At 40.7% G+C, this 105,988-nt stretch overlaps 1 protein-coding gene across 5 annotated transcripts; it reads left to right on the top strand.

Annotated features, from left to right (window-relative positions):
- The first annotated feature begins 2,711 nt into the window (after window positions 1-2,711).
- Cilk1 (ciliogenesis associated kinase 1) lies at window positions 2,712-102,381 on the top strand. Of its 5 annotated transcripts, none has more exons than XM_045160167.1 (14): window positions 2,712-2,736; window positions 42,537-42,809; window positions 47,446-47,500; window positions 52,480-52,601; window positions 54,423-54,502; window positions 78,329-78,461; window positions 81,386-81,557; window positions 83,192-83,359; window positions 86,036-86,350; window positions 88,133-88,323; window positions 88,441-88,589; window positions 91,502-91,630; window positions 95,238-95,360; window positions 98,541-102,381. In XM_045160167.1, the coding sequence occupies exons 2-14, from the start codon at window positions 42,709-42,711 to the stop codon at window positions 98,693-98,695; spliced, it is 1,893 nt and encodes a 630-aa protein (XP_045016102.1). In that variant the 5' UTR covers window positions 2,712-2,736; window positions 42,537-42,708; the 3' UTR covers window positions 98,696-102,381. The 5 variants fall into 5 exon arrangements, with proteins under 5 accessions (XP_045016102.1, XP_045016103.1, XP_045016104.1 ...); XM_045160168.1 differs by lacking the exon at window positions 2,712-2,736 and adding an exon at window positions 37,252-37,322 and having other exon boundaries at window positions 86,060-86,350; XM_004660497.2 differs by lacking the exon at window positions 2,712-2,736 and adding an exon at window positions 37,255-37,322.
- Window positions 102,382-105,988: the final 3,607 nt, after the last annotated feature.

The raw sequence follows: 105,988 nt of genomic DNA, 5'->3' as shown, positions 1-105,988 counted from the left end.
ATGTCCACCAAACTGCCATCTAAATTCTTATGTTTATGCCCATATGTTAATACTACTCTCACTTTTGGTAAGAGAAGCTTCTCTTTGCAGATGGTGGTGACCACTGGGGTGCCTCAAAACTCAGCGAAGTGCTGAGAAGAAGTGACAATGGAGTATCATACCCACCAAGACTTAGGATCTGTTGCAGAAGAGGTGACAGAAAGAATGTGAGAAACTGGGCGTGGTGGCACACACCTTTAATGCCAGCACTTATGAGGCAGAGGTAGGCAAATCGCCATGAGTTTGAGGCCACCCGTAGACTACATAGTGAATTCCAGGTCAGCCTGGGCTAGACTGAAACCCTACCTTGAAAGAAAAAAAAAAAAAAGAAAGAAAGAAATGGCAGTGGTATTCATGACCTCATGGCTGACACTACCTACACAAGACCTGGATAATAGAATGAAGAAAAAAAATGATGAAATCAAAATAGAAGAGAGACTAGTTGGAAAGAAGGGATTCAGTGGAGGGAAGACTTGGGAGTGGGAAAATAGAGGGCCGTGGGAGGGAATTATGATCATGGTATATTGTCTATGTTTATGGAAGTTGTCAATAAAAAGTTGTTTTTTTTGTGTTTTTTTTTAATTTTCAAGGTAGGGTCATGCGCTAGCCAACCTGGAGTTAACTCGGTAGTCTTAGGGTGGCCTTGAACTCATTGCAATCCTCCTATCTCTGCCTCTCGAGTGCTGTGATTAAAGGGGTGTGCCACCACACCTGGCAATAAAATGTTCCAAGAAATATAAATAAAAGCTAGGTGTGGTGGCACATCCCTTTTTTCTCAGCACTCAGAAGGCTGAGTTAGAAGAATCTCCATGAGTTCCAGATCAGCCTAGGCTAGAATAAAACTCTACCTCTAAAAACAACAAAAGAATGTAACTGCATGTTCAGTGATTAGTTTCTTATAACTAGTTTCTTTCCTCACAAATAAAAAATAATAAAATAAAATAGGGTCTGGGGAGATTGCTCAGCAATTGAAACAGTGGTACGTGCATCTGGAGTTCATTTGTAATTGTAAAAGGCCCCTGTTGTGTCCACAGTCAGTCGCTCTCTCTCAATCTTCCCTCCTTCCTTCCCTCTTTTCCTCCTTCCCTTCCCTCCCTGCAATAAAAATATTTAAAGTAGGGTTGGAAAGATGGCTTAGTGGTTAAGCACTTGCCTGTGAAGCCTGAGGACCCCGGTTCACGTTAGCCAGATGCACAAGGGGGCACACGCGTCTGGAGTTCGTTTGCAGTGGCTGGAAGCCCTGGTGTGCCCATTCCCCCTCCCTCCCCCTTGCTCTCGCGCTCTCTCTCTCTCTCTCTGTCTCTCTCTCTGACCCTCTCAAATAAATAAATAATATTTAAAGTAAACAATTTCCCACATTGAAAGGAATTGTTTCTTTAAAAAAGATTTTTTTTTGTTTTATTTATTTTATTTTATTTTATTTTTTTTTGGTTTTTCGGTTTTTCGAGGTAGGGTCTCACTCTGGCTCAGGCTGACCTGGAATTCACTGTGTAGTCTCAGGTGGCCTTAAACTCACAGCGATACTCCTACCTCTGCCTCCCGAGTGCTGGGATTAAAGGCGTGCGCCACCACGCCCGGCTGTTTTATTTTTATTTATTTATTTGAGAGAGAGACAGAAAGACAAAGAGAATGGGCCTACCAGGGCCTCCAGCCACTGCAAATGAACCCCAAATGCAGCGCCACCTTCTGCATCTGGTTTACCTGGGCACTGGGGAATCGGGCCTCAAACCCGGGTCTTTAGGCTTCACGGGCAAGTACTTAACTGCTAAACTCTCTCTCCAACCCAGAAATTCATTCATTTTTAAACTTAAGTTGCTAATAATATAAAAACCTTAAAAGGTTCAAATAAATGCTTTCAAACAGGTGCATTTTTATTTTGAGAGAGAGAGAATGGGTACACTAGTGCACATGTGTGACATTGCACTCTTGCCTCATTATGCATCTGGTTATGTGGGACCTGGAAATTCAAACATGAGTTGTTAGGCTTCCCAAACAAGCTCCTTAAGTACTAACCAATCTCCCCAGCCCACGAGTTGCATTTTTGGGGGAGGGGACTCGAAGTAGAGTCTCATTCTAGCCCAGGCTGACCTAGAATTCGCTCTGTAGTCTCAAGGTGGCCTTGAACTCACGGAGATCCTCCTACCTCTTCCGCCCAAGTGCTGGGATTAATGGTGTGTACCACCAAGCCCGGCTCCCCAGTTGCATTTTAAGATAACATAAGTTGTTATTTTGAAACCTTTTTCAGCGTGCAATTCAATCGTATTGATTTACATTCACAATGGCGTGCGGTCACTCTCAGCTGCGTTTCTGAAAACAGGCTGTTTTCAGAGCGGTTCTTTTCACTGTACTGGGCAGGCCGGCCCTCGGTCCTGAGGTGGAGGGCGGTCGGTATGGGGCCTCTCCCGAGGCGGGACGCGCGGTGCAGGGCCGCGCAGCGCCAGCGAGGGGCGCTGCAGGGCAGCTTTTCCTAGGGAACGCCACTTTTGCCTTTTGTTTGTTTTCCTGCTGGAGGCTGGGGAGGGCCGGTTGCTGCTGCCCTGCCATGCGCCGCGTGGCCCGGCCGCTCTCGTGACCTGCCCAGCGTGCCCGCACGGAGTCTGCGGTCGGTGCTAGCCGAGACCTGGCGGCCGCAGCCTCGCGCCGCGCCGCGCCGCGCCGCCGCTGCCGTAGGCCGGCCTGCGGGTGTCCGCCGCGCGGGTAAGCGGGCTGGGGACGACCTGTCACGAGGTGGGCTGGGGAATGGGGACCGGCCCGCGGCCCGCGAGGCACCCGGCAGGACGGGGCCGTGGTCGTGCGGGTGTCGCCTCCCGTGGTGGAAGCTCCAGTCCCGTGGCTTCCGTGGGTGGTGAGGGCGGGGGCATCCTGGCAGGTTTGAACCTCTCTCTCGGGGGCGCTGAGGACTTGGGTTTGGAATTTTCCTAACTAGGCCCCTGCATGGCCCGCAAGGGGGCTGAACAAGAATAATCTACACACTTGAAACCAGTTTTCTTTTATTATTATTATTTTTTGTTCATTTTTATTTATTTATTTGAGAGCGACAGACAGAGCGAGAAAGAGCCGGGGGGGGGGGGGGGCAGAGAGAATGGGCGCGCCGGGGCCTCCAGCCACTGCAAAAGAACTCCAGACGCGCGCGCCCCTGGTGCATCTGGCTAACGTGGGACCTGGGGAGTTGAGCCTCGAACCTCGAACCGGGGTCTTTTGGCTTCGCAGGCAAGCGCTTAACCTCTAAGCCATCTCTCCACTAGGTGGTGGTTTTTTGGTTTTTTTTTTTTTTTTTGCCAGTTCCTTTCTCACTGAGGAGATTCTTTCACACTGATGCTGAAGGATTTTCCGGAGCAGCCTTCTTTTGTCATTTTCACCTTTTAAAGTTCCACACGAATATTTTTGATTTATATAGGTGCATAATGCATCATTCTTTAGAGAAGCACATTCATTTCCGCTTATAACTAAAGATCTGCATTTGCTAAAGTTGGACTAACCTGAGAGAATACCACCCTGAATTTTTTCAGCAGGATGGGATTTCTTAGTTATTGACACTTTTTAAAAACTTTTTGTTTTTAAGTTCTACATAGAGCACTGTGCTGAAAGAGAAGTTTTCATTTCACACACCTCCTGGTGAAGTCCAGGTTTCAGGGCGTGCCCCAGTAATGAAAGATGTCCTTGCTGAACATAAATTTTAAATGAGCTTTAAATTAGTGTAGGCAAACTGTGCTACGAGTTAATATATGTATATTTATGCACTTCTGAAATAGTTTTTCAACAAAGCACTACAAGTTTGTAAAGAATCTTAAGGCCTTCCTATCTGAGAATGGGGAATTGCAAAGCACTAAGGTACGTATAGATATAGGAACAGGGCTGGGAGTCTTAAATTTAAAATGATAGTCTGTATCATTCCACACCCCTGAGGCCCAACTTTGTAGTGAGCAAGCACACTTTTTTTTGAGGCAGGGATTTTTTTTTTGTTGTTGTTGTTTTTAATTCAAGCTGACCTAGAATTTACAGCGTTAAAGCCCAAGCGGGCTTTGCACTCATAGTGATCTTGCTACTTCAGCCTCCTCAGACCTGGGATTAAAGGTGTGCAAACTACAGGCAGCTCACACATTTTCCTTCTCTGCTTTGCCTCGTCCCCTTCTCAAGGGTGAAGAGATGTATTGGAAGGTCCTTGGAGCCTAAGTAGCTCCTGTCCTTCTTGCCAAGAGAACTCAGCATTTATACTCTTTAACCATCTTTTCCTTCATTTATTTCAACCTTTGTATCAGTGAGTATTAAAGACCTTTGAAATGTCATGTTTTCCTCCACTACCCCTCTCCCTCTGCAGGTAGGGCATCACTGTAGCCTAGTCCAACCTGGAATTCACTATGTAGTCTTAGGATGGCCTCGAACTTAGAGTGATCCTCCTACCTTTGCCTCCTGAGTGCTGGAATTAAAGTCGTGCACCACCATACCTGGCATGAAATGTGTTTTATATAGATCCTTACCTCTGTTGTCCTGTGGCTCTGGGACTTCCTCATACCTAGCTTCCCAGCCTGGCTCTAGCTAAGCCTTCATGGAATGCTTGCCCAGGGATTAATGAGAAGAATGAGTAAGAAATACCCTTCCCTGTCTCTTCATCATTCTGTTGTCCATCTGACCTTTGTAAAATGATCCTGGCCTTGCAAGCTTCAGTTCCTCTTTGTTATCTAGTACCTCATTCTACACTTATATGGTATATCTCAATTTGCCCTCAGTGTGGTTTGGTTTCTTAGTGTGCTGCTTCCCAGGAAGTGTCACTGCTCATGCTGTTTCCCTAGAAGCTCCTTCCTTCCTCAGGGCTGTCCTTTGCAAATGTACCCATCCTTGGAGGAGGACCCTCAGCCCCATTGCTTTTATAACATTTTTTCTGTTTGTTTTGTTTAAAGCCTTGGGTTATTTGTTTGTTAACCCTTAATTTTGTAGCCTATGTTCATCTCTAGCTGAGTTAGGTTATTTTAAGTCTCTTTAGGATAGAGGTAGTATTTTATGCACGGAAATGTAGTATTGTAATTTCAGTCATGCAGATTGTGGTCAGGGGTTGACTCTACTTTGTAGTCACTTAGCCTTGAAGAATTCTAGCATTACTCTTGTCATGTGTAAAATAGAGGAAATGCTTCCTCCAGCTCCCTGTGGTCACCTCCCCAGTAAAACCTGACAAAGTTCTGCTTCTCCTTTCACAATGACTAGCAGAGTCCTGAACAGGTGGCATGTACTTGATAAAGCTGTAGGATACTACATATTATAGCTCAGCCTGCAGGCTCAGAGGACCTCTAGTTATGTGCTGAATCCTTAGCATTATCCTACCCTTAGTGAAAATGGTTTGAGCTTCAGTTATTCCTGGTCATAGCTCTGCTGCTGGGATCTGTTGCTATTTTTTTTCCTTCTGAACCTTGCCAGAGCACTTCTTCCTTAAGGAAAATAAATGAATAAATAAATAAATAAATCCCTGCCACTCTTGCATCAAGGCATTACATTTCATTTTGTGGAATCTTGTTGAGTTAGATGGACAATTTTCTGCTTGTAGAACATGTATAACTATATCTATTAGTTTGTCCTCTAATTCAATGTGTAGCTCAGGCTGGCCTTGAACTCATGGTGATCCTTCTGCCTCAACCTTCAAATTTCCAAGTGCTGGGATCACCAGTGTGAACCACCATGATGGCTTTGCGTGTTTATGCAAAACTACTTAGTGGTTTCTGAACAAAATTTTAGGTATAGTGTTCGTTTTGCAATTGTAATGTATAAATTTGGGAATAGCACTTTACTTAACTGTTGATTCTTTCATTGGTATTTGTTGAAGGCTGTAGCATTCTTTTTCATCAGGATTCTTTGAAGGTTGTAGCATTCTCTTTTTTAAAAAATACAGTGTCTCACTTTATACCCCAGGCTGGTTTCAAATTCAAGACAGTCTTCTGGCCTCAGATTCTCAAGTGCTGGTATTTCACATGTGAGCCCCCATACCAGGTTTGGCCATGGCATTTTGAGAAGGGTCTGTGACTAGAGTGTCAGAAATCTCTCCATGGACCCCAGCGATTATAAACAATATGGCTGGGTGATGATGCAGAGGTGTGTGCTAAATGACTTACACACATCATTTTGTAGGTCACAGTGTAACCATACCCTAATTTTTGGCTTTTGGAATACAACCTTAATATAGCTTTAATATCTTTATAAAAATACATGTTTTGGGGCTGGAGAGATGGTTTAGTGGTTAAGGCACTTGGCTGTGAAGCATAAGGACCCAGGTACAATTCCCCACTACACATATAAGCCAGATGCAAGGTGCACATGGATCTGGAATTTGCTTTTATTTATTTATTTATTTATTTTTATTAACATTTTCCAAGAGTATAAAAAAAAAATTCCATGGTAATTCCCTCCCTCCCCCTGCCCCAACACTTTGCCCTTTGAAATTCCATTCTCCATCATATTACCTCCCCATCTCAATCATTCTACTTACATATATATAATATCAACCTATTAAGTACCCTCCTCCCTTCCTTTCTCTTCCCTTTATATCTCCTTTTTAAATTAACTGGCCTCTACTAGTAAGTATTTTCCTTCTCACACAGAAGCCCAATCATCTGTAGCTAGGATCCACATATGAGAGAGAACATGTGGCGCTTGACTTTCTGGGCCTGGGTTACCTAAGTATAATTCTTTCTAGGTCCATCCATTTTTCTGCAAATTTCATAACTTCATTTTTCTTTACCATTGAGTAGAACTCCATTGTATAAATGTGCCACATCTTCATTATCCACTCATCAGTTGAGGGACATCTAGGCTGGTTCCATTTCCCAGCTATTATAAATTGAGCAGCAATAAACATGGTTGAGCATGTACTTCTAAGGAAATGAGATGAGTCCTTCAGATATATGCCTAGGAGTGCTGTAGCTGGGTCATATGGAAGATCAATCTTTAGCTGTTTTAGGAACCTCCACACTGATTTCCACAATGGCTGGACCAGGTTGCATTCCCACCAACAGTGTAGAAGGGTTCCTCTTTTTCCACATCCCCGCCAACATTTATGATCATTTGTTTTCATGATGGTGGCCAATCTGACAGGAGTGAGATGGAATCTCAATGTAGTTTTAATCTGCATTTCCCTGATGACTACTGACATAGAACATCTTTTTAGATGCTTATATGCCATTCGTATTTCTTCCTTTGAGAATGCTCTATTTAGCTCCATAGCCCATTTTTTGATTGGCTTGTTTGATTCCTTATTATTTAACTTTTTGAGTTCTTTGTATATCCGAGATATTAGTCCTCTATCAGATATATAGCTAGCGAAGATTTTTTCCCATTCTGTAGGTTGCCTCTTTGCTTTTTTCACTCTGTCCTTTGGAGTGCAAAATCTTTGTAATTTCATGACGTCCCAATGATTAATCTGTGGTTTTATTGCCTGAGCAATTGGGGTTGTATTCAGAAAGTCTTTGCCAAGACCAATATATTGAAGGCTTTCCCCTTCTTTTTCCTCTAGCAGTTGCAGAGTTTCAGGTCTGATGTTAAGGTCTTTAATCCATTTGGACTTAATTCTTGTGCATGGTGAGAGAGAAGAATCTATTTTCATCCTTCTGCAGATATATATCCAGTTTTCCCAACACCATTTGCTGAAGAGGCTGTCTTCAATGAGTATTTTGGGCATTTTTATTGAATATCAGGTGGCTATAGCTACCTGGACTTACATCTGGGTCCTCTATTCTGTTCCACTGATCTACATGTCTGTTTTTGTGCCAGTACCACGTTGGTTTTGTTACTATGGCTCTGTAGTATAGATTAAAATCAGGTATGGTGATACCACCAGCCTTATTTTTGTTGCTCAGTATTATTTTAGATATTCGAGGTTTTTTGTGATTCCAAATGAATTTTTGGATTGTTTTTTCTATTTCCATGAAGAAAGCCTTTGGAATTTTGATAGGGATTGCACTAAATGTGTAGATTGCTTTAGGTAAAATTGCCATTTTCACAATATTAATTCTTCCAATCCAGGAACAAGGGATGTTTCTCCACTTTCTAGTGTCTTCTGCAATTTCTCGCTTGAGTGTTTTAAAGTTCTCATTGTAGAGATTCTTTACTTCCTTCGTTGGGTTTATTCCAAGGTACTTTATTTTTTTTTGATGCAATTGTGGATGGGAGTGATTCTCTGATTTCATCCTCTGTGTGTTTGTTGTTAGCATATATCAAGGCTACTGATTTCTGTGTATTTATTTTGTATCCTGCTACATTGCTGTAGGTTTTGATCAGCGCTAACAGTTTGCTAGTAGAGTCTTTAGGGTCCGTTATGTATAGAATCATGTCATCTGCAAATAATGATAACTTGATCTCTTCCTTTCCAATTTGTATCCCTTTTATGTGTGTCTCTTGCCTTATTGCTATGGCTAAGACTTCCAGTAATATATTAAATAAAAGTGGGGGGCTGGAGAGATGGCTTAGCGGTTAAGCGCTTGCCTGTGAAGCCTAAGGACCCCTGTTCGAGGCTCGGTTCCCCAGGTCCCACGTTAGCCAGATGCACAAGGGGGCGCACGCATCTGGAGTTCGTTTGCAGAGGCTGGAAGCCCTGGCACGCCCATTCTCTCTCTCTCCCTCTATCTGTCTTTCTCTCTGTGTCTGTCACTCTCAAATAAATAAATAAATAAATGTTTAAAATATCCTTAAATAAAAGTGGGGACAGTGGACACCCTTGTCTTGTTCCTGATTTTAGTAGAAAATCTTCCAGTTTTTCCCATTTAGTAATATATTGGCTGTAGGCTTGTCATAAATAGCTTTTATTATATTGAGATATGTTCCTTCTATTCCCAGTCTCTGTAGAACTTTTATCATGAAGGGATGTTGGATTTTGTCAAAGGCTTTCTCTGTGTCCAGTGAGATGATCATGTGATTTTTGTCCTTCAACCCATTTATATAATGTATTACATTTATAGATTTGTATATGTTGAACCATCCCTGCATCTCTGGGATAAAGCCTACTTGGTCAGGGTGAATGATCTTTTTGATATACTCTTGTATTCTGTAGGCCAATATTTTGTTGAGAATTTTTGCATCTATGTTCATGAGGGAGATTGGTCTGTAATTTTCTGTTTTTGTTCTATCTTTGCCTGGTTTTGGTGATTCTGGCCTCATAGAAGGAGTTTGGTAGAATTCCTTCTTTTTCTATTTCCTGGAAAACCTTAATAAGCAATGGTGTTAGCTCATTCTTAAAGGTCTGGTAAAATTCAGCAGTGAATCCATCTGGGCCTGGGCTTTTTTTGGTGGAGAGATTATTGATAACTGTTCAGATATCCATGCTTGTTATAGGTCTATTTAAGTGATTAATCTCATTTTGATTTAATTTAGGTAGGTCATATAAATCAAAGAAATCATCCATTTCTTTCAGATTTTCATACTTTGTGGAGTATATGCTTTTATAATATGTCTCTATGATTTTTTGAATTTGTCTGGGATCTGTTGTGATGTTGTTACCCTGTTCATCTCTGATTTTATTAATTTGTGTCTCTTCTCTTTTCTTTTGGTCAGATTTGCTAAGGGTTTATCAATCTTGTTTATCCTTTCAAAGAACCAACTCTTTGTTTCATTAATTCTTTGGATTGTTCTTTTGTTTCTATTTCATTAGTTTCTACCCTAATCTTTACTATTTCGTCCTGTCTACTGATTTTTGGTTTGCCTTGTTCTTCTTTTTCCAAGGCTTTAAGGCGAAGCATTAGGTCGTTTACTTGCGACCTTTCTAATTTCTTAATATAGGCACTTAAGGCTATAAATTTACCTCTTAGAACTGCCTTCATTGTGTCCCAGAGATTTTGGTATGTTGTGTTCTCATTATCATTTGACTCTATAAAGTTTTTGATTTCCTTTTTGATTTCTTCATTGACCCACTCATCATTTAGTAGCGTATTGTTTAGTTTCCATGATTTTGTGTATGCTCTATAGCCTTTCTTGCTACTGATTTGTAGTTTAATTCCATTGTGCTCAGATATAATGCAAGGAATTATTTCAATTTTCCTGAATTTGTTAAGATTTGCTTTGTGTCCTAATATATGGTCTATTTTAGAGAATGTTCCATGTGCTGCTGAAAAGAATGTATATTCTGCAGCCTTTGGATGAAATGTCCTGTATATATCTGTTAGGTCCATTCCTTCTATGACCTCATTTAGTCCAGATGCCTCTCTGTTTATTTTTTCCTGGGATGACCAGTCAATTGATGAGAGTGGGGTGTTAAAGTCACCCATCACCACTGTGTGTGGTGTTACCTGTGACTTTAGTTCTAATAGTGTTTGTTTGATGAATTTGGGAGCCCCCATTGTAGGTGCATATATGTTTAGGATTGTAATGTCCTCCTGTTGGAGTGTGCCCATAATCAATATAAAGTGACCTTCCTTATCTTTCTTGACTAACATTGGACTAAAGTCTACCTTGTCAGATATTAGTATAGCAACCCCTGCTTGTTTTCTAGGCCCATTTATTTGAAACGCCATCTTCCAACCTTTCACCCTAAGATAATGTCTATCCTTTGTAGAAAGGTGAGTTTCTTGGAATCAACAAATTATGGGATCCTGCTTTTTAACCCAGTCTGCAAACCTATGTCTTTTTGTTGGGGCATTGAGGCCATTGATATGAAGAGATATTATTGAGAGGTGTGTATTTATGTGTGCCTTTTTTTTTTTTTTTTTTTTTGTGGTTCCGGTTCTACGTTTGCTCTCTTGTGTTAAGTAGTATTTGAGTATTGCTTGTTTTTTCTAGGTTCCTTATATGTGTGCTTTTCCTTTTCTTCAGCATGGAGGATTCTATCAATTATTTTCTGTAGTGCTAGTTTTGTCTTCAAGTACTCCTTTAACCTGCTTTTGTCATGGAATGTCCTTATTTCTCTGTCTATTTGAATGGATAGCTTTGCAGGATAAAGTAACCTTGGTTGACAGTTGTTATGTTTCAGAACTTAGAATATATCACTCCAGGCCCTACTGGCTTTTAAATTTTGCGTTGAATAATCTGCTGTAATCCTGATGGGCTTGCCTTTGTAGGTAAGTTGATTTTTCTCTCTAACTGCTTTCAATATTTTTTCTTTGGTTTGTGTGTTTGGAAGTTTGATTATAATATGGCGAGGAGAGGTTTTTTCCAGGTTTTGTCTGGCTGGGGTTCTAAAGGCTTCCTGTATCTGCATTGGCACCTCTTTCCCAATTTGGGGGAAATTTTCTTCTATGATTTTGTTGAAGATGCCTACTATGCCTTTGGAGTGGAATTCTCCTTCTACTATGCCCTGAATTCTTATATTTGATCTTTTCATAGTGTCCCGTATATCTTGAAATTCCCACTCATACTTTTCTATAAGTTTGTCTTTCTCTTTGTTGGACTGTATTAGATCTGCCACGTGGTCTTCTAGCTTAGATATTCTGTCCTCTCCTTCATCCATTCTACTGGTGAGATTTTTCTACAGAGTTTTTTATTTCATTAACTGTGTTCTTCATTGCTAGTAATTCTGACTGGTTTTTCTTTATTATTTCTATTTCCTTATTTATGTTTTGTATTGCCTTCTTTATTTCATGAAATTGGTGTCCTGCATCTTCTTTGATTCCTTTGATTTCCTCTTTGCTTTCTTCTTTGATTCTTTTGATGTGTTGTTTGACCTCTTTGAACATATTTACAATCATTCTTTTGAAATCTTTCTCAGGCATTTCCTCTAACTCATTCTCACTGGAGGTCATTTCCAATGCATTAATACTTTTAGGTGGATTTATATCATCTTGCTTTTTAGTGTTTCTTGTGTTATAATGTATATATTTTTGCATCTTGGATTAAGTTAATGCTTGGATTTTCTAGGTAGCTGGGTATTCTTAGCTGTATCAATTGATTTGATGTAATATATTTTTAGAGTAGGAGCTTAAGGTGTTAGGTGTGGCTCTTAAGACTCTCAGAGTGTCTACAAAGGTGTTCCTAGGGTTTGAGTTTCCCTGCTATGGGAGTATTCAAGTAGGCTGAGTGGAATAAAATACAGGTAGATTCTAAAATTCTAAACACTGTACACATTCAATCTAAAACAGCCCCAAGTATGTATGCAAGAGTAGTTATTATAACAATCTTCTATCAATATGAGGTTAAGATTTCTGGTCTGTTGAGGGATCCAAGTCAGCTTGTGACCAAGTGAGACCCTTCCCTGGTGCAGTCCCAGTTACCTTGGATGATTTTGGTCTCAGTCAAGTTGCTGCCTGGGTCGTCGGGCTGCTGTTCTGATTTCTGGAGCTTGGCACTGGCTTTTCCTGCACGGCAAACCGAGCCTGGCAAGTGTGGCCCTGCAGATCAGCACCCCTGCTGCTGGAACTGCTGCTGCTAAAGCTGCTGCTGCTGGGTCTGTAGCCGCTGCTGCTGAAGCTGCTGCTGCTGGATCCACTGCTTCTGCTGCTGCTGCTGTAGCTGCCAGTACTGGAGCCACTGCTGCTGCTGAATCTGCTGCTGCTGGGTCCACCGCCACTGCTGCCACTGCAGCTGCTGCTGTGGGATCTGCCACTGCTGCCTCTGAAGCTGCTGCTGCTGGGTCTGCCACTGCTGCCGCTACTGGATCTGCTGCTGCTGGGGCCCCTGTCACTGGTGCCGGAGTTGCTGATGTTGCTGCCAGACCCTGCTCCTGCTTGGGTCCTGCTGTCGGCTCAAGTTGGCATGGCCAGGTGCTGGGACCCCTGCTCTGTTTGCTGGAGCTGGGCTCAGGCGGTGGGGGAGGGGAGGGAGCCACAGCTGCTCTGGTTCTCTCGCTGTTCCACGTGTTCTTCTACCTTTTGGTCTACTCCTCCGTTGCTCATTGCTGCTCTCCCTCCACGTTTCCTGAGTTGCGGAGAGCGCTGGTGTGAGTGGAAGCTCCCCACACCTGGCTTTTCTGTGGCTGGAGCCGAGCCTGGCGGCTTTCTGGGGTTGGCAGAGCTGCCGGGGCCACTTTTGCCAGCCTGTGTGGGCTCTGGATGCTCTGGTTCTCTTCTACTTCTCTGCTGCCACTTCAATTTCCTATACACCTCCCTTTTTAGTAAAAGTGTGTATTTTGCTGAGTTTTTTTGGTCCTTTTCCCCCCTAGGTTGCTTTGGCATGGGACCTATGCTGCCATCTTAACCGGATGTCTCCTGGAATTTGTTTTTAGTGGCTGGAGGCCCTGGCACCACATTCTATCTGCCTCTCTCTTTCTTTCTCTTACTCAAATAAGTAAATATAAATTTTTTTAGAGTACATGTTTTCTAACCAGCCATTGTGTCTCACACCTGTAATATAAGCACTCAGGAAGATGAGGCAAGAAGTATGCTATGAGTTTGAGGCTAGCTTGGAGTATATAGTGAGTTCTTGACCAGCCTAGGCTATAGAGTGAGATCCTATCTCAAAATACATGCTCTAGGAACTTACTTTGTTAAAGGAATTTGATGAAGCAAATCTTTTTCCATTAAACTTCTGGAGAAATACTGTGGTAAGAAGAAAATTATATATAGCTTTAGTTACAGCCAAAAAAGTAGGTTAGACTCTCTTTAAGACAGAAGCAGGAGGACCAGGCCTCTTGCTACAGGCCCCAGATGTGTTTGCAATTGGCCTCTGCCCAACTCATGGATGTAGACCAAGAGCTCAGAGCCTGGAGGACATGGCTGCTCAGCACAGGCCCCTGCCTCGCCCATCACCACCATGGCAGTGAACATCAGGAAGACCTAAGACTCATCACAATGATAAGAAGAGAAAGTTCAGGGCTCAGCACTAGATGAGTCATCTCTAGCATACTGGTCAGGGTATAAGGAACATATCAGAAGAAGTGATTAAAAGAATATGAGAGCTTCTCTCACTGCTCACTAGAGAAGCTTCTCTGTGGAGATGGCAGTAGACGCTGAGGAGACACAGATTTCATTAAAGCTGAAAGCAAGAGTCTCTTGAGAGCTCAACACTGAAGGAGTAAGTAACACTGAAGGAGACCTCCATGGCTCAGGGAATATTGTAGAAGAGAGGTTGGAAAGAATATAAAAGCCATAGGGTGGGACACTGTCCTCCAAACAAGAACAAACTGGTGCATTCTTTTTTGTTTGTTTGTGTAAGGGTCCAAGAATTGCTGAAGAAAGACTCCAGACTCAAATAGTATGTAAAAGCAAAGAGTGTTTATTTTGCAGACTCAACCAGCATGTGGGGCTCAACCATTTATGCAAAATGGTGACCCTGAGAGGAGCTGGCAGGCTTCTTTTAAGTACAGCTAGAGGAGTTTTGGTGGGCTTAATCTTTTCTAACATGATTGGCTAATTTGAACAGTAGCTGTATTTGTATTCTTTTGATTGTTCCCAAGGTTTTGGCGGGCTAGGTCTCGGGGAATTACAGGCAGGTTAGGTAATTTGTAAAATGATTGGCTAGGCAAGTAGCAGTTACAGTTGTGCATCTCTGATTGGTTGGGGCAGAAGGGTTGCAGAAGGCACAAAAGGGACATGTCTCCTGGAACTGACTCAGTCCCTTGGCAGTTACCTTTTCAGGCCACATATCAGGATCACTGTTGGTTAACAGCCCGCCCTTTCTCAGAAGTCTTGCCTGCCTATCTGGGGAACTGGAACTTAGGCCTAGTTAGGGTGGCACCTTACTGAAGCCTGTCATGTTGTCAGTTTGGTCCCTTCAGTTTGTTTGTTTATTTTTCGAGGTAAGGTCTTGCTCTAGTCCAAGCTGACCTGGAATTCAGTATGTAGTCTCAGGGTGGCCTCATACTCTCCACGATCCCCCTACCTCTGCCTCCCAAGTGCTGGGATTAAAGGCATGCGCCACCACAGCCCACCTCAAACTGGTGCATTCTTGATCTCACAGTGGTTCCCAGTACCCCAAATAACCACATCAGACCTGCATTGTTCTGAGCATAAACATTTGCTTGTTTGTTTCTAATTTTGAGGTAGGATCTCACTCTAGCCCAGGCTGACTTGGTACTCACTGTAGCTCCAGGCTGGCCTCAAACTCACTGCCATCCTCCTACCTCAACCTCCTAAGTGCTGGGATTAGCTCCAATAAACATTTTGACAATCTGAGGGGAAGCACACCTTGTGGTATGTCTATGAGAGTGTTTCCAGAGAGACTTAACTGAGCAGGTAAGACCCACCCTGAATGTGGGGTCCCAGAATGGGAGGTCCAAAGCTAGCTGAGCACTGGCATTCATTTCTCTCTGCTTTCTGTCTGTGGATATGATGTCCCCAGCATGATGGACTCTATCCACTAAACCTGTAAGCTGAAATAGATCTTTCGTCTTTCTTAAATGGCTTTTGTTAGGTGTTGTGTCTCGGCAACAAGAAAAGTAACCAGTCCAGGGGTTAAAGGCATGAAGCATAGGAGAAGGCACAAAAATGAATGATTTTCTTCTTCCTCTATTATGGAGTCAATGCAGTGGCAGGAAACATTTTTAATGCACTCCTTTTTCAATACAAAGATAAAGCAAGTTCCACAGAAGAATCTTTTGGTCTTGCAGCTATAATTTCCAATTTAGGAAAAAGCAATTGCCCAAGGGGAAAAATGCTTAAAAGACTTATTTCTAAAGTATATACGGGCAGAATAATTAAGTCCTAATGAGAAAAATACAAATTACAGGGGCTGGAGAGATAGCTTAGCAGCTAAGGCACTTGCCTGCAAAGCCAAAGGATTCAGGTTCGGCTCCCCAGGACCCAAGTAAGCCAGATACACAAGGGGGCACATGCATCTGGAGTTTGTTTGCAGTGGCTAGGGGCCCTGGCATACCCATTCTCTCTCTCTCTCTGCCTATTTCTGTATCTCTTAAATAAATAAATAAAAATTAAATTTTAAAAAATACAAATTATACACACTACTTTTAGTACCCTTTAAAACATATTAATGGTATTAATTTGCTCTTGTAAAGTTATGGTGCATTTGAACCTAGAATGCATAGTGTAACTATAAACCTGTAAAGGTAAAGTGAAATTCAGAAGTACCCTGAGAAGGGTCATTTTGTGATTTCATACATAATCAATACTTATTATAGGGGCAGATGAAAGAAATGGAACCTTTTCAGTTTAAAATGACTAAGGCTGAGGGACAGAACCTCTTTCTACAGGTTTGAATTGTGTTTGGCTCTGGTAGATCAAAGCTCCTAGACATCCCAGGTTTGCACGTCATTTTATATTTCCAGCCTTTAAGCATATATAATTGTGACATCTGCTCCATAACCATAAGGATGTAGTTGCCCCTGCCCCTAGCCTGCTTTCTAGGCTGTGAATGAGCAGAGTGCCTGATGGGAGCTGCTGGTCCCGAGCAGTCATTCCTTGGAGTTGATAGGCAGGAATTGGGGATAGGAAGGTTTACCCCACTGTCACCTGGCTAGAAAAATCATACTGTTTATTTCAAAGATTCATTAGAATTTTGAAAATAAAAAAAAAAGCCCAAATCCCCCTTTTCTTAGCTGGATATAGCATTACCCAAATCTCAAAGACATATTAAACAGAATGGAAGAGACCTGTCTGTGACTGAAGGCCTAAGAGGCCTGCCAGGTGTGACAGTTCTGCTTCAAAATACTTACTGGCAGTGATGATGAGAAAGAGACTGGGCAGAGATGAATCTTTGCACACTCACTGGGCTTGTGTGGCAGACCAGCCCTGCAAAAAGGAGGGGAAACATGGACTGGCTTGTGAGAATTAGAAGAAGAGAAAAATACTTCTTAGGATCTCAATCAAAAATTTTTTTTTTTTTTTTTGAGGTAGGGATTTGCTGTAGCTCAGACTGACCTGGAATTCACTATGTAGTCTCAGGGTAGCCTTGATTTTACAGTGATCCTCCTACCTCTTCCTCCTACGTGCTAGAATTAAAGGTATGTGCCACCATGCCCAGCTCAAACAGTTTCATGATCTTTACTTTGGACATGAAGAAATAAATATGCTGAGAGTTTTTAGGTAATTACCCAAGGAGATACAGAAAATGAACACCAAAGACTAAACTTCAAATTGGGCCAATCTTGGAGGACCTGCTGTGTGCAAAAGGAGTGTACATTGTGAGGACATGAAAGGGGTGTACAGTGTGAGAACATGAAGTTAGTTTACAGTGTGAGGACAAAACAGTGTACAATGAGAGGACACAGGGATTGTAGAATGTGGACATAGGGAGTGTATGTACAGTGTGAGGATATGAAAGGAGTGTATACTGTGAGAACACAGAGTATACAATGTGAGGACACAAAGAGTGTACAGTGTGGACACAGGGAATATACAGTGTGGACACAGGGAATATACAGTGTGGACACAGGGAATGTGTATACAGTGTGAGGACATGAAGGAAATGTACAGTGTGATGGCAGGAAGGGAGTGTACAGTGTGAGGACACAGAGTGTACAGTGTGAGGACATGAAGGGAAATGTACCGAGTGAGGACACAGGGAGTGTACATTGCGAGGATACATGAAGTGTACCATGCGAGGACACAGGGAATGTACTGTGCAAAGACACAGGGAGTGTACCATGCAAGGACACTAAGGGAGTGTAACGTGTGAGGACACAGGAAGTATACCGTGTGATGGCATAGGGAGTGTACATTGCAAGGACACAGTGTACCATGTGAGGACACAGGGAGTGTACATTGTGAGGATACAGGAAGTATACCATGTGAGGACATGGGGAGAGTACATTGTAAGGACACAGGAAGTGTACCATGTGAGGACATGAAGAGAGTATATCATGTGAGGATATACATTATGTGTACATTATGAGGACACAGAGAGTATACCATGTGAAGACACAAAGGGAGTGTACCGTGTGGTGATACAGGGAGTGTACTGTGGGAGGACAGAGTGTACCGTGCAAGGACATAGGGAGTGTACTGCGTGAGGACACAAAGGGAGTGTGTATTGTGAGGACAGAGTGTACCATGCGAGGACACAGGGAAGGGAGCGTGTGCCTGAGGACACAGGGAGTGTACAGTGTGAGGAAACAAGCAGTATACTGTGGGAAGAGCAATGAAGCACACAGAAGACTGTCCAGAGGGTCACATCACAGAGTAGGAGCTGGCACTAGGTGAGGCCAAGGAGCTATCTCAACATGAGCAAGAACCCTTAACTGTTTCTATCTGTGTGGTAGGACAGTTCTAAAATATGTCAGCTGATTCAAGCAAGAGGATGCACCTCTTAAGTTGAGCCTAGCTGAGACACTGGGGTACCTGTTCTCATGAAAGAGAGAACTTGTGTGGCACTGAATCTATCTTGGATTCTGTCATTTTCATTGGCCTTTGTGCATGGTACAGGAAAAGTAGAGACATGATTCAAAACTTTGCATAGATAACTGCTCGATTCACAAGATTGCAGATCATGAAAGGAAGAATTCACCTCACATCAAGTCCAGTGCCTGATGGCTCCACAAGTAAACCCAAGGAATAAGGGGTCTCCACGTCATAGCAGGCTGATGCCAGTTAGACTCGGATCCCATCACTCTTTGTTGGTATTTGATTTCACTGATTACTATTGTCATCATATTATTGGCTTATTTGATTGATTGGATGCTGGGTGTGTATCAGTTACAAGTGATTTATTCCATCTAATTCTTGGAGTCAGAGTGGTATGCTGGTCCTAACGTGCTGATTCCCATGGACACAGGCCTCTTCAGTCTGCTTATTACCTAGGCTTTTTTTTTTTTTTTAAACTAGGAGAGTATGTCAGGGGCACAGGAGGGAAGGCAAAAGACCCAAGGATCTGGGTGTATGCTTGGACTGAGGACAGTAAGAAATTGTTCCTTTTTCCTGAAAAAAGAATGATTTTTCTTGTTTTTCAGTATTTGGGGGAGGGGTACATTTTTGTGTGTGTGTGCAGTGCTAGAGATTGAACCCAGGGTCTTGTGCATGCTAGAAGTGCTGTGCCACACTTCAGCCCTGCTTTGCCACTCTTGCTAGAGATGTGGGAACAGAGAAGTATTTTTCTTCCATTAAACCAATGGTCATGAAAGTATGAAGGGGAAGGCAGCCAGCAGCAGGATCTGTGAAGAGTTGCTGGGCTCATGATCAACTTACAGAAGTATTGACATATATGTAGTTGATTATTGATGTAGTGTACCAAGGACCCCCCTGTTATTAGCACTTCAGTTTCTTCCTGAAAAGCCCCTAATTAAGATTGCATAGTTTAAAATAAAGACTCAAAGCCTATCTCTGGATTCCACTCCCAACCTCTGGTCTGTACATTGTGATAACTCTTGCAGAGATTTCTGACTAAATTGTCTACTTTATTTACTATGCAGAGAAGCACTCCGGGGATGTTGCTCACTGGGTAAGGTGTTCCCTTAGCAGGCATAGGGCTCCAGGTTTGATCCCCAGCAATATGTAAGCCCCACCACTGCATAAACTAGGTAGGTAGCTCACACTTGTAGTCCAAGCATTCTTTTAGAATTTGAGGCCATCCTCTGCTACATAAGACCCTGTCTCAAAAAATAAAAATACTATTTTAAAAAGGGCTTGGGATGTGGCTCAGTTGGTAGAGGCCTTTCTAGCCTGCACAAAGCCCTAAGTTTGATTCTCAGCACCACATAAAACCCAGGGTAGTAATACACTCCTGTAATCTTAGCACTAAGGAGGTAGAGGCAGGAGGATCAGAAATTCAGCATCATCCTCAGCTACACACAGAGTTCAAGACCAACCAGGGCGACATGAGACTATGTATGAGGGAAGGAGGTTCAAAAAAGAAAGGCTTTTGTTCATCAGATAAGCATAGTTTCCTGATTTTATTCCTAATACACTCAATTTTGAATGAGTGAAAACCACTGCTGTATACTTTTGACAAATGTTTGAATGAATGTTTTGGGGATGTTTTGTTGAAATGTGGTAGGCTCACAAAGATACCAGGTTCTAATTCCTGGAACCTGTGAATATTAGATTATATGGAAAACAGACTTGTTGATATGGTTAAGGCATTTTACATAGAGATTATTCTGAATTGCCTGGGTAAATCCTAAATGCAAACACAATTCATTTTAAGGAGAGAAATGAGAGATATTTCCCCAGAAATTTAAAGACAGAAGAGAAAACTGTGTGACCATATAGGCAGACATTGGAGCGATGTGGCCATAGGCAAGGAGAACCGGCAACCACCAGAAGCTAGGACAGATCAGTAATGGCCTCTGAAGGAAGTTCTGACTTTTCCATTTCAGACCAGGGATAATGGTTTTAGACATCTGGCTTCTAAAACTGCGAATAAGTTTCTGTGTTGTTTTGAACCATAAAACTTACATGGGAACTGATATAATTGATAAAAAGAATTTAACATTTTTTTAAGTCCTTTTTTGGGCTGGAGAGATGGCTTAGCTGTTAAGCATTTGCCTGTAAAGCCTAAGCACCCCGATTTGAGGCTTGATTCCCCAGGACCCACATTAGCCAGATACACAAGGGGGCACACATATCTGGAGTTTGTTTGCAGTGGCTAGAAGCCCTGGTGCATCCATTCTCTCTCTCTCTCTTCATTTGTCACTCTCAAATAAATAAATAAAAATGAACAAAAAATTTTAAGTTCTTTTGTAAATATTGTATTTATTTATTTATTTGAGGAGGAGGAGAGAGAGAGGCAGATAGAGATAAAGAGGAAGAATGGACATGTCAGAACCTCCAGCCTCTGCAAACAAACTCCAGATGCATGAGCCACCTTGTGCATCTGCCTTACATGAGTCCTGGGGAGTTGAACCTAGGTCCTTTGGCTTTGCAAGCAAACACCTTACCCTCTAAGCCATCTTTGCAGCCCCCCCTTTTTTATTGACAGCTTCTATACTTAGGCAATTATCCATAATAATTTTGTCCCCTCCCCACTTTCCCCTTCACAAATTGAAACTCCATCATATCCCCTCCCTCTCTCCATTAGTCTCTCTTTTATTTGGATGTCATCATCATTTCTTCCTATTATGAGGGTCTTGAAAAGGTATTGCTAGACACTGCAAGGTCATGTTTATCAAGGCCAATTTCTAGCTTCATGATTGCATTGTAAGCAGTCCTACCCTTCCTTTGGCTCTTGCATTTTTTCTACCACCTCTTCCACAATGGGCCCTGAGCCTTGGAAGGTATGAGAGATGTTTCAGTGTGAACACGCCTTCATCACATTTTATCAGCACTGTGGTCCCTTTTGGGTCTTTCCAGTGGTCACCACCATCTGAAAAGAGAAGCTTCTCTAACCAAAAGTGAGAGTGACATTAATATATGGGTATGAAGGTTAAGTGAAGTGCTTTCAGGGTGGCTTGGTCAGCATGATATATGCATTTATCCAGACAAGAGCAGGCATTATACTCCTAAGGCTCATTACCTCACCCTGCATAGGCTTTTGATTAGGTTTTCAGTACCAAGCATGTATTTCCTCCCATAGAGCGGGCCTTCAGACAATTAGAGAGCAGTTGTTTTCCCCCATATGAGACATGCCACTATTGCATCTGTTTGGTCATTTGGCCTGTCTGGCCAAACTAACTTGAGGTTTCCAGTGTCTACTGTTTTCACCACTGATGGCTTCTGTCTCCCATAGAGTTGCATGCAGTGTGGTTTTTTTCCAGCTTTCTTGCAGATGGTCTCCATGGAGGAGGTGTTCAGCTCAGCTCCAGTTGGATTTCTCAGTGATCTTGCTGCCCAGGCATGTGTAGTCTTCAGCAATAGGTTATTATCATCTATTCCTGCTGGGAAACCAAGAGCCTTGGCAGTAGCCTATAATGTCTTTGGGGCATCAGGGACCTCCCTGGCCAACAACTCATTGGAAGGTATCCCATCCCTGGCATTGAAATTTTTTTAGTAACAGTCTATGGCTTCTGGGTGTGCCATAATACAAAAACGTAGGCTATCATATGGCTTATTCACAATATTCTGAAGTTTGATTAACCCTCCCACCACCTTTATTTTACTCATTCTCTTCTCATGACCTTGCTTAGGCCATTCCACCCCAGTAATCTGTTCATCTACATATATATATATATATTACCATCCCCTTAAGTCCATCCTTCTGCTCCCTCCCTGATAGCCCTTTGCTAGCTTACTGGCCTCTGCTACTGATTTTTATTCCAAATCACACACAAGTTTGTAGCTAGGATCCACATATAAGAGAGAACATGTCATGTTTGGTTTTCTGGGCCTGGGTTACCTCACTTAGTATAATCCCTTACAGATTCAGTCCATCTTCCTGCAAATTTCATAATTTCTTTTTCTTTTTTACCAAATAGAATTCCATGGTATAAATGTACTTCATCTTCATTATCCATTCATCAGTTGAGGGACATCTATGCTGGTTTCGTGTCCTAGCTATTGTGAATGGAGCACCAATAAACATGGTAGAGCAAGTATCTCTAAGGTAGTGAGAAGAGTTCTTAGGATATATGTCTAGGAGTGGTATAGCTGGGTCATATGGTATATCTATTTGTAGCTATCTCAGGAATCTCCACACTGATTTCCACAATGGCTATACCACATTATATTCCCACCAACAAGGTAGAAGGGTTCCTCTTTTTCCTTATCTTCAGTACATACTGTCATTTGTGTGCTTGATGATAGCAATCCTGATAGGAGTGAGATGGAATCTTAAAGTACTTTTAATTTGCATTTCCCTGATGGCTAAGGAAGTGGAACATGTTTTAGATGTTTATATGCCATCTGTATTTCTTCTTTTGAGAACTCCCTATTTAGTTCTTTAGCCCTTTTTTTTTTTTTTTTTTTTTTTTTTCAAGGTAGGGTCTCACTCTGGTCCAGGCTGACCTGGAATTAACTCTGTCATCTCAGGGTGGCCTTGAACTCATGGCAATCCTCCTACCTCTGCCTCCCGAGTGCTGGAATTAAATAGCCCATTTTTTAATTTGGTCGTTTGATTTCTTATTATCTAATTTTCTGAGTTCTTTGATTATTTTAGATACTAATCCTCTGTTAGGTGTATAGCTAGCAAAGATTTTCTCCATTCTGTATGTTGCCTGTTTGCTCTATTCACAGTATCCTTTGCTGTACAAAAGTTTTATAATTTCATGAGGTCCCATTGGTTGATTAGTGGTTTTATTTCCTAAGGCACTGGGGTTATATTCAGAAAGTCATTGCCTATACCAGTATACTGAAGGGTTTCCCCTACTTTTTCTTCTAGCAGTTTCAGAGTTTCAGGTCTGTTCTTAGGGTCTTTGATTCATTTAGAATTGATTCTTGTGCATGGAGAAAGATAATCTATTTTCATCCTTCTACATATAAATATTCAGTATTCCCAGTAACATTTGCTAAAGAGGCTGCCTTTTCTCCATTGCACGTTTTTGTCATTTTTGTAGAAAATAAGAAGGCTGTAACAGCCTAGATTTACATCTGTGTCCTCTGTCCTGTTCTATTGATTTAAGTGTCTGCTTTGTGCCAGGACAATGCTGCTTTTGTAACTATCGTTTCATAATATAGCTTAAAATCGAATATCGTGATACCACCAGCCTTATTTTATTTTTATTTTTATTTTTTTGGTTTTTCGAGGTACAGTCTCACTCTGGTCCAGGCTGACCTGGAATTAACTCTGTCATCTCAGGGTGGCCTTGAACTCATGGCAATCCTTCTACCTCTGCCTCCCGAGTGCTGGGATTAAAGGCGTGCACCACCACGCCTGGCCCACCAGCCTTATTTTTGTTGCTCAAATTTGTTTTGGATATTTGAGGTTTTTTGTGCTTCCAAATGAATTGTTTTTTCCTATATGCATGAAGAGTGACATTGGAATTTTAAAGGGAATTGCATTAATGTGTAGATTACTGTTAGTAAGATTGACATTTTCAAAATATTGGTTCTTCCAATCCAATATCATGGGATGTCTTTCCATTTCCTAGCGTCTTCTGCATTATCTTGCTTGAGTGTTTTAAAGTTTTCATTGTAGAGATCCTTCACTTCCTTTGTTAGGTTTATTCCAAGGTACTTTTTTTGGGCGGGGGGGGGGAGGGGCAGATAATTGTGAATAGAAGTGATTTCCTGATTTAATCCTCTGCATGTTTGTTGTTAGTATACATAAAATCACTCATTATTGTATTTATTTTGTATCCTACTACATTGCTCAAAGTGTTTATCAGCTCTAACAGTGTGCTGGTAGTCTTTAGGGTCACACACACACACACATATATATATACATGCATATATATATATATATACATACACATGTATATATATATTTTTATATCATCTGCAAATAATGATAATTTGACCACTTCCTTTCCAATTTCTATTCCTTTTGTGTCTCTTGTCTTATTGCTATAGCTAAGACTTCCAGTACTGTATTAAATAAAAGTGGGGATAGTGGACAACCTTAGTAGAAAAGCTTCAAATTTTTCTCCAATTAGTTTTCTGTTGGCTGTAGGTTTGTCATAAATAGCCTTTATTATGTTGAGATATGTTCCTTCTATTCACAGGACTTTTATCATGAAGGGATGTTGGATTTATGAATGCCTTTTATGCATCTATTGAGATGACCATGTGATTTTTTTTCTTCATTTATAAATCTGTGATTGTTGATCATGTGATTTTTGTCTTTCAGTCCATTTACATAGTGTATTACATTTATCAGTTTACATATGTTGAACCATCCCTGCATCTCTGGGAGAAAGCCTACTTGGTTGAGGTGAATAATCTTTTTGAAATATTCTTGTAAGCTGTTTGCCAATATTTTGTTGAGAATTTTTGCACCTATGTTAATTTCTCTTTTTCTTTTATCTTTGTCTGATTTTGTTATCAGGGTGATGCTGGCTTCATAGAAGGAGTTCAGTAGAATTCCTTCCTTTTCTATTTTATGGAAAAGTTTGAGAAGCAGTAGTTTTAGTTCTTCCATGAAGGTCTGGTAAAATTCACCAATGAATCCATCTGGGCCTGGACTTCTTTAGTTGGGAGATTTTTTATAATTGCTTGTATTTCTGTACTTGTTACCGGTCTATTTCAATGGTTTATTTCATTTTGACTTAATTTTGGTAGGTCATATAAATATAAGAAATCATTCATTTCTTTCAGATTTTCAAACTTAGAGGACTATATATCCTTAAAGTATGTCCTTATGATTTTCTGAATTTCTTCAGTATCTGTTGTAATGGTCTGTTTTTCATTACTAATTCTATTAATTTGTGTCTCTGCTCTGTTTCTTTTGCTCAGATTTGCTAAAGGTTTATCAATCTTGTTTATCCTTTCAAAGAGCCAACTATTTGTTTCATTGATTCTTTGTACTTATTTTGTTGTTGTTGTTTTGTTATTGTTTGTTTGTTTTTCCTGTGGTAGGGTCTCACTCTAGCTCACACAGACCTGGAATTCAGTATGTTTTCTCAGTGGAGCCTTGAACTCACAGGGATCCTGCCTCCCGAGTACCAGGATTAAAGGCATGCACCGCCATGCCCTTGTATTTTTTGTTTATTTTTGTTTCTTTGATTTCTGCCCTAATGTTTATTATTTCTTCCCATCTCCTGAATTTTGGTTTACCTTGTTCTTTTTTTCCCAAAGCCTTAATGTGAATCATTAAGTTGTTTATTTGTGATGTTTTTAATTTTTTAATATAGACACTTAAAGCTATAAATTTCGCTCTTAGGACTGCCTTCATTGTGTCCCAAAGATTTTGGTATGTTGTGTTCTCATTATCATTTGATTCTATTAATTTTTAAATTTCTTCAATGACCCATTCATCAATCAGTACACCTCTTTAGTTTCCATGAATATGTGTATGCTTTGTACTTTTTCTTGGTGCTGATTTGTTGTTTGTGATCAGGTAGAGTACAGAGAATTATTTCCATTTTCCTGTATTTTTTAAGATCTGCTTCGTGTTCTAATATATGGTCTATTTTAGAGAAGTTCCATGTGGTGCTGAGAAAAATTTGTATTCTGTAGCATTTGGATGGAATGTTCTTTAGATATCTGTTAGGTCCATTTGTTCCATGACATCATTTAATCCAGATATCTCTCTGTTTATTTTTTTTTTTTGCCAGGATGACCTGTCAGTTGATGAGAGTGGGGTATTAAAGTCTCCCACTACAGTTGTGTTTGGTTTTATCTGTGACCTTAAGTCTAATAGTGTTTGTTTGATTAAATTGGGAGCCCCCGCTGGGCATGGTGGCACATGCCTTTAATCCCAGCACTTGGGAGGCAGAGGTAGGAGGATCACCATGAGTTCCAGGCCACCCTGAGACTACATAGTGAATTCCAGGTCAGCTCTGGGCTAGAGAAGGACCCTATCTCGAAGAAAAAAAAAATGGGAACCCCCATGTTAGGTGCTTATATGTTTAGGATTGTAATATCCTCCTGTTGGAGTGTTCCTTTAATCAGTATAAAGTGACCATCTGTATCTTTCCTCACTAATGTTGGTTTGAAGTCTATCCTGTCAGATATTAGAATAGCAACGCCTGCTTATTTTCTAGGCCCATTTGCTTAAAAAATTGTTTTCTGTCCTTTCACCCTAAGATAATGGCAATTATCTTTTATGGAAAAGTGAGTTTCTTAAAGGCAACAAACAGAAGGATCCTGCCTTTTTATCTAATCTGTAAGCTTGTGTTTTGGTTGGGGCATTGAGGCCACTGATATTGAGAGTTATTGAAAGGTATGCATTTATTCTCACCATTCTTCTTGTTTTATAGTGCTTCCTGTTTTCCCTTTACTCTCTTGTATTAACTGTTATTTGAATGTGGTTTATTTATTTTTTTTGTTTCCTCATGTTTGTGCTCTCTTCAGTGTGAAGGATCCCTTCAAATATTTACTTAGAGTTGGCTTAGTTGTCATGTATTCCTTTAGCCTGTTTTTGTTGTGGAATGTCCTTATTTCTCTATCAATTTTGATTGATATCTTTGCTGGCTAAAATAATCTTAGTTGACAGTTGTTATTTTTCAGAACTTGGAATATATCATTCCAAGCCCTTCTGGCTTTTAAAGTTTGTGTTGAGTAATTTGCTGTTATCCTGATGGGCTTACCTTTAAATATTTATTTTTATTTATATATTAGAGACAGGAAAAGGAAGGGGGGGGCAGAGTATGGACATGCCAGGGCCTCTGGCCACTGCAAATGAACTCCAGATTATGCACTACCATGTACATCTGGCTTACGTGGGACCTGGAGAATTGAACCTGGGTCCTTAGACTTCACAGGCATGTGCCTTAACGGCTAAGCCATCTCTCCAGGCCTCTGGGCTTACCTTTATAAGTGACTTGCTTTTGCTCTCTAACTGCTTTTATTATTTTGTATGTTTGTTTGTTTTTTTGAGGTAGGGTCTTGCTCTAGCCCAGACTGACCTGGAATTCACTTTGTAGTCTCAGAGTGGCCTCGAACTCATGGTGATCTTCCTACTCTGCCTCCCGTGTGCTGGTACTAAAGGCATGCATCACCATGCCCGGCTCTAACTGTTTTTAATATATTTCATTTGGTTTGTTTGATAGTTTAATTCTTACATGGCAAGGAGAGGTTCTTTTCAGGTTCTTTTGTCTGTTTGGTGTTCTAAAACCTTCCTATATTTGGGGAAATTTTTCTTCTATGATTTTTTTGTTTGTTTACTTGAGAGTGACAGACAGACAGACAGAGAAAGAGGCAGAGATAGAGAGAGAAAGAATGGGCTCACCAGGGCCTCCAGCCACTGCAAACGAACTCCAGATGCATGTGCCACCTTGTGCATCTGGCTTACATGGGTCCTGGGGAATTGACACTCAAACCAGTGTCCTTAGGCTTCACAGGCAAGCGCCTAACCACTAAGCCATCTCTCCAACCCTGATTTTTTTATTTGAAAACACTTACTATACATTTGGACTGAAGTTTTTCTCTTTCACTATATCCTGAATTCTTTTTTTTGATCTTTTCATACTGTTCTAAATATCTTGAAATTTCTACCCATTCCTTCCTATTAGCTTGTCTTTCTCTTTGTTGGACTGTATAAGATCTGCCACTTGGTCTTCTCGTTTAGATATTTTGTTCTCTCCTTCATCCATTCTACTGGTGAGACTTTCTACAGAGATTTTTATTTGACTTACTTTTTTTTTCATTGTTAGTATTTCTGACTGGTTTTCCTTCAGTAATTCTATTTCCTTACTCATGTCTTGTATTGACCTTATTTCATTAAATTGGTTTCCTGTGTCTTCATTGATTCCTTTTATTTCTTTGAACATAGTTATAATTCTTTTGAAATCTTTCTCAGAAATTTCATCTAAATAAAGTCTCACAGGAGGTCATTTCTGATGAATTTGATGATGGAATTATAGTGTCTTGATTTTTTTTGTGTGCATTTCTTGTGTTATAGAGATTTTTGTATCTTGGGTTAATTTGATTCCTGGGTTTTCTAAGTATCTGCAGTATTCTTAGATGTGTAAATCTGACATCACATATCTTCTGGGTAGGAGCTCTAGGTGCCAGGTGTGACTCTTAAATGACACTCAGAGTAAAAACAAAAATGATCCTAGGAGTTGAGTTTGCCTGCTATGCAAGTATTCTAGTAAGCTAGGTGCAGTAAAACAATGGCAAATTCTAAAATTCAACTGAACAGTATACACATTCAACCAAAACCATCAAGGAGTATTTATATAAGAGTGGGTATTAAAACAAACAGATCATCTAACAAAGTCAAAGTCCTTAAGGTTGTGTGTTGCCACACACCCTTAGTCATGTCAACTGGGAAGCTGAAATTTCTGGTCTCTCAAGGGTTCTAGGTCAACTTTTGGCAAGAGTGAGACCCCGCACCCATGAATGACAGTGTAAGAGATAAAGACACAAAGTTAGGAAGCAACAAATGACAACTCCAAAATATAGCTTATTTAAGAATGGCAAATCTAACCATCATCAGATTTAACACATAATTTACCCTGACACGGAAGGTGTAATTAGTACTTCCAGTGCAGGCCTATAAACCAGGCCTTTTTTTGGTGGGTACTGACCTCGTGTAAGCCCTGTTACCTTTTGGGATGGCTGTGGTCTCAGTTATGCTGTGTGCCTGCTTGGGTCCCTTTCTCTGCACTTTCTCTGCTCAGGTAGGCTGGCTGGGTCAATGGGTTACTGCTCTGATCACTGGCACTGGGTACTGTGTAGCTGAATTCCCTTCCCCAGGTCTCAGCTGGTTGCTGGTGGCTACGGGAGGGGAGGCTGTGGAAGGTATTTGAAGTTTTTTTAAAATATTTTTATTGACAGCTTCTATACATACAGACAACAAACCCTGGTATTTCCCTTCCCTCTCCTCCCCTCCCTTCCCCCACTTTCTCCTTCATAGCTCTGTTCTCCATCATATCCCCTCTCTCTGTCCATTAGTCTCTCTTTTAATTTGATGTCATCATCTTTTTCTCCTATTATAAGGGTCTTGTGTGGGCACTGTGAGGTCTTTGATATTGAGGCCAAATTCTGTCTGGACAGTTGTATGTAGGGAATGGTACCTTTCCTTTGGCTCTTCTATTCTTTCCGCCACCTCTTCTGCAGTGGACCCTGAGCCTTGGGGGTTGTGAGATGTTTCAGTGCTGGACACTCCTCCATCCCTTCTTTTCAGCACTATGTTGCCTTTTGGGCCATCCCAGTAGTCATGGCCATCTGAAAAGAGAAGCTTCTCTAACCAGAAATGAGAGTAACATTAATATATGAGTATGAACATTAGGTGTAGTGATTTCAAGGCAATTTAGTGAGAGTAATATGTGCATTTATCCAGACAGGAGCAGGCTTTATACCCCTAAGGCTCATGACCTCTCCTGCCATAGGCTTTTGATTAGGTACGTATTCCCTCCCATAGAGTAGGCCTTCAGTCCAATTAGAGAGCCGTTGATTTCCCCCATAGCAGACATGCCACTATTGCACTTGTTCAGACATTTGGCCTGTCTGGACAAACTTGAGGTTTCCATTGTCCACTGTTTTCACCGCTGATGACTTCTGTCTCCCATAAGACTGCATACAGTGCAGCTTTTTCCCAACTTTTTGCTGGGCTACAGGGAGAAGGTTTTCTGCTCAGCACCAGCTTGATTTCTCAGTGACTTTGCTGCTCAAGCATGTGATGTCTTCAGCAATAGTGTCTTACACTATTCATCAGGGAAATGCAGATTAAAACTACATTGAGATTCCATCTCACTCCTGTCAAATTGGCTACCATCATGAAAACAAATGATCATAAATGTTGATGGGGATGTGGAAAAAGAGGAACCCTTCTACACTGTTGGTGAAAATGCAATCTGGTCCAGCCATTGTGGAAATCAGTGTGGAGGTTCCTAAAACAGCTAAAGATTGATCTACCATATGACCCAGCTATAGCACTCCTAGGCATATATCCTAAGAACTCATCTCATTTCCTTAGAAGTATGTGCTCAGCCATGTTTATTGCTGCTCAATTTATAATAGCTGGGAAATGGAACCAGCCTAGATGTCCCTCAACTGGAAAGTGGATAATGAAGATATGGCACATTTATACAATGGAGTTCTACTCAGCGATAAAGAAAAATGAAGTTATGAAATTTGCAGAAAAACGGATGGACAGTGGACACCTTTGTTTTGTTCCTGAATTTAGTGGAAAAGCTTTGAGTTTTTTACCATTTAGTATTATGTTGGCTGTAGACTTGTCATAAATAGATTTTATTATGTGGAGATATGTTCCTTATAGTTCCAGTTTCTGTAATACTTTTACCATGAAAGGATGTTGGATTTTGTCAAATGCCTTTTTGTCACCTATTGAGATGATCATGTGATTTTTGTCCTTCAGACCATTTATATAATGATTTATTGATTTGTATATGTTGAACCATCCCTGTATCCCTGGGATAAAGCTAACTTGATCAGGGTGAATAATCTTTCTGATATATTCTTGTATTCTGTTTGCCAATATTTTGTTCAGAACGTCTGCATCTATGTTCATGAGGGAGATTGGTCTATAATTTACTTTTTTTTTGTTCTGTTTTTGCCTGGTTTTGGTATGAGGGTGATACTGGCTTCATAGAAGAAGTTGGGTAGAATTCCTTCCAAAAATCTATTTCATGGGAAAGTTTGAGAAGCAATGGTGTTAGTTCTTCCATGAAGGTCTGGTAAAATTCACTAGTGAATCCATGTGGACCTGGGCTTTTTCTAGTTGGGAGACTTTTTATAACCGCTTGAATCTCTGTACTTGTTATAGTTCTACTTAAATGGTTTATCTTATCTTGATTTAATTTTGGTAGGTCATATGAATCAAGGAAATCATCTATTTCTTTCAGATTTTCAAATTTATAGGAATATATATTCTTAAAGTATTTCCTTATAATTTTCTGAATTTATTTGGTATCTGTTGTAATTGTGCCTTTTTCTTTTTTTTTTTCTTTTTTTTTTAATTTTTATTAACATTTTCCTGTGCCTTTTTCATCTCTACTTTTATTAATTTTTGTCTCTTTTCTCTTTCTTCTGTTCAAATTTGCTAAGGGCTAATCAATCTTGTTTATCCTTTCAAAGAAGCAACTCTTTGTTTCACTGACTCTTTGGATTGTTTTCTTGGTTTCTATTTCATTAATTTCTGCCCTGATCTTTATGATTTCTTCTCATCTACTGCGTTTTGGTTTTCCTTGTTCTTCTTTTTCCAAGGCCTTAAGGTGGAACATTAAATTGTTTATTTGTGAACTCTAGTTTCCTTTATTTTTTAAATTTATTTTGTTTATTTTTTCTCATTTTTATTAACATTTTCCATGATTATAAAAAATATCTCATGGTAGTACGCTCCCTACCCTACAACTTTCCCCTTTGAAATTCCATTCTCCGTCATATCCCTTCCCCATCTCAATCAGTCTCTCTTTTATTTTGATGTCATGATGTTTTCCTCCTCTTATGATGGTCTTGGGTAGGTAGTGTCAGGCACAGTGAGGTCATGGATATGCAGGCCATTTTGTGTCTGGAGGAGCATGTTGTAAAGAGTCCTACCCTTCCTTTGGCTGTTACATTCTTTCTGCCACCTCTTCTGCATTAGACCCTGAGCCTTGGAAGGTGTGATTTGAGTTATTAGTACTCCAGTCACTTCTTTCCAGCACTATGATACCTTCTGAGTCATCTCTACCCAAAGTGAGAGTAGTATTAATATAAGGGTATAAATATTAAGAGAAGTGCTTACTGGGCAGTTTGATAAGCATAGTATATACACTTATCCAGACATCAGCAGATGACCCCTAGGGGTCATGACTACCCCTGTTTTAAGTTTTCAGTATCGGGGATGTATTCTCCCCCATGGAGTGGACCTCCAGTCCAATTGGAGAGCAGTTGGTTTCCACCATGACAGATGTGCCACTGTTGCACCCATTGGCTCATTTGGGCTGGCTGGCCAATTATAAGGCTTGCAGTGTCCACTGTTGAATATCTTCACTGGTGGTATCTCTTTCTCCCATTGAACTCCATGTAGAATAGCTTCTTCCAGCTTTCTGTCAGATGGTCTACATGGAGGAGGTTATCAGCTCAGTTCCAGCAGGATTTTTCAGTGGCCTTGCAGCCCATGTACGTGGAGTCTTCAGCAATAGGGTCTTACCATCGATTCCTGGTGGGAAACCAAGGGCCTCGGCAATGGCTTATAATGTTTTGGGGGCATCAGGGACCTTCCTGACCAACAACTCACTGGAAGGTATCCCATCCCTGGCACTGAATATTTTCTAACAACGATCTATGGCTCCTGAGTGTTCCTTTGTCCGAAACCGGAGGATTTCATATGATTTATTTTGCATCCTCTTAGATTTTGATTATCCCTCCCTCAACCTTTCCTTTACTCAATCTCTTCCCCTGACCTCACTTTGGGCCTTTTCACCCCCGTTAATCTATTCTTCTACTTACATATATACAATACCAACCTATTAAGTACCCTCCTCCCTTCCTTTCTCTTCCCTTTATATCTCTTCTTTTTTTTTAACTTACTGGTCTCTGCTACTAATTTTTTTCCTTCTCACACAGAAGCCCAATCATCTGTAGCTAGGACCCTCTAATTTCTTAATATAGCCACTTAGAAGTATAAATTTTCCTCTTAGAACTGCCTTCATTGTGTCCCAAAGGTTTTGGTATGTTATATTATCATCATCATTTGATTCTTTGAATTTATTGATTTCCTTTTTGATTTCTTCAATAACCCACTGATCTTTCAATAGTGTACTGTGCAGTCTCCATGAATTTCTGTATGCTCTGTAGCTTTTCTTGTTGCTGAATTGCAGTTTAATCTCATTGTGATTAGATAGAGTACAAGGGATTATTTCAATTTTCCTGTAATTTGGAGATTTGCTTTGTGTCCTACTATATGGTCTATTTTAGAGAATGTTCCATGTTCTGCTGAGAAAAATGTATATTCTGCAGCATTTGGACAGAATATTCTCTAGATATCTGTTATGTCCATTTGTTCCATGGCATCATTTAATATGGATGTCTCTCTGTTTATTTTTTGGTGGGATGACCTGCCAATTGAAGAGAGTGGGGTATTAAAGTCTCCCACTACAGCTACACTTGATGTTATCTGTGACCTTAAGTCTAATAGTTTTTGTTTGATGGGGAACTCCGTGTTAGGTGCATATATGTTTGGAATTATAATGTCCTCCTGCTGAAGTGTTCCTTTAATCAGTATAAAATGACTTTCTTTATCTTTCTTCACAAATGTTGATTTGAAGTTTAACCTGTCAGATATTAGGATAGCAGCCCCTGCTTGTTTCCTAGGCCCATTTGCTTGAAATACCATTCTCCATCCTTTCACCCTAAGCCAGTGTCTTTTTATTGAGAGATGAGTTTCCTGGAGGTAACAAATGGCAGGATCCTGCCTTTTAACCCACTCTGCAAGCCTGTGTCTTTTGGATGGTACATTGAGGCCATTGCTATTAAGAGTTATTATTGAAAGGTATCCATTTATGCTCACCATTTTTCTTATTTTGTAGTGTTTCCTGTTTTCCCTTTACTTGTTTGTTTTAACTGTTATTTGAGGGTGGTTTATTTTTTCCTGTTTCCTCCTGCGTGTGTTTAGCTTTGTCTTTGGCATTAAAAATTCCTTCAAGTATTTTCTGTAGAGCTGGTTTAGTTGTCAAAAATTCCTTTAGCCTGTTTTTTTTGTTTGTTTGTTTTTGTTTTTGTTTTTCGAGGTAGGGTCTCACTCTAGCCCAGGCTGACCTGGAATTCACTATGTAGTCTCAGGGTGGCCTCGAACTCACGGTGATCCTCCTACCTCTGCCTCCCGAGTGCTGGGATTAAAGGCGTGCGCCACCACGCCTGGCTCCTTTAGCCTGTTTTTGTTATGGAATGTCTATATTTCTCCATCAATTTGGATAGATAGCTTTGCAGGATAAAATAATCTTGGTTGACAGTTGTTATCTTTCATACCAAGCCCTTCTGGCTTTTAAAGTTTGTGTTGAGTACTCTGCAGTTATTGTGATGGGCTTGCCTTTGTAGGTCACTTACTTCTTTCTAACTGCTTTCAATATGTTTTCTTTGGTTTGTGTGTTTTGTAGTTTAATTATAACATGGCAAGGAGAGTTCTTTCTAGATTTTGTCTGTTTGGTGTTCTAAAGCTTCTTATATCTGCATTGACATTTCTTTCCCAATTTGAGGAAAATTTTCTATGATTTTTTTTGAAAACACCTACTATGCCTCTGGATTGAAATTCCTCCCCTTCTGTTATACCCTGAATTCTTATGTTTGATCTTTTCGTAGTATCCCGGATATCTTGAAATTCCCATTCACACTTGGCTAATAGCTTGTCTTTCTCTTTGTTGGACTGTATTAGCTCTGCCACCTGGTCTTCTAGTTTAGATATTCTGTTATCTCTTTCATCCATTCTACTGGTGAGATTTTTCTATAGAGTTCTTTTTTTTTTTTTTAATTTAATTGATCTTATTCTTCAGAGCCAGGATTTCAGCCTGGTTGTACCAGAACTGTTCGGCTTGTCCCATTTGTATTCTCCTTCAGCAGGTGCTCATCTGGTCTTTGCTATCCTCCTTCAGGTTTCTTTACTTTGTGAGGAGGCTGATGTGAGTGGAAAATCTCCCCCTTTGTTTCTGCTGCTGCTGTTCTGCACTGCAAACCAGGCAGGTGTGCAAATCAGGCTGCTGGTGCCTCCGTGGGATTCTGGCCAGTTTCTGTAAGATCTCCTTTCTGTAAGATCTTGGTCTCTCCTCCTTCTGTACTATGGTTGATAATAACTTATACATCTTCACTGTTCATTAGAAGAGTGTATTTTGCTGTGTTTCTGTTTATTTTCTTCCCTGGATTGCTTTGGTATGGCTATTATGCTGCCATCTTACCCAGAAGTCTAGAAATGGCTTTTAAAAAATAAATTTTATTTGTTCATTTATTTAAGAGAGAGAGAAAGAGTGCCCAGGGCCTCTAGCCACTGCAACAGAACTCCAAACACATGCACTACCCTGTGCAACTAGATTACCTGGGTCCTTAGATTTCACAGGCAAGCGCCTTTCCTACTCAGCCATCTCTGGAAATGGCTTTTTAGCAGGGAGATGGCTCTGTGCATAAGTATTTGCCTATCCAACACGAGCACCTGACCAAAGTCCCAAGTACCCATATAAATGCCAAACATGGTAGCATATACCTATAATCCTGGTACTGGGGATGTGGAGACAGGAGGACCTAGGGCTTGCTAGCTAGTTATTCTAGTCAAATCAGTGAGCTCCAGGAGGATCAGTGAGAGACCCTGTCTCAAAAGTGCTTCACAATATTCCTGAGGGTGTCACCCAAGTTGTCCTCTAGCCTCTGCACACAATGCATGCATTCTCGTGCATAACACACACAAACACATGCAAAGCAATTAAGATCTATTTGAGAGTGACAGACAGAGAAACAGGCAGATAGAGAGAGAGAGAGAGAGAATGGGCATGCCAGAGCCTCTAACCACTGCAAACGAACTATAGATGCGTGCATCTGGCGAACATGAGTCCTGGGGAATAGAGCCTCGAACCGGGGTCCTTAGGCTTCACAGGCAAGCGCTTAACTGCTAAGCCATCTCCAGCCCTTAAATTTTTTTTAATGTAGTTTATTAGTTAGATATATTTTACAAATCAAAGTTCCAGTGACTTCTTTTTTCAGGAAGATACCATACAGTAATGGTTTAATATACTGACAAAGAGATTACGGATGCTATAAAATTATGTATTTCATAAGAAGACAAATATGAAGAAGGAGAAAAAGAAAGTTTGTTGTGCTTTAGGTGCTTTTGTTATGTTGAGGCAAATCCTAAATCTACACAGTATGGTGATCATATGTCAAGAACCACATGTCTTTTTTTTTTTTTTTTTTTTTTTTTTTTTTTTTTTTTTGAGGTAGGGTCTCACTCTGGCCCAGGCTGACCTGGAATTCACCACTTTGGAGTCTTAGGGTGGCCTCGAACTCATGGCAATCCTCCTACATCTGCCTCCCAAATGCTGGGATTAAAGGCATGCACCATCACGCCCGGCTAAGATCCACATGTCTTAATGATTGACTTGTGTCTTCTGAATAAGTTAATATTAAATAAATCTACATTGTATGTTTTAAGGTAACATTTTGTTGAAAATGTTGAATGATGTGTATCTTTTAAAAAATTCTCTCCTTTCACCATTTTGAGGAGACTTTGTTTACACCTTGAGATTATAATTTCAAATTTCAGAAAGGTGCAAGATGAATAGAAAAAATAATCATATTCCCTACTTACTTTGCTCAGGCTACCATAACAAGATATCGTAGACTGGGTGTCTTAAGCAATAGAAATTTATTTTTCTTCAATGCCAGAGACTAGAAATTCTAAGGCCAAGTTCTAGTAGGCTTTGCTTTCTGCAGTAAGGGCCCCCCAGCTTGGCTACTCACAATCCTGGAAAACTTCATCAGGGACGGCAGCTCTCCTTAGCAGCCTTCTCGTGGTCCTATCCAGCAAACCTGCTTCACATTGCCCATGGCCATTTCCAAAACACAATTCCACACTGCAAACTCAATAACCCAGCTGATGGGAGATTTGGGAATTAATGTCTCCTGGAGACAGTTCATTGTTGGGAGTGGGCTTATGGGTACTATAACCAGTATCCCCTTGCTAGTGTTTGGCACACTCTCCTATTGTCCACCTGATATTGGTGAGGGTGTGATATCCATCCCTTGCTCATGTCATTTTCCTTGCCATTATGGAGCTTGAGTCTGTAAGCCAAAATAAACCATTTTTTTCCCCACAAGCTGCTCTTGGTTGGGTGATTTCTGCCAGCAATGAGATCCTGACTGCAACAGTGGCACACACTTTTAATCTCAGCTTTCAGAAGGCTGAGGTAGGAGAACCACTGTGAGTTCAAGGCCGGCCTGGAGCTACAGAGTGAGATCCAAGTCCGCTTCAGCTAGAGTGAGATGCTACCTTGAAGAAGAAGAAGACAAAGGAGGAAGGGGAGGAGGAGGAAGAAGAAGAAGGAAGAAGAAGAAAACAGATCTTCCACATTTTTATAAACAGTAGGCATGGTAAATGATTTTTGTCCAACTGTAGGTTGATGGGCTTTGAACATGTTTAAGCAAGGCTGAGCTATGATGTTTGATAGACTGGCTATTTTCAACTCATCAATTAACTTATAGTGGCTTTACAGAACATAACTCAAGAAGCAGCTGTAGCCAGATACGGTGGTACACACCTTTAATCTCAGCACTCATGAGGCAGGGGTAAGAGGCTCGCTGTGAGCTTGAGACTACCCTGAGGCTACATAGTGAAATCCAGGCCAGCCTGGGTTAGAGCAAGACCCTACCTCAAAAAAACAAAAAAAGAAGAAAGAAAAAAAGAGGCAGCTGTAAATCACATATATCATGGTCCTTTCTCTGTAAATCCTTTAGGCTGTACTTATTTTCTAACAGTAAGGTCATGCTCTTACCAAAGTACAGTACAAACATCTACAGTAGAAAGAAACTGTAAGGTGTCTGATCCTGAAGGGCTTCAAGAAACAAAATGCCCCCTAACCTGAGGCTATACAGGATTTTTGGAAAAAGGAGTAACTCAATTTTCTTTTCTTTTCTTTTCTTTTTTTTTTTTTAGCTTTTTATTATAACTTCCATACATATAACCAATATACCATGATCATAATCCCCTCTCACCACCCTTCCTCTTCCCCCTCCTGAATCCTTCTTTCCAACTTGTCTCTCTTCTATTTTTATGTCATAATTTTTTTCCTCCTATTATGCAAGTCTTATGTAGGTAGTGTCAGCCACTGTGAGGTCATGAATACCACAACCACCACTTTGTGTCTGGAAGACAGTATTCCAAAGTACTCCTCCCTTTCCTTTGGATCTTACATGTTTTTCCTCCAGCTCTTCCACCTGATCTCTGAGCCTTGGAGGGTATGATAGAGATGTCTCATTTAGTGCTGAACACTCTATTGTCACTACTTCTCAGAACTTTGATGAGTTGAGTCTCCCTAGTGATCACCACCATCTGCAAAGAGAAGCTTCTCTAGCCAAAAGTGAGAGTAGTAGGGCTGGGCATGTTGGTGCACGCCTTTAATCCCAGCACTTGGGAAACAGCGGTAGGAGGATCGCAGTGAATTTGAGGATACCCTGAGACTACATAGTGAATTCCAGGTTAGCCTGGGCTAGAGTGAGACTCTACCTCAAAAAAAAAAAAAAAACGACAACAAAAGTGAGAGTAGCATTACTATATGGGCACAGACACAAATATTTAGAGGGTAATTTGTAGGGTATCATATATCCAAATGGCTAAATAGCCTGATTGGGTTTTCTGTACCAGGCATGAATTTTTTCTCATGGAGCAGGCCTCATCCAATCAGAGAACAGTTGGTTTTCCCTATAACAGATTTTTACTAGTTGACTGGTTATGACCATTTATGACTTTTCTCCTCTAACAGGCTGCATAGCCCTTTCCTAGCATCATGACAGGTAGTCAAAGGGAGGAGGCTTCCAGCTCAACTGCAGCTTAATTTCTAAGTGTCCAGAAGCCCAAGCCTGAGGTGCCTAGACATTCTTTTATATGCTAGAGTGTGGTAAAGATTGTTTGTTTGTTACTTACCTGTGCATGTGTTAGGGATTATTTACGAGAGCATGGACAACTTATCAGTGTACACACAACTGCTCTAGCTCTTACAGATTTCTCTGAATGTTGAAGAGGGTGATATAGATGTCACATTTAGAGCTGAATATGCAACATCGTATTATTTTTAAAGTATACCATTCTTGTTTATAAATTATTTTATTTATTTATTTAAGAGAGAGAACGGGGGGAGGGAGGAGAATGAATGGGCATGCCAGGGCTTTTAGCCACTGCAAACAAACTCCAGATGCATTCACCACCTTGTGCATCTGGCTTATGTGGGTACTGGGGAATTGAATCTGGATCCTTAAGCTTTGCATTCAAGTACCTTAACTGCTAAGCCATCTCTATAGCCCCTTTCTTGTTTTTGGTTACATATTTACATGCTATTAATGTTTGCCTAGAGGTATTGCAGTCACGTAAGTTATATAGTTTCTTTATTATACACTGACTGAATGACTCAATTATATAAATAAATAAATATTGCTGGGCACTCTTTTTTTTAATTTAATTTTTTTGAGGTAGGGTCTCACTGTAGCCCAGGCTGACCTGGAATTCACTCTGTAGTCTCAGGGTGGCCTTGGGTGCACACCTTTAATCCTGGCACTTGGGAGGATGAGATAGGAGAATCAAAGTGAGTTTGAGGCCACCCTGAGACTATACAGTGAATACCAGGTCAACCTGGGCTACAGTGAGACTCTACCTTGAAAAACCAAAAGAAACAAAAACACTGGGCCGGGCGTGGTGGCACATGCCTTTTATCCCAGTATTTAGGAAGCAGTGGTAAGAGGCTCACTGTGAGTTCAAGGCCAGCCTGAGACTACAGAGTGAATTCCAGGTCAGCCTGGGCTAGATAGAGTGAAACCCTACCTTGAAAAACAAAAAAAAAATAAAATAAAATAAAAACACTGGGTAGCATTAAAAGGAGCGCACCAGCTATGAAGGCCTCGAGTTACAAATTCTTTGTTTAGCTTCTAGAAGAACAATAATGCACATATAGTTTCTCTCTCTGTAGGATGTAACTTTAATGTTTTGTGGTTTTTGTATGTTTACACTGCCAATTGTAGCTAAAGTGCACAGAACATGGAGTACTTAGTGTAGATTCTTAGTTCAGCAGTTTTTAATCCACCATCGTTATGCAGTTTTCCCAGAAAAGCACTGATTTAGAGCTGATTCATTTCATTACTTGTCAAACATAGTGTTGAAGTCAGGTTCACATTGCTGGCAGAAATCACCCAACCAAGAGCACCTGTAGGACTAAAGGGTTTATTTTGGCTTGTAGACTTGAGGTAAGGCTCAATGATGACAGGGGAAAATGATAGTATGAGCAGACAGTGAAACATTACCTTCTGGCCAATATCAAGTTGGACAACAGGAACAGAAGAGTTTGCCAAACACTGGCAATGGGAAACTGGCTATAATACCCATAAGCCTACCCCCAACAGTACACTGCCTCCAGGAGGCATTAATTTCCAGTTGCCATCAGCTGGGAAACCTAGTATTCAGAATACCTATAAGTTTATGGGGAATATCTGAATCAGACCACCATATTCCACCCCAGACTCCATATACTGATAGCCATACATGATATAAAATACAATGCACTCAGTCCAACTTTATTTTATTTTATTTTATTTTTTTGGTTTTTTGAGGTAGGGTCTCACTCTAGCCCAGGCTGACCTGAAATTCACTATGTCATCTCAGGATGCCCTTGAACTCATGGTGATCCTCCTACCTCTCTGCCTCCCGAAGTGCTGGGATTAAAGGCATGCGCCACCACACCCAGCTCAGTCCAACTTTAGAAATTCTCCATAGTTTAAGGTCTTTTAACTGAGCCATAATACCAAAAACTTCCCCCAAAACCCTTAACGGCACAGATTGCACATTCACATTGCAAAAGATGGCATTCGGCATAGCAAAGCAATAGTCAACCAGTACAAGATTTAAAACAACCAGGGCAAACATTAAACTCTGTAGCTCCATGTCCAACAACCAGGGCAAACATCAAACTCTGTTGCTCCAAGTCCCTCAACTCTAGCCAGTGAAAAATCTCCAAGTCCCATAATTCTAACCAGCAAAAGTCTCTGGAGTTCCAATTCCACCCCTCCAGCTAGGCTATTCACAGTCCTGGAAAACTTCTTCTGGGGCCAACAGCTCTCCTTAGCAGCATCTCCATGCAGGCATCCAGCAAACCTACTTCACACTGCCCTTGGCCATTCCCAAAACACAAGACCTTGTTGCAAATTCAATGATCATCTCTTTCCTGCATTTCTTATACTCCATAATACCAGGTGGGGTGCCAATTCATTAATTGGAGGGGGTTAATAAAGCAGACTTTGAAGAACAGGATACTCCTTCAGCATTCTGGCCCCTTCAGAGACTGCATTCTTTCTGTTGTCCCAGTGCAGGTCAGCTGGCCCAATCTCAGTGGTTGTAATGTCTCTATTGAAGCTGAACAGGCAGCAGTTTGGCCAAAAGATTTCTTTCTGTGCCATATCCCTCTGGTCATACCAGTCCGTTTCTATGCAATGCAGCACTGCACAAAGTCTCAGGACTCAGGCACAACAGCAAGCCTCTCACATAAACCGCTTCTAGCCCAGTCCAAGCAAAGCTCTTTCTCAACCTCACAAGCCAAACCTCACAGTCCATAGTTTAAGAACTATGTAAGAACTATGAATGCAGTAAGCTGCATTCAGGTCTTTCAACTCTGACCAGAACAATCCATCAAGCTGTATTTATAGCACTGCAGCCTTGGCCAAAGTTTCAGATCCATCCACATTCCTCTTGAAAATCAGTTCCAAAAGGCCAAAGACACAAAGGTGTTTAGCACCCATCCCACTCCTCTGGTACCACTATCTGTATTAGTCAGGGTTCTCTAAAGTAATAGAACTACTAGAATGAATTAAATTAAAAAGGGAATTTATTGGATTAGCTTTCGGTAGTTCAGTAGCAGTTGCAGGCCCAAGAATCAAGGAACCTGGTAGCTGCTCAGTCCACGTGGTTAGATGCCTCAGCAGTCCCAATCCAGCACTGAAGGCCTGTAAGCTTCCTGAGGAGTTGCTAGTCTTCAATTGACGCTGGTCTTCAGTCTACGCTGGAAGGCAGCAAGCAGCTCTGGGAGCCAAGTGGAAGGAAGGGACTCTTTTCATCCAGAGCTTCCTTATATAAAGTTCCCATCTGAGAAGGACCACCCACTCTGGGGGAAGGGCTCACTCTGAGGAAAGGACTTTCCCCTTCAATTAATCCTTCCTGGTAACAACCTCAGAGACCCACCCAAAAGGGATTTCTGTGATTTACTAAACAGATCAAGTTGACAACACCTTAACCATCACACATGGTATCTCTAGTGTTAGGAAGAGATTCATTTGAATTTGAAAAGAGCATTATTTAGATCAGGGATTGACAAACATTATGCTAGAGCATAAATACTAGACCATACAGTGTCAGAAACACTCAATTCTGCTATCATGGCAAAAAGTAGTATGCAACTGTGTAACTATGATGCCATCTCAATAAAACTTTATTTATATGAATAAGTAGTGGGCTGGTGGTTACAGTTTTCTGATTGCTGTTTAAGGTTGTAAAAATATATAAACCCAAAATATGTATATTAGCATTTGTCCTTATTTCATGCTTCCTTACAGGCCAAAGACTGATCTTTGAAAATATGCATTTAGGAGAGAGCCTCGCTCTACTGAATACCTTGTGCTGGTGCTGCCACCGAAAGATTTGGTTACAGTCTGGGAAGGCCTGCTACTATTGCAGGACTGAACCATTGCAGCCCTGAAATGAGTATCTGGCCAAAGCGGGCACACCATGAATAGATACACAACAATCAAGCAACTTGGGGATGGGACCTATGGTTCCGTCCTGCTGGGAAGAAGCATTGAGTCTGGGGAACTGATTGCCATTAAAAAGTAAGTTCACTTTCCTGAACTCACTCTCAGCTGTATAAGTCAAGATGATTTCAACTGTGTCCTGACTACTCCATGTCATTGAAACATTTCTAAGATGGGGAGGTTGGGAAGCATAGAGAAAGACCTTAGATGGTGAAAATAATGGTATTAAGAAACTACAACTCCTATGCTCAGCGCTGAAACATCTCTATCACACCTTCCAAGACTCAGGGTCCATTGTGGAAGAGGTGACAGAAAGAATGTAAGAGCCAAAGGAAGGGTAGGACTCCTTACAACTCCTCCAGACACAAAATGGCCTCGATATCCATGAACTCACAGCGCCTGACACTACCTACACAAGACCATCCTAAGAGGAGTAAAAGATGATGGCATCAAAATAAAAGAGATTGAGAGGGGGAGGGGATATGATGGAGAGTGGAGCTTCACAGGGGAAAGTAGGGAGAAGGAGGGAATTACTATGGGTTATTGTTTACAATTATGGAAGTTGTCAATAAAAAAAGTAACTGCAATAAAAAAAAAAGAAACTACAACTCCTAATAAGGAGGTAATAAGTAGGTTAGTAAACATCACTTTCTAAAAGAGGAAATAGGACCTCTGAGAATTAAAATAATTTAATTTGGATCATTTACATGTGGTTGTCTGGTGACTACTGTCTTGTTTCTTCTCAAAATTGGTCTTTGCAGCCAGAGGGCAGACCTATTAGGTATCTGTTGCTTTATAGTAATTTACTCCAAGGGTTAGTGGCTTAGAACAATATGCATGTACTACATCTTAGCTTCAGTGGGTCAGCACCGCTTTTCTGAGCTCTCAGATTCATGTCTCTCCTGAGGCTGCAATCTGGGTGTTGGTCACTGCTGAGTTCTCACTGATCTTAAACTGGGGCAGAATCCACCTCCAAGTTCACTCATGTGATTGTAGGCTACATGTATAATCTTCTACATTGTTGACAAGGTGTCAGTTTCCTGCTGGCTGTTGACTGGAGGCTACCTCTGAGCACTTCTTGCCATGTGAGCTCCAAAGAACTGCTTAGAATGTGGTAACTTGCTTTATACAGATATGAGCAATTAGAGTCTTATTAGATGAAAATGATATCTTTTTTTAAAAACTATTTATTTATCAGAGAGAGAGAATATGGGTGCACCAGGGCATCTAGCCACTGCAAATGAACTTCATATGCATGCACCACCATGTGCATCTGGCTTACATGGGTTCTGGTGAGTTGAACCTGGGTCCTTAGGCTTTGCAGGTAAGCACCTTAACAGCTAAGTCATCTCTCCAGCCCTTTTTACTTTGATAAACCAGTCATCTCAAGTAGCTGTGCTCTGGTGGTTAGAAGCAAGTTACTGAAGGGAAATACTTGAAGGTAGGGATCTTTGGGAACCATATTAAAAAGTCTGCCATATAAGTGTCTCTAAATTTATATCCTATAAACATTTTATATAATTGATCATACACTAAATTGAAGTGTACTTTGACCCCAAACGATTTTTTTTTAATTTTTTTTTTTTACAATTTTAATTTATTTATTTATTTGAGAGCAACAGACACAGAGAGAAAGACAGATAGAGGGAGAAAGAGAGAATGGGCGCGCCAGGGCTTCCAGCCTCTGCAAACGAACTCCAGACGCGTGCGCCCCCTTGTGCATCTGGCTAACGTGGGACCTGGGGAACCGAGCCTCGAACCGGGGTCCTTAGGCTTCACAGGCAAGCGCTTAACCGCTAAGCCATCTCTCCAGCCCCCAAACAATTTTTTTAATTCTTTCTTTTTTGTCTTTTTAAAAATTTTTACTTTAGAGGGAGCAAAGTGGGGCTAAGGTGGGGGGATAGAGAATTGGCAAGCCAGGGCCTCAGCCACAGCAATTAAAGTCCAGATGCTTGTACCACCTAGTGGGCATGTGCAACTTTGCACTTGCTTCACCTTTATGCAACTGGCAAACATGGGATCTGGAGAGTTGAACATGGGTCCTTAGGTTTAGCAAGCACCTTAACCACTAAACCATCTCTCCAGCCTTTTTATTGTCTTTTTGAGACAGACTTGCTATATTCCACTCTGGCCTTCAGACTCACAATTCTTTTGCCTCAATATCCCAAGTGCTGGGATTGCAGACATGCAGCACCATACTTGGCTCAGTATTCTGTATCTTTGTATGTATGTGCAGGTAGAGGCTAGAGGCTGTTTGGATATCTTTCTTGGTCTCTCTCTCTCTCTCTCTCTACCTTATTTATTGTAACAAGGTCTCAATAGAGCCCAGAGTTTGCCAAGTCAGCTTGTCTAGCTGCCAGCTTTCCACAGGGATCCCTTGCCTCTGCCTGTAAGCATTGGGTTACAAACAGGCTGCCATGCTGCCTGACATTTACATGGCTGCTGAGGGTCCACATCCTCATGCTTTGGAGGCAGGTGCTTTACTCACTGAACCATCTCTCAAGGCCTGACATTGCTTCTCTTGATCACTCATACTACTGAGGGTGCTCCTGACTCCCCGCCACCCCATACCTTACCTTTGATCTTCTAATCCTGTTTCTACTGAATATTTATCTGGTCCACTTACTTCTCTCACTTCCACTAAAATCTCCCACTTGACCTATTACCATGTGCTACCTGACTACCAGGTCTATTATAAAGGTACTGACATCCAGTCATATTAGAATGAAGATATTTGAGGGGCTGAGGTAAGACCTCACTCAGCCCAAGCTGACCTGGAACTCTCTCTGTAGTCCCAGGCTGGCCTCAGACTTATAGCCATCTGCCTACCTCATCCTCCCGAGTGCTAGGATTATAGTATGAGCCACCATTCCTGGCTTCTGAAAAGATTTTTTTTTAATTTTTTATTTATTTATTTGAGAGCGACAGACACAGAGAGAAAGACAGATAGAGGGAGAGAAAGAGAATGGGCGTGCTAGGGCTTCCAGCCTCTGCAAATGAACTGCAGACGCATGCGCCCCCTTGTACATCTGGCTAACGTGGGACCTGGGGAACCGAGCCTCGAACGGGGGTCCTTAGGCTTCACAGGCAAGCGGTTAACTGCTAAGCCATCTCTCCAGCCCTGAAAAGATTTTTTTTAAGTGTGTGACTATAATTGACTAAAACCATTAATGTCAAACAATCTTGACATCCCTGGTCTCACCTGATTTCCGTGCCTACAATAGGCATGAACCCAAGTCTGGGAGAGTCCAAACTAAGGTAGTGTCTTCCAGTTAGTTTCAGGATCAGGCCTCACATTTTAAATGTGACCCACAATTGCTACATTCCAGCTGTCTCCTGTCATTACCCTCTTGCTCATTAGCTTGAATCTCTAGCATTTTAGGGTCTTTCTATCCTGATTTTTCATGTGAAACTCCCTACTTCACATCTCCTACCTGGCCACATTCTACTCATTCCTACATTGGAATATCTTTTCCTGAGGCAAGTATTTTCTTGATGTCTTAGACCTCCTTTATATCTTAGCTTTCTTAGTGATATATTTCAAAAGACCATCTATTTCAAAACAGTGTATAGAAGGGTGTATAGAAGGAGTATTGTTGTGTTTCTGTTAAACTTTATTGCTGGAGGCTAAAATTTGAATTTCATATATCATGAAATGTTCATCTTTTGATCTGTTTTCCCCAGTTGTTTTTACACAAATTCCATTTCCAGCTCATGTTCTATATAAAAACAGTTGTGGAGCTGGGTGTGGTGGCGCATGCCACCAGCACTTGGGAGGCAGAGGTAGGAGGATCACTGAGAGTTCGAGGCCACCCTGCAACTATGTAGCAAATTCCAGGTTAGCTTGGACTAGCATGAGACCCTACCTCGAAAAAACAAAAAATAAAATTTAAATTAAAATAAACAGAAGCCGGGCATGGTGGCGCACGCCTTTAATCCCAGCACTCGGGAGGCAGAGGTAGAAGGATCGCCGTGAGTTCAAGGCCACCCTGAGAATGCAAAGGGAATTCCAGGTCAGCCTGAGCTAGAGTGAGACCCTACCTTGAAAAAAAAAAAAAAGATGTGGGTGACTTTGGAGTATGGACCATGATTTGCTAACCCCCACTGTGAAGGGTCTAGATCAGGGCCATGCAGTAGTATAGTAATCATATGTGTCATCTACATTTAAATGAAATTAAAAACAATCAGCTTCTGCATTGTACTGGCCACATTTCAAGTGCTCAGTAGCCACATAGCTTGTGGTTACCATTCTGGGCAACACAGAAAATTCCCACCAGTGTTTTCTTGGGGCCAGCTCTGACCTAGACAGAAGAGGCTGGGGGATTCTCCGCAGGGCAAGTTAGTTCAATAGTGGTAGAGCCAGACAATAATCTGAACTCTGTCCTTCACTGGCTTGCCACTGCTGCTGGGAACTTTTTGACTTCAGCTTGATTCAGTTGCCATCCTTTAAATAAATGCTGTTCTGGATAGCATACATGATGAAAATCAAAATCAACTTTAAGCAGTGTTGGTTAGGTTCACAATGAAAGCATTTTTAAGAAACAACATCTAGGGTTGGAAAGATGGCTCAGCTGTTAAAGGCACTTGCTTACAAAGCCTGATAGCTGTTGAAGGCACTTGTTTACAAAGCCTGATAGCCTATGTTTGATTCCTTACTACCCACAGTTAGCCCATTACTAAGAATAAGCATGTCATTTTTTTCTTTCTCTTGTAGAATGAAAAGAAAGTTTTATTCCTGGGAAGAATGTATGAACCTTCGGGAAGTTAAGGTACTTATTAAATCTATCAGGGAATGATTTACAGTGGGCTGATTAGGATAGCTTTATATATGGTTAGATTTATAGATATGTTGTAATTCTATTTGTATTTTCTTACTAATGCTGAAAAAGTTAGGAAATGACATGTACCTAGTAGCTGAGAGTTAAAGATACCTACATTATTATGTTAGTAAATATACTGTTCCTAGAAAGCATTTTAATAGGCTTCTTTAATCAGTGTAGTAAAATATAAATAAATGGATCATAGTTAATGATTGCCTCTTTGCAGGTGTTGTTCAGGATCTTGTTTTAATAGCCCTTTCTCTGTTTTCTGTGGTGAAATTCTTTTATCAAGGTACAGCTGTATTAGCATTGCATAAAATGTATTTTTATTCCTTCTCCTCCTCTTCTGTCTCCTTCTTCAGCTTCTGAAACATGGTATCTCTGTATAGCTCAGGTTGGCCTTGAGCTCACATTCCTCCTGCGTTAGCTTCTTAGATGCTAGTATTACAGGCACTACCATACCTGGCAAAAAGATCACTAGCTCTTCTTTTGACTTTATTCCAGTTCTGGGAATTAAACCCAGGGCTTTATGCCTACCAGACAAACACTCCACCACAAGGCTGCATCCCAGTCCCATATCTATCTATCTATCTATCTATCTATCTATCTATCTATCTATCTATCTATCTATCTATCTATCTATCTATTCAGCCTTTTGAATGATGTCGCCATTCCTTTTCTTCATCTTGTCCCCCTCTTCTCTCCATTCTGTTTCAATTTTCCTCTTACCTCTATTCAAGTAGATTAGCCTCTTTGGTTTCCCATGTGTAATTAATTTCCTTGGGCACTAGAGTGTTGCTTCATCCCTTATTAGGCCTCTCTCCCAGCCAGTTCCTTCCAACTCCCCCAAGACTCATGTACATGGAAGGGGCTTCACATATAGAGTAAGGATCTGTCAACTCTTTCAATAAAAAGACCAACTTACTTTGTTCTTTTTATTCAGTCTATGACTCCAGCCCATGGAATGGGATGATACCTATAGTTAGGTTGGGTCTCCCTTTTTCAGTTAAGGATGCCTGCAAACTCCCTTAAAGACATACCCAGAGTTGTGTCTCTTAAGTGATTATAAGTTCAGCCAGACTGACAATGAAGATTAACTATCACGTGTGTCTTGTCTGTCATTTGACATTCTTTGTTTTGTTATTTGCTTTTTTGTTTTGTTTTGTTTTGTTTTTCGAGGTAGGGTCTCATTCTGGCCCAGGCTGACCTGGAATTCACTATGTAGTCTCAGGCTGGCCTCGAACTCACGGCAATTCTCCTACCTCTGCCTCCCGAGTGCTGGGATAAAAGGTGTGTACCACCATGCCCAGAGGTTGCCTGCATTTTTAATTCACATCTTGTTCTCCCAGTAAGGTTGTTAAGTATTGTGCCTTATGCCAGGTGTATCCTTGGGACATAGTACATTATAGTTTTTTATAATTAGAAAAGTGTTGATAAGTTTCTGAGAGAGGCAAAATTAATAATATCCAGTGGAACCTCCATCCATGGCATTCATCCTTATGTGGGCTGGTGGCCAGGTTTGATTTGCTACTTACTTATGTTTATCTACCCTGACACAAATGACCTGTCTCTACTCCTTTGGGAATTTTCTCAGAGCCTAATAAGATGCTTCTTCATGGAAATATAACTTTATAAAGAAAGTCACTTGAAGTTCTCCAAGCAAAATTAGTTCTTTATATATTAAACTAACCCAAACTTTAGCTTGCTCATCAACCTCACTGAGAAATGGTAGCTGCAAGCCATCCTAAACTTGGACAAATGATTTACATATAAAACAGACTGAACATACTGCCTCATGCATAGAAAAGCTCTAAAGCACCCTTCATGTTTCCTGGACCAGTTTACTTTGAAACAGCAGTGAAATGCCTAGATACATTTTTTTTGTTTTTGTTTTTGTTTTTGTTTTTTCCAAGGTAGGGTCTCACTCTAGCCCAGGCTATCCTGGAATTCACTCTGTAGTCTCAGGGTGGCCTTGAACTCACAATAATCCTCCTACCTCTGCCTCCCGAGTGCTGGGATTAAAGGCATGCACCACCACGCCTGGCCCTTAATGCATTTTAAACACACACACACACACACATACACACACACACACTCACACACACACTAAAAAAAAACAGAAAGGCAGTCAGAAGATTCCAGTGAATATGTACAAATTCAGTAATGTTTTTGTTACTCATGAAGAACCAGGAATCCAACCCAAGTAAAAGAAATAGCCAGGCTGGGTCATCTAGAAGGATAGAGCCAAATCAGCTATGGATGTGTGCCAGAGAAATGTCTTGGCAAGAACTTGTTTGAGGGGAGAAGGCTCCAAAAAGGCTGATTATGTTTTCATCTGCTTACCATTTCCTCTCTTTCCAGCTGCCCATTTCTAGGTTCTGAGCCTTTGAGTACCCAGGTGTCCTTCTGATTTGGATGTTCCTTTTAACACTTCTGTTTTATGAAAAGAATGTGCTTGGGGCTGGGGAGATGGCTCAGCAGTTAAGCTTGCTTGCAAGCCTGCCAACCTGAGTTTAATTCTCCAGTACCTAGGAAGAGCCAGACAAAAGGTCTGTAATCACAATGTGCCTACAGCAATGAGAGACAGAGCTGGGAGAATCCAGATACTCACAGGCCTTCTTAGCTGCAAAACAACAAGAGAGACCATGTCTCAAAGGAAGGCAGGAGAGGACTGAGGGACTGGAGAGATGTCGTAGTGGTTAAGGTGCTTGCCTGTGAAGCCTAAGGATCCAAGGTTCAATTCCCCAGTACCAATGTAAGTCAGATGCAGCAGCTGGTACATGAATCTGGATGTTGCTTGCAGTGGCCTAGCCCTGGTGTGCCTGTTCTCTCCCTCTCTCTCACTCTTTCTCTCTTTCTCTCTCTCTCTCAAATAAATAAAACTGTTTAAAAGTATAAAATCTTACATGATGAAGAGTGGAGTTGTGAAGGGGAAAGTGGGGGAGGGAGGGAATTATCATGGTTTATTGTCTATAATTATGGAAGTTGTCAATTAAAACAGTTAAAAAATAAAAATAAAATATAAAAATAAAAGTATAAAATCTTAAGGAGAGGACTGACACACTGGAGGTCATCATCTGAAATTTACATGCATGCTGTGGCATACACATGCCCATACACACACATTTACACATATACATGCACATATATACATATGCACACAGACACAAAAATATTTTCAATAGGTTGTTATTTTTTCTTTTTTAAATGTTTTATTTATTTATTTGAGACACAGAGAAAGAGGCAGTTAGAGAGAGAGGATAGGTATGCCAGGGCCTGTAGCCACTGCAAATAAACTCCAGATGCATGGGCCACCTTGTGCATTTGGCTTTATGTGGGTACTGGGGAATTGAATCCTGGTCCTTAGGCTTTGCAGGCAAGTGCCTTAATTACTGAGCCATTCCTCCAGCCCAAAGATGTTCTTTTTAATGAAATTCAAAGAAAAAAGAAGGCTTTACAATTTATTGTTGGTGGGCTCTCTCTGTAGGAAAAAAAAAAAACCTTTTACACAAACAGGTTCATTTGTCTAGCCACAGTGACCTTGGAGGCTTTCTTGAAGGAGACAGCCTGTCAAATTCTGATCATCCAGTGAGCACTGTGCTCTGGGGGTTGTATGTATGTACAGTTGCTGCTCACTAATACGAAGGTATTTTGTTTTTTGTTTTTTCACCATTGGCAAAATAATACAAATAGAAAGTAGTTACCCAGCTGTGCTTCCATGCACTTAACAAAGCTCTGTGAGTATGAGGATGAGTAATCAGAGAACCATGGACCATTTTATCAGTTAGCCTCTTATTGCCTGACTTTTTTCTTTTTAACCACAGTTGCTCTTAGGCGTGGGGGAATTTCCCTCCATCATTTCACTATAGGGTTCTTCTTTTTTTTTTTTTAATTTTTAATTTATATTTTATCTATTTGAGAGCAACAGACAGAGAGAAAGAGGCAGATAGAGAGAGAGAGAATGGCCATGCCAGGGCCTCCAGCCACTGCAGACGAACTCCAGACGCGTGCGCCCCCTTGCGCATCTGGCTAACGTGGGTCCTGGGGAATCGAGCCTCGAAATGGGGTCCTTAGGCTTCACAGGCAAGCGCTTAATCGCTAAGCCATCTCTCCAGCCCTCACTGTAGGATTCTTCTAACAAGGTCTTTTTCCTCCTCTGCAATTAAAACTTACATTGTAAAGAGTATTTTGTCTCATCGACAATTAACATGACAAAAGTCAGGCTAGCTAAAGTGCTATGGAGTTAGGACTCCCAGCAGCCACATAAATGCTATGTGAGCATTATTTAAAAAAAAAAAAAATCAAGAGAATCAGGCTATCAACCTGAGTGTATTTGAGCAATTTCCGGTTCCATGTCTGCAGCTGTTAGCTGGCAGTTCCAGGCTAAAGCTGCTGCCCTCTTCAGTGCTAGACAACTTTAAAAAGCCACAGCTGAAGCAGGGCATGGTAGTACACACCTTTAATCCCAGCACTCAGGACGCAGAGGTAGTAGGATCACCATGAGAGTTCGAGGTCACCCTGATAATACAAAGTGAATTCCAGGTCAGCCTAGACTAGAGTGAGACCCTATCTCGAAAAACCAAAAAAATAAAAAAATCACAGCTGCTTTTATTGGTCTTCTTCTGGGCCACTTACACAACCTGAGTCCCATAGTCAAAAAAGGCAAGCCTGAAATAGCCCTGGCCTGTGTTGCATGCTGAGTGCAGTCAGGAATACCACCAACTGGTTGAACACTGACCTTCTAGTCCATTAAAGTAGTTTTTCTAGGTAAAGTTGCCATTGACTTCAGAAGTAGTTTGTTAAATATAACTTACTGTATGTACACAGTCCTAAAATTAGTCCGTCCCCCCCCAGGTATGTATAAGATTACTTTTCTTTTTCAACATGTTTTTTTCCTAATGTTTTTGTTTTTCTTTCTCACCTTTCAGTCTTTAAAGAAGCTCAATCATGCCAATGTAGTAAAATTAAAAGAAGTCATTAGAGAAAATGATCATCTTTATTTTATCTTTGAATACATGAAGGAAAACCTTTACCAGCTCATTAAAGAAAGGTACAGTTTGTTCATAACATTCTTATAAATAAATATTGCAAAGTAGATATGCTTTTGCTCTTGTTCATTGTACTCTCCCAATTTTCTCTCTAGTCATTGTATAATTATGCTTCTGGGGTTTCATGCTGTAGCCTGCTGGCTAAACAAAGCATCCATTCTCACTGTGGAGGGGCCCTTCAGGGCACAAGCTGGTTTGTTTTTGTTGTTGTTTTTTTTTTTTTTTTTTTGAGGTAGGGTCTTACTCTAGTTCAGGCTGACCTGGAATTCACTATCTAGTCTCAGGGCAGCCTCTAACTCATGGCGGTACTCCTACTTCTGCCTCCTAAATGCTGGGATTAAAGGTGTAAACCACCACACCCAGCCATTCTTTGTTCTTAATTGCTATTTTGAGATTGGGTCTACATCTGTAGCTCAAGCTGGCTTGGAACACTGTGTAACCTAGGCAGTCATCCTGCCTCGGCCTTCTGAATTCTGGGATAGCAATGTCATTCCACCTAGTAGAACTTCATGCAGCAGTTTTCATGTTCTAAATTAACCACCCAAAGAAGCTTAAAAGATTTGCTGCAGTTCCTGCAAGATGGTGTGGTCAGAGCAACTGCCAATCAGGGGTATACCCAGTTTCCTTTTGAGCCCACTGTTGAGAAATCTAAGGTTATTCTACTTCCCCTCTTGCCAGTAGTGTTTAGGTACTTGCATGCTGGGAAAAGGAGACTAGTAAGAGTCTCCTAGTAAGTTCCTGAGTGGAGCCAAGTGGCCAAATGAATCCCATTCCTAGAACCCCCTGAACGACTTGAATGAACAGACACCATCTTCACCATCAGCACCAGCAGTGAAGCCCAGTGGCTTGCCCGGCCAGGGGGAAATACTAACATTGCTACATTTCCTAAAGGCTTCATTTAAAAGACCTCAAATTTTTCCTACTTTTTGTTTTGTTTTGTTTTGTTTTTTTAAGGTAGGGTCTCACTCCAGCTCAGGCTGACCTGGAATTCACTATGTAGTCTCAGGGTGGCCTCAAATTCATGGTGATCCTTTTATCTCTGCCTCCCCAGTACTGGGATTAAATGCATGTACCACCACACCTGGCTCCACAAAATGCTTTTGAGAATTTTTTTCTTTGTTTTTTGAGGTAGGGTCTGATACTCTTTATCCCAGCCTGACATGGAATTCAGTATGTAGTCTTACGGTGGCCTCAAACTCACAGCAATCCACCTACCTCTGCCTTCCAAGTGCTGGGATTAAAGGTGTGTGCCACCATACCTGGCCAAAAGTTTTAATCTCTCTTATGAATTATCTGTATTCCCTTTTTCTTTCCTCCCCTTTCTGTAGTTCCCCACCTTTCTCCCTTTTCCATTCCATCCCCTTTGCTACCTCCTCTCCTTTTCCCCTTTCTTCTTTCTCTTTTCCTTGTTTTTTTTTTTCTTAAGATAAGCTATCACTATTTACCCCAGGCTGGCCCCAAACCTGCTGTGTAGTTGAGGCTGGCCTCTGTCAAAGATTCTTCTGCATTCATTTCCCTGAGCTCTGGGATGATAGGTGTGTGCTGCTATGCTTAGTTTAAGTATTCCTATACTATGTTAAATTTTCCTTTTGATTTCTTAAAAAGATGCTTACTTATTTTTTATAATAACTGAATATACCTGGTGTTTATTAATTAGCTCCCCTATATGGACAAATGATTGTTTTTTGTTTATATTTGTTATAAAGATATCTGGTCAAAAAATCCTTAATTTCTCACTACAGAATCAGATAACATAAATGCAGGAGATTCCTTTTAACACATAAAGCAATATTTATAACTTGATTTTCTTCTGTTCCATACAGAAGTAAATTGTTTCCTGAGTCTGTGATAAGGAATATCATGTATCAGATCTTGCAAGGACTCGCCTTTATTCACAAGCACGGTAGGTGATTGGGAGTGTTGTGCTTTAGAAGAGCAGTGAAATATCAAATTGAAGGTATAGGAAGCATTAACATATTTTATAATGGACTCCCAGAAAGGGTTTCAGAGTGAAGAGGCTTACAATGGCTTTTTAAAAACTTTTATTGACAACTTCCATAATTATAGACAATAAACCCTCACCCCCCCCACTTTCCCCTTCACTAATCCACTTTGCATCATATCCACTCCCTCTCTCCATTAGTCTCTCTTGCATTTTGATGTCATGATCTTTTCCTCCTATTAGGATGGTCTTGTGTAGGTAGTGTCAGGTACTGTGAGGTATCCAGATATCCAGGCCATTTTGTATCTGGATGAGCGCATTGTAAGGAGTCCTACCCTTCCTTTGGCTCTTACATTCTTTCCGCCACCTCTTCCACAATGGACACTGAGCCTTGGAAGACATGATAGAGATATTTCAGTGCTGAGCACTCCTCTGTCACTTCTTCTCACCACTATGGTGCCTTTTGGGTCTTCCCAGTGGTTACCACCATCTGAAAAGAGAAGTTTCTCTACTGACAGATGAGAGTAGCATTAATATATGGGGATGAATGTTAAGTAAAATGGTTACAGGGCAGTTTGGTGAGCAAAATATATGCATTTAGCCATATAAGAGCAGGCATTTCACTCCTAGAGCTCAAGACCTCCCCCTCCATAGGCAATTTTTAGCTTATTAATATTAACTTTTATTCATGTTGAACCATAAATGTTACTGTATACAGGGTAAAAAGTGTTTACACAAACTTTTTTTTCTTAATTCTTTTTGAGGCAAGCCCAACAGGCTGACCTTTTTTGTTTTTTGTTTTTTGGTTTTTTTGGGGGGTGGTGGGGAGGAAAGGGTTTATTTTGGTTTACGGACTCAAGGGGAAACTCCATGATGACAGGGGAAAATGATGGAATGAGCAGAGGGTGGACATCACCTCCTGGTCAACATCAGATGGACGACAGCAGCAGGAGAGTGTGCCAAACACTGGCAAGAGGAAGCTGGCTATAATACCCATAAACCTGCCCCAACAACACATCACCTCCAGGAAGCTCCAATTTTCACATTGCCATCAGCTGGGGACCTAGCATTCAGAACATGTAATTTTTGGGGGAACACCTGAATCAAACCACCACATTCTGCTCCTGGCCCCCATAAACTGGTAACTAACCATGATGTAAAATGCATTCAGTCCAATTTTAAAAGTCCCCACAGTTTTTATCAATCTCAATGATTTTCAAACATCCCCATCCATAGTCCAAGATCTTTAACTGATCTGTAATACCAAACAAACAATCAACAAACCCACATAATGGCACAGAATAAACATTCACACTGCAAAAGATGGCACTGGGTATATCAAAGAAATATTCAACCAATACAAGATTTAAAACAACCAGGGAAAACATTAAACTCTGTAGCTCCATGTCCAACAACCAGGGCAAACATCAAACTCTGTTGCTCCAAGTCCCGCAACTCTAGCCAGTGACAAATCTCCAAGTCCCATAATTCTAACCAGCAAAAGTCTCTAGAGTTCCAATTCCACCCCTCCAGCTAGGCTACTCACAGTCTAGGCAAACTTCATGTGATGCCAGCACCTCTCCTTGGCAGACATCCCATAGTCCTGGCATCTCTATTGGGTCTCTCTTGCAATCCATGGTTCATCCTCATGGCTCCATTGGGTCTTCATGGACGTAATCCAACAAGCCTGCTTCACACTGCTCATGGCCATTTCCACAATATAAGACCATATTGAAAGTTCAGTGATCCTCCCTTTTCTGCATTTGTTATATTCCACACTACCAGGTGGGCTACCAAGTTGTTAGTCCAGGGGGCAATAACGCAGACTTTGAAGAACAGGGCATACTTTCAGGATTTAGGCCTCTTCAAAAGAGTCTGCATTCTTCCTGTTGTCCCAATGTAGGTCAGTTGTCCCAGTCTCAGTGGTTGTAATCTCTCAAATTTGTTTTTTTTTTAATGTGTGTAGGGGGTGAGGGGAGAGAGAATTGGCAGCCAGAGCCTCCAACTGCTACAATCCAACTCCAGATGCATGCGTCCCCTAGTGTGCATGTGCAACATTGCACACCTGTGTCACTACATCTGGCTTATGTGGGATCTAGAGAGTCCAACATGAGTCCTTAGGCTTTGCAGGCAAGTGCCTTAAACACTGAGTCATCTCTCTAGCCCTACACAAACTTATTTTTCTTATTATTTACCATTCCATGGGGGAACCTTCCTCATTGGCGTTGCAGCTATTCCCTATGGAGTTGTGGCTTATGCATTGTGGGAGCAGCAGTCAATTATTTTGGGGGGCAGGGAATGCCTCTGGGCATAATGTCTCAACCTGTGACTCTTAAAATCTTTCCGGCCCCTCTTCTGCAAAATTCCATAAGCCATGGTGGGTACATTGTAAATCTACTGAAGTGGTGAGCTCTTAGGAGCCTCTGAATCTCTGCGTTGGTAAGTGTTGAGTATCCTCAGGGTCTGTCTCCTCAACCCTGGAACCAGACTATCAGGTTAAACAAGGGAGCAACACACTTGCTCATCTCCCCAATTCATCTGTGGCTTGGCAGAATGGTGAGGGTGTTGTAGTCAGGTTCACAGTGCTGGTAGAAATCACCCAACCAAGAGCAGCTTGTGGGAAAAAAAAAGGTTTATTTTGGCTTACAGGCCCGAGAGGACGCTCCATGATGGCAGGGGAAATGATGGCAGGAGCAGAGGGCAGACATCACTTCCTGGCCAACATCAGGTAGACAACAGGAACAGGGGAGTGTGCCCAAACACTGACGAGCTGACTACAATACCCATAAGCCCACCACCACAGTACACTGCCCCCAGGAGGTGTCGATTCCCAAATCTCTATCAGCTGGGAACCTAGCATTCAGAACACCTAAGTTTATGGGGGACACTTGAATCAAACCACCCCAGAGGGGTAGTTTATCTCCACAGGTCTCACTACCTTCTGAAAAAGAACAGGTTTCCATGCGTGGACCCTCCAGAACAGAGGCCTGCCATAGGTTTTGATTAGGTTTTCACTATCAGGCATGTATTACCTCCCATGGAGTAGGCCTCCAATCCAATTAGAGAGCAGTAGGTTTTCCCCAATAATAGACATGCCACTATTGCACCTGTCCAGTCATTTGGCCTGGTTGGCTAAGCTTAAGGCTTGCAGTGTCCTCTGTTGTTTATCTTCACTGATGACTTCTGTCTCCCACAGGACTGTATATAGTGCACCTTTTTCCACCTTACTATGAGCTGGTCTACAGGGAGGTTTTCAGCTCAGCTCCAGCTTGATTACTCAGTGACCTTGTAGTCCAGGCATGTGATGTCTTCAGCAATAGGGTCTTACCATCCATTTCTGGTGGGAAACCAAGAACCTTGGCAATGACTTGTAATGTTCTGGGGAGTATCAGGGACCTCCCTGGCCAACAGCTTACTAGAATTTATCCCATCTCTGGCACTGAAAATTTTCTAGTAGCAATTTCTGACTTCTAGATGCTCCATTATCCAAAAAAGTAAGTTTCCATATGGCTTATTCACAACATCTTGAATTTTGATTAACCCTACCTCCACCCTTCTTTTATTCAATCTTTTCCCATGACCTCACTTAGGCCATTGCACCCCCAGTAATCAGTTCATCTACTTACATATATAAAATGCCATTCTCTTAACTCCTCCCCCCTACTCCTTCTTTAATAACCTTTTCTAGCTTACTGGCCTCTGCTACTGATTTTTACTTGAACACATAAACAAAGTCCAAACATTTGTAGCTAGGATCCACATATAAGAGAGAACATGCAACATTTGACTTTCTGGACCGGGGTTGCCTCACTAAGTGTAATCCTTTTCAGATCTGTCCATTTTCCTACAAATTGCATAATTTCATTGCTATGGCTAAGACTTCCAGTACTGTATTAAATAAAAGTGGGGACAATGGACACCTTTGTCTTGTTCCTGATTTTAGTGGAAAAGCTTCCAGTTTTTCCTCACTTAGTAATATATTGGCTGTAGGCTTGTCATAAATAGCCTTTATTATATTGAGATATGCTCCTTCTATTCCCAGTCTCTGTAGGACTTTTATCATGAAGGAATGTTGGATTTTCTCAAATGATTTCTCTGTGTCTGATGAGATGATCATGTGATTTTTGTCCTTCAGTCCATTTATATGATGTATTACATTTATAGATTTGTGTATATTGAACCATCCCTGCATCTCTGGGATAAAGCCTACTTGGTCAGGGTGAATGATCTTTCTGATATATTCTTGTATTCTGTTTGCCAATATTTTGTTGAGAATTTTTGCATCTATGTTCATGAGGGAGATTGGTCTGTAATTTTCTTTTTTTGTTCTATCTTTGCCTGGTTTTGGTATCAGGGTGATGTTGTTTTCATAGAAGGAGTTTGGTAGGATTTCTTCTTTTTCTATTTTATAGAAAGGCATAAGAAGCAATGGTCTTAATCCATCTGGGCCTGGACTTTTTTAGTTGGGAGATTTGGATAACTGCTTGGATCTCCATACTTCTTATAGGTCTGTTTAAGTGATTAATCTCATCTTGATTTAATTTAGGTAGGTCATATAAATCAAGGGAATCATCCATTTCTTTCATATTTTCATATGTACTAAAGTATATGTTTTTATAGTATGTCCCTATGATTTTTTGAATTTCCCTGGTATCAGTTGTGATGCTGCCTTTTTCATCTCTAATTTTATTGATTTATGTCTCTCTTTCTTTTGGTCAGACTTGCTAAGGGTTTTATCAATCCTGTTTATCTTTTCAAAGAACCAATTCTTTGTTTCATTGATTCTTTGGACATTTTTTGGTTTCTATTTCATTAATTTCTGCCCTAATTTTTATTATTTCTTCCCATCTACTGATTTTCTGTTTGCCCCTTGTTCTTCTTTTTCTAAGGTTTTAAGGTGAAGCATTAGGTCGTTTACTTGACACCTTTCTAATTTCTTTTTCTTTTAAATTTTTTTGGTTTATTTTTATTTCTGTGTTTGAGAGCAACATACAGAGAAAGAGGCAGAGAGAGAGAGAGAGAGAATGGGCACGCCAGGGCTTCCAGCCACTGCAGACCAATTCCAGATGTGTGTGCCCCCTTGTGCATCTGGCTAACGTGGGTCCTGGGGAATTGAGCCTCGAACTGGGGTCCTTAGGCTTCACAGGCAAGCGCTTAACCTCGAAGCCATCTCTCCAGGCCACCTTTCTAATTTCTTAATATAGGCACTTAAAGCTATAAATTTCCCTCTTAGAACTGCCTTCATTGTGTCCGAAAGGTTTTGGTATGTTGTGTTCTCATTATCATTTGACTCTATGAATTTTTTGATTTCCTTGATTTCTTCATTGACCCATTCATCATTTAGTAGTGTATTGTTTAGTTTCCATGATTTTGATTTTGTGTGTGCTCTATAGCTTTTCTTGCTATTGATTTGTAGCTTGATCCCATTGTGATCCGATAGAATGCAAGGAATTGTTTCAATTTTCCTGTATTGTTAAGGATTGCTTTGTGTCCTAATATATGGTCTATTTTAGAGAATGTTCCATGTGCTGCTGAAAAGAATGTATATTCTTCAGCATTTGGACAAAATGTCTCTGTATATTTTTTGCCAGGATGACCTGTCAATTGATGAGAGTGGTGTTGAAGTCACCCACTACAACTGTGTTTGGTGTAATCTGTGACCTTAATTCAAATAGTGTTTGTTTGATGAAGTTGAGAGCCCCCACATTAGGTGCATGTATGTTTAGGATTATAATATCCTCCCATTGGAGTGTGCCTTTAATCAATATAAAGTGACCTTCCTTACCTTTCCTAACTAATGTTAGACTGAAGTCTACCTTGTCAGATATTAGGATAGCAACCCCTGCTTGTTTTCTAGGCCCATTTGCTTGAAATTCACCCTAAGATAGTGTCCATCCTTCATAGAAAGGTGAGTTTCATATAGGCAACAAATTGAAGGATCCTGCTTTTTAACCCAGTCTGCAAACCTATGTCTTTTGGTTGGGGCATTGAGGTCATTGATACTGAGTTATCATTGAAAGGATTTTTATTTTTGCCATTTTTCTTCTTTCGTAGTTCTTGTTTTACCTTTGCTTTCTTCTATTAACTAGTATTTGAGTATGGTTTGTTTTTTCCAGGTTCCTTATATGTGTGCTCTTCTTTCTCTTCAGCATGGAAGATTCTCTCAAGTATTTTCTGCAGAGCTGATTTTGTCTTCAAATATTCCTTTAGCCTGCTTTTATTGTAGAATGTCCTTATTTCTCCATTTGTTTGTATGGATAGCTTTGCAGGGCAAAGCAACCTTGGTTGAGAGTTGTTATCTTTCAGATCTTGGAATACATCATTCCAAGCCCTTCTGTCTTTAAAAGTTTGTGTTGAGTAATCTTATATGATCCTGATTGGCTTGCCTTTTATGTGACTTGATTTTCCTAACTGCTTTCAGTATATTTTCTTTGGTTTCTATGTTTAGTAGTTTAATTATAATATGGCAAGGAAAGGTTCCTTCTGTTTTGTCTGTTTCATGTTCTAGAGGCTTCCTGTGTCTACACTGGCATCTCTTGCCCATATTGGGTGACGTTTTCTTCTACGATTTTGTTGATAATGCCTACTGTGCCTTTGGAGTGAAATTCTTCCCCTTCTATTATACCCCGAATTCTTATGTTTGATCCTTTTATAGTATCCCAAATATTTTTATTATTTCTATTTCCTTATTTATGTCTTGTATTGGCCTCCTTATTTCATTAAATTGGTTTCCTGTGTGTTCTTTCATTTCTTTGATTTCCTCTTTGAACATATTTATAATCATTCTTTTGAAGACTTTCTCAGGCATTTCCTCTAAATTAGTCTCACTGGAGGTCATCTGTGATGCATTAATACTTTTTGGTGGATGTATATTGTCTTGACCTTTTTGGTGTGTGTGTTTCTTGTGTTAAAATGTATATATTTTTGCATCTTGGATTAATTTAATGCTTTGATTTTCTAGTTTGCTGCACTGTTATTAGATGTATCAGTCAATCTGATGTTATACATCTTCAGGGTAGGAGCTTAAGGTGCTAGGTGTGGCTCTTAAGACACTCTCAAAAGTGACTCTGGGCTGGAGAGATGGCTTAGCAGTTAAGTGCTTGCCTGTGAAGCCTAAGGACCCAGTTCGGGGCTCGTTTCCCCAGGACCCATGTTAGCCAGTTGCACAAGGGGGTGCGAGCATCTGGAGTTCGTTTGCAGTGGCTGGAGGCCCTGGCATGCCCATTCTCTTTATTTCTATCTGCTGCTTCCTCTCTCTGTCCATCACTCTCAAGTAAATAAATAAAAATAACAAATATTTTTTAAAAAGTGACTCTTGATTTTGTGTTTGCCTGCTATGAGAGTATTCAAGTAGGCTGAGTGGAACAAAATGTAGGCAGATTCTAAAATCTAACTAAACAATGTACACATTCCATGAAAAATAGCACAAGGTATTTATGCAAGAGTAGGTATTATGACAACCAGATCCTCTCACATAGTCACTGTCCCATAGGGTGTGTATTGCCCCACACCCTTAATCCTGTCAACAAGGATGTTAAGATTTCTGGTCTGTTGAGGGTACCGTCAGCTCATGAACAAGTTAGACCCTTCCCTAATGAACAACAGAAGAGGAAACAAAGCCACTATAAATCAAGAAGCAACAAGTAACAAGCCCAAGATATAGCTTATTTAAGAATGGCAAACCCAAGTATCCATCAAATTTAACATAATTTATCCTGACATGTAAGGTGCAATTAGCACTTCTGATTCAAGCCTTTATACCAGGCTTATTTGGCAGGTACTGACCTGGTGTAATCCCAGGTACCTTTTGGGATGGTTTTGGTATCAATTATGCTGCGCTACTGCTTGTGTCCCTCTTTGTTGCACTGTGTGCTCAGGTAGGCTGTCTGGGTTGCTTGATCACTGCTCTGATTGCCTGTGCCAGGTACTGTGTAGTTGAGCTCCTTTCCCCAGGTCTGTGGTATTTGCTGGCACTTGTGCTGGTGGTGGGGGAGGGGAGGTTGTGGATGGCGGCTGAAGTTGTCCTCTTCTTCAGGAGCTGGTCCTCCCTTGGTCCCTGCTGTTCTTCCTTCATGTTTCTTGAGTTTGCAAGCAGGCCAGTGTGAGTGGAGATTCACTTCACCTGGCTTTTCCTGTGGCTCAGGCCAAGCCTGGTGGTTGTGGCCACACAGACTTGGTTCCACCGTTGCTGGAGCCACTTATGCTTGCTTCTGTGGTCTAGTCTCTCAGGATCTCTCCTATTTCTCTGCAGCAGTTGACAATTTTATTCTCCTCACGTTTTAGTAGAAGAGTGTATTTTGGTGGGTTTATTTTTGGCTTTTTCTCCCCTAGGCTGCTTTGTTGTGGTTCCTACACTGCCATCTTAACCAGAAGTTTCCCAATAATTTCTTTTATTTTTTAAAACATATTTTATTTAGGGCTGGAGAGATGGCTTAGTGGTTAAGCACTTGCCTTTGAAGCCTAAGAACCCCGGTTCAAGGCTCGATTCCCCAGGACCCACGTTAGCCAGATGCACAAGGGGTGGCTGGATGCCCTGGTGTGCCCATTCTCTCTCTGTCTCTCTCTCTCTGCCTCTTTCTCTGTCTGTCTGTCACTCTCAAATAAATAAAAATAAACAAAATTTTAAAAAATTTGAAAAACGTTTTTATTTATTTACGATAAAGAGACAGATAGAGAGAGAGAATGGGCACACTAGGGCCTCTAGCCACTGCATACAAACTCCAGACACATGTACCCCCTTGTGCATCTGGCTTACCTGGGGAATTGAATCCAGGTCCTTAGGCTTTGCAGGCAAATGCTGTAACCACTCAGCCATTTCCTCAGCTCCCCCAATAATTTTTTTTTAATTTTTTTATTAGCATTTTCCATGATTATAAAAAAAATCCCATGTTAATTCCCCCCTCCCTCCCACATGTTCCCCTTTGAAACAATAATTTCTTATATACCTTCACTTTTTAGAAGAACAGTGTATTTTGCTGTTTTCTGCTTATTTCCTCCCTAGACTGCTTTGGTGTGGCTACTATGCTACCATCTTCCCTGGAAGTCCTTAGAATGGATTTTTGAATATTTTATTTTTTTGGAACTTGATTTCTTAGTTTTCATTATTTGTCACATCTTTGTGTTGTTTTCAATATTTTTATTTATTTATTTGCAAGCAGAAAGAGATAGAAAGAAGAGAGACAGACTGAGAGAATGGTCATTCCAGGACCTCCAGCCACAGCAAACAAACTCCAGACATGTGCCAGTTTTTGCATCTGGCTGTATGTGGGTACTGGGGGATCAAACCTGGGTTTGTAGGCAAGTGCCTTAACCACTGAGCCATCTCTCCAGCCCCACATCTATGTGGTTTTATTCTTAATGCTTTAGCACTAATCTTGTTAGTTATAGCTAGATCTTGGAATTCTCTCTATTAGCTGTTGTACTGATAAGAAACCTAAGTTCGTGGCTGGATCCCTTCACTGTGCTTCTAAATTTTTAGAAGGCATTTCTGTTTCAATTTGTTTTAAAAGGGCTTAAAAATAGACTGACAACTTTTATGCAACACAGAAAAATATAATATATTAAAAGTTAGCAAACTGAAAAAGAGAAACAAAAGCAAAACAAGGTACAGTGTAGCCAAAGGAAGGTTAATCTTTAAGGTGCATGCCAGGAAGCTTGATTTCAGTAGAAGAAGGATGCAGAATTAGTTCTAAGCTTCTTCCACCAAGCAATGTATGAATCATGACCAGTTGTAACACATTCAGTTTCCTTAGGTAAAACAGACCAGTTGACCCAGAAGGCAGAACTATGTTTTTGAACTTTTTTATTGACAGCTCCCATAAATGTAGACAGTATACCATGATCATACCCCCTCCTACCACTACTCTTTTCACCCTCTTCACCCTCTCAAATCCCCCTCCACTAAATTCTTTTTTGTTTGCTTGTTTGTATTGGGGGATAGGGCTCAGTTTGGCCCAGGCTGACCTAGAATTCACTATGTAGTCTCAGGGTGCCCTCAAATTTATGGCGATCCTCCTACCATTGCCTCCCAAGTGCTGGGATTAAAGGCATGTGCCCTGCTTATCCCTTCCTTCTTTCTTATTAACTCTCTTCTATTTTGGTGCCATCATTTTCCCCCTCCTATTATACATATCTTGTGTTAGTAGTGTTAGTCACTGTGAGGTCATGAATATCTAGGCTACTTTGTATGTGGAAGACAGCATTATAAGCAGTCCTACCCTTCCTTTAGCTTTTACATTCTTTTTGCCACCTCTTCCACAATGGTCCCTAAGCCTTGGAGGGTGTTGTAGTCGGGTTCACAATGCTGGTAGAAATCATCTGACCAAGAGCAGCTTGTGGGAAAAAGAGGCTTATTTTGGCTTACAGGCTCAAGGGGAAGCTTCACGATGGCAGGGGGAAATGATGGCATGAGCAGAGGGTGGATATCACCCCTTGGCCAACATAAGGTGGACAATAGCAACAGGAGAGTGTGCCAAACACTGGCATGGGGAAACTGGCTATAACACCCATAAGCCCACTCCCAACAATACACCCCTTCTAGGAGGCTTTAATTTCCAATTGCCATCAGCTGGGGAACCTAAAATCCAGAACACCTAAGTTTATGGGGGGGCACCTGAATCAAACCATCACATAGGGTGTGATAGAGATGGCTCACATAGTGCTAAATTCTCCACTATCACTTCTCAGTGCTATGGAGTTTTGAGTCACCCAAGTGGTTACTGGCTTCTGAAGAAAGAAACTTCTCTAACCAAAAGTGAAAGTGGCACTAGTTTATGGGTATGGCATAAACATAAATGTTTAGAAGGCAGTTTGGTGGGCATAATATAAGCATTTAAGCAGATAACATCAGTACTTTTCTCCTTAGGCTTATTGTTTCCCCAGCCATTGGCTTTTAACTAGGATTTTAGTATCAGAAATGAATTCCCTCCTGTGAAGTGAGCCTCAAATCTAATCAGAGAGCAGTTAGTTTCCCCCATAACAGACATGCCACCATTGGTACATTTGACCTGGCTGGCTAGCCATAAAGCTTATAGGATCCATTGCTGGTTAAGATGGTTGATGACTTCTGTTCCCCAAAAGGCTGTATGCTGCATAGGTCTTTCCGACATCCTGACAATTAGTCAACAGGGAGGAGGCTTCCAGCTCAGCTTCAGCTTGATATCTTAGTGACCTGCAGCACAAGCACGTGGAGTCTTCATCACTTGGGTCTTACTGTCCAAGTGTTCTTGGCCAGCACTAGAACCTTCTGATATGATGTCTTATGTACAAATAGGAGAGCTTATTAGATTTAAGAGCTCAAGAAAAAGAAATAATGGGGCTTAGTGGTTAAGGTACTTACCTGCAAAGGCTAAGGGCCTGTGTTCAACTCTCCAGGTCCCACGTAAGCAAGACAAAGTGACACGAGCATGCAAGCTCCCACATGTACACAAGGTGCTACACACATCTGGAGTTAAACTGCAGTGGCTGAAGACCCTGGCACACCGATACTCTCACACTCACGCACTTTCTCTCTCTCTCTCTCTTTCATTTAAAAAATAAAAAAGAAGGCCAGTCTGTTGGGCTTGCCTCAAAAAACGTAAAGAAAAAGAAATAATGGAAAACCAAAGGAATTTTCAAAAGAGAGATCAACTAGCATGTTTGCAGGTAGGGAACAGTCATAGAGCTTTTACTTAAACCTGGAACCTAAGTGAACCTAACAAAAAGGAAATATTATTTAGCTTTTTGTTCGCTTTCTTTTTGCTACAGTTATGAGACTCAGATATTGGTTGCCACAAAGACTTTACAGCCTTTCTTCTGGGACTCAATTTAATCAAATACACACATAAACATAGACACATAAAGACCACATCTGTGCACCTCTGTACATGTGCATACACATGTACCCATCTGTATGTATGCATGCCCAAATGCATACCACCTATATACATCTACTCATCACACACACACACACACATGCATGATCATGTATGCAGACATATTTTTAACCAATAGCTTAATACCCACATACTGTGCCAAAGCAGTCCCATAGAACTCTGCACTTCCATTCCTTCTCAGTCCTTAGATATTCAGAGTGTGATGCAAACAGTGCAAGGGAAGGTCAGAGTGTATGTAAGCAGTGCAAGGGAGGGGTCAGAGTGTGTGTGCAAACAGTGGGAAGGGTTGGGGTATATGTGCTAACAGTATAAGGGAAGGACTGGTGGGTGTGCAAACAGAAGGGAGGGTCAAAGTGTGTTTAAGCAGTGAAAGGGATGGGTCAGAATGTGTGTGCAAACAGTGTGAGAGAAGGGTCAGAGGGGGTTGTGGAAAATGCAAGGGAAGCATCAGAATGTGCAAATAGTGCCATGAAAGGGTTAGAGTTTAGGTTACACAGTGCAAGGGAAGAGTCCATGTGTATGTGTGTGTGTGAACAATACAAGGGAGGGATCAGTGTGTGTGAGCAAACAATGCAAGCTAAAGGCCAGAATGTATGTGCAAACAGTGCAAGGGAGGGGTTAGCACTGGAGAAGCTTAGACTTGTGCTTTTAACAACCTCACTGAACTTGCTGTTACCAGAGATTATGTTAACACTAACCCCAATATTAATATTATGTTGATATGTTCCCCAGCAATCATATGCCTTGTTCTAGTTTAAACTAACTTCATCTCTTACCTTATTTATTTCCTTGCAACTTCTCAGATAGAACAGAAAGTATATATATTCCTTTCAAAGAAGAATATGATGTTCAGTGAGGAGAGATTCCACTGCAATGATAGAATTGGTTGAAATAATCCATGATTCATGTGCCTCTACTCACCAGAAAAAAACTTATCCTCAGAACAAGAGAATCTGAGAGAAAGAAAATAGTGATGTTGTAAGTTGAATGGCCTTAAAGTCACAGGTCTATCTCATTTTCATTGATGAATGAGTTTTAGAAACTTAGAAGTTTTTGTATGACAATGACTTGACTTTGGCTAAGTACCTCCAAATTATTCTTTTCCTCCAGTATTAGAAAAAATAATACCCAAAGTACTTAACAAAATCATCTTGTGAGTTTCAGTCTCTTCTCTTGTAGCTTTTTTTTTTTTTTTTAAATTTGAGAGCAACAGACATAGAAAGACAGATAGAGGGAGAGAGAGAGAATGGGCGCGCCAGGGCCTCCAGCCACTGCAAACGAACTCCAGACGCGTGCGCCCCCTTGTGCATCTGGCTAACGTGGGACCTGGGGAACTGAGCCTCGAACTGGGGTCCTTAGGCTTCACAGGCAAGCGCTTAACCGCTAAGCCATCTCTCCAGCCCTCTTGTAGCTTATTTTCACTGTGAGAAGGTATAGTCATCCCTGAGGGAGTAAGTTCCCTGAGAGAGGCATGGCAGGTAGTTGCTATGGCCATATTTCATGTCACTGAGAACTTCCCTCTAGGGAACTAACGCATGACTATACTTGGTACTTTCTGAACAATACAAAAGCATATGCACTTTGAAGACTTGTAAGGTTCCAATTGAATGTAACCCAAGAACAAGTGCCATGTTCTGAGAATAACTGAATCAGAAAGGGAGAAACTGAAAGCAGCCCAAGTTTTCAGGAAAGAAAGTATCATCTTTTATTGCTGAAGACTCCACATGCTTGGGCTGCAAGATTACTGAGACAGCTTGCTGGAGCTGAGCTGAAAACCTCCTCCCTGTAGACCAGGTGACAGAAATCTGGAAAAAGCTATGCTGCATGCAGCTTTATGGGAGAGAGAGAAGTTCTCAGTGGAGATAAACAACAGTGGACACTACAAGCCTTAAATTGGGCCAGCCAAGGTGAGCCAGCAGGTGCCATAGTGGCATGTGTGTTGTCAGGGCAACCAAATGCTCTATAATTGCACTGGAGGCCTGCTTCATGGGAGGGAATACATGCCTGATACTGAAAACCTATGATGGGGAAGTCATGAGCCCTAAGAGTATACGCCTGCTGGTGTCTGGCTAAATATATATATTATGCTCACCAAACTGCCCAGTAAGCACTTTTCTTATTGTTCATACACATATATTAATGCTACTCTCACTTTTGGTTAGAGAAGCTTCTCTTTTCAGATAGCAGTGACCTTGGGATGACTCAAAAGGCACCATAGTGCTGAGAAGAAGTGACAGAGGAGTGCTCAGAAACATCTCTATAACACCTTCCAAGGCTCAGGGTCCATTGTGGAAGAGGTGGTGATAAGAATGTAAGAGCCAAAGGAATGTACTCTTTCAGACACAAATTGGCCTGGATGTCCATGACCTCACAGTGCCTAATACTACCTACACAAGAGCAGTATGATAGGAGGAAAAGATGATGACATCAAAATAAAAGAGAGACTGATTGAGAGGGGAGGGGATATGATGAAGAGTAGAGTTGTGAAGGGAAGAATGAGGGGGGGTTATCATGGTTTATTGTCTGTAATTATGGAAGTTGTCAATAATAGAAAAAGAAAGAAAACATCATCTTTGACTCATGAGTTCAGCTCCACCCAGCATGTCAGCTTTACTTGTCTGTTAGTTTTTGGATTTTTAAAAAATTCTTCAGATTATTTATTTATTTAAGAAAGGGAGAGAGAAAAAGAATGGACACACTGGGGCCTCTAGCCCCTGCAAATGAACTCCAAATGTGCATGCGCCACCTTGTGTATCTGGCTTATATATATAGGGACTGGGGAATTGAACCTGGGTCCTTAGGCTTCATAGGCAGGCACCTTAACTGTTAAGCCATCTCTCCAGCCCATCTGTTAGTTTTTATTTTATTTTATTTTCATTTGAAAATTTAATCTCAAAAACCAACTATGTGTGGTCTCTGGCCCATGCTGCTGAGTAGAATCAGCCAGGGAAATCAACTTTTGAGACTCAATCTGACCAAAACAAACAGAATAAACAATCCATGAGCCCAGGTTCCCAAAGCCTGGTTCAAAACTGAAAATGACCCTGAGGTCTCTCTCATTCCTAGAGCCAGGACACAGCTGCAGAGAGCAGGAAGCTCTTGGCAGAACAGATTCTCCTTGCTGGGGCACAGCTGGGAGCTTGTCAGAGATGCCAGTTCTCCAGTTACCACCCAGAGTTTCTGAATTATGACATACATTTCCCCAGATGCGCAGGAGCCTCTTCTGTATACTCAGGACTGAGAACCACCATAAAAATGTAGCACCCTCATTGAGCCAGTGTCTCCAGTGTCTAAGAGTTCAGGGAAAAAGACAGTTCTGGCCTCTAGCTGCATCTTCTGGACTCCATGAAGTCACTGCTGTGCACAGAATTAACATGCAGGCAGAGGAACAAGATCAAGCCCAAACTGGAGATTCAGGCTCCACTGTGTGCCAGCCTGCGGCACGTATCGAAACAGACCCCGAAGGAGGGAGTGGGAATGAATCTGAGACAAGAACACAAGGAATCAAGCCAAGACAAGTTCTGATCAAGGCTCAAGTTTGTTCAGGCAGACACAGCTTATATACAGAAAATAAAACTTTCTCAAAACAATGCCTTCATGTCTGAAGTCTGCTCTACCAAGTTCATTAATGCCTCTATGTCTGAAGTCTGCTTCACCAAGGCGGTACAATAAGTCCTCTGTGCCTGGAGATCTAAGACCAGCTGCAGTTTCCACAGTCAAAGAGCGGCTACAGCTCCCAACACAGTGGAGCTTTAAAGGAAGAGTAGCAGGTGATTTCAGTATAAAACACATTTATTGACCATTCACTGGCCTAGCAAACACAAACATGAGACTGGCTGCTTGAGCCGGGGACAGAGGCCACCAGGTTTTCCTAACACCTCATGCTGGAGCTTCTCTCGGGCTCCACGTTCTGCCACCTCTTGCAAGGGCCAGGAAACTGGCTACAAGACCCAGGTCCAAGGCCACAGCAGCATTAAAGTTCTCTGATGCTAACTGCTTGTATGTATCAAAAGCACTGTCAAATAACCACACCCACTGACCTTTACAATCCTTGTTCTTACAAGTTCCCTTTAGGACTCTAGGAAATGTCAGTCTAGCTTTTGCCTGTGGCACAGTAGCAATGTTAACACCCACAGACAGGTCCAAGTTCAAGTAGAAAAGCTTGTTTCAGGACAGCCAAGGTGGCAGTAGTGTTGAGAACTCTGTAGTGTCTCCTGGGTGAAACACTCTTGGATAAGGTGGGCAAATGAAGGCACAGACACAGACACCTGTCCATTGTCACACTTGCTCCCCAATTAATCTGGACACTGCCCCTCAATCAAGGCCCAAATCTTGACAGCAATGACCCTGGTCTACCAAAGTTGCAATTGTTTAAAACAAGAATCCATTTCTTTTTGTTTTTCATTGATGAAGTTTTCCAAAGGTGTCTGGCATATTCAAACCTTAGGAGGCATCCTGGGAAGGAGCAGAAGGGTTCTGGCTCTGGGGCTCTGGAGGTGGTGATGACACCACTTACTACTTCTTGGCCGCTAGAACTCATGAATTGCTCGCTCAATCTGAGGCCGGAAAATGTGGTTCAGCTTTGGATCCACCACCTGAGAGAATCCTGTCCACGCCTGCTTCCAGCATGCCTGACAGAAGCACACTCTGCCGAAGACCATTTCGTGACTGGTTCTTGTTCATTGCAGGATTCCATTTTTGTTTGTCCAGATGTGTTGACGCAAAATTATTCACTTTCTGCTGCAGGTTTTGATAGGCTGGCTTGGTGTCCACATCCAGGCGGAAGCTCTCGAACAGGCCGCAAGTCACCTGGCGGCAGCGAGGCCGGGTTGAGGGAACACCCGCCGCCGCCCCTGGCCCCGCCACCGCCACCGCGCCCCGGGTGCCCGCCGAGCCCCCCACTCCCCCGCGCCCCCAACGCCGTGCGCCATGCCTGCACCCCAGGCCGGCGACGGACGCGGCCAAACACGGCTGCTGCTTCTCCCGGACCCGAGGCCTGGGCTCTGAGATGAGGGAGGGGGGAAACCGACACAGCAGCGGAGGAAGGGGCCGCGGAGGTACGGGCGGCGGGTAAGGTCGCTGGATTTCGGGTGCGCTCCTGATGTCATGGCGGGCTTTGTCATTGTGGGAGGTATTAGTTTTTAAATTATAAAAAGCATTATAGGGCTAGAGTGGTTAAGGTGAAGCCTAAGGACCTTTGTCCTACTCTCCAGATCCCACATAAGCCAGACACACTAAGGTGAGGCAAGCACAAGGTAGCCTATGGCCATTAGGTGGCACAAATGTCTGGAGCTTGATTTCATTGGCTGAGGCCCTGGCGCACCAATCCCCCCCCCCTCTCTCTCTGTGTGTGTGTGTGTGTGTGTCTTGCTCTCTATTTTTTTTTTTTTTTAGAAAAAGCATTGTATTCAGGATTAAGTTGGAAAAAAAAGCATTTCTTCTTTCTTTCTTTCCACCTGGGGATCAAACACAGGGTCTTGGTTTGTAGCCAAGATTGGCTTTGAACTCGTGATTTTCCTGCTTTAGCTTCCCTCCGGAGTGCTGGGATTACAGATTTGTGCTACCATGCCCAACAGAAAATAAGCTTAAGATGAAAATTTCACCGCATCCTATCATGTGTTACAGCAAGAGGGAAAACTTCATTGGTGAGCTTTGAATCTCTTTAGTGGATTTCGTACACATCTTTAGAGCTGTTGCTCCTCCACATCACAAATGCTACTGCATGTTCTCTGCTGCTAGACAGCCATGGCTCCAACCAAGCAGACACCATGACCCCAAGAAAGGGGACAAGCATCACAGTAATCTGCCCTCTCTACCTCCATGTCTACAACATGAAAATTGCTACTCTAGTGATATTAAGGCTCCAATATAGATGCAATGTTAGTGTTAAGGCAACCAGAATACCACTAGAGAGTCTCAGCATTTTCTACATCAGCATCTGCTGTTGAGAGCTATCAAGAAGACTCTTCAGACATTTATGGAAAACCAGTCAGTGTAGACTTGAGCAAGTCTGATGGTCAATGGAAAAGGCATACAAATCAGAGTTTCTTCCAAATAAGTAATACTTCTTTTCATCAACAATCAGTTTTTCAATTAGTTTGTGTCCTTAGATTACATGCAGATGTAAACCAGGTCAGGCAATTGAACAATGGGAGGCTGGAGCCAGGGTTTATGGTTGCTACCATCTTTTGTCTCCCTCTCCCGTTTTGCCCTTAGTTAAAAAAAAAAAAATGCTGCCACATATACCTGCTCATTTTGACAGGTTGTGAGAATGTTTTATAGTCTTCCTCATAATGACTAGCTCTTGCAAGGTGCTGCTGTTCCATCACTATTCCCTAAAAGCTACAAGTATAATAAGTTGGATCTTGCACAAGAAAGGCTGTATAATCTGCAGCCATATTCACAAATTTGTTAGAATAGTTTATGCTTGAGGACAGTATAACAGGTACAACATGTCCACTGGCAGGTACAGTTTTTTCATCATTTTTAAGAGTACTTGCCACTGATTTTTTTGTTTTTCACTATCATTATCCTAAAATCAAAGGACAACTGTTTAGAGGGATAAGTGAATAAGGGGAATCTTCATTCTCTATTTAATTAATGAACATGTTCTCTGTAGGTTAAAGAAGAGTTAGCAGTAAGAAAAAAGGATAAAGCTTGGCTATTGGGGGAAGGTGTTGGTGTCTACGAGAGCAAGAATCAGGATGGACACAGTACAAAATCTGGAGTGAAAGAATGATGCTTATACAGAGTATTGGTTGATGAGATAGGATGAACTAAACAGGGTGATGGAGGTATTGAGATGTTACAGATGGTGCGCCCAGGACTTGCAGTGGGCTGGAGGAAGCTCAAGGACAAAAGAGTTATATAAAAGAAATGCACATAAGTTTAGAAATAATAATTGCCCAGGTTAGAGAAGGAAAAATGAGACTACCAAAGAAGAAGGAGAATGTGGATCTGGACTTGAGAGGACCCATGAAAGAGCATGGATTAATACTTGAGTGGACTAGAACCCCAAATCAAAATTGAATTGTATGAGTCTAGAGGGAAGGAACATGGCTTGACACTTGGAAAGCTGTGGCATTTTCATTGGAGGTATTGTGAATAATTTTTTGCCTCTTGGCCATGACTTAGTTTTCCTTTTTTTGTTTGTTTTGTTTTTGAGGTAGGGTCTCACTCTTGTCCAGGCTGACCTGGGACTCACTTTCCAGTCCCAGGCTGGCCTCGAAATCATAGCAGTCCTTCTGCATCTGCCTCCCAAGTGCTGGGATTAAAGATGTGTACTACCACATCCATCTCCCATTTCTTTTTTATCAGAATGTTTTTCCATCCTCTGAGTTCTTTTCTTTTATTATTTTATTTTATTTTATTTTGGTTTTTTGAGGTAGGGTCTCACTGTGGTCCAGGCTGACCTGGAATTAACTATGTAGTCTCAGGATGGCCTCGAACTCACAGAGATCCTCCTACCTCTGCCTCCCAAGTGCTGGGATTAAAGGCGTGCGCCACCACGCCTGGCACCATCCTCTGAGTTCTTAGTAAGAGAAACCAGAGTCTCATACATAGTCTTATAATTTCCAGGGTCCCAGAATTATCCGAGTTACACTGACTAAAGGTCATCTTAATAACTGCTCCAGTCTTATGTCTTTAAGCCATAGCCAAGGTAGAGATGCTTGAGAAGCCTTAGGATCCAGGTTCAATTCCCAGTACCCATGTAAGCCAGATGCACAAGGTGGTGCCTGCTTCTGGAGTTCATATGCAATGGCTAGAGGCACTGTTGCACACATTCTCTCTCTCTCTCTCTCTCTCTCTCTCACTCGCTCTCTCTCTCTATATATGTGTGTGTGTGTGTGTATATATATATGTATATATATACACACACATATGTACATACATACATTTACACTCTATATATAACATATATAAACTCCTCCCATATATATATAACAATAACAATGTTTTTTAAAAATAAAAAGTATATTTATGGGCTGGAGAGATGGCTTAGCCATTAGGATGCTTGCCTGTGAAGACTAAGGACGCATGTTCAACTCTCCAGATCCCACATAAGCCAGACACACAAAGGTGTGGCAAGCACAAGGTCACACATGCCCATTAGGTGGTCACAAGGAGCTCAATTGCAGTGGCTGAGGCCCTGGCACACCAATTCTGTCTCTTTCTCTATCTTTCTCTTGCATGTTCTTTCTAAAATAAAAAATAAGGGGAGAGGGAGGATATTACCATGGGATATTTTTTATAATCATGAGAGTTGTTAATAAAAATTTGAAAAAGTAAATAAATTATTTAAATCTATGTGTGTGTGTGTTTATTTAAGGAATATCTGAGGCTACGGGGTACATACACTCACATTTAAACAACCACAGTGGGAATGGTAATTTTTCTCCTGAAATAATTAGTTTTGCTTGTTATCTTAACCCGTGAATTTAGATCCCTCTCTCTCTCTCCCCCCCCCTTCTGTGTGTGTGTGTTCTCATGTGTTAGCACAGGTGTGCATGTATGTGTAGGTCAGGAGTTGATATCATATGTATTCCTCTATCATTGTGTACCTCATTGACTGAGGCAGGATCTCTCTTGAATCCAGAGCCTCCAATTTAGCTAGTCTAGCATGTCAGCTTGCCTTGGTGATCTCCTGTCTGTACTTCCCAGGCATTAAAATTGCAGCTTCCTTCAGCCTTCATTTCCAAAATGCTAGGATGCAGGTGTGTGCTACCATGCCTATCTTGAGTTCAGATGTTCTAAAAGGTTGCTTTTAATTATGAATTATTCAGTTTATTGAGGGGAAAACCACAAATTATGGGGTTTGTTTAAGAGAGATTGGGATCTAGGGAAGAAAAGTAGAATAGAGTCATACATGCGAAGTAGGAATCTAGGAGCTTGTGTAGGGAGACTTAGGAGAAACTGGCATGGCATCTGCCATATATGTTTTTAGAGAAGAGGATAAACAGTGAGGCTCAAGGAAAAATGAGAGGGCAGATGCCAAAGTAGAGACCAAGAGATTCAGAGCAGAAATGAGTAATTAAAAGAGTTATGTTCATGGTTACCCCAAGCTTAAAGAAATTACACAGGTAGCAGGCCTAGAGTTGGTGACAGCACCACATGGTGTATCGGGATTGTAACTAAAATATGCACAATGGTAGACTCAGAAACAAGAGGAAAACCATGCATGTAATCAAAGTGAGAAGTTAGCCCAAACCATAAAGCAGAGACAAGCAGAAATGTTCCCCCAGATCAAGAAGCAGTTTTATGCTGTCCCCCATTCCAGCCAGGCTGGTGAAGGGGAAATCCAACTCACCTGTGTCCCTGTGACTCAAACGAAGAAGGTAGGCAGGCAGAGCAAAGCCAGAAAAATAGAATGGAGCTAAGCTGAGCAGGGTGGAGTTCCTAAAAGATTATTTTCCCCTTTTTGAACAGCAGTTGACCTTTTATTGAGAGGTCCCTATTGGGATTTGGATAAATGACAAAGAAGGTTTAAAGATAATTTCTTTATGAAGTTCTGCTACAAAAAATTGATTCAGGAGCTGAGGATAGTTGGTAGAGTACTTGACTAGCTTACATGAAGCCCTGGGTTCAATCCCCAGTACTGCATAAATTGGGTATGGTGGTATAGCCCTAGCACTTGAGAGATTGGAATTTGTAATGTAAAAAAATGTCATTCTTTCAGGAAGGTCTGAGTTCATTAGTATTTGCTCCAATGAATCTCCAAGTTTTCATCATTATTGACACTATAGTTACCAACTCCTTGACTCCACTTAGAGTAGGTTCTGTCATATATATTGGCCTTTATCCCCTGAACAGAAGTGATGTAGGGACCCTAACTACTTATTTGTGTGTTAATGTGCCACAACATGTATGTGTATACCAGAGGACAACATTGAGGTGTCTATGTTCTACCTTCTTTGAGAGGGTCTCTTGCAACTGCAAATGAACTGCCAGACTGCAAAGAAACTTCTGACTAGCTGGCCCATGAACTTCAGATTCTCCTGGCTCCACCTCCCATTGTCCTAGGCACCCATTAGGATCACAGTTTCATGCACCAGTTAGCATCAGGCTTTAATTGGGTGCTGGAGAACTGAACTTGGGTGAGGAGGCTTTGCAAGCAAGTGCCTTTAACTGCTGAGCTATCTTTCCACCCCCAGAAGATTTCTTTTATTATTATTTTTTTTATTGACAACTTCTATAATTATAGACAATAACCCATGGTAATTCTCGCCCCCCCCCCCACTTTCTCATTTGAAACTCTATTCTCTATCATATCCCCTCCTCTTCTCAGTCTCTCTTTTGTTTTGATGTCATCATCTTTTCCTCTTACTCTGAGGGTCTTGTGTAGGTAGTGTCAGGCACTGTGAGGTCATGGACATCCAGACCATTTTGTGTCTGCAGGAGCACATTTTAAGGAATCTTAGCCTTTTTTTGGATCTTACATTCTTTCCACCACATCTTCTGCAGTAGACCCTAGGCCTTAGAAGGTGGGATAGAGATGTTTCAGTGCTGAACACTCCTCTGTCACTTCTCAGCACTTGGTTTCAAAATATTTTCTTTGGCTTGTTTGTTTTGTAGTTTAATTATAATATGACGGCGAGAGGTTCTCTCCTGATTTTGTCTGTTTGGTGTTCAATAGCCTTCCTGTATCTATGTTGGCATCACTTTCCCTACTTGGGGGAATTAGTTTTCTATGATTTTGTTGAAAACACCTTTTATGCCTTTGGAGTGAAATTCTTCTTCTACTATGCCCTGAATTCTTATGTTTGATCTTTTCATAGTGTCCCAAATGTCTTAAAATTCCCATTCATGCCTTCATATTAGACTGTTTTTCTCTTTGTTGGACTGTATTAGATCTGCCATCTGGTCTTCTAGCTTAGATATTCTGTCCTCTCTTTGATCCATTCTACTAGTGAGACTTTCTACAGAGTTTTCTATTTGACTAACTCGGTTTTTCATTTCTAGTATTACTGATTGGTTGGGTTTTTTTATTATTATTATTTCTATTTCCTTACTCATGTCTTGTATTGACCTACTTAATTTGTTAAGTTGGTTTCCTGTGTTGTCTTGGGATTCCTTCAGGAGTTTTTTTTCTTCTTTGATGTATTTGAACATAGATATAATCATTTTTTAATCTTTTTCAGGCATTTAACCTAAACCAGTCTCCCTGGAGGTCATTTCTGATGGATTTATAATTTTGGGTGGCATTTTAATGTCTTGATTTTTTTGTGTTTCTTGTATTATAATGTAGAGATTTTTGCATCTTGACTTAAGTTGATGCTTGTGTTTTCTAGTTTCATGCAGCATTCTTAGCTGTGTAAATGTGACTTTAATATATCTTCAGTGTAAGAGTTTAGGGTGCCAGATGTAGCTCTTATACCAAGAGAAACAACAGAAGTGACCCTAGTTGTTGAGTTTGCTATTCAAATATTGTAGTAGACTGAGTGGAGAAAATTACTGACAAATTCTAAAATTCAACTGAGCAATACACACATACAGTCAAAATCAGCACAGAATATTTATACAAGCATGGGGATTAAAATAAGTAGACAATCTAATAAAGCCAAAGTCCCTAAAGATGTGTATTGCCCATACACTTAATCCTGTCAACTAGGAGTTTGAGATTTCTGCTCTGAAAGACTTCTTTTGTTTAAAGAAAAGTAAAGATCACCTTTGTAATGATTTGTAAAGGGTGATGATTTAGCTCATGAGAAGTCTGAAGGCATGTGGTAGTCATAGCCAAGTGGTTAAGGCAATGGACTGAAAGTCTGAAGGCCTGTACATTATCCATGGCATATAAATGTAGTCTGATGTTATGCCAAGCTGCTTTTTAAGTTAGAGATGCTGTGAAACAAGCAATACAGCTGCAAAGAATAATGTGGAAGCAAACATGCATTTGGATTCCTTTACTGTCTCACAGGCTTCTTCCATCGGGACTTAAAACCTGAGAACCTCCTCTGCATGGGACCAGAACTTGTGAAAATTGCAGACTTTGGACTAGCCCGAGAAATCCGCTCAAGACCTCCATACACAGACTATGTGTCCACTAGATGGTGAGTACTATTTCTCTCATACTGACTACATTATACTTCTTTTAAAGATACCTTTATACTAAAGGTGATATCAGTCATACAAACATTAGAGTACGCTGAAACATTGTAGCTACATGGTCACCGAATGAGATTATAAACTTGGATTATAAAAAGTAAACTTTATGTGCAGGCCTTACTGGGGATATGAAAGACTCTCCAAAGACTTGTCTGAGAAACCATGTAATTATTATTAATAAAACCTGCAGACCCTAAAAGTCCATTTGCCCAGTTTGCCATGATTAAGAGGTAGCTCTCACACAAGTTTTACATTCTCTTCCTTTTTTCTCCCTAGTCTTCTCTCTCTACCCTTCCCTCTTACTTCTTTCTACCTGCCACTCTCTGTTTCTCAAACATGGTCTAAATAGGACTCCTGTAGGGCAGTACTCAATAGAAAACACTTAGGATGGAGTCCAACCTTTGAAACTGTGGGTCACGAACCAATATAGGTCAAGTAACTCAGTGTGCGGATTGAGAAACATTTGGCAACACTGAAAGGTCTCTGAGTGTATAATGAACAAAAATTAATTAAAAAATCAAACACTTGCTGGGTGTGGTGGCACACACCTTTAACACTCTGGAGGCAGAGGTAGGAGGATCACCATGAGTTCAAGGTCACCCTCAGACTACATAGTGAATTCTAGGTCAGCCTGAGCTAGAGTGAGACCCTACCTCAAAGAAACAAAATAAATAAATAAATAATAAAAATTTAAAATTCAAACAATGAATCCATCATTTTTCTGACACCACTCACCTGTGTTACATTGTGTGGCTTCATTGTAACCTTGATTCTGAACACACAACACTTATACACATGCAGTACATAGCACTTGTAATGTGCATGCCTTCACACCATACAATACCAAAAAATGCTCTCTGAAACAACTGAGTTAAGATTCAAAACTACTGTATGTTATGAATTGCAGTTTTTATTGTACATAAAATGTTTCTTACTCTTGTTGAAACCTAATGGTTTAATTGTATAAAACAGAGACTTTTAATAACCTATTTTCATTCCTTAGAATACAAATATCAAATTAGCATATCTTTGGATTGTTGTGTTAGAATGCTTGGTTTTAAAAATTGTTGCTGGAGTTGCTGACTTGAGTTTCATTTAAAAAATGGTTCATAGCCGGGCGTGGTGGCGCACGCCTTTAATCCCAGCACTCGGGAGGCAGAGGTAGGAGGATCGCCGTGAGTTCAAGGCCACCCTGAGACTACAGAGTTAATTCCAGGTTAGCCTGGACCAGAGTGAGACCCTACCTCGAAAAACCAAAAAAAATAAATAAATAAAAATGGTTCAGGGCTGGGAGTGGTGGTGCACGCCTTTAATCCCAGCGCTTGGGAGGCAGAAGTAGGAGGATTGCCATGAGTTCGAGGCTACCCTGAGACTACATAGTGAATTCCAGATCAGCCTGGGCTAGAGTGAGACCCAACCTCAAAAAAAAAAAAAAAAAAAAAAAGGTTCAGGGCTAGAGAGATGGCTTAGCAGTTAAGGCATTTGCCTGCATAGCCAAAGGATCCAGGTTTGATTCCCCAGGACCCACGTAAGCCAGATGCTCAAGGGGCACATGTGTCTGGAGTTAATTTGCAGTGGCTAGAGGCCCTGGCCCTTTCTTTTTCTTTCTCTCCTTGCAAATTAATAAGTAAATTTTTAAAAATGGGATTAGAACAAAATTTCCAAGTTATCTGAAATAGCCCTTCATATATTTCTGTCATTTTTTTTACTATGTGTTTATGCAAAGCAGCATCTTAGGATTGACATAAATCAAATATCAGTCAACTCTGAAAATCACTGGAGTAGTTCTGTGTCCTAAAGTTCAAAAATTCAGCTAAGATTTAATTCTCTTTTTTAAAAATATTTTATTTTTATTTGTTTATTTGACAGAGAAAGAGAGGGAGAGCGAGAATGGGCACACCCGGGCCTCCAGCCACTGCAAACAAATTCCAGACACATGCGCCACCTTATGCATCTGGCTAACGTGGGTCTTGGGGAATCAAAACTGGGTCCTTTGGCTTTGCAGGAAAACTCCTTAACTGCTAAGCCATCCCTCCAGCCCCCAAGATTTAATTCTGGAGAGATGGCTTAGTGGTTAAGTGCTTGCTTGTGAAGCCTAAGGACCCCGGTTCAAGACTCTATTCCCCAGTATCCACATAAGCCACATGCACAAGGTGGCACATGCATCTGGAGTTCATTTGCAGTGGCTGGAGGCCCTGGTGTGCCCATTCTTCCTCTCTCTGCCCCTGTCTCTCTGTGTCTGTCACTCTCAAATAAATATAAATAAACAAATTTTTAAAAAAGAATAAAGTGAACATCATCCCAAAACTCTTTAGAAAATAATAGTATTAATCAAGGACAGCCATCTCATTAAAATGCAACATTTTTGCTTTGTTTTTGTTTTTGTTTTTTCGAGGTAAGGTCTCACTCTGGCCCAGGCTGACCTGGAATTCATTATGTAGTCTCAGGGTAGCCTCGAACTCACAGCGATCCTACCTCTGCCTCCCGAATGCTGGGATTAAAGGTGTGCACCACCATGCCCAGCTTTAGAATGCAACTTTTCTTTCACCTTTAATAAATTGTAAGATTACATGTATATCAAAATTATTTTAAAATAAATGTCTTTATGGTTTTTTATCATAAGTTTTGATATGTATGCCTAATATATGAAAACTTCTCAGGTGAGAAGGGGTCAGGAGTGGGGAAGCTGAAGAAGCCTGGAATAGGGCACTGCTTTCCATAATGGTCACCACAGTTGTCAACACTTACCAGTCCATGTGCCACATGGTATTAGAGAGAGAAAAATAAAATTAAACTGAGAATTGCTTGTCATCTTACTTAATTTCTGATCACTGGAAACGATAGCCAGCAGGTACCTTTGTCCTTCCAGGTATAGGGCTCCAGAAGTACTCCTGAGGTCTACCAACTACAGCTCCCCCATTGATGTCTGGGCCGTGGGCTGCATCATGGCAGAGGTGTACACCCTCAGGCCGCTCTTCCCTGGGGCCAGTGAAATTGACACAATTTTCAAAATTTGCCAAGTGTTGGGAACACCAAAAAAGGTAATAATATAAAACAAAGACCCACAGGCTAAAGCCAGCAGTTTCCTGTGCTCCCTCTCCCCTGCTGTGCAGCTTCCTATGTGTGTGCTCCCTGTACTTCCTGGCTCTAAGTCCTAAAATGTCTCCATTTCTGTGTCCTGCTGAGTGAATGTCTTTGGTGACTTGACAGCTGTCTTCCTCTGTGATCCTCAGTAATCTTCCTTTCACTGTTTCTCCAGTCTCCTCTGCCACCACCTGTGCTCTGTGTTCTTAACACACTTGCCGGTGTGCCCATTGTGTTCATACCCAAAAGCTCAAGGGGCAAAGATTTCTCTTGTGCTTATTTTTCCAGCTCCCAGCATAGTTGCTGTTAAGAAACTAGGCTGTCCTTTTTTGGAAGGCTAGGGGGCACTGCGGATCAAGCTTAGGGCCTCATGAATGTCCATGCTTGCCAATCAAGCTTAAAAAAAAAAATCATTTGAATGAATATTACTGCTACTTTTTTTTTTTTGAGGTAGGGTCTCACTTCAGCCCAGATTGAGGTGGAACTCACTCTGTAGCTCCAGACTGGCCTTAAACTCACAGTGATCCTCCTACCTCAGCCTCCAGCCTGCTGGGATTAAAGGTGTGCACCACCATGCCCAGCTCTTCTTAAGAAGACGTCCAAAGTCTGCTGGCCATTCTCCTTCCTTTGTTTATATGTATCTGTATCTATCTAGTAGCCTTTGTCACTTTTTACTCTGTATTAATGCATTTTAAAATAATGATGTCCTTCAGGGAAGGATTTGTATGGGATTATTTCTGGATACTTAACACTAAGCATTCACTTAAGAACCATCTACCTGAGTGAATAATGTGATAGGCATGGTGCCACTTAGCTTTGAAAGCAGGCAGTTATATTAGGCTATGTCTTGCAAAAGCAGTAGTGTTAGAATTAGAGAGAACCCTAAAGGCCAGTTGCTTAGCATTTTCCATCTTTTATTCCAGCATTTAGTTCCCCACAGATTTGATGCAGGAAAATGTAGCCGCTTCCAAATGTCTAGAATGGCTTTTGTTCTTGTGGTCTTTTCAGTATGTACATTTAGAATCAAGGATTATAATCGCATATAAAGTCTCACAGATTTATTTGGTGTTTTGTTTTCTCCTTAGAAATACCTTGGCATTTTCTAAAAACCTTGTCTTATGGAGCACAGTTGGAGAAATACTAATGTGCATCAATCCCTAAATCTCAATACAGGACAGTCTTTTGGGTTTTTTTGTTTGTTTTTGTTTCTGTTTTTGTTTTTCAAGGTAGGGTTTCACTCTAGGTCAGACTGACCTGGAATTCACTATGTAGTCTCAGGGTGGCCTCAAACTCATGGCAATCCTCCTACCTCTGCCCCCCGAGTGCTGGGATTAAAGGCATGTGCCATCATGCCTGGCTAGAACAATCTTATATGAAAGCTATAGAACAATGATCTTTTCTGCTGTTTCCTGCTTCATATTCTTTGTAGTCTTCACTATTATAGCCCTGGGCCTCATCATATACACTGTCATCATAGTGAACATAGGTGGGGTAATGATATAAATCCTTTCTATTGTTGACGTATGTGGGGAAATGCTAACTTGAATCATAGCAAGTGGCTGAGCAAAATTTTCTCTTTTCTTTCTTTCAGACTGACTGGCCTGAAGGTTACCAGCTATCAAGTTCTATGAACTTCCACTGGCCACAGTGCATACCCACTAACTTAAAGACCCTGATTCCAAATGCTAGTAGGGAAGCAGTTCAGCTCCTGAGAGACATGCTTCAGTGGGATCCCAAGAAACGACCAACAGCTAGTCAGGTTTGCCTCCAGTTTTTTCTCTTTAATACATTTCTTATGAAGTCTGTTCCTAACTGAATAATTTATATAAATCATGCAGGAAATCCTTTAGATTCATGAATAAAAATAGTATTGATTGCCACTAGTGTTATATTCTTAAAATATAAGAATTTTAAGTAATTTGAAATTTATTATATATAATTAAAGTGATTAAGTTAAGCAGCATATTTGCTTTGGGTATTAGCATATAGTTCATATGGTATAATACAACATGTGGCATATTACATGCAATCTGGAAATCAAAATAAATACCAACCTTTGGAGATGTTTTCCAATATATACTCTGAGTTAGGATTATGTTACCATTCATTGATGTGCTAGTGCAGGTTATTCAAAAGTAACTTTTACCTAAAAAGTCCATCTCACTCTTTTTTATTTGTTTTCTTTTTGGTTTTTCAAGGTAGGGTCTCACTCTAGCTCAGGCTGACCTGGAATTCAGTATGGACTGTCAGGGTGGCCTTGAGCTCATGGCGATTCTCGACCTCTGTGTCCTGGGATTAAAGGCATGCGCCGCCACGCCCTGCTCTATCTCACTCATTTTATGCATGACATGGACAGAATGTAGACAAGACAGTCAGGCAAATAACTACTGCTAACATTTTAAGCACTTTATACTTTGCATATGCCTTAGTATATTTTATGTGCTTCAACCTGATGAAGGCAAAAGTCTCAAAAGTGAGTAGTTTTTCCTCATCAGTACAGATAGTGCAGCCACCTATAATGGATCATGCAGGTGGTAGTCTTTTAAATGGCTTCATACCTTTTGTTTTCTTAGCCACCCTCCCCTGGATCACTTTGCTTGAAATTATGAAATTCTTCCCAAAGAAGTGAGGGGATGCTGTGGGTTTTTACCATTCATCTGCCTCCTGCAAGCCTCATTGTGATTAGTTATGTTTGGACCCTTGACAGCTTGTCTCATGAACCATTACATTGTTCAGGAGATCAAATAATAACAGACTCTCACCAGATATTTGTCTAGCAGAAGTGGCAGAGCTAGGTAAAGAAGGTGCCAGGATGATATTAGAATGTGTGGTGGCAGGACAGGTGACAGCTGAGGAGTCATTAAGGAGTATAGAAAAGCTCAAGGACTTCAAGAAGAAAGAGCCACAATCTGAGTCCACAAGCTGGCCCAAGATGGTTGAAAAGTTCAGAAATGTGCTTCTGATGGTGGTGAAAGTCACAAATGGCTTTAGGGCAAACAGGGAATTTTTCTGATGAACTTCTTTTTTAAAGGATACATGTAAGAGATGAAACAAAAAAAATAAAACAATAAATCTTCTTTAGATTTAGAAACTAAGGGGTGTTGAGTGCTTTGAAGAACAGTGTCAGAAAAGCTAAAAATGGGCCAAGTTAGATCCATTTGTAAAAATGCCAAGGACTATAGAGAAGGCTGTCATGTTAGAGACCAGAGTCTAGGAGTTTTTCCAGACTGTCCACATAGTTTGCTTCTGAGTCTATACTTGTATAAAATAATCATAGGTATTTATAACTACACACCAGACTCACTAGGAAATAGTGTTATTTTCACTGATTTCTATTTTGAGCTTTAAGAGAATATAAAGTATCTAAAAAGAATTACACATCCCAGAGCTTTGTGAATTATACGTTCCTTGATTATTTAAAAAAGAAAACAAAACTCGACTATCCATCTAACTGGCAATGAAACTTCATCTTTTTGGGGAAGCTTCAGTCATATTCTCTTACCCTCTTGGTTTTCTTGGGTAAAAGCATATGTACCTGCTTATTTGCTACTTGGTTTTCTTAGTCCTCCAAGATCATTGTATTTGACTCTTTCAGACTTACATTATATTTTTCTCTTTCAATAGAAAGACTGAGCAAATAAATTTAGGCAGGTGACAGGTCATATTTAAGACACCCAGCAAGTAAGCTAAGCCAGAATACTTTTGGAAAGTTATAGCAATATTACTAGCTGCCTAGCTGCTTTTGCTTTTTGTTTGTTTGTTTTGTTTTCAAGACAGGATCTCAAATAGTCCAGGCTGGCCTTGAACTTCTGATCCTCTTGCCTCCACCTCTTCAAGTGGTGGTATTACAGGTGTATACCATCATGCCCAACTTCTTACTATTATGGTATTTAGTGTATTAGTTACTTTACTCATTGTTGTGATCAAATGAAAACCTGATAAGAAGCACTTACTTAAGGAAGAAGTAAAGGGTTTATTTTAGCTTCAAGTTTTGAGAAGAAACATTCAATCATCATGGGTAAGGCACGGTAGCAGGAGAATGAAGCAGAGCTGGTCACATTGTATCTAGACTCAGTAAGTGAGGTTAGGCTATACAGAAAGATGTCCTTGAAAAGACAGTCCCTGCTCACATTGAGGCCTATCTTTCAGCAAGTCTATACATGTACTCCTAAAGGTTCTATAGCATTCCCAACTTCAACATCTGGAGACCAAGTACTCAAACACATGATCCTGTGGAGGACATTTCACATTCAAATCACAACACTTAAATATGGTAAAGCAGAAGGAAGGTTATTGGTACAAGATGCTAGCTTATAGTCAGTTGTGGGCCAAGAACCTTTGGCAAACTAGTCAAATAAATGCTATAGTCCAATAATCATGATGGTATTTCTGCCTTAGCTAGTGGTTTCTTCTAATGCCTCATTGGTCATTCCAGGCACTTCGATATCCTTACTTCCAGATTGGACACCCCCTGGGCAACACCATAAAGAACCTTCAGGATTCAGGAAAAACACAGAAAGATGTCCTAGAAAAGACAGCCCCTCCTCATATTAAGCCAACCCCTCCTGTCCATCCCCCAACCAAGCCATACATGCGGATCTCTACACGACCACACCAAGTTATCCAGCCCCCTCAGCATCTTGTATACCCCTGCAAAACCGAGGCCTCCCAGGCAGATCAACTGAACCATCTTCAGGAGGACAAGCCAAGCCCACTGCTCTTCCCATCCCTCCACAAAAATCCACAGTCGGTGAGCAGTGAGGGTTTACCAGGAAACTGTCTGATTTACTCCTCTTCCAACTAACCGCAAGTAGTGTATGAAATAGTCTATTTTCACTCCATAAAGTTATAATACTTTTACGTTTGCAGTAGCACAGCATTGTGAAGACCCTTGGTTCAAGGTGTCAGTTCAGGTTCTGGCTTCTCCTGTTAATGGTATCACTCCTGGGAGCACCTGTGGAGTAGTGGTACAAGCTGGATTCCATAGCACATTGCTAGGATCTCACTTCACAGCTCTGCTTTTCAATAGCTTGATGACACTGAGGAAGTTACCTGGCTTCTCTGCTCTTCACTATCTCACCTGTTAAATAGAGACAATGGTAGTATGTGTCTGATTTAATTTCTTAAGGACTAAGAATTTAAAATTAAAATTCAGTTATTAGGTGTGGTAGTTTGAATATGATAGCTTGACTGTATGACCCCACAGACTCAGTCATCTTTGATTAAACATCCTACTCCAGCTCTAAGGTGTGTTTGGAAATGGACCTTCAGTCCAGTCCTATGTGTACAAAGCAGTTTGAGCTCTAGCTGTTCATGTCTGCTTGTGTTTTGTGATGTTGGCTGTGAATGATGTCTCTGTGCTGGGATCTATGAATGGGAGCTATGGTGTTCCCCTGGATTCCAGAAGCTGAAATAAACCCTCTTCCTTCCATTAGCTGTGTCTAGTTGAATGTTTGTCCCAGCAATGAGAAGCTAATTACAATATTAAGCATTATTATTATTCCTACAGAGTTTGTTTCTTCTGTACAAGGAAGATTATGATGTCTTACCCTCTAGACTGAGTTGTTTATAAGGATATTTGGAAAATCATAAGGAGCTGTTATCATACTGATATTTGTAAATTATTATTCATATTACTGATATGACTTGATGTTGCTGAATCTGAGCTATTAATTAAGCCAATCATCTTTCTTTTCTTGAGCTAGCTTTCAAAAGAGCACAACATATATTAGAGTCTGTAGAATGATAACCTGGAAAGAGATTGTAGTCATCACTTGCTTTGTAATGCTTTTAAGTGTCTGACTCTCAAACCTTTATGCAAAAGAGGTGCTTGTTCTATCAACTGATATTCACCAGAACCCCACCCAGACCAATAGGGATGCCCTCAGAGGTTGCTAGTATCTCTTGGCACTTATCCCTACCCACAAGTTGAAAATGTTCTGCTGTTGCTAATTCTATAAGTCAGAGATAGTTCCTAGGCCTCCTGAGAAGCCAAGGAAGTCATTCTTTGCATTGTTTTCTTTATTAAGCAGGTAACTAACACTTGTCGGATTCAATAAACATATTAGCTTTCAGAGATGAAGCCCAAGTGAGAGTCTAGCCTCTTCATAACATATAAGAAGAATCTGAACTTCTCTTATATCTTTATTTCTTAGTGTACATAGTAGATCACAAAATTTGTGGTCAGTGAAGGATGGATGAGACAGGTCAGGACTGTTTCTACAGTTGACCTTTCAACTAAGCAGTGCACAATATGAATGTTGTACCCCAGGATCCTTCTTTCTGTAATCAAGGAATTCAGAATCAAAATTGTTGATAGAAGGGCTGGGAGGATATGGCTCAGTGGTATAGCATTTGTGTAGTATGTGCAAAGTGCGAAATTTGATCCCTAGTATGAAAGGAAGGGAGGGAGGAACGAAGGAGAGAGGGAAGGAAGGAAAAAAGGAAGGAAGGAAAGGAAAGCTGGTTACTGATAGATGGACTCTATTAAAGCCACATGTTGCTTTCTTTTCTCATCTATTTTTATACACAGAAAATCTTAGCTGGCCTGGAACACAAAAATGGTGAGATCAAGCCAAAGAGTAGGAGAAGGTGGGGTCTTATTTCCAGGTCAACGAAGGATTCCAATGATTGGGCTGACTTGGATGACTTTGATTTCAGTCCATCTCTCACCAGCATTGATGTGAAAGACCAAAAGAGACAGAGTGACGATCCTCTCAGCAGGCAAGTGTGCTGTGCATATGGTCAAACAGACTGAGATTAGAGGTTATGGATCATTTGTACCTATTGAATGTCACCCTCATTCTGCCTCCTGACTTAAGTTGCATTCTCTTGATTCAGATTTGCAAGTGTTTTGGACCTGAAGCCATCTGAGCCCATGGGAACAGAAAATAGTGGCCCCACCCAGACTTCATACCAAAGGCGAGACACACCAACCTTGAGATCTGCAGCCAAGCAGCACTACTTGAATCACTGTCGATATTTACCTGGTAACAGAAAGGGCCTGTCTGTGCTTTGATTGCTGATAAGAAATCTTGTCCCAAGAATCATGTATTCACCAACATTCTGTTTTTGAAGACAAGTGCTTCCAAATTGGCTCCTGTACTCTACTGAACACACAGATGTAGTTAACACTATGTCACTGTTCCAATTAAAACCCTTCACATGCTTTTACATTGCTTATAAAATGAAATCCAAATTTTTTACAAGGGCCAAAAGATGCTTCATACTACATACTATATCACCTCCTTAATTTCCTCCTTATGGTAACACTGGCCTGTGAATTGATGGGGACCTCATAGAATATTTGGACCTTGCATTTTTATCAAGATGAGAAATTTGGTTTACAAGACTGAATCAAGCCTGAGGAATTAATTGGCAAGAAGTAGACAGTACATCTGAAGCCTCACTATCAGACAAAGCTTAGGAGAAATTGTAGTCAGGAAACTAGGGCAGAAGTTTCATTACACCTCTGGGCAGCATGCAGAGACTAGATACTAACACTGAAGTTTGGGAAGGGACAATCATCTCTACAGATTCTTCATATTTCAAGCTTACAACATTACCCAATAATCCATTCACAAATTGATTAAACCACTTAATATGTATCATATACCTACTGTGTACTAAGAACTGGGAATCTAATGATTTGCATATGATGAGCAAATTAGCCAAACAAACCCCCGGAGTTGTTTGACTCCAGAGAACTCATATATCATAGCCTCATAGTGGCACCAGGCAATAGCAGTGCAGTCAAAACCTTAAGATGCACAGATGATCCTAGGGGTGGGGTTTTAGCACATAAACAAGTAGTCATTACCAATGGCCAGGAAAACCTCTAAGTAAATGATTCTTGGAGAAAAAAACCAAGTGTGCAGAAACCCAAGGAGGAGCACACCAGACAGAAGAGACAGCAGGCACAAAGGCTCAAGGCAGGAAAGCCTATAGGAGAAGCATCCCAGTGGTCCATGTGCCCATAGCATAGAAAAGAGGATACATTGGAGTATGTCGCATGAAGCATCTTCCATGGGACCTTATAAGAGATTTGGGTTTCACTTCTTGAGATATGGGAAGTAATTGGAGGGTCTTAATTGGAAGACATAGATTTATCTACATGTGTGCAATGAGTAGGTGGGAGGCCAGAAAGCTATACCTGTCATTCAGGTGAGAGGAGAGTAGCCCAGTTTGGAAGTGAAATCAGGAAGAAAGGGGATAAGTTAGCACAACAAACCATTCAGTGCATGGAATTCTTCTCTGGGTGGTTGGGAATATGGCAAATCCTGGCAGACTATAGGGACTGGCATTATGGGTCATCAGTGATGGGCCTGACATTCCCCAGGATGACTTGGAAGAGGAGCACTACAGTGAACAGGCCTAAAGGAGCATGTAGAGGAATGTGATCTTTCAGTTCTGAAAACTCCTTGCAGTATCTGACATCAGTGAGGATGTGCAGCAGTGTATAGGAACAGTGGTTGTCTTGAGGTTGGTGTCCAGGCATCTGTGTTCCAGGTGGCCTTATATATAAAGAGTTGATGGGGCCAGATGTGGTGGTACACGCCTTTAATCCCAGCACCCTGGGAGGCAGAGGTAGAATCACAGGAATTCAAGGCCATCCTAAGACCACATAGTGAATTGCAAGTCAGCCTGAGCTACAGTGAGACCCTACCTTGCAAAACCAAAAGAAGAAAGAGAGTTGATGGGTGTTGCCACAGATTGAAGTCATTGTTATATAGTGACAAGGACAGTCTGAGATCAAGTAACAAGGTAGTTCCTTACAGGACAGACACAGAAAGAGAACAAAGGGCTGAAGAGCTGGAAGGTAGAGTGGACATGGAGGATGGAAGGAACCTGAATCAGTGTATTCAGGTATTCTGGGAAGAGGAAGGATTAAAATATCTAGGAGTACCAAAGCCCAGGAGGATAGCAGAAGATCAAGATAATGGCATAAGAAACCTCTTTTAGGCTTCTCACAAATGAGACCACGTACTCCACTCAAAGATGGCATTTTTCCTTTGCTGTCTGACAGATGATATCACAGTTTCCACTTTGATTTTACCTTATAGGAATGTTCCATGTTATTTTAGTTTTTGAAATTTGTACACGATTCATTCTGCATTTTACGTAAGCAATTGTGTATAATTAAGTCATATAACAAGATGTTATGGGTTACATATTAATATGTTCATTAACTCACAGTTACTCATTTTCTGTTGTTTTTATGGCAAGAGTAGCTAAATATACTAATGTAGTACAAATTCCATACGTAGTGCCAATTTTGGTTACCAATGGCCTCATGTTGTACAAGATTTTTAGATTAGTTCATACTAATATAGGCTGCTCTGTATTGTCTACCTTGGGTTGCTTCCCAGTTTTTCTCCATATCCCTACCCCTGGTAGCTAGTTTTTTGTTTTTTGTTTTTTTTTTTTTAAATCAAGGTCTCACTCGAACCCAGGCTTGCCTGGAACTCACAATAATCCCTCTACCTCAGCCTCCCAAGTGCTGGATTAAAGATATGTACCACCACAGCCAACTCATTGGGTTGTTTTTAATCATCTCTGTATATTTTTTGTTGTTTTAGATTCCATATGCAAATGAAAACATACAGTATTTTTATTTCTGGTCTGGTTTGTTCCAGTTGGCATGTTGTGGCACATGGCAAGATCTTGGTTTGTTTTTTTTTCTCAATTTTATTAAACATTTTCCATGATTATAAAAAATATCCCATGGTAATACCCTCCCTCCCCCCCCCTTTTCCCCTTTGAAATTTCGTTCTCCATCACATCCACACCACATCTCAGTTTTGGTTTTTATAGGACTGCATAATATTCCATTGTATATACCACAGCTTCTGTCCACTTGTCTATCACACAGTGAACCTTAAGATCATGTTTTCTTCATTAGGAATAAATATAAGAAATGGTGTACTCCCAAATCCAGGCAAGGACTTCATTCCATCTAATCCATGGTCCAGTTCTGGTTTGTCTGGAAAATCTTCAGGGACAGTATCAGTGATCAGCAAAATACATTCAGGCAAGTATAGCTCCTCAGTGACAAAAGGCAGATTTTTGGGGAAGGATAGATGGGCAGAATATGGAAGGAAGCCTTTCTGGTACATGGACACAGGCCTCTCTGCTAGCCCTGCATGTTGCTCTCTGTCTGGGTAGCAGCCCCTGGGGCTCAGCCAGATGCCATAGGGTTCTGTCCTCAAAAGAGCTGGGGAGGGCTGGAGAGATGGCTTAGCGGTTAAGCGCTTGCCTGTGAAGCCTAAGGACCCCGGTTCAAGGCTCGATTCTCCAGGACCCAGGTTAGCCAGATGCACAAAGGGGCACACGCATCTGGAGTTCGTTCGCAGTGGCTGGAGGCCCTGGCACGCCCATTCTCATTCTCTCTCTCTCTCTCTCTGCCTCCTTCTGTCTCTGTCATTCTCAAATAAATAAATTAAAATGAACAAAAAAAATTAAAAAAAAAAAAAAAAAGAGCTGGGGAGTAGAGCAGAGTTCCCTGGCTCAAAAGAAAAACAAGCAACTTCACAGTGACCAGTTCTGACCTGTAAGGCCCTGATACGCTGTGGTCATCAGTTCCAAAGATTGGTGCTGGGCTTACCTCCATTTCCTCAGACCAACGAACCTATCAGGGTTTAAGAATCTCTTCTGCTTGGAAGGTACACAGATTATAAAGCTCTTCTTTTTTTAATAAATACATCCACCTTGCTAATTAGCCGTATCCCCAGTAGACCTGATTTCCCTATCTCGGTTCCCAGACACAAGCTCTTGCTCTGTGCTGCTTCCCCTTCTATGACCTCGTGTAAACATCCAGCCTTCCCTTCACCTTGCATTAGGTTTCATTTGTTAAGAAATATAATGCCCATGTACCCATCATGCAACATAAAATGTCAAACTTTGTAAATACGCTTGAAACCCAATGTCTAGGCTGTTTCTGCCTAACTCCACCTCAGGCCTGATTTGGATGCCTACTGTTCCCATACATTTCAAAAATATGTGTAAAATTCAGTGTAGCTTTGTATAGTTTGAAATTTATGTGACTATGATCTTGGATCACCACTTCTGTTAATTTTAATGCCTATGTGATAGCTATATCTCAGATTACATAGGTACAATATATATGGCTCTATAATGCCATGACTTATTATTTATATCATAAATTTTATCTATAATGAGTCTTGCTCTAGCCCAGGTGGATCTGGAATTCACTATGTAGTCTCAGTGTGGACTTGAACTCTCAGCGATCCTCCTACTTCTACCACCTGAGTAAAGGCATGTGCCATCATGCCTGCCTGAAAGGATTTTTGTTTTGTTTTGTTTTTGGTTTTTGTTTTTTTGAGGTAGGGTGTCACTGAAGCCCAGGATGACCCTTGGAAGTCACTTTGTAGACCCAGGCTGGTCTCAAACTCACAACAATCCTTTTACCTCTGCCTCTCAAGTGCTGGGATTAAAAGTATGCACCACCATGTCCAACTTTATAACTTTTGCTATTGGAAATAGTGCAACAGTGAACATTACTACATCTTTGCTGCCATGCACATAGGCATGGGTTTTCTCTGGTAGAATCAGCACTTTAGGTTAAAGAGTGTACTCATTTTTGGTTTACAGATGTCACCAAATTGCTGTTCATCAGGGTGTGAGGGTTGCAGTACATCTTTGTTGACACCCGGTACTCCAAGCTAGAATAGGTCCTAATGTGATGGGTGTGAAGTAATATCTTATTGTGGTGTGAACTTGCATGTCTTATTTTTTAATATTTTATTAATATTTATTAATTTATTAATAATAAATTTTATTAATATTTTATTTATTTATTTATTTACTTATTTGACAGAGAAAGAAAGAGAGAGAGAGAAAATGGGCACACCAGGGCTTCCAATCACTGCCAATGAACTCCAGACGCATGCACCCCCTTGTGCATCTTCTAACATGGGTCCTGGGGAATCAAACCTGGGTCCTTTTGGCTTTGCAGGCAAATGTCTTAACCACTAAGCCATCCTTCTAGCCCTGCATGTCTTATGAATAATGAGGTCCATTTTCTTTTTGTGTATTTATTGATGGTGTGTTTTGGTCTCTTTTATGATTTGACCTATTTATTCAAATTCTCTAATTTTTTTAAAAAAATTATTTATTTAAGAGAGACAGAGAGTTAATGTAGGCATACCAGGTCCTCCTGCCATGCAAACTCTAGCCACATCTGCCACTTTGTGCATCTGGCTTTACATGGGTAGTAGGGGATTGAACCTGGGCCACCAGGCTTTGCAAGCAAGTGCTTTCATCTGCTGGGAACCATCTCCCAGCCCCCTTTCCCACTTTTTTTTCATAACTCTATATAATGCATTTGACCAACAAAATTCCCTACACATGCATTCCAGAACATTTTCCAACTGTCCTAATCAATTATTGAGCACCTTCTTTACTATAAAAACAGAGCAACTCCACCATTAATTATTATTTCCTCAGGGATGGAACTTTCATTTGTATGGTATCCATTAATGTCATTCCTTGTGTTCTTTGAAGCCTTGGTAATAAGCATTATAGATAATCTTTCATCTTTCAATGCTAATTACCTACTATTTACAAGTTATACCAAAAACTTCCCAGAATACAGAGGTGAGTAGCATACAGTCCCTGCTTTTGACACATTTTCAAATAGAAATGACAAATAAGCTGAGCTTTGTGTCCCAGCACTTGGGTGATTGAGACAAGAGGGCTGCAAGCAGTAAACAAGTAAGGCTGTGTGGTGAGACCATGTCTCAAAGAAGAAAGAGAAATGGAGGCAAAGGAAGGAAGGAAGACCTAAACAGTTAATGTTTCTATTCATACTCTTATGAATGTCTTTCTGATTACCAACAAAAATATTTACTGTATAACTATTTACAACAGCCAAATAAGATAACATGTATGTTTACAACTAAGAGAACAATTAAGTGAAATATTCAGCCATATTGCAGACTGTATTTTACTAACCTAAAAAGGGACTCTATATTATAGAGTGGAAAAGTAAATTTAAGAACAAGCTTACTGAACCTGGTGGCACACACCTTTAATCCCAGCACGGTAGAGATAAGAGGATCACTGTGAGTTTGAGGCCAGCCTAAGACTACATAGTGAATTCCAGGTCAGCCTGGGCTACAGTGAGACCCTACCTCAAAAAAAAAAAAAAAAAAAAAAAAAGCCAGGTGTGGTAGCGCACACCTTCACACCTTTCATCCCAGCACTTGGGAGGCAGAGGTAGGAGGATCACCATGAGTTTGAGGCCACCCTGAGACTACATAGAGAATTCCAGGTCAGCCTCAGCTAGAGTGAGACCCTAGCTCAAAAATAAATAAATAAAAATAAAAGAATAAGCTAAAACTAATTTTAGGAAAAATAAATAAAACTATCTTCTTGGTTTAGCATATGATGCTCTGCCTTGTTGCTGTCTGTGAAACCACACTGTCTTTGCTCTCCTTGTCTTTCTGATATTGTGGTATGGGGGAATGCTATACCCAGAATTCACTGTTTTCATCATGATTTCTTTTCTCCTAAAAGCAAAACTGTAATTATTATTGGTGTGCACTGCTATCCTTTAACTCTGTTGGTGTCATGGGAACTTGTCTTTTTAGTAATCAGCTTTTGCCTTTCTAAAACAGTTGGTTCCAGCTCTACAAGTTCTAGTGGATTGACTGGGAACTATATCCCTTCATTTCTGAAAAAAGAAATTGGGTCAGTTATGCAACGGGTACACCTAGCACCCATTCCAGACCCTTCCCCTGGTAAGTTCTCATTTGAATTATTTATGAGTTAATTCAGTATTCATTTAACAATTGCATTGTGGCAGGAAGGGTAGGTGTAGATGGAATGGTACAGGCCAAACTTGCCCTTAATGAATTTAAACTCTGCAGACAGTAAGATGGATAAGTATAAATATATGCTAAGTCTATGCTCATAGAGCCTAAGGGAAAAAGAAAGCAGGGATGAAGAGATGACTTAATTGGTTAAGTGCTCGCTTGCAAGCCTGATAGCCCAGGTTCTAATTCCCATTATCCACATAAAGCACAAGCATATTCTCTTTTCTCTCTCTCTTTCTTCCTGCTTGCAAATAATAATAAATTTAAAAAGGAGAAAAGAAGGGAGAGGGAGGGAAGGAAGGAGAGAGAAAGAGATAGGGAAAGCAAGCAGAGCCAGGCATGGCACACTCCTTTAATCCCAGCACTTGGGAGGCAGAGGTAGGATGATCACTGTAAGTTCCAAGGGCTGGGAAGATATATGGCTTAGCCATTAAAAGCATCTGCTTGGGACTCCATACAACATCATCCCTCTAGACACAAAATGACCTGGATATCCATGGCCTCACAGTGCCTGACACCACCTGCATAAGACCATCATAAGAGGAGGAAAAGATCAAAAGTAAAAGAAGCCTAAGGACCCCGGTTCGAGGCTCGGTTCCCCAGGTCCCACGTTAGCCAGATGCACAAGGGGGCGCACGCGTCTGGAGTTCGTTTGCAGAGGCTGGAAGCCCTGGCGTGCCCATTCTCTCTCTCCCTCTATCTGTCTTTCTCTCTGTGTCTGTCGCTCTCAAATAAATAAATTTTTAAAAAATTTAAAAAAAAGAAAGTAAAAGAGAGACTGATTGAGATGGGGAGGGGGTATTATGGAGAGTGGAGTTTCAAAGGGGTAACTGGGGGAAGGGAGGGTATTACCATGGGGTATTTTTTATAATCATGGAAGTTGTTAATAAAAAGAATTTTTAAAAAGCACCTGCTTGTAAAGCCTGCCAGCCCAGGTTCAATTCCCAGTGCCCACATCAAACCAGTTGGATATTGTTTGGAGTGGCAAAAAATAACAAAACCCTAGCATGCCCGTGTGCATGTGTACATACACACACACACACACACATATAAATAAATAAATATATATATATATAAATAAATAGACAAAGTAGGAATTTGGGGGCTTGTATGTAGGGAAAGGTTGTAGTGAGAGCACAAGAGACAAAAAAGGTTCAGTGAAAAGGAGTCATTGAGTGATAATGAAAGGAGCTGAATGGACAAGCATATAGTGTGGTGAGTAGATAAGCATTCAGTGTGGTGAGTGGGCAGGCATTCAATATAGGTGAGGCTGTTCCAGGAATAGGGTTCTTGGTTTTGGGGCAGGACAGGCCTGGGCAAATTCAGAGTAGCAATGTGGCCAGAGAACAGGGTGGGCAAGAAAGGGAGCATAGCAAGAGGATGTCAAGGGTGATGAGAGGCCTGAGGGTACAAGTCCCTACAGCAGGCCCCATAAACATATTGTTGGCTCTGACCATCCTGTGAGCCTCTGGAGGGTTATACACAGACAGGGGCAACCTGACAGCCACTTTCATAGGCTCATTAAGCTGGGGAGGTTTTTTTTGGGGGGGGCGTTGTTTGGTTAGTTGATTGGTTAGTTTATCAAGGTAGGGTCTCACTCTAACCCAGGCTGACCTGGAATCTACTATATAGTCTCGAACTCACTGCCTCCCAAGTACTGGGATTAAAGACATTGTGCCACCACTCCTTGCTTATCAAGCTGTTTGCCATTAGAATAAGTGGGAGCAAGAGCCTTGTGGCAGTTACCCAGCTAGGAGAGGATGCTAGCTTCTCCAGGGTTGGAAGATGGTAAAAGTTTTCTTGATTCTGAGTATATATGGAATGTACAGCCAACAGGATTCTCTGACGTATTATAAGTGAGATAGTCAAGAATGCTACCTGTCTTATTCACAATTCCAGCTAGGGGAAGGAACTAGTATTGAAAGACATAATGGGGGGCTGGAGAGATGGCTTAGCGGTTAAGCACTTGCCTGTGAAGCCTACGGACCCTGGTTCGAGGCTCGGTTCCCCAGGACCCACGTTAGCCAGATGCACAAGGGGGTGCATGCGTCTGGAGTTCGTTTGCAGTGGCTGGAGGCCCTGGCACGCCCATTCTCTCTCTCTCTCCCTCTCTCTCTCCGTCTCTCTCTCTCTCTCTCTCTCTCTCTGCCCCTCTTTCTCTGTCTGTCTCTTTCAAATAAATAAATAAACATTTTTAAAAAAAAAGACATAATGGTCAATTCTGTCTATAACTGATGTTTAGGAAAAACACTTTTCACTGTTTTAAACGGTCAAACACTGATTTATGAGAGACAATATTAACCTAAGCAGTCACTTTACAAGTCATGTTGAGACTTGGGTTGAGGTGTTATATTCTGAGCACATATTATATTCATGAAAAACAAAAATATGGGAGAACCTTCTAAAAGAACCAGTATTTTAACTTTATAATATTGGGGACTTCAAAATAACAACAAAGGATGCTAAAAATATGTTACTTTTACTTTGGTCAAAATTTTTATGATCCAATTTCTTAAAATTTTGTATTTTCAGTCTTGGAATTAGGAATATCTGTATGGATATATACATAATTAAAACTGTAATTCTGAAATATTCAATAACTAAATTTGTTTTCCAGAAAACATCTAGTTTATTGTATGCAATTTACATATTACATTAATCTGGCAAATGTTCTAAAAACAGTGTTTAAACTATTTTAGCTTCTTTCCCTCTCCCTCAGGACCTAAAAAAAGTGATCTTATATTAATTGTATATAACCTCCTGTGAATTTTGCCTTATTAAACATTGTGCCTTATTTTATTAAATTGTTTTATTGGAATCCAATTCTGTATTTTGAAAAGTAGCATTTTATTTCTAAGCAAGCATTTACTTTTTTAAAAAAGTCTAAAATCTTTACAACACCTGTAATTGTTATGTCATTGTTTATCTGTTGAATTTATATAATATACAAATCTATAAATTTTAAAAAAAGAATGCCACCGGTATTATTAGCTATGGGCTTCACCTCACCTGAGACTGAGACAAAGATGCAAATGCTCCTCTTGAATATGAAATGTTTGTCACTAGTCCCATATCACTCAGGTGTACCTTTTTCTTCCATTGTAGGCTATTCCTCTCTCAAGGCCATGAGACCTCATCCCGGGCGACCTTTCTTCCATACCCAGCCTAGAAGCACTCCTGGGTTGATACCACAGCCTTCAGCCACCCAGCCAGTGCATGGGAGGACAGACTGGTCTTCCAAATATCTGTCCCGGCGGTGACTGTTTTGGCCATCAGTGACAGGACACTTTACCTCAGCCAACTGGTGTTCCATCTTCAAAACCATGTGGACAATGTCAAAACACTTTATAGTTGCTCTTCTGAACTAAGACATTTCAATATTCTTTTTAAAATTTTTTAAATATTATTTGAATGCAATACCCTCTTTTGTATAAATTATTTTATGCTAAAACTGGGCCTCATTATTTTATTAAATAACAGCATTTTGTATAAATCAATTATGTTTTAGCATTTTATACAGTAAGCTTTGTAGTGAATTTTTTAAAGATTGAGTTTTTCTTTGTAATTTTATACTGATTTTGAAAATGTAATAATATTAACACTATTGCAGCAGGAGTGTGTTGTAAAGCTGGTAATGAAGGGTTGTTGACTCAGCATGTGCAAACAACATGAAGCTGTTCCATTTCAAATGCAGCTCATTAGGTACTTCAGGCTTTCTTAAACCAGCCTTAGGGAAGTAATCTGCTGCTTTTCTTAACAGGTATTGGAGGGTTTTGTTTTGTTTTTGTTGTTTATTTTTCTGTTTTGGTTTGTTTTATTTTTAGACAGAATCTCATGTAGCCGAAGGCTGGTCTTGAACTCTATATAGCTGAAGATGACGCTGAACTGCTAATTCTCCTGCCTCCATGTCCCAAGTACTAAGAAGACAGGCATGTGCCACCATGCCCAGTTATATGCAGTACTGGAGATGAATCCAGGGCTTTGTGCATGCTGGGCAAGCACTCTAGTAACTGAGCTACATCCCTAGTCCTGATGTTTTTATTTTAATATTACTGTGATACTCTAAATCTGCAGTTCTGTAATTTATTTTGCTTTACTTCTTGTTCCTCAGAACAAAGAATGCTTCATAATTTTTAAAATATTATTTTATTAACATTTTTAATGTAATGTAGCTGCAGATATATAAAGGAAACCAAGCATAATCATACTAAGCTGTCACATCCTAGTCTTTTTTTTTAATGAAATTATATAAGTACCCATAAAAGGGAAGCTCTTTTATAACCAAAAATTTCTTAACACAATGGATTAAACTTATATCCCTCCAAGATGAAGGACCAAAAAGCCAAATTTCAAAACAACAGAATATAATTAGTAATACCTGAAATGGAATGTCATTTCAGCTCTCCAGACCTGGCCAGGAGCAGCTCATGAATAATCTGCCTTAGCCAAATTCTCAGGACAATTTGGGGAGCAAAAAAGATGTAGGAAAGGATTCTCACTTACACAGGAAGTCACAATTTTCATGACATTACTGTCCATGGTGTGCCACATCTGAAATACTAGCTTCATATGGGTTCTTTCATGAGTGAGGACCCTCCTGGGACCAAAAGCTAGAGAGAAGACAGATCCTCTCTCCATCCCTAATGGGCACATCTGACCCCACTCATGGTTACCTTAAAAGCAAAAGGGACAGTTATCCACCAATGAGTGTAATAATAATCTCAATAGTGTACTGATTCACATTCTCCAGGTCTCCAACTACTCTGTTAGCTCTAGGTTCCAGGATACAACTCAGCAAACCATCTGAAATTCTCATTTTTGTAGGTTGAGTGGTAAGTTAAGGTGAATACAGATAGCTTTCATAAGGTTCAACCTAATAAGTTGGTAAATATTGCTTTGGTGTAGTAGTAATGTTTTGTAAACTCAACAAATTATCATGACTTCCAAAGGGTTCTAACCTTTTCCAAAACAAGGAGTAATTTATGCTTTGGAGAATCTGACTCAAAAATATACTTAACCAAAAAAAGTATATATGTATTTAACCAAGCACTATGCTTCTGAGGGGTGTAAGAAAAGCACATAATGGGTGTGGACTTGATAGGTAATGTTTCCTGTTAACAAACAGGTGGTAAAGCTTCAGAAAATGTTTATCCAACCATAACTTAAATCAAATTCATTTCTGCATTATATTTTGAACTTAGTATCTAAACCAACAAAACATGGATTTTCAGAGATTAATCCTTTACTATGAAGTTAATATTTATTTTCTCTGTCAATATTATATATAAAAGCAAATTAATCTGAAGCCTTGCCCGGCTTCCTGGAAAGGTAGCTTTAACTTGTAAATACCATCATTATCCTTCTCTGCACTCTAGCTTGGTTAACTACACTGAGTACATTCTTTTTTTAATTGAAAAACCTAGTTAGCTGGTTATTACACTTTATAAGATTATTCTTCTGGTACTTTCACAGGACCTCCCTTCAATGTCAGACAGAACTTCATTTTCTCCTCCTTTTAACCTTCCCTCTGTCTCCTAACAAACAACTTCCCTTCAGAACTTTATTCACATGAAAGTCAAGAAACTCATATGCAGTTTAAAAATGATTGAAAAAGTCAAGTTCTGAAGAACTAGAAAATCCTTTAAAGTACTCTTTCCCTCATTAAAAAGGGTAAAGGAGAAATTGTGCATACAAGCTAGCATAGAAGGATCATGACCCATTTATTAAGTGATAATAACCTGTGCATACATTCTGTTTTAATATTTTTATTTTTTATTGGCATTATAGTTACGGATAGGTATAGTTTAACCAATCACTCTTGTCAGTGTCCTGCATTTGTATTCTGTACAGTAACTAAGAATATATGCACATCCACACTGCCAAGAGTGTTGGGCTAAACTACCCATCTAAAACTGTACCTCACTCACAATCAGAAAGCTTTCTGAGAACACAGAAAATGGTACTACTATGCCAAGGGGCACAGATATGCCTCACATAGAGCAAGCACAAAAGGGAAATTACATTTGAATTTGATTGTTCAGTTTATGATAAAATCCCATCAAGCCATCACCAAGGCTGAGAATGATTGGATTTAAGTAGACCAAAAATTAATCTTCAAGCAATTTTTCACATGTAATACCTGCCTAAAAGACCACATACATCTAAAAAGTGTCACTTTGGAGTCGGGCATGGTGGCTCACACCTTTAATCCCAGCACTCGGAAGACAGAGGTAGGAGGATCTGTGAGTTTGAGACCACTCTGTGACTACATAGTGAATTCCAGGTCAGCCTGGGCTAGAGCAAGACCCTACCTCAGAAAAAAAAAAGTGTTACTTTGTCATCTAGAATCATAAAAACTTGAGTATAATGAAGACAAAGTAAGAGTTGTTTCATTTCTTAATTTTGAATATAGGTACTGTTGGAATCAACGGGTGCCATATATTCTTAGGAAGTCATATTTTCCTCCCACCAGTTCATTGTTGTGTGCCATTTAGGAGGAGGCTGTCAAGCTGTCTGCTTCAGCTCAGTATATGACCAAAAGTAATGTTTATAAAAATATTTGACATACTTATTGTTTTATATTATTTAAGCAGGCTATAGCAACATGTTTGTTTAACATATATGAATAGGAAATTTTTAGAATTATTTTTACAATTTCCAACCACATGTACTGTTTATATAATTTATTGTGATAATGGAAGTCATTAAGAAGACAAAAGTGGGGAAATGATATTAATTGGTTTCTTAAAGATACTGATAAGACTTTCATATGACCACAAAGTCTTGGGGTCTCAGATATCCCAGAAAAAAATATATAAAATAAGACATGGAGGACAGGAAACCATTGAAGTGAGGCCCTTCTGAAACAAATTGTTGTTTTTAACATGGTAGCATTATGTAAAGGGAACTTCTGTTCCAAATAAAGTTACAGTTTAAGAAAAGTCAATCTGAGTTATTTGTTTCCATATTCTTCACCAAAAGATACCTTCAGGGCTGGAGATAGAGCTCGGTGGTAGGAAAAAAATAATAAGCAATTCCTACTCTGTGATTTTGAGATAGGATCTCAACTATGTAACCCAAACTGGCCGGGAACCCCTGTTCCTGTCTCTGCTACTAGGATTACCAGTGAGAGCCACTATGTCCTGCTCACTAGTTTCTGTATATTTGGAACTTTGATATGTATAATTCTTCCCTAGTGAATTTATTTCCACTATGGGAACTGGGAGCATGAACTTAGAGCAGCAGGATGAATTATCTTCCTTTACTCACATTCAACAAGTAGAGTGATGAGATATTTTTAGCAGGGGAAGTTGATACACAGTCTTGTTACTGATTTCACTATGCTTGTTTTGTTTGTTCAAATACAATTTAGATGGAAATTCATTTTGGTAACATCCTTTGAAGCCTTGAGAGAATGTTGTAGGAACAAGATCTCCCAGTCAAACTTACACTGGTGAGGCCCTACTTGTACTCCTCAGCTATAACACAGGGCTGACCTTAACTGCCATCAGCAATATTATCTAAACTTTTGGCATCATATTTCAAGGTCTCAGCCAGCCTTCCTGACATGAAAAACTGCTAGTAGAGCAGGATTCAATACTGGGTATTCATAACTAGCTGAACATAAGCCAATTGTTCCATCTTCCTGGTTTATTTACATATAAAGCTTCCATCAACCTGAGATCTAAAAATTCTGAGATTTGTTAAAGCAATTTTCCTGCTATTGAGTAGACAGCTGAAAGCTAAAAGGACTTCCCAAGGCCTGTGAAAGTATATCACATACATGAGTAACACTGAATCAGACTATCATCAAGCCAAAGAGAACTCCAAAGATCTCAAATATAGAATGGTGATTTTACATGAGTTTCCAAGCATGCAAAGTCCTTAGGGTACCTGTCGTAAAATGGCAAATTTATTACAACAGAAGTTTTTTATCAGATTGGACATATAAAATTCCTATTTTGGAAAGTTAAAAAAGATGGTGAGCCAGGTGTGGGGGCGCACACACCTTTAATCCCAGTACTCGGAAGGCAGAGGTAGGAGTTCAAGGCCACCCTGAGACAACATAGTGAATTCCAGGTCAGCCTGAGCTAGAGTTAAACCCTACCTCACAGAAACAAAAAAAAAAGATGGTGAAATATCAGCAATTTCATATGCTTCAACCAATGAGAGCTAACTAAGAAAATGAGTCATGTTTGGCTTACTAGCAAAGCTGAACAATAACACATTGTCATTGGAAAAAAAGACAAGAAACATCTCCAAAACTATCATTTACTCAACAAATACTCTCTGAATGTGTACTCTTATACTAAGCAATCACACAAAAGAGAAAATTCCCATCCTCGTGGAATTCATATTTTACCAGATCTGTGGATAAGTAAAAAAAAAAAAGGTAAATAAAAAATGTTAGAGGACAATAAACACTATGAAGACTAGACCAGGTGAGTGTAAAAGGAAAGTACATGTGTGTATGCATACAGTGATATGTGATGTCACACGAGACTTTTCCTCTTGCCTGTTACCTTATTAATAAACCTTTGCCTTCTGCCTCCTCAGGATCTTGCCTGGCCTTGCTTTTCTTTTTCTTTTCTTTTTTTTTTCTTTTTTTTGAGACAAGATCTAATGCAGCTTAGGCTGGCCTCAAACCTGTTATGTAGCTGAAGATGACCTTGAACTTCTGATCCTCCTGCCTCCATCTCCACAGTGCTGGGACTACAGGAATACATGACCACATCCAGTTTATTCAGTATGGGGATCTAACTCAGGGCTTGTTGCATACTATGCAGGTCACTGAGCTACACCACCAGACCCTATATTGCCTTTCCTTACCCATCTTCAAATGCAGAATGCTTAGTTCACCTGGACACTTAATAGATATCTCTTATACTATTGCCATCCTAATTCAGTCTCCACACTTCCACAGAATGGTCATAGCTGCTATGATTGTCCAGCACTACAGGCTTCTTAGGATATTCTCAAGAGCCCCTTCAGGTGAAGACAGTAACAATGACTAGTCAGAAATAGCAGATGCTGCCTCACATCAAAAACTAATTTTGGCTGCGCATAATGTTGCATGCCTTTAATCCCAGCATTCAGGAGGCAGAGGTAGGAGTATCACCATGAGTTTGAGGCCACTCTGAGACTACAGAGTGAATTCTAGGTCAGCCTGTGCTATAGTGAGACTCTACCTCAAAAAAACAAACAAGAGCCAGGTGTGTTGGCGCACGCCTTTAATCCCAAAACTCAGGAGGCAGAGGTAGGAGAATCGCAGGGAGTTCAAGGCCACCCTGAGACTACAGAGTTAATTCCAGGTCAGCCTGGACCAGAGTGAGACCCTACCTCGAAAAACCAAAAAAAAAAAAAAAAAAAAAAAAGAGCTAAAGAACAAGGGAGTGCAGATGAGAGCAGCCCAAAGTGCATAGAAGGCCACAAGGGCACGCACGCACACGCACACATACATACACACACACACACACACACACGCAGATAAGTATATTTTATTTAGTTATCTATAAGCAGACATGTAGAAAAATAAAACTAGACCCACACATCATGCACAAAAATCAATTCCAGCCTGGACCAGCATGAGACCCTACCTCGAAAAACCAAAAACTAAAATAAAATAAAATCAATTCAAAATCAATTAAAGACCTCTATATAAAACCTAGAACTCTTCTACTACTGGAACAACAAAAAAAAAAAAAAAAACAGGAGCCAGGTGTGGTAGCACACACCTTTAATCTCAGCACTCAGGAGGCAGAGGTAGGAGGATGGCTGTGAGTTCAAGGCCACCCTGAGACTGCAGACTCCATAGGGAGTTCTCAGAGGAAGAAATACAAATATTTAACACACACTTAAGAAAATGTTCAGCATCCCTAACAATCAGGGAAATGCAAATTAAAACAACTATGAGATTTTCCACCTTACTCCAGGAAGGATGGCACTCATTAAAAAATCAAAGACACAACAAATGTTGGTGAAGATATGGGAAAAGAATAGCCCTCATTCACTTTTGGTGATAATGTAAACTTGTGTAACCACTATAAAAATCAATATGGAAATTCCTGAAAAAGATGAAGATAGAACTACCAACAGACCCAGTTATTTCCTTACTGGGTATTTACCCTAAATGCTTCATGCTTTACTACAGAGATATTTGTTCAACCATGTTTATAGCAGCTCAATTCATGATAGCTAAGAACTGGAATCAACCAGGTGCCCATCATGGAATGAATGGATAACAAAATTGTGATATACTTATACAATGGAATTCTCAGCAGTAAGAAACAGAGACACAATTAAATTCATAGGAAAATGGATGGACTTAGAACAGGTCATACTCAATGAACACACACAATCACAGAAAGATAAATGCTGCATGTTCCCACTCATCTGCAACTCCTTGATCGGCTTGAGTAGTTGGCATACCATTAAACAGAAACAGACACAGCAAGAGAGAGAATGGGCATGCCAGGGCCTCTAACCACTGCATTTTAATTCCAGATGCTTGCACCACTTTGTGCATCTAGCTTTATGGGTACTTTATGGGTACT

This window comes from Jaculus jaculus, chromosome 10 (genome assembly GCF_020740685.1).
Source record: "Jaculus jaculus isolate mJacJac1 chromosome 10, mJacJac1.mat.Y.cur, whole genome shotgun sequence".
Taxonomy (NCBI): domain Eukaryota; kingdom Metazoa; phylum Chordata; class Mammalia; order Rodentia; family Dipodidae; genus Jaculus; species Jaculus jaculus.
Note: the sequence above shows the minus strand (reverse complement) of the source record. Positions and strands in the feature narration are given on the sequence as shown.

What these genes read in the sequence shown, in the direction of transcription:
- Cilk1 (XM_045160167.1), top strand. Translation starts at nt 42,709, where the DNA reads ATGAATAGATACACAACAATCAAGCAACTTGGGGATGGGACCTATGGT. An exon ending in TGTTGGGAACACCAAAAAAG is followed by an intron (nt 81,558 to 83,191) that starts GTAATAATATAA and finishes TCTTTCTTTCAG; the next exon opens with ACTGACTGGCCTGAAGGTTA. An exon ending in CATTCCAGACCCTTCCCCTG is followed by an intron (nt 95,361 to 98,540) that starts GTAAGTTCTCAT and finishes CTTCCATTGTAG; the next exon opens with GCTATTCCTCTCTCAAGGCC.